We start from the raw sequence: 144,179 nt of genomic DNA on the forward strand, positions 1-144,179 counted from the left end.
CACGTCATTAGTGCCGACATGTGCCACCACCTGCAGCTGGCTGCACCCTGTGCTCTTCATGGCATCCGGAAGGACCCTTTCCACATCAGGAATGACTCCTCCCGGAATGCACACGGAGTGCACACTGGATTTCTTCCCCTCCTTAGCCGCCGTATCCCTAAGGGGCCCCATTACGCGCCTAACATTGGAGCTCCCAACTAGCTGCTGTTCATCACACCAACTAGAAATTATGTCTAAATCATCTTGTATCCTCCTATGGTCACTTGTCTTTGATCCTTCCCACACACTACAGCATTGTGAGCAAAACTGAAGATTGCTGCCGACTCTCTGTGCCAGACCATTTATGTATATAGAACATAACAGTGGTCCTGTCACATTTCCCTGCGGCATTCTTGACGATACCCTTGTCTCCGATGAGCAACGCCATCGAGAACAACTTACTAGGCTTAATTATCTAATAAAACTTCGAGCAAGGCACACACCTTGGATCCTATTACCTACTTATGTACTTTCACTTACAGTCTGCCGAAGGGAACCATGTCAGATCGTTTCCAGAAACCTAGAAATGTGGAAACTTTCTCTTGCTCATCATCCACAGTTCGCAGAATGTCAAGCGAGAAAGGGGCAAGCTGAGCTGACACACACACACACACACACACACACACACACACACACACACACACACAATGTTCAAAAAATCAATTAAAACTGAGGCCTAAAACATGACAATAAGAGCTACAGTGCTATTTACACTTCTAAATTGTTCTGTAACACTACAAAAATAAGTGGCTAAAAAGTGTTAAGAAGGCAGCTGACACGTCATTTAGGCCTAAATGAATAAAACGGAGCCTGTAATAGCAGAAAATACATGCTGGGTAAAGTACTATGGTAAACAGGCAAGCAGTGATAGTTGACATGGACAAACAGGCAGGCTTAATTATTATTCTATGACTGTCAACTACTTACACTTGAAACTTAAAGCTTGTACTTTCTTGTGGATTCTCAAATTAAGTACCACAATGCTATTTCCTGGTCAAAACTGTCTGTAATATTTATCAATATATAAGGTTATTGGAATTTCGAAGTTAGGCTACTTGAGGCTATGTTAATAGTGCTACAAAGGTCTACTTTTCATCACCTGACTTTTTGGAAATTTTCCTGTAAAGTATCATTTTAGTGGGGAAGAAGGCAATGCAGTGTACTGAACACTAGAAAAATGTAATCAGTGTTACTGACTGGCCAATATAAATTCTTTGAATTACATGTGATTTAGAACCTACTGTGGTACTGTGTTGTTTTCTGACATTATAATTTTTTAACACTTTAGCAAAACATCTAAAACATCTAAATGCCATGTGCTTTGAGGAGATATTTAATGGATTATATCATTTAACTTATATATTTTTGTAATATACAAGTATGACTTCAGAATGCTTGAAAAACGAAATTTAAACACACAAAACGACTAAGGACAGAGAGAAAAATTCAATATCTTAAAAATTGTCTTTGAGCCATAATAAATTAATTTATCAAATATGTGAAGATTCTGAATACAAAAAACATGTAGGCTGCTTATCGTAGCAGACAAGTGTAGCAGTTATCAAATTATGAATGAAAATTAAATCTTGACATCAAAATAAATTTATCTGTATTTTTTATCAAAGTGCATAAAGGTTAAAAGTTCGTAAGATATGGAACACTTTTGTCATTTCCAAATTGTTCTTTAAAATTAAACAGATACACATAGCTTACTTATTAGCACCAGTGGTCTAACTTACAAGTTAAGTGGCACTTGTCAATGAATTTGCAGTTAGATATCACACTATGAAGAAAAGAAATGTCTGTGTTAATTATCAAAATATATAAAAATTTGATCTGTCTCGTTACAAAAGACAAATGGCATTACCACTGACACAACTTACAGCTTACATCGCATTTCTCGACAAGGAAAGCTTGCTCCTTGTACCAAACTAAACAATGTTATTCCCACATATAACCTGTATGTATTATTTTTAATATTATCCATTACTCGTCATTCTCGCCTAAAGCCAATATCAAAGTTAGCCATATATTATGGTGATCACCAAACTAGAATAAAAACTTTCTTTTGCACTGTAAAACGTTTGTCATCTTCTGCTGATATTGGTAACTTATGCTATCACATTGTGCCATTAATCTGAAATTCCTGCCACACCCAGCTTGCCTTGGCAGCACTGCTCTGGTGCCAGTGTTTAGCCAGTGGTCATGATTGATGGCGTTTGAGGTGCAATTAGCGCCACTCCAAGGTGAGCTAGCTGGGGTGGTATGAGACAGAGGCACGCAATTTCCTGCTCCACGTTGAACCACGAACATCACCTGGAGTTCAGAATCATGGCCGTGGAAGAGTGGCCAGGAAGCCTGCAATGTGTCAGCAGTGGTCAATGGGTGTGGTGAGATTGGGATGATGGAAAGGGACTAGGCCAGGAAGTGTGGTGGTGGTGGTGCTGGTGGTGGTAGGGTCAGTGGAGGAGGAGATGCAGTGACATCTACTGGAGCCTCTGCCTGCAGCTGTGGTGCTAGCAGCTGACATGTCTGCATGTGGAACCTGACCTGGTTCAGTGCACTGGCTCTATCGATTTTGGATAAGCATGGCAGACCTAAGGCATCGCAGTAGGCCCCAGTTGGAACTGAATGGCTGGAGCAGAATGGACAACAGAGAGCAGTGAGTCAGTTGGTAGTCAACAGCAGAGGAGTTCCTCTGTGAGCTTGTGAGCACTGGAATCAGGATATTATAATGACAAACGGTCAACATGAGTCGTCACTGAGTAGTGTGGATACAATTGGCCAGGAGGAATGTTGGTGTCTTTCCCAGAGGCGAGAGAGGTCGACAGCTAAACAAAGGTATGTTGACAAGGCGCTCAGGTGCTGCATGAGCAAGGGGCACTAGGAGTGTGCTTTATTTGCCGTTAGTAACTTTTTTGTATAATGGCAAAAGCCAGAATTGTGTGAACTATGTGCAGTATACAGTGAGGAGAGAAAGCACTGTGTCTAGATTGCAATATTTTATGTTTGCCATGTATCGTATGGCAGGCTCATCAGCATACTACACGCTATTGGCTGTTTAAAAACTGTTTCTCTTACACACTGTATTCATCTCATTGTGTGTACCGAGACAAGAACTCTAATATTGTGTATTCTGTTTATTACGTAGCAATCAGTTTTAAAATTATATACATACACAGATCTATGTGATTAACTGTTAATTTAGCCAGGAAGAATTTTATCTCTTTGACAGTGGTGCTAGTGGTAGTAAATAATTAGTTTACCAGCGGGTTGGTAGAGGTAGAGCTGCTTTTCACTGTGAATGGATACCATATTGTAATGTCTAAGAGTCGAAGGCTGACTTTATTGTTGATATAAATTTGTGATTTTTGAGAAGTAATTCTGAATATCTGCTTAATTGTGATTATTGTGGGCTAAGAAGTCTAGTGTTGTGATTTATAAATTGTTCTTTCTGTTGCTTCCTTTGGTGCTACCTGGGGCAATATTTAATATTGAATTGTTTTACAATTGTAATGAAAGGTACTTTGATTTATTTGTATTATTCTGACGACCAAATTCCCAATTATATCTGGGAAAATTACCTTGAGTGTACTTTGTTAATTAATGAATGTGTTTTTTTTTTGCTAATTAAGACCACACCTCTATAACTTCCAGCCCTTGCCCCTATCCTTCCAAAAAATAGGTTACAGAACAGTGGAGATTACATGACACTGTGCTCTATACATAGCCATTTTACAGCAAAATTGTAACAAATTAACCATAGATTGACAGGTTACAGCAAAATTGTCACAATGCCCTACATCCACAGAAAAATTGTTACATTTTTCTCGATACATACCTATTTTATCACAAACTAAAATAAACTGTCCCATGTACAAAATGTCTGTCTTCTTCTTCTGACAATGCTAACTTATGACATCACTCAGTGGGAACTAAAACGACAAACAGGGAAGGAAGTGATAGTTAACATAAAACTGTATACATTGAAAACTGAAATATTATTCTCGTGCCAGAAGTTGAAACGGTGTGCACCATAACTTGACAGTGGATATCAGCTGCTGGGTCCCAAAACTGTACTGAAACACCAGAATTCCACAGTGCATGCGCTGTAGCTTGTTGTGGGTGTCAGCTACTGGATCTCAAATAGTATTCTCACGACTAAAGCTAACAGTGTATGGACCCTACCTGGAAATACTGGATCTTGAACTGCGCTGTAATTTCAGAGGTTGTAAATGAATGGTCCATAACTTTAAGAGCGAATATCAGCAACTGAATCACAAACAGTATTTGTAGCTAAGATAAACAATAAACGAAACAGTAACAATTCGCTCCAAATGATCACGATGTTGTAGCAAAAGTGAAATAAATCGCGCCATGTTACAGAAAAATTGCAACGAATTACTTCTTTTACAAAACATTTGTTGTCTCCTGATAATAATGCTAACGTACACTGCCACACAGTGGAAACTACACGAAACTTCACCAGATACCTCACCATTGTACAGTAAGATTGTAACCCTGTACATAATCTTGTTACAGCAAAATTCTAACGAATTTACCCATATAGTACCGTATATAGAAAAATTTTAACAAATTACATCATACATTATCTTTTTGTAGCAAACTGGAACAAAACGCGTCAGTTGCAACGAAATTGTAACAGGTTGCTCCTCCACCCCCACTGAAATGTTACACCAATTAGAAGAAATTACTCATACATCGTCATGATACAGCAACATTATAACAAATTTTTATCTACATTCCCATGTTGCAGAAAATTGTAACAAATCTCCTGTTATAGCAAGATTATAACAAATTATTTCATACATTGCCATATTTCAGCAAAATTGTCGTCTTTCACTGGTAGTACTAACTTATGCTATCCCATAGAACTAACTATGAAGCTCAGCAGGCAAGGCAGTGATAGTTAACACAAACAAATAGACATTCAGAACTGAAATAGTGTACTAGCACCTGAAGCTGTAAGTGTATATGCCATAGGCTGATGATGGGATTTAGCCATTGTAACTGTATTGTAACATCAGACGCTAACAGTGTGTGTGCCATAATTTGGCTGCTGGTGTCGGCTGCTGGATCTTAAGATTGTACTATAATACCAAAAACTGACAGTGTATGTGCCATAACTTGATAGCGTGTTTCAGGTACTGGATCACAAATAGTACACTCAGATACAGATAAATATGAAACAAAATTGTAACAAATTGCTCTATACATTACTATATTACAGGAAAACTGTAATAGATTGCTCCATGTTGCAGCAAAATTGTAATAACTTGCTCCATACATTGGTACGTTACAGCAAAATTGTAACAAAATGTTTCGTGCACAATGAGGTCATCATCTTCTGATGATTAGATACCGTATCAGGGGGAGTGTTCAATGCTGATGACAAAAATATTGTGCCTGTCGAAGCCGAAATTAAGTCTTATCTGGACATGAACAGCAACCCTTGGCGAACTCAAGTTAATTATCGGAAATTTTACGGGCCAAATTCTGTAATTGTTGTATAATCATTCAAGGAAAGTCTACATGCAGTAACACGAGATTACCCAGGTTTCGACATATTTTCCGAAAACTACTTTTAGTTGGTCAATCTACACACAATGAAATTATTTTAGATCTTGTGGATACAAACAGGTCCGACTTTATGGACAGTGCCTCTGTATAGAGAAAGGTATTAGTGATCGTGGTGCCATCACAGCGGCTATGGTTACAAAAGTCAATAGATCTGTCACGGAGGTTAGGGGAGCATTTATGTTAGAAAAAGCAGATAAGCAGTTATTATTATCTCACTTAGACACTGACTGGTCATCATTTACCTCCAATATAACGTACATAGAGGAATTGTAGGCAAACTTTAAACTGATTGTAAATTGTGTTCGGGAGACGTGTGTGAAGTAAGTGGACTATGGATGGAAGGACCCTCCTTGGCTTAATAATCAAATTCAGAAAGTACTGAGGAAACAGGTTCAAAGTAGAACATACAAATGTTGTCAGTCAAAAGATAGTAGAAATTCGTGCATGCATAAGAAGATCAATGCCCGAAACACACAACAATTTCTACCACCATACCTTAGTGAAAGATGTTATAGAGAATGTAATTTCACTAATCAAATCGAAAGCTTCTATCCAATCACTTATCAATTAGCCTGGGATGATTCAGAAGACAGCAAAGGAAAGCTGAAGCTTTACATTTTACATGTAAGAAATCATTCACACATGAGGACCATACAAACATACTGTCATTTGACAGTCGTACAGACACCCAGATGGAGGACATAGAAATAGGCATCATCTGGTACGATTTTTTTTAGTAATTTAATTGAAAGTTTTGTTGCTTTGGTAAAAGTAAAATTGGTTCTTTTTGTCGTGACAGAATAAATTACTATTAATCACACCAGATTTGTCGGAGAACAGCAGCAACATGTGTGATTGATCCAGCTTTAAGAAATTCTATTACCTTTTAGCGGAAAATTCGTGCGGTACTGTCCGACGTTAGAAAAGTCGTGGTGTTCCGTTCGGAGCAGGAGGCGGCTGTCTTTTCTCATTCGCGATATCGAAAATTACTAAAAAAAATGAACAGAAATTTTTTTCGGAGGAAGATCGCGCGGAGAAAACAGACAGAAGTTACATGAAAGAAACCTAAGGCACCAACTAATTGGATTTGTACGAACATATAAACGGAACTGAAAGAACTTGGGATAAATACTATAACGATGTCGTCACGACAGCCTCCTGTTCCGACAGAACACACGCTGGATCATAAGCTGCATAAATCTTTTAAACAGAAAAGATTATCACAAGTACAATTAATGAAAATAAGGTTGAGAGATTTTCTTTGAAATTAAATAACTTCAAGGCTTCAAGTATTATATTATGAAACGCAAACTTACATTAACATGGCCACCCATTGTGGCGGTGGAGCGAATTTTCATGATACACATTCTCGCTTGTTTGTGGCTACATATATTTTTAATCACTTAAACTCTTAAAGTTACAATAAAATGATTATATCAGTATGGAGCACAATACTTTTGCGTCCGACTCGCAACACATTCACAGAAGAACAGCTAGAGAGCGGCGCGGCTCCCTGCAGAAGTAAAAATTGGCAATTACTATTTTGAAAAAATAGGTGCGTCGTTTTTTTACTGACCGATAGCAGCGTATAACAGTTTATAGCTATCGTGATATTCTGCGCTTTTCAGGAGCGCGGCAAAGATATCTGGTTACAACAATCATTGGTATATGTTAAAAGTTCGCACATACTGACGCGAATACAGAAAAAAAACTTTTACATGTTAAAAATCGCAGTGATAAAGTCTGTAATGTCACAATGCCTCCCATGTGAGGCATGATGATTCCGGAAGGATCATCAGGACTCACATGTAGTTTCAAGACATTACTGTGTTTTATCATCTGTTTACTTTCGTTCTAACATAAAATTGGAATGAGTTTGTCATCTAGTTATTTTATGCTTCCAGTACAGTTATGAAAACAAATAAAGTCTTTCAGCGTCTTTTGTGCACTTTGGCACTTCTCTCAGTTCATTGTAAGGTGTCCTTGCACTGTTATCTTAATTGCTGTTACTGTGAAATAAAATATGACAAAAACAATCTTAAGTCTAACACACACAAAGATAAATGAATAATACTCTATTTAGAAAACAAAACATGTCAGTAGACAAACATACACAGATACATTGAAATAATTACTTAAATAGTCCTCTAAAATTGTCTGTGACCTGTTTGGTCTCGTAATGTTTTTTATACGTTTCATTAGATTCTTTTAGAATGTCGTTGTTAATCAGGACGTTGCACTTGACACTACACTGTACACTTTTATTTGTCACGCGCTCACTTAAATGGAGTCTGGAACGTCTATTCTCGTTCGGTGAGCGGCGTCGTCCGAGAGGTCACGACCCTGGGTAGCGTCTTTTTTGTGTTCGCTCGTGTTGCCTCTCTAGTGTCTCGCATCAAGCGTCATGTCGTTTACATGCAAATAAACAGAAAGAAACCTGTGTTAGGTTCGTGCTATAATCTAGACTTACAGGTAAAGGTTTTATAGGATTCCGGACAGGATTGATAACCTTCCCTTCCAGTTTACGTTTCAGTGCTCAGTGATGCCTTGTCTTTATTTAATTATCTATCGCGAAATATCCGACGTGACTGATTAAATGGAAATTAATTTGAAGCTAAGACTTCTCTTTTTACAGAATAAAGAAAGTTCATAATTAAGTTTCACCGTGATAGCTTTAGCAATGTCTCTTGCGTAGTTGTGAGACGGAAAACATTCTAAGGTCAATGACACGCCTCCACAGCGCACGCGTCGGTTGTGTTTCAAATGTTAATTGTTGAGTGCAACTGCAAGCAGCTCCCCGCTGTTGCCGGTTAATAGTCCAGTGCAACACGCGCTCGTGTATGCTCGTATGAAGTTTAACGTGTGTCACTCGTGCTCTGCTAAAATGAGAACACGCGGAAAACACACGTCTAGTGTCCTTTCTCCATCGTCGATCGGCGTATCGAAAACTTGGGTAGAAAATACCACCGTCTGTTTCGAGGATTTCACACGACAGTCCCTGCGACCTGCCATGCTGCTTACACACAAGTAAGTGAAGCCAACGTTTTACATATAGTTTGCAAAATGTTTGCTGTGATCGCTGTCACTACCTGCACTTGCGTGTACACACGTCACTGCACACGTATTTTGTACACTTTATCACTCGCATTTTGTTTAGAAAGCCTTCGAGTGTCTGCAAATTCACATCTCCCTTCTCACATTGCGATTTCAAAGTTCACAGTTCAAGTTCCTCACAGGTGAATACATTACAAGATTAAATAATGTCCATAAATTACATACATACATACATACATTTCTTAAATTTGCTTACAGTCACAAAATTCTGTTAACCTTTTCAGTCACGCCACGCCGGATTAGCGTATTGAATACCACTAGTTGTGCATCAGGGCACGATTATTTCGGTTATTCTCTCTCCCTTTTACAAACGTAAAATTTTTCTTAAAACCAATCTTTTAAGCAGCTTGTTATTTCGTTTCTCTTCAAAATTTAGTGTCACTGTTTATGTAGAGCACAGATTGAACAAATTCTGTCTCTACTGGTCGAGCATACTCATGCATTTCTCTCCGGAAGATTCATGCTTCATAAAGTTACTGGCCTCAAGTACTACTCGCGGAATGTATTATAATCTCTCAACATTGCTACTCGCGATACGCGATTAGAACAAAAGTTTCGCTAACGGATCCCTCCCACAAATATCGTTTCCACTTCAACCGTCTAATGAGCACTCAGATGAGCCTGTCAAATTCTAATCCTCACTTTTTTTAATGGGTAGGATGGGGAAGTGGAAGAGGAGAGGATCAAATATGAACATAAGTACACTATATACATATAGAAATTCTAGCACAACTACACTAGGATATTTTTGTGACTTTAGATGCATGACATGCGTCACGCGTGCCTTCAAGTGGCTGTTCTTTAATCTAAAATCAGATCTTAGTTTTATTATTATAAAGTGTCATATCTGGTGACAGCTTTTTAGTTTCTCACGCTTCCTTCTGGACGATTGTCGGGCTTGGATGTGAAATAGCTAATTACTTTAGTGCATCTTACATGTGTAAAGAAGAAACGTTTACCATCAGGAATACTTCAGACTTGTCAGTACGACGTATATATTTCCATGTAGTGGCACTCTCGACTACATGACCTAACAGCTGTTGTAAAACAGAATAAAGGAAATGCTTTGTTGCTTAGCTATTAAATCTTTATGAGGCTTACTGTTCGTAGATGATACTTTGAATCTGAGATTGAATCTCCTGAAAACTATCAAATACTACGTGATTCTCTCTCTGTTATTTACTGCTTTTGACAGTTCAAACACTTGGCTACACAAATCTGTTTAATTCTGAAGATCGCGCTAACAAAAGGCATAGTTCATGGCGGTGTTACAATAACGCACAGTTTACACGCAATAGGCTGTAATCTGTACACTTAAAGACTAACATTCTATCTTGAGGGCTGAAAAAGAAATTGCTTAACCTAATATTTCACATACATATATATTCATTGGAGTTGGAAGGTGGCAATCTGCTACTTCCTTCCGTATCTCCTTTCACCAATAACGGCATTCCTCAATGCCAACAGCCAACTAGGACTGTTTACACCTATGACTAACTTAAAACTAACTGAGAATCTGTCCTCTCAAATGGAATGTGCTTTCTTTTTCGTACGCCATAATAAATCAAATCTTCAATTACCTCCATAGTTTTTCGCCAGTGTGAGTGCTCGTATTGGTGTGTTTGAATACCGAAGTGTTTCACAGGTTAAACCTTAGGCTAATGTTCCTTTGCTTGTTACTTTGCCTCGTTATACTTCTTGAGATCCTGGTGGTGATAAAATCCTTTAATTCTGCCAGATGCTGGATCCGCTATTAGATAACATCCTGTATGTGGTTTTCTAATTACTACAAATGGTCCGTCGTACAATAGCCTCCATTTCCGATTTCTTTTCAACAACTTCGACGGCTTAAAATGTGTCCGTAAAAGTACCTTTTCATTAATATCATATGTAAGAGCCTTAGATACCTTCTTGTCATAAGACTTCTTGCGTAGATTCGCCTGTACAGCTGAGGATACCAATGCTTGCCTAAGTTTTACATCTAAATCTAATTCTGGTTCTACAATTTTAGGTATGGGATCTAACCATTCATTTCTTTCCCGATGACTCGTCATTAATTCTGCAGGTGTAAATCGAGTTGAGAAATGTGGAAGATTGTTGACAATCTGCTCGAATGAAGATACAAAGTCAATCCAACGGGTTTGTCGATTAGGTATGTAGGTTCGAATGAATCTATTGAACTCTTTGAAGATACGTTCGGTGGGGTTACATTGCGGTCTGAAACGAGATGTAAGTATTTGTTTGATGCCATGTCTGGCAAGAAAATTGCGCCATTGTCTGCCAGTGAAATTCGATGCACTATCTGATAGAATGGCCTCCTGCTTGCCAAATCGAGGAAAATAATCTTGTTCGATTCGACGGATGATCGGAAGTTCACTGGATGATTTCACTGCATAAAGTCTCACATGTTTTGTGAAAAGATCCAACAATGCGACTAGGTATTTCACCCCTCCCCTCCCTTGCGGCAGGGGGCCGGCGAGATCAAGGGCCAGAACTTGATTTGGTCTCTCAGTAATAATTGGATTCAGAGGAATTAGGTTCGAATGGTTGAAGTGTTTTGCCTTCTGGCAGATACGACATAGACATCTGCTCGATAAGTTCACTGGACTCGGGAAGTCCTTGCGGCATACGTGACAAAGCATCCGCGATAATGTTGTTTTTACCCTTGATGTATACTATTTCGAAATCATACTCTTGCAAGAAGAGACTCCATCGTGTAAGACGAGGATGAAGAAGTTTACACGAGAGCAAGAAACTAAGAGCTTGGTGATCAGAAAAGACCTTAATTTTCCGACCATGGATGTAGTAATTGAACCTTTTAAAGGACCATACAACGGCCAGAGCCTCCAACTCTGTCACCGAGTATGACCTCTCACATTCTACTTGCAAAGCTGATAACTCTTGTCTCTTCTTTTCCATCAATTACTTCTATTTGAAACAAACAAGAACCAAGCCCCTGAAATGAAGCATCTGACGAAATACAGAATTTTTTATCCATGTCTGGATGGAACAAAATATTGCTGTTAAGAAGTGCTTGTTTAATGCGATCAAAATCTGCCTGACACTCTGGCGTCCAATGCCAGTGAGTATTTTTCTTTAGAAGATCATGCAATGCTTGACTGTTCATCGACTGGTCAGAAATAAACTTTCTGAAAAAGGAAGTCATTCCGAGGAAGCCTTTCAACTGGCGTTTAGAAGAGGGCCCAGGAAAGTTTTTAATAGCTGCTAGTTTGTCTGGATCTGTGATGATACAAGATGCCCTAAAAATTTAATCTCGCTTTTACCAAATTTAGACTTATGTAGATTAGCTGTGACTCCATAGTTAACAAACCTCTGAAAAACTTTGCTTATTATGTCTAAATGTTCTTCCCAAGATTTCGTAGCAATCAGTAAGTCATCAACATACCCTGTTACTTGATCCAACAGTTCAGGTCCTAATACATGATCAAGTGCAGCTATGAATACGCCTGAACTCACATTCAAGCCAAATGGAACTACTTTGAATTGGTATGATCTACCTGCAAATATAAACGCTGTATATTTTCGAGACTGTGATGTCATCTTGACCTGCCAGTAGCTCGATCTCAAGTCTACCGATGTGAGGAATTTTACTCCATGAAACCTTTGTAATTGTTCATCCATAGCCTCAGGTCGAGTTCTTACTGGAATAATTATTTTATTTATGTTTCTTGCATCCAAAACTATACGTACACTACCATCCTGCTTCAAAACTGGCAATAACGGACTACTGTGAGGTGAGTCTGACGGTTCAATGATCTCCCACTTAAGCATTTTACGTATTTCATTTTTCACAGCCTCGCGCCTTGCATACGGCACAGAGTACGTTGTCTTGCAAAAAGTAGAATGGGGAGCGACCTTCTTGTCATATTCGTAGTCACGTATTACTCCAGGTTTCGAAGAAAAGACATGAAGATACCTCATAAGTAAGTGCAGTAAATCTTGCCTTTGTATGTAATCAAGTTCACTTGATTCGCTTACTTTATTCAAAATCTTTTCTCTAGTCGGAAGTCCGTCATCAGTATCAAAATCCGTCCAACTGTTACCTGTCTTGTAATGTGTGCTTGGTTCAAAAACATTCGCTGTACCAGTCTGCGTACCTTAACTTTGAGCTCAGAGTTGACTCTTTTGACCTTGCCGCGCAACAATTGCAGCGTTACCGTCGCGATCATAACGTATTACGTTAAGTCGTTCAAGGTCGAGTTTGCCCCCATTATGTCCCGCAGCATCCCCAAGGAGGCGAAAAGGTGCTGCCTTTAGTTTTCCGCTTTTTTGTGATGCGACGGATTTGATTCTTCTGTCACATCACTTGACCAGTCTCGCTGGTTTTTTATCCATTGTGTGTGTTGATTTGTATCAAACCCTTGTTGGTACTTCACTTGGTTACCAGGCTGAAAAATCGGTACATTACTTGCCTGCGTAAAATATACCGGTGGATTGTATTGTTTTCTTGGTTTATTGTTATTGTACCTAAAGTCCTGTTGTGGTGGCGTGTACTGTTGTTGCATGAATGGTTGTTGCTGAGGCGTGTATTGCTGTTGTTGCTGGTGTTGTGGCTGCCCGTAGGGTTGTGGTGGAGGTAGCTGACCTCCGCAATTTTGATCGTTGCAACGTTTACCCTTGTATTTGTTCCCATTCTGGTAGAAGTTACTACCGTTATTGTTTGATTGGTATGGGGCATTCCCGTAATACTGTTGTTGGGTGTTGTATATTGGATTGTACCGTTGGTTGCCGTAATGCTTGTTTTTGTGTTTACCATTACGGTAACCACTGTTTCGGCCTCTATTGCGCTTATTGTACTGTTGTTTCCGTATTGTGTTTCGTGTGAACCATTTCCATTACTACCGTTTCCATTCGAATACGTGCCTGCGTTGTTGTTCTTACGGTTAGCATTCGCACGCGCGTCTTCGTGTGTAAGATCGAGCGAATCAAGGACGGATAAAAATGCGTCCTGATCTTCCTCTGAGACGTTCACTAATTTTTCGCGTATAGAAATGGGTAGTTTTGACTTAAGAATCATAATAACATCTTTTGTTGTTATGGGAGTGTCCCAATATCGTATCTTTCTCAACTACTTTTCAAAGTACCGGCGAAGTCCGTCAGTGTTCGAATGGAAAGGTTCGGCGTTGTAGACCTCTTTGCGTAGGCGTTGCTGAACACCTGCGTTCCAAAATTTGTTTAAAAAGTTCTTCTCAAACTCGCTAAATGTTTTGCACTTATCAACCATCTCGGTTCCCCATATAGCACTTTCGCCTTGTATGTATCCGGTAATGAATTGTATTCTCTGTTTGTCATTCCAGGCAGCTGGAAAGACTCCTGAAAAGTTCTTTAGGAAAACGACAGGTTGAATATTTCGCTTTTCCGGTTGGAATGGTTGAAAAACTCTGTGTTTCAATACTCTCTCCTCTTTCATGAGGGTTGTGAGTGTCAATTGTTCAGTGTTGTTGTGTTAATCGTTAAATTCATTTTTCGGTCGCGGAATGTACTGTGGTGTGTGGTGTTGTTGTGTTGTCTGGTATTGATGTTCATCTGGCTCAGAAGGTAGTGAGTGTTTCCCGTCACTCTGGTTATCATACTGTAGTGTTTGAATTTGCTGTTTCAGGTCGGATATCTCATATGTTACTTGCTTCCGCCATTCCGGCAAATCCCGGGTAAACACTCGTCTAATTTGGCCTAGTTCAGTACAAACAGTGTCTCCTGAACTGCCGGGTGCAGATAATATGTCTAAGGTTGCGGATTTAACAACATCTTTCAAGTCACGTGTAACCTTCTCCTCAACAAGCTTCTCTTGTACATAAATCCATTCTTTGTAATGTTCGGTAAGTGCTTTAGTGTGCGAAGCAACACTACTGTTAACTCTTTCCTCAATAGTTCGGTCCGAAATGTCATTCGCCATTGCACTTACTTTTGATTCTACAGTGGCTACCGCTGTCGCTAACTCGTCTACCTGTCGTGCAACTGTTTTATACGCAAGTTTTACCGAATCGGTTTCTTTGCGACACGCTTCGATTTGAGTTGTGAGATTCTGACCAATGTTATCAATTTTGTTATTCAGAGTGCTTATCTGTGTTGTCAAAGTGGTTACTTGCGCCGTGACGTCACCCTTAACCGAATCTATCTGTGCTGTGAGAGAGCCTACTTTCGCATCAATGGTGGTATTTACGTCATTCCTAACTGAGTCAATCTGTGTTGTCATATCCGTTTTCAACTCTGATAAAAACTTGTCTCTGTCTTTCTCACGTTGTTCGCGATCACGTTCGCGCTGTTCCCTCTCCTGTCTGTCTAGTATCAATTCCTGTAACATTTTGACAATGTCAATTGATACCGTTATCGGGGAGGCGGGTGTTTCCTGCTGAGTGTCGTCCACGTTAGCTACCTCTTGTCTGTCGTCTGTCCTGGCCGTCGTTCCGCGTGTAATGTTTGTTAACAGTGCCGTCGCTTTCGTCTGCAGAGTTCGCGCTCGAATGTCCGTCCGCCATAATGAAATTCAACTATTGCCAACTTAAAATGGGTACTGCCAACTGAAATTGTGATTGTCAATTATTCTTGCCGCGCAAGTTAATGTCGCGGCGCGCTCGTCAAATGTCTAATGTTACGTGGGTAATAACTGACACACGTCTGTAGCAAAAAGACAATATGGAGTCAACGCCGTTGAAACAATTGATTGCCAACGCTGTTACACAGAAAAGACTGAAATGGCATCCATCTTGAACTTACACGAGAATACTAACTACAGTATAAAACAAATGGTCCAAGCAAAAGGTTACAGAAAATGTTCAAATATTAACGTAGAAAAAAAACGTGTTTTTTTACGTTAAGCTGCAGAAAGGATAGAGTGAGGTCGAATTTGAAGGTCAAATGAGCTACTCTTTAGACAGAACTATGGCAAACGAAAATTTGGTACTCACTCGGAGTTGTCTTCAAAACTGCAAATCTGCGTCTTATTAAATCCCAAGATATTTGTGTAAATACCGCGTCCTTCAATATTGCGTATATTTATTGCTCATGCGTAATTTTATGCAGCATTGGGTTCCAAAGAGCGATACATGAAATAAGACAGTCATATATTAGTACCGTGACACTTTCAATATTTTAGTCACGTCCCTGTTCGGGCGCCAGATCTGGCACGATTTTTTTTTTTTTTTTGGTAATTTAATTGAAAGCTTTGTTGCTTTGGTAAAAGTAAAATTGGTTCTTTTTGTCGTGACAGTATAAATTACTATTAATCACACCAGATTTGTCGGAGAAGAGCAGCAACATGTGTAATTGATCCAGCTTTAAGAAATTCTATTACCTTTTTGCGGAAAATTCGTGCGGTACTCTCCGACGTTAGAAAAGTCGTGGTGTTCCGTTCGGAGCAGGAGGCGGCTGTCTTTCCTCATTCGCGATATCGAAAATTACTAAAAAAAATGAACAGAAATTTTTTTCGGAGGAAGATCGCACGGAGAAAACAGACAGAAGTTACATGAAAGAAACCTAAGGGACCAACTAATTGGATTTGTACGAACATATAAACGGAACTGAAAGAACTTGGAATAAATACTATAACGATGTCCTCACAACAGCCTCCTGTTCCGACAGAACACACGCTGGATCATAAGCTGCATAAATCTTTTAAACAGAAAAGATTATCACAAGTATAATTAATGGAAATAAGGTTGAGAGATTTTCTTTGAAATTAAATAAACTTCAAGGCTTCAAGTATTATATTATGAAACGGAAACTTACATTAACATGGCCACCCATTGTGGCGGTGGAGCGAATTTTCATGATACACATTCTCGCTTGTTTGTGGCTACATAAATTTTTAATCACTTAAACTCTTAAAGTTACAATAAAATGATTATATCAGTATGGAGCAAAATACTTTTGCGTCCGACTCGCAACACATTCACAGAAGAACAGCTAGAGAGCTGCGCGGCTCCCTGCAGAAGTAAAAATTGGCAATTATTATTTTGAAAACATAGATGCGTCGTTTTTTTACTGACCGATAGCAGCGTATAACAGTTTATAGCTATCGTGATATTCTGCGCTTTTCAGGAGCGCGACAAAGATATCTGGTTACAACATTCATTGGTATATGTTAAAAGTTCGCACATACTGACGCGAATACAGAAAAAAACTTTTACATGTTAAAAAGCGCAGTGATAAAGGTTGTAATGTCACAATCACTGACGTAGAGGAGCAATTGATAAAGTTGAAAAGAGTCCTTATATCCCCATTCGGCTTTAAGAAGAGTACTCTGCGGCTTACTTTGCATTTATCATGAGTCTCTCGCCTATCGCAGATGTTCGAAGTGAGTAAGAAAAAGCGTTGGTGACTCCTGTAAGTAAAAGTAAAGGAACGGACTCACATAATTACAGACCAATTTTCTTAACAGTGGTTTCCTGCTGGGTTCTGGGATACATTTTGAGTTCGAATATAATAAAAATCCTTGAGACATAAAAGCTTTTGCCCATGGATCAGTATATATTAAGAAAGCATCGTACATACGACTCTCAACTTGCCCTTTTCTGATAAGATATTCTACAGTACATGGATGGAAGGGGGCGACAGACACGCTTCCATACGTCTGGGTTCCCAGAAAGCGTTTGAATGGTGCCCCACTGCAGACTGTTGACGAAGACCCAAGCATATGGTTACTTTGCTGGATATATGAATGGCTCAGAGACATTTTAAGCAATAGTACCAAGTACGTTGTCCTCGACAGCGAGTATTCATTACAATCAAATAGGGCCCAGGGAAGTCTGATAGAACCACTCTTATTCTCTATATAAAATCTCATAGGCAGGACTAGCTGAAGATGCTGTAGTGTACAGGGTGGATCTGTCGCCGAGTAACGTTAGGATTGCACAAGATGACTTTAACGGAATGTCTAGTTGGTGTGATAAATGCGTTTGCTCCAAATGTAAAAAAAAAAAAAAGTAACTGAATCCTGATGAGTAGGAAAAACAATACTGTCACATTTGAACACAGCATTAACAGGTTGCGACTTGATAGTCACATCTATTAAATATCTAGGCATAACATTGCAAAGCCATATGAAATTGGATGAGCTAATCAGGTTGGCAGCAGAGAAGGCGAATGCTCGACTTCTTTTTATTGGAAGAATTTTGGGAAAGTGCAGTTCATCCATTAAGGAGATGACTTATAGAATATTAGGGAAACCCATCCATTAGTATTGTTCGGGTTTTTGGGGTCCCCATCAGGTCAGATTAAAGTAAGATATCGAAGCAGTTCAGAAAAGTGTTGCTTGATTTGTTTCCAGTAGATTTGACCTGCAAACAAGTATTACGGAGATGCTTCTTGGGGGGAAGATATTATTGTGGGAATTTCGAAAACTGGCATAGTGTAAGGGTCACGAAAATAAGATGCTTGAAATTCGGGCTTGTGCAGAGGCTTTTAGACAGTTGTCTTTCCCTCGTTCTATTTGCGACTGGAACAGGAAAGGAAATGACCAGTAGTGGTACGTGGTACTCTCTGCCATGCATCGTTCAGTGTTTATGGAGTAAGTATGTAGATGTAGATAATACTGAAAGATATTGTTAACTTACGCTGTAACCATATGACATTTCAACCCACACATCACCATTTGACAGTAAAATTATAAGAAATTGCTCACTAAATAATAAAACTGTAACTAATCGCTTCATACATCACCATTATTACACAAAATTGTAACAAATTGCGCCATACTTTGCCGAGTAAGCAAGCTGAGATTTGTTCTGACGTCTTGCATCTTATTCCAACAAGAAAAAGATATTAGTCAACAAGTTGAGACTTGTCAATGCCAGTAAGTCAAGGCTTGCTCAAAAACGCAAGCTGCTTAGTCGTCTTCGTGATGTCAAATAGTTGGGTTGGTACCCTGCCTGCGATCTCACAAACCACACTCTTTTAGTTCGACAGCAGCATGAGGTCACCTATACGTCACTTACTTAGTCAACGTGCTTTCACAATAAGGGAAGTATTTCACTGACCATTAAAATGAAACAGACAATCAGTATGTAATTGCAATCTTGGATTGTGATATCATGTTATGCTGGTCAGTGATCAATAAATGACTTCATAGTAAAGACAGTCGGCTTGTAATGTCACGGATAGGTTTCATGCGAAATTTATTAAGCGTTTTGCTTGTTGAAACAAGTTCTGACTTGTTGCAATAAAGCTAACTAACCACTTTTGTTTGTAGAATAAGTTATAACTTGCCTGAACAAAGGTCAGCTTACTTAGTAGGTGACATATGGAACAATGGTGATGTATGCGGCCCTTTGTTACAATTTCTTATAAAAATGATGAGGTATGTGATATTAGTTGGACTTTTGTTTGATGCATGGTATAAAATTTGAGACCCAGTTGCTGACAGTCACCGTCAGTTTATGGCATACATAATATCAACTGTAATTTATGAGCTTTTGAAACACTCTAAAACGAATTCAAGGATTCCAGATATTGATGTCTACAGTCATGCAAGTATCGATACGTCTGTTTGACTATACATTGAGTGCATATGGGCCTGAATATGGCATTAACGAGATGCCGAAACCGGTCGGCTGAATAAAACAACTTCTGAATACAAACGTCTGTTTGATGATTTTTGTGTTTTAAACATTTGGCCAGTCATTGACCTATATCCATGATGGATCAACAGAGACTGAAATAAAACAACCCTTTTGAAAAACTTATTCCGACTTCTGAGTTATTAACGATTTCTTCTCTGAGTAACAAACCCACAGTAAACTCAAGTATCACAAGAAATTGGAAATATTATTCTTGTCCTCGTGTTCTGAGCGGCTGCAGAGCTCCTCATTTTATAGCTTTGGTAAATTCCCCCATCGCTCCAGTAAGCCTAATATATGAAACAGGCATAGTAATAAGCTTAGCTCTTTTGGTTGTAGCATCGATTCAAGATCTTTATATGAGCAGCAAACATAATTTCCACTGCCTAGCAAAGCCCTCATCTGCACACCTTTTACTCCTGTGGATATAATGCGACTATCCCTGGCTCACAACTCTGTTCTATTTCTTCTAAAAGGGCGGCTTCTACTTCCTTCCTGTCAACTAATTCATTATCTACACTGCTCACTGAACATTTACCTTTCCTACGCATTGCATTCAGGTGTTGTAGTTTCTGTGCCAATGACAAGCTTCAGCGCTGATTAACAATCTCTCTAGTCTCCAGTTCTTTTAATACTACCTCCTTCTCTTCAAATTTTACCTCAGATATCAGTATGTTACTCTCTCAATTAATAGATATTTCCATTTTATCTACATCATTATCTGAATCCTCTTCCTCATTATGGATGTTGTTTCCTCTACATTTTCTGTTGCACATTTCCCTTTCAATATCTCTTATTGGGCAGTAATTCCAGACATCTACGTTGTTTAAAGCTTTCAGCTTTCTTTATCGTGATATCTGTGATTCTTTCTTCATACCTCTTCAGCATGCTTCTCTTAGCCACTCGTTCTTTATTAACCACTTTTTGGATCAGTGAATCTAACATACTTCCTTGCCACTATCCAATAATTATTCACTTTCTGCAATGGATTTTCCTTTATTGCTCTAATTTTCGATTATTCCTTCTCTAATTACCTGTGTCCACACATGTTCTTTACATTGTTTCTTGGCCCTTTATTGTAATGTCCTCCAGTTTGGGCCTGCAATAAAGCTTCAATTAGTTTTCATGTTTTTTTTTTTACATCTACATCTACATGACTACTCTGCAATTCACATTTAAGTGCTTGGCAGAGGGTTCATCGAATCACAATCATACTATCTCTCTACTATTCCACTCCCGAACAGCGAGCGGGAAAAACGAACACCTAAACCTTTCTGTTCGAGCTCTGATTTCTCTTATTTTATTTTGATGATCATTCCTACCTATGTAGGTTGGGCTCAACAAAATATTTTCGCATTCGGAAGAGAAAGTTGGTGACTTAAATTTCGTAAAAAGGTCTCGTCGCGACGAAAAACGTCTATGCTGTAATGACTTCCATACCAACTCGTGTATCATATCTGCCACACTCTCTCCCCTATAACGCGATAATACAAAACGAGCTGCCCTTCTTTGCACCCTCTCGATGTCCTCCGTCAATCCCACCTGGTAAGGATCCCACACCGCGCAGCAATATTCTAACAGAGGACGAACGAGTGTAGTGTAAGCTGTCTCTTTAGTGGACTTGTTGCATCTTCTAAGTGTCCTGCCAATGAAACGCAACCTTTGGCTCGCCTTCCCGACAATATTATCTATGTGGTCCTTCCAACAGAAGTTGTTCGTAATTTTAACACCCAGGTACTTAGTTGAATTGACAGCCTTGAGAATTGTACTATTTATCGAGTAATCGAATTCCAACTGATTTCTTTTGGAACTCATGTGGATCATCTCACACTTTTCGTTATTTAGCGTCAACTGCCACCTGACACACCATACAGCAATCTTTTCTAAATCGCTTTGCAGCTGATACTGGTCTTCGGATGACCTTACTAGACGGTAAATTACAGCATCATCTGCGAACAGTCTAAGAGAACTGCTCAGATTGTCACCCAGGTCATTTATATAGATCAGGAACAGTAGAGGTCCCAGGACGCTTCCCTGGGGAACACCTGATATCACTTCAGTTTTACTCGATGATTTGCCGTCTATTACTACGAACTGCGACCTTCCTGACAGGAAATCACGAATCCAGTCGCACAACTGAGACGATACCCCATAGCTCCGCAGCTTGATTAGAAGTCTCTTGTGAGGAACGGTGTCAAAAGCTTTCCGGAAATCTAGAAATACGGAATCAACTTGAGATCCCCTGTCGATAGCGGCCATTACTTCGTGCGAATATAGAGCTAGCTGCGTTGCACAAGAGCGATGTTTTCTGAAGCCATGCTGATTACGTGTCAATAGATCGTTCCCTTCGAGGTGATTCATAATGTTTGAATACAGTATATGCTCCAAAACCCTACTGCAAACCGACGTCAATGATATAGGTCTGTAGTTAAATGGATTACTCCTACTACCCTTCTTGAACACTGGTGCGACCTGCGCAATTTTCCAATCTGTAGGTACAGATCTGTCGGTGAGCGAGCGGTTGTATATGAGTGCTAAGTAGGGAGCTATAGTATCAGCGTAATCTGAAAGGAACCTAATCGGTATACAATCTGGACCTGAAGACTTGCCCGTATCAAGCGATTTGAGTTGCTTCGCAACCCCTAAGGTATCTACTTCTAAGAAACTCATGCTAGCAGATGTTCGTGTTTGAAATTCTAGAATATTCCATTCGTCTTCCCTGGTGAAGGAATTTCGGAAAACTGCGTTCAATAACTCAGCTTTAGCGGCACAGTCGTCGATAACAGTACCATCGGCACTGCGCAGCGAAGGTATTGACTGCGTCTTGACGCTTGTGTACTTTACGTACGACCAAAATTTCTTCGGATTTTCTACCAAATTTCGAGACAATGTTTCGTTGTCGAACCTATTAAAGGCATCTCGCATCGAAGTCCGTGCCAAATTTCGCGCGTCTGTAAATTTTAGCCCATCTTCGGGATTTCGCGTTCTTCTGAACTTCGCATGCTTTTTCCGTTGCCTCTGCAACAGCATTCGGACCTTTTTTGTGTACCACGGGGATCCGTTCCATCTCTTACCAATTTATAAGGTATGAATATCTCAATTGCTGTTGCTACTATATCTTTGAATTTGAGCCACATCTCGTCTACATTCGCATAGTCAGTTCGGAAGGAATGGAAATTGTCTTTTAGGAAGGCTTCTAGTGGCACTTTATCCGCTTTTTTAAATAAAATTATTTTGCGTTTGTTTCTGATGGATTTGGAAGAAATGGTATTGAGCCTAGCTACAATGACCTTGTGATCACTAATCCCTGTATCAGTCATGATGCTCTCTATCAGCTCTGGATTGTTTGTGGCCAAGAGGTCAAGTGTGTTTTCGCAACCATTTACAATTCGCGTGGTTCGTGGACTAACTGCTCGAAATAATTTTCGGAGAAAGCATTTAGGACAATCTCGGAAGATATTTTCTGCCTACCACCGGTTTTGAACAAGTATTTTTGCCAACATACCGAGGGTAGGTTGAAGTCCCCACCAACTATAACCGTATGAGTGGGGTATTTATTTGTTACGAGACTCAAACTTTCTCTGAACTGTTCCGCAACTGTATCATCGGAGTCTGGGGGTCGGTAGAAGGAGCCAATTATTAACTTAAATCGGCTGTTAAGTATAACCTCCACCCACACCAATTCGCACGGAGTATCTACTTCGACTTCACTACAAGATAAACCACTACTGACAGACACAAACACTCCACCACCAATTCTGCCTAATCTATCTTTCCTGAACACCGTCTGAGACTTCGTAAAAATTTCTGCAGAACTTATTTCAGGCTTTAGCCAGCTTTCTGTACCTATAACGATATCAACTTCTGTGCTTTCTATTAGCGCTTGAAGCTCAGGGACTTTTCCAGCGCAACTACAACAATTTACAACTAAAATTCCGACTGTTCCTTGATCCAAGCAAGTCCTGTAATTGCCAAGCACCCTTTGACATTGCAGCCCATCCCGCACTTTCCCGAGGCCTTCTAACCTAAAAAACCGCCCAGTCCACGCCACACAGCCTCCGCTACCCGTGTAGCCGCCAGCTGAGTGTAGTGAACTCCTGACCTATTCAGCGGAACCCGAAACCCCACCACCCTATGGCGCAAGTCTAGGAATCTGCAGCCAATACGGTCGCACAACCGTCTGAGCCTCTGATTCAGACCCTCCACCCGGCTCTGCACCAAAGGTCCGCAGTCGGTTCTGTCAACGATGCTGCAGATGGTGAGCTCTGCCTTCATCTCGTAAGCAAGACCGGCAGCCTTCACCAAATCAGATAGCCGCTGGAATCCAGAGAGAATTTCCTCAGATCCAAAGCGACACACGTCATTAGTGCCGACATGTGCCACCACCTGCAGCTGGTTGCACCCTGTGCTCTTCATGGCATCCGGAAGGACCCTTTCCACATCAAGAATGACTCCTCCCGGAATGCACACGGAGTGCACACTGGATTTCTTCCCCTCCTTAGCCGCCGTATCCCTAAGGGGCCCCATTACGCGCCTAACATTGGAGCTCCCAACTACCAGTAAGCCCACCCTCTGCGCTTGCCCGGACCTTGAAGGCTGAGAATGATCCTCTGAAACAGGGCAGGCAGCTGCATCTGGCTCAGCCAGAGACAGTGCCTGAAACCGGTTTGTCAGACGCACCGGGGAGGCTTTCTGATCAGCCTCCGGGGACGCCTTTCGCTGCCTGCCACGCCTTGGAACGACCTCCCAATCAACCACAGGCGAGGGATCAGCCCCACTGCGGGCAGCAACCGGGGCAACCACAGCGGCGGACCGATCTGGGGACAGACGGGACGAGGTTGACATCCCCGTGATACCCGAGTCCGGCTCCCCACAGTGGTGCCCATTGGCAACAGCCTCAAGCTGCACGACCGAAGTCAGCGCCGATTGCAGCTGTGAGCGAAGGGATGCCAAGTCAGCCCTCATCCGAACACAGCAATCGCAGTCCCTGTCCATTCTAATCGATGTTTAACAACAGTTACCGAAACACGAGTCAGTGCCTAGATAACGCAAGCGGAACACCCAAAGAATGTATCAACTAACCTGTACAAATGCCTTACGACTGCGCTACAATCTGCTGAATTTACGATTACAGTAACTAAAACTCGAAATTGCACCTCCTATACGAAACTCACACGCAATTTAAATAAGAATCTACGAAGTAAACACTAAAGCGTGATGCTACAACTGTCAAATACTATAATACGCCCTAAATATATGAATTAAACAATGCAAGTACCCAAAAACACGCAAAGAAATTAATTAAACTATCTAACAAATAAATAAGTAAGCTAGGGTTATACGACTTGCTGCTGCAGCTGCTTATCCAACGGCGGCAGGGAGCACACTGACTGGCCAACCGACACTGGCCGTTCACAACAAAAACAGAAGACAGACGACTACGCGAATTTGCACTATTCAGGTACTAAGGCGCGATGCTACAACCCTCAAATACTATAATACGCCTGAAATATATGAATTAAACAATGCAAGTACCCAAAAACACGCAAAGAAATTAATTAAACTATCTAACAAATAAGTAAGCTAGGGTTATACGACTTGCTGCTGCTGCTGCTTATCCAACGGCGGCAGGGAGCCTGACATCTGTAATTCCCCTCTAAACTAATCCTGAAATCTAGTGCTTTGGACTGTGGAATTATTGTAAAGACTCTCTCGTAGGTTACTGATCCACGCGTCACGTTGCTGTGTATTATTCCTCTATTCAAGATCATTCTATTAATGTTACTATTACCATTAACGTCTTGTCTGCTATGTTCTCACAAGCCTCCCAATGCCTTAAAAAGCCCAAAGAAACATGTAACACTGTCGCCAGGTGCACAAATCAGCAACTTTATTACTCTTATTGGTGATTTGTTCCCTATCCCATAATAATTGTTTCTTCGACTGTTTATGTATATAAATATCTGTTCCTGTCCTCAACTCTCAGAAAACGATTTCACTGTTCTATTGCTTGGGGAATATTATACACCTGTCCTACTTCTAAAGAAAAGTCACTGATAACAGACTCTTGTCTTTCGTTAGACGAAAACACTTTAAAAAAATTTCAAATTGAGATGCAGACTCATCTTACAAAGCTGCTTACATCTAACATACTGTCACCATGCACAATACTACTATAGGCACCTTGTGTGTTACAGTTCCTGGTTTCACCTATATGGCTAACCTAGCTTCTGACAGTTTTTAAGAGTGTCATTATGTGTGACAGATTGTTCTTTCTCTGTTTTAACGAACCTACTACATTCGTCTTTAATATTTTTGTTTTCATAGCTATAGTTATTAACCACTGTGCTGATCTGCAATATTCTTGGACTAGATTAATCTGAATTTCCATTTTGTTTGTATTATGTGAACAATAATCTCGGAATTTATCTACTATGTCTTGAAAACACATCTACATCGACATCTACATTTATACTCCGCAAGCCACCCAACGGTGTGTGGCGGAGGGCACTTAACGTGCCACTGTCATTACCTCCCTTTTCTGTTCCAGTCGCGTATGGTTCGCGGGAAGAACGACAGTCTGAAAGCCTCCGTGCGCGCTCGAATCTCTCTAATTTTACATCCGTGATCTCCTCGGGAGGTATAAGTAGGGGGAAGCAATATATTCGATACCTCATCCAGAAATGCACCCTCTCGAAACCTGGCGAGCAAGCTACACCGCGATGCACAGCGCCTCTCTTGCAGAGTCAGCCACTTGAGTTTGCTAAACATATCCGTAACGCTATCACGGTTACCAAATAACCCTGTGACGAAACGCGCCGCTCTCCTTTGGATCTTCTCTATCTCCTCCTTCAACCCGATCTGGTACGGATCCCACACTGATGACCGATACTCAAGTCGAGTGTTTTGTAAGCTACCTCCTTTGTTGATGGACTACATTTTATAAGGACTCTCCCAATGAATCTGAACCTGGTACCCGCCTTACCAACAATTAATTTTATATGATCATTCCACTTCACGTCGTTCCGAACGCATACTCCCAGATATTTTACAGAAGTAACTGCTACCAGTGTTTGTTCCGCTATCATATAATCATACAATAAAGGATCCTTCTTTCTATGTATTCGCAATACATTACATTTGTCTATGTTAAGGATCAGTTGCTACTCCCTGCACCAAGTGCCTATTCGCTGCAGATCTTCCTGCATTTCGGTACAATTTTCTAATGCTGCAACTTCTCTGTATGCTACAGCATCATCCGCGAATAGCCGCATGGAACTTCCGACACTATCGACTAGGTCATTTAAATATATTGTGAAAAGCAAGGGTCCCATAACACTCCCCTGTGGCAAGCCAGAGGTTACTTTAACGTCTGTAGACGTCTGTCCATTGGTAACAACATGCTGTGTTCTGTTTGCTAAAAACTCTGCACTCCAGCCACACAGCTGGTCTGATCTTCCGTAGGCTCTTACTTTGTTTATCAGGCTACAGTGCGGAACTGTATCGAACGCCTTCCGGAAGTCGAGGAAAATAGCATCTACCTGGGAGCCTGTATCTAATATTACACCTTACATCATCGTTGCTTTATCTCATTGGTATCAGACCCCATCCATTTCATGAATCATTTAAATGCCCTTCAGATACGCAACTTTAAACAGTGCTCCTTGCGTGAGTTTAGGCACTCCGAATGGACTGCTAACACAATCACTATCTTCAACTGACTGTCCACTAGTGTACGAGTGCTAGCTATTTTCTGCTCTGCTACTACTGACTGCAGCCTTTCAGCCTCACTAATCAACATATAACGTGCCAATGCCGATACTAGTAGCACAGTCACTATTGCTACTGCCCACTTATTGAATTTTTCAGACTCCCACACACTGAAGCCACAACCTTCACTGTTTAAGTAGGCAAACACGTTAAATCTACTGTGCCTCCACCCAGGGACGTAGTAGCGTGATGCCTCTACAGGCTGACTCCATGACAGCCAACAGGTCGTCCTCTTGTGTGCTCAGTCGAGACTGCAATGGCCTCTTCTGTTCGACTGTGCATGCACAGCTTTGCCGTTCGCTCGTATGTTATTTGGCACCTGGTGTAACACCTTGTGCTGCTGCCCATTGCGTGATTCCCTGCACGCGGCTCCTCACTATCTTTTGCAGCCGCTTGTCATTCTCTCGGCCACTTATACTGTCCTTATTACATACCCTTGTTTTCGGTTACTATCCACTGTCCTTTAGAGGTGGATATCTTTGTTCCTGCTCTACAAGCGATTAATACAACACAAGTTTCCTGGCCGATGCATTTCCACCCAACAAAAAATTATTATTAGTTTGTTCAGAAACGCTGCATAAATGTTAAATGACCTCTTTTCGACGCCTCTTAAACTATAGTTTAGCTGCACAGAAAATAGAGTTCAGAAATGTGCTTTGTCGGCTCCCAAATGAATTGGCTCAGTTATCTTTCAACACTGACTCTCTTCTCCTTTTATAATAGCGCTACCAGAAGGTGTGGGGGAGGCAGCAACCCATATCTGGTCCCAAGTCAACTGTTAGCCTGATATGTTTCATCTTAATCACCACAAAATTGTCTATTTCTGCTCATAGGTGCATCTCAAAATCCAATACATGACTTTGGAATATTTGTCTCACAAAACTGTGCTGCAGCTGGTATCTTTCTGTGCCCCCTGACCTTTTGCAAGTATACTTCACTATATCAGATTCTTGAACAATGTATGTGCTATTACTAGCTGATATTTATTGCAAAACTCAAGAAGTCTTTCTTCTCTGTCATTCCCACTACCAAGCCTGTATTCCACCATAACTCTGTCTTCCATTCGTTCCCGATGACTATTAGATTTTCAGCTGTTTTTACATTCTGCTTCTGATAAACTATTGTTGTGGGTATTGTTTCGCTGTCGAGTTTGCCTAGAATAATCCTATCAATCAGCTGTGCACAGTAATTCATACCTTGCCATACCTTCCTATTCATGACGAAACCTACTCCCATTGCACTATTCGTGCTGGTTTTGATATCGCGCAATATTCCTCTGACCAGAAATCTTTGTCTTCTTTCCATTGCACTTCAGTGACTCGTACAATATCTACGTCTGGGCTTTGCTTTTCCCTTTTCAGATATTCTCTCTGCTGTATCACAATCAAACTTCTGACATATTAGACCGCAACTCATAGAATATTATCCTTTTCCTTTCCCCAGATTCGTCAATCTGTTTCTTATAGTCTCCCTTTTCGGTTCCCTCACAATGATGAGAATGCAGGCTAATCCACAACTTTTTGCCATTGCAGAAATTATCATGGCACTCTTTCTCATTTTCACGTTTTGACCTACGAACCGCATTTTCAGTGGATACGCGTCAAATGGGTTTGGTGCAATGGTTTCTAGTACGTTCCGCATTGTCATGTTATAAAAAGGCTGAATTAGACTGGATGGCTGAAATTCAGTTAACAGGGCTTAAATAGGTAAATTTCCCCACTGTCTGCGCATGATTGACTGAACTATTTCTCTGAATAACCAGCGTCAGTAATATGTTTTTTAATGGAGTCATTTCTATGTGTAGCAAGCCATTTGTGTTAATTTCGACAGTCCAGTGCAGTTAAATTGTAGATGAAGGTGTAATAGTTGTAGACTTACCAGAGGAATCACACCGATATTCGCTCTCAGTACATTTGATGACGAACATACCAAGTTTCAAACAACTATATAAAGTAGTGAAGCAATTGAGGAGGCTGTAGTTCATTCCCTGTGCTGTTTAATATTTACAATGATGAAGCGGTCCACAGATGGAGTTACAGGGTAAACTGATCTTATGTCGATTTTTTGAAGCGAAATAATTTACAAAAATGAATTTATGAAGTAAATAAAATATCTGTAAAATATAATATGAAAATACCTTCTAGTAAGTCTAAGTCAGTGGTATTTTGTGAAAAATATTCAGTGAGCACTGACATAGCAGTTAATGAAAAAACAATTGAGCAGCTAAAATATTTCAACTCTCTAGTATCTAAAGTATTGTACGAATATCGAGGTAATAGACAGGTGAAGTTGAATAGATCTGGAGGTACCCGTACAATTATTGTACCTTTAAAGCATAAAATACGGAAAGAAACACAACTGATGTTTTATAAAACAGTCGCATTGCCAACCCTTCTATATGGCAGTTAATCGTGGGTAGTGAATAATAGATAAAAAACAAATACAAGGAGCAGAAATTAGATTTATTAGAAAGGTGAAGGGGTGTAAAAGAACAGATAAAATACAAAATTCTAAAGGAGCTGAAACTTTGGAGTGTGAAAGAAAAACTGGATAAAAGTAAAAAGGAATGGAATGAAAATGTACAAAGAATGGACCCAGATAAACTAGCACGTCAGACAAAGATATTAAAATCAAGAAGAGAAACAGATTCTTGCAGATGGAGAAAAATATGGGAATCATAAAAGGTCACAACTGACCTAAATGGAACGCGCAGGAGAAGAGGTAGAAAAAACAAAACTATCAAGCCTCAAACGTCAGACTTAATAATAGTACATTGGAGCCCCCTGCTGCCACCATCGGCAATTCTCAGTGAACGCAAATCTTCGCTTTTCTGTTGATAACTGAATAATTATTATTAAATCGTTAAAAAAATCTCATTTTTGGTAAGCCTCCTACAATATGATGAAGAAGCTATAACCAAATGATGTTTGTAACTAAAGAGAAAAGAATGGATACAGCAATAATGTGTAAAGGAGAAGAGCTACAACCGAGTAAGGACTTTGGCAAGCGCTCCACTTGCTCTCATTGAATCGTCAGGGTGCAGCAACAAAGTATCGTCAAGGCAGAAAAACACCAGGGAAGATCCTGTGCAAAATCCATCCAACCATCATAAGTACTGTACCGATCAAGAATTATTCCTTTAAACCCTTCCGTGCCATACATTTGAATGGGATCAACCCATTGCCTCAAGACAATGAAAAACGTCATTTATACATCCAATACAAAGCTGAAGCCTCCTTAAAACTTTGAGAAAAAGAATTGTAGCAGCAGAAGATACATTCGGGAGTTACGTGCTTTGTCGCAGACACCCTGCTGGCTGCCAACACAACGACGACTTTCGCAAATTCCCACCACCTATGAAGGATGGAGCAATAACGCAGCTGCATTGTAAAATTTAACCTCATCCTTCAGACATTTACAGCATACTGAGTTCATTTTCTCCATCTAAACTATTTTGCGGTAGTACATAACGTCCTAGTGTGTGTCTGTGCTCCATAAATAACCGAATGCTTAGTGAATAAAAATATACAGCTCTTGTGCAGATACAGAAAAAGAAGATTGATTAAGAATAATAGATATATCCTTTATTTTCAGGCAAATGGATCATCAAATGGATATATCTCTTCTGGGCACAAAGACATAGGGGTCTGTTGATGTGCCAAATGTTACACTTGTTCTTTGATATGGACCACTTGTTTATTACAAAACTTAATTAGTTCGCAAGAATCTATATGACGCTATCGATAGCTATTGTATAACGTCACTAGTGTATATATCATTCACTCAGTAGTAGGATATATCAACGTTGGCCTTTATCATTACGTTTACAGGAAGGCATACCTGGTGGTTGATACATTCCTCAATATTTTAAAGCTAAACATGTGTTAATTCATACTTATATGTAAATATTCTTGGCGAGCAACATGCACTTCAAGGGCTACCACAGTAAAAGTATGTTGATTTTATTCTCTTAGCTAAACAAGAAGCATGTTGGGTAAGTTTTCACGAATGGTATTTGTTTAAAATTCTGAAGATAACCAAAATCTCATATAGAAATTTTCTTTTGTTCTATTGTCTATAAGACAGTTGTGTGAGTAAACCAGATCACCTCGTACCAAAGTATGCAATGTACGACTGTCGTTTGGGAACCACCTTAACAGTGAGGAGAGTGCCATTGTAACTCTTTGTAAAGTTTTTCTTGTTCTTTATCCTTATGAAAGACGTAATGTAGTAGAGTCACGTTCGTGAGAGTTGACACCAATTCATGTCTTCATTTTTATAAAATGTATACTTAAGGATGTTGATACTGAGTAGCTCATTGTGAATTTCGCTCTCGCTTTATGGCAGGTACCTTGGGCCTTAAGCCACGAGTCCACAAGTTTGGAGTTTGATTTATATTGATTGGGTGTTCCCACTATGATTGTGTTGGGGTAGTCATCTCAGTTATTTCTTGTTTGATGTTGTGTCATTCCTGCACCCCTCTAAACTTTCCAGCTGACCATCGATGGGAGAGCGTCTTGCAGCAGTCATGGTACACGAGAAATTTAAATTTTGTTTTAAGAGATGAGTTCTTAAGTCTTAAAATGAGCCATCTCTTCGTACCAAATTTGTTGTAACTGGAGTCCAACGAAAAATGTCACAGATTTAATATGACATTAATCATGTTTAATTCGTTTTTTATTACCTTTTTATAGCCTATTAAGTCACATAAAGGATAAGATATACGGATTTGTATCGAATCAGTAATATCTAAAGAATGAGTCTGCATTGTATATACAATATTTATTGTATATACAAGTGACTTCCTTTTTTATTCTTATTACAATTGTAGCTTGCGGTAACTTATAAGCGTGGAAGGTTCTTGTAAGATCCTGAGTGGCAAAGGACGAGACAGGATGAACAGAGCGAGCTGGGGCCGTTGGTCTGACTGCTACAGAGTTACGAGTTTACAACAAGGCTTCACTCCCCGGGATGCAGCCTGTGGTCACTCCATGGCACGAAGAATGGACGGTACAATTCTTGTGTCGCTCCTTAACTTACAACTGGCTACAGAGCTTGTGAAACAGAAATTTACTTTTACGTTTCGTTTTACCACCTCTGCTGTTTTAGGGAAAGGCTCCGCTTTCTCTCCCCACGCTGGGACTACAACTGGGTCGGCAGATTGGAATCTTTCAAAATGTCGACACGGAATGCAAAATAAAAAAAAACTAATATTTATTTCACAACTTATCATAAAGTGCTGAATTCAGTGGATAAATCCAATTTTCGAAACAAAATTTTTTCATCATTTTTTAATTTTTGAGTTTTGAGAAAACATCATTATTATTTCAAACCCATCAAACCCATACGTGGAGTAGTTGGTTACCATATAATATACCAACAAAAAATTTTGAGCTAAAATTTTTTAAACTTGACAGGAGGTCCATTTGATCGTTTCGACCATTTTGAATTTTTCAAAGAAATTGAAGTATAGTTACTTTTTTTTAACAGTAGACGCACACAAAAGGTGTAAATCAATTACAAAAATTTTGTGTTTATAATATGTGACAAGAATTTACTGTAAAATACGATATATACTACATTATACAATGTTTGGCCCAGTAGGAAGGTAAAATAAATAAAAGACAACTTGGTAAGTTTGAAAAGTGTATTCTTTTCTTTCAGTTTACATATTACATCACGTTTTCCCGTCTCCGCAGCGTCCGCATGGGAGGAAAGTCGGCCATGGATGCAGCTGTCCACGCGAAATGAAAGTTGGTCGTTTCTGGCCACCAGGCGTCGTGATGTGGTCAGTAGCCGAGCTTACGCGTCGGCAGGCGATCGCTTATGGGTTGCTTGCGTGTGCCAACTCGTGATTCAGCCTTGTTATTGCAAAGTCGCTGCCATTAGCATTGTCTAGTCCTTCGTGTAAGTGTTCGTGAAACTGTGTGTAGTTATGTGGTTTTGACTGCTCAGTTCTTTTATTGCTGTCTCCGTGCTTACATGTGGCAGTCGGTCGGTTGATGTAGAACAGCCAGGAGATCTCCGCACACAGCAGTGGGTCGGGCCCGCTGGCGGTCTGGCCGTTAGCGTTCCGGTTACACGCCCCGGCCGCTGACGTAAAATTCAGGCAGTGTCCTTTCCTCAATGTGTTGTCGCTGTCCAACATGTGTGTTTATAATAGATTATGCATACTTGGTTGTGGACGGCTACACCTTTTACGTTTTTCTTTGTAGTTCCTTGTGCACTGGTCGGGTGGAAAGCAAGTCGCCCTGTCGGTGGGTCCGTTGAGTGTCTCTTGGTTGGGTTGCCGGCGGATCGGATATACACTCCTGGAAATTGAAATAAGAACACCGTGGATTCATTGTCCCAGGAAGGGGAAACTTTATTGACACATTCCTGGGGTCAGATACATCACATGATCACACTGACAGAACCACAGCCACATAGACACAGGCAACAGAGCATGCACAATGTCGGCACTAGTACAGTGTATATCCACCTTTCGCAGCAATGCAGGCCGCTATTCTCCCATGGAGACGATCGTAGAGATGCTGGATGTAGTCCTGTGGAACGGCTTGCCATGCCATTTCCACCTGGCGCCTCAGTTGGACCAGCGTTCGTGCTGGACGTGCAGACCGCGTGAGACGACGCTTCATCCAGTCTCAAACATGCTCAACGGGGGAAAGATTCGGAGATCTTGCTGGCCAGGGTAGTTGACTTAAACCTTCTAGAGCACGTTGGGTGGCACGGGATACATGCGGACGTGCATTGTCCTGTTGGAACAGCAAGTTCCCTTGCAGGTCTAGGAATGGTAGAACGATGGGTTCGATGACGGTTTGGATGTACCGTGCACTATTCAGTGTCCCCTTGACGATCACCAGAGGTGTACGGCCAGTGTAGGAGATCGCTCCCCAAACCATGATGCCGGGTGTTGGCCCTGTGTGCTTAGGTCGTATGCAGTCCTGATTGTGGCGCTCACCTGCACGGCGCCAAACACTCATACGACGATCATTGGCACCAAGGCAGAAGCGACTTTCATCGCTGAAGACGACACGTCTCCATTCGTCCCTCCATTCACGCCTGTCGCGACACCACTGGAGGCGGGCTGCACGATGTTGGGGCGTGAGCGGAAGACGGCCTAACGGTGTGCGGGACCGTAGCCCAGCTTCATGGAGACGGTTGCGAATGGTCCTCACCGATACCCCAGGAGCAACAGTGTCCCCAATTTGCTGGGAAGTGGCGGTGCGGTCCCCTACGGCACTGCGTAGGATCCTACGGTCTTGGCGTGCATCCGTGCGTCGCTGCGGTCCGGTCCCAGGTCGACGGGCACGTGCTCCTTCCGCCGACCACTGGCGACAACATCGATGTACTGTGGAGACCTCACGCCCCACGTGTTGAGCAATTCGGCGGTACGTCCACGCGGCCTCCCGCATGCCCACTATACGCCCTCGCTCAAAGTCCGTCAACTGCACATACGGTTCACGTCCACCCTGTCGCGGCATGCTACCAGTGTTAAAGACTGCGATGGAGCTCCGTATGCCACGGCAAACTGGCTGACACTGACGGCGGCGGTGCACAAATGCTGCGCAGCTAGCGCCATTCGACGGCCAACACCGCGGTTCCTGGTGTGTCCGCTGTGCCGTGCGTGTGGTCATTACTTGTACAGCCCTCTCGCAGTGTCCGGAGCAAGTATGGTGGGTCTGACACACCGGTGTCAATGTGTTCTTTTTTCCATTTCCAGGAGTGTAGTTGGACCGACTACCAGTCTTCCCCTAAGCGAATGTTAACATTTCATGTGCAGACCGACCCCCGGAAACTTCTAAGCGCCGCTGGCTGTACTGCCTTTTCTTGTTGGTGTTTGATTGTGTATTTTAATGGCTTATAGCCGATGGTTTGAATTTGTATGCTTTTCGTTGGGTTTTTAATAATGGGCCCTCAGCCCCTTTAAAATTGAAAGTTCCTTACTTGTCAAGTCTTGCATTGCCTGGCCCTTCAACCCAATTTAAAATATTTTTTGGATAAAGCTTTGGGCCTTCTGCTTTTTGAAAATTTATTGTAGTTGTGTTTTTCAATAATGGCCCTTCAGCTACTTTACAATTTAAATTCCTTACTTGTTAAATCTTACACTGTTTGGGCCTTCACCCAGTGTAAAATATTGTTTAAAGATAAGGCTTTGGGCCTGATGCCCACCAAAACTTATTTTAATTTTTTAAATCATCGGCCTTCAGCCGTTTTTAAATTAAAGTTCTTCTCTTTCAAGTATCAGACTGTGTGGGGCCTTCAGCCTAATTGAAGATAAGGCCTTCTGCCTTGCGTTTTTTTTTAAATTAATTTTGCCTGCAGTATTAAATCATGGGCCTTCAGCCATTTAACAACAAACTTGTTTCCTTTTCAAGTATTCGATTTGTTGGGCCCTCAGCCAAGTTATAGAACTTACTTAAGTGAGGCCTTCTGCCTTCTAAATATTCTTCTTTGAGTCTGAATTTTAAGTTAATGGCTTTCAGACGTTTTTAAATTTTAAGTGGATGTGCCCTTAAGGCACAATATAGTGTGGCCTATTAAGCCGATAAGTAAGTTCAAAAAGTTTTGCTGTATTGTTTGGACAACTGAATAAAGTTTGAGTGTAACTGACAGCTCCCTTTCGGCCCCTTTCCACAATTCCAACTACCTGTTCTGTCCTGCGGACTTAAGCAGTGCGTCTCAATAGTGTACTCGTTTCTGACTATGTATAACTTGTTGTAATTATAATGAAAATTTTGTGAACTGCTGGATACAAACCAAGGAAACTTATCACGGTTGGAGTGGTCAGGCAGAGGAAGCTGCAATTCCAACTGCTGCCTGTCCCATAGCTGTCCGTGGCTCTGGAGATGACTCGTGGTTCTCAACCAGTAACAGCAGCAGCTCAGCACTGTCGTCGGCTACATTTTTTGTCGTCCGCACAGCTACAACATCGTAAGACTGTTAACTGTTGCAGAACTATAGACCACTATCTCTAACGTCGATCAGTTGTAGAATTTTGGAACACGTGTTATGTTCAAGTATAATGTCTTTTCTGGAGACTAGAAATCTACTCTGTAGGAATCAGCAGGGGTTTCGAAAAAGACAGTCGTGTGAAACCCAGCTCGAGCTATTCGTCCACGAGACTCAGAGGGCCTTAGACACGGGTTCACAGGTAGATTCCGTGTTTCTTGACTTCCGCAAGGCGTTTGACACAGTTCCCCACAGTCGTTTAATGAACAAAGTAAGAGCATACGGACTATCAGATCAATTGTGTGATTGGATTCAGGAGTTCCTAGATAACAGAACGCAGCATGTCATTCTCAATGGAGAGAAGTCTTCCGAAGCAAGAGTGATTTCAGGTGTGCCGCAGGGGAGTGTCCTAGGACCGTTGCTATTCACAATATACATAAATGATCTGGTGGATGACATCGGAAGTTCACTGAGGCTTTTTGCAGTTGATGCTGTGGTGTATCGAGAGGTTGCGACAATGGAAAATTGTACTGAAATGGAGGAGGATCTTCAGCGAATTGACGCATGGTGCACGGAATGGCAATTGAATCTCAATGTAGACAAGTGTAATGTGATGCGAATACATAGGAAGATAGGTCCCTTATCATTTAGCTACAAAATAGCAGGTCAGCAACTGGAAGCAGTTAATTCCATAAATTATCTGGGAGTACGCATTAGGAGTGATTTAAAATGGAATGATCATATAAAGTTGATCGTCGGTAAAGCAGATGCCAGACTGAGATTCATTGGAAGAATCCTAAGGAAATGCAAACCGACAACAAAGGAAGTAGGTTACAGTACGCTTGTTCGCCCACTGCTTGAATACTGCTCAGCAGTGTGGGATCCGCACCAGATAGGGTTGATAGAAGAGATAGAGAAGATCCAACGGAGAGCAGCGCGCTTCGTTACAGGATCATTTAGTAATCGCGAAAGCGTTACGGAGATGATAGATAAACTCCAGTGGAAGACTGCAGGAGAGACGCTCAGTAGCTCGGTACGGGCTTTTGTTAAAGTTTGGAGAACATACGTTCACCGAAGAGTCAAGCAGTATATTGCTCCATCCTACGTATATCTCGCGAAGAGACCATGAGGATAAAATCAGAGAGATTAGAGCCCACACAGAAGCATACCGACAATCCTTCTTTCCACGTACAATACGAGACTGGAATAGAAGGGAGAACCGATAGAGGTACTCAGAGTACCCTCCGCCACACACCGACAGGTGGCTTGCGGAGTATGGGTGTAGATGTAGATGTAGATGTAACTGACAAAGCACAGCTAAAATTGTAGAGGCATTTCTTTCACAATTTTCAATTAACTTTCGTGAATAATAACCCGCAGTTGTTTAAACTTGTAAGGTACCTCCGCTGTCATTGTCCTCAGACATCATTACCAAGAAGAGTCCCTTTCCTTTCAATGAAATCACCGAATGTCGCAAAAATATGAAAATTGATTATTACTTACTAGCAGTTTGTTTGCTGATGACCAGTTTCAGTCTAAATTTTGTTGCTTCAGTAACTGTTGATTCATATATTCCATAACAGAGGCTTAACTAATTTACGGTTTTGAATGTAAACTTCAATCATTGAAAGTAACATAAAATTTCACTGCCACAACTAATAACTGAAGATGCAGCACAAATTAAGAGGGTGCAGTTTCATTTATTCTGTATTTACGGCGACGAGTAACTTCTGCTTGTTTGGTACATATCTCATTGTTCTTTTGTCAAAAGTAAATCGGTTTGCTCGTTTGCTTATAGTAAATTAAATTCAATCTTTCAATAATTAAAAGTAAATTGCTAGCCCTTTTCAAATTTTGCATTACGTTATACTGAGTTTACTGAAAGTTATTTTTATGTAACAAAGTTTCAGTCAAGTCAGTCAGTCATTTAACCAGAAACTTCATTTAACTTTACTTTCAAAATTTAGTATTTCCGGTTAAGTAACTGCAAACTCAGTGTTTTCTGATCATTTATTTTCTCATTAACTGTTGGGTTCTGTAAATGCGTTGCTACGCCTTTGATTATTTGCTTAATGTTCTTTGTCATCACCTTAGTATTTTGTATTATCAGTATTACTTGTATTAAAAATATTACGCGGTACCCTTTTCCCCTCTGTGTGGTTTCTGAGCGATTGCGCTATGTTCCACCCATTTTAAAATTATTATCAGTATTTAGTTTAGGTTAAAAATAGATTCTTCCTTCAGAAGGGTCTGTGCTTCACTTTCTTCCTACTAACCAGTATTATTTTACTCTGGTAACGATAGCCATACTCTCTGTAAAATTTCATTAAGCATACCTTGTTATGGTCTATTATATCGCAATCCAGTAAGCCGGTTAGGAAGGGGGTAGGGGGTTACAAACGCCATTAACTGGTCCATGGTCCTATTAATGTTTTATAGCTAAATAAACCACATAAAACGGTGAAAGCAAACATGGTCTCCTACATTTGCCATTTTGCTTTTAACAATTTGTTACAGTTGGGACTGTTTTATTCTTTTTCTTTAATTGTGTAATTTAAAAAGTTCATGTTGTATGCTATTTTTTACAGTTTTTTTATGAAGAAACTCTGTACATAGTGGGAACTGCAGGCTGCAGTTTGCATCTATTTAAAGCTTAATATTGAACTTTACCCTTAGTTTCTGACACACCTACTTCAGTAGTGATCGTGACTGGTAAGTGCCGAGGGTTAAGATGCTAGCTGCATATTTTAAGATTGCACTGTGTACCACACGTTCGCTATTATCGAGAGATACTTTGTAAATGCTTCTTCATAATTATTTTAACCACGTGCTATGATGTTTTGATCAGAGGGTGGTATAACTGACCTCTATTGGTATTTTACTTTATTTTACAACAAGAAGATAATGAAATTTTTATTTCATTTGGTTGCCACAATATTTCGTGAGGATCAGTTATAAATTCGTCTCACAAAGGGAGGCCGCCAATTGTGAAATTCAGATTCGATTCATACTGCGCATAATAAAAGCTCATGGCCAGAAGTGTAATGTGGCAAAGCACCAAGATGCACTTCTCAGCCGTTGTCGAGAAAATCGGCAGTAAAAGAAACCGTTCCGGTTAAATACTCTCTACGATTAATAATCGTAATCCAAGGGTCGCCGAATCGAATCTCGCTCCATGCAATTCTTTTTATTATTAGTTTTTCGTAATTCATATATATATTTGAATTACAAAAAACTAATAATAAAAAAATTGTATGGCGCGAGATTCGATCCGGCGACCTTCGGAATATATATATATATATGGAATTTCATATGCATGTTGGTGAAGGCGGATCGCTCTCTAATTGCACCGCCTCCATTTTTCCGTTTTCTTTTTTTTTTTTTTTTTTTTAACAGGGTGTACCAAAGCTCTCCCGTCCGCAATGATTTTCGAGACGATGTTATAAGGTGCGTTAGGGACCGCATCTACCTTCTTTCGAAGTTTGCAGGCAACTACGCTGTTATGCGGCGGCTCGTTTCGGCCCATTCAACATCTGTCCTTCAAGTGTAACGAGCGAGTAACGGAGTTTATATTTCATACCTGCCACAGCAAATTTGTGTTCGTGGGGTCTCTATTCTAATTCGAACGTTTGACTTACGCTATACGTATTCGTTTCGGAATATCGTTTCTATGTCTTCCGTTAACTATACGTGGTTAACATTATGAAGATAATTAATAACATTTGTGAAATACAACTTTGTTTGCTGTAAACATAATGATGTTCGAAGTCGCCAGTTTTTCCACGACAAACGACTTTCAACAACTTATTATATTCATAATTGTTGCAACTGATTGCCGGGAAATATTTGAATTACAAAAAACAAATACTAAAACAAAAAGGTGCATGGCACGAGATTCGATCCACCGACCTTCAGATTATGAACCCGAGCGCTTACCGCTGCGCCACGACGCCGTAGTAAATTGTTAATCGTAGAGAGTATTTCACCGCAACGGTTTCTTTAACTGTCGATTTTCTCGACAACGGCTGAGAAGTGCATCTTGGTGCTTTGCCATATTACACCTCTGGCCATGAGCTTGTGTTATGCGCAGTTTGAATCGAACCTGAATTTCACAATTTGGCAGCCTCCCCTTGTCAGCCGAGAAGGTGGTTACCTCGATTAAATGACGTCTCTGACTTAAACACTGGATTATTAGCAGAGATCCGTTCTTCAAAGTAATATATATGCAGGTTCTGTTAAACAGTAGATCCAAGAAATTGCTCTTGAAGATGAAAATAATTTAACTAAAATACGCAAATACACACCATCTTCACCTAACATAATTACAGTGGCCACATTAAACTTATTTAGGATAACAAAAGGGTAGGAAATTACCTAAAGAAGATTAAATAACTCTTTTTTTGTTAATTATTATTCCAATTAGAACAAGAAACTTACTTTCATTTGTACAGAAGTGTTTTTTTTTTCATATCTAATCCCGATCAGAACAAAAACAAGGCGTAGGTACGACTCACTGTCGTAACTAGTCATATAACATGAAAAATGAAACAAGCTAGGAGCGCTGGTTTCTTAGTGTGTTGTCGCTCTTACACGAACATGGAACTGTACGTAAATCATTCATTTTCGTGATAGACTCGTAGAATTACTTTTCAGAAAAAAGAACAAACGGAACTCTTTCTTGAAATATTAAATGGTTCAATGGCCGGCGGTTGGTACTGTGTACAGAAAGCGGTAGAAGGTAGACAAAATAAAGGAACTGCGACTGTAGACGAAAACAGATACTTCTTTCTGATTGTCACTGTCGCTGCTCCAACCGGCACTATATGGAGAACATGAAATAAATATATCGTTGTAGCTAAGTTCTTTTCTTTTCAGCGACTCTCTTTAACTGCAACCTTTGCTGGTGTATGTGAGAAGAGAATTTTTACTGGTCTCTCTAAGTCTTAAGGGTTACACGTGGCTGGTTTCTTAAGTCAAATATTTAGTTTGTCTCATTTTCATTTCAAACATCGTTTCGTAACGAGCCAGAGCTAAAACGCCCGCGTACATTACGTCACTATTCTCAGTATGTTTACGTTTGTGATGTGCTTCGAGGTTCTTTTTTCTCTTTGAAAGCGGAAAGCTACAGCTTTCGTCATCTTCTGTAAAAATAATTATTGATGATGTTAAATATTTTTACAGTGTTGCTCAACATTTTCTTTATTGGCTACAAAACACAACAAAAAATTTGAAACGAATAAAGCAATGGTACAGACAGTATTCACTAAAGCGCGTCATGTCCTAGAAGTACATCGCAGGCAGATGGAGGGCGTCGTATTGCAGCTACCCCTTCTCCAACAGCAAGGTGAGCTCGTGGACAATACCTGTGCGGAAAACAAAGTGTGATCACCAACAAATCTAATGAAGAAGACATGTTGTTTACTTGTTTCAAAGTATATATTACTACACTACTGGCCATTAAAATTGCTACACCACGAAGATGATGTGCTTCAGACGCGAAATTTAACCGACAGGAAGACGATGCTGTGATATGCAAATGAATAGCTTCTCAGAGCATTCACACAAGGTTGGCGCCGGTGGCGACACCTACAACGTGCTGACATGATGAAAGTTTCCAACCGATTTCTCATACACAAACAGCAGTTAACCGGCGTTCACTGGTGAAACGTTGTTGTGATGCCTCGTCTAAGGAGGACAAATGCGTACCATCACGTTTACGACTTTGATAAAGGTCGGATTGTAGCTAATCGCAATTGCGGTTTATCGTATCGCGACATTGCTGCTCACGTTGGTCGAGATCCAATGACTGTTAGCACAAAATGGAATCGGTGGGTTATGGAGGGTATTACGGAACCCCGTGCTAGATCACAACGGCCTGGTATCACTAGCAGTCGAGATGACAGGCATCTTATCCGCATGGCTGTAACGGATCGTGCAGCCACGTCTCGATCCCTTAGTCAATAAATGGGGACGTTTGCAAGACAACAACCACCTGCATGAACAGTTCGACGACGTTTGCAGCAGCATGGAGTATCAGCTCGGATACAATGGCTGCGGTTCCTCTTGACGCTGCATCACAGACAGGAGCGCCTGCGATGGTGTACTCAACGACGAACCTGGGTGCACGAATGGCAAAACGTAATTTTTTCGGATGAATACAGGTTCTGTTTACAGCATCATGGTGGTTACATCCGTGTTTGCCGACATCAGGGTGAACGCACATTGGAAGCGTGTATTCGTCATCGCCATACTGGCGTATCACCCGGCGTGATGGTATGGGGTGCCATTGGTTACACGTCTCGGTCACCTCTTGTTCGAATTGACGGAACTTTGAAGAGCAGACGTTACATATCAGATGTGTTACGATCCGTGGCTCTACCTTTAATTCGATCCCTGCGAAACCCTACATTTCAGCAGGATAATGCACGACCGCATGTTGCAGGTCCTATACGGGCCTTTCTGGATACAGAAAATGTTCGATTGCTACTCTGGCCAGCACATTCTCCAGATCTCTCACCAATTGAAAACATCTGGTCAATGGTGGCCAAGCATCTGGCTTCTCTCAATACGCCAGTCACTACTCTTGATGAATTGTGGTATCGTGTTGAAGCTACATGGGCAGCTGCACCTGTAGACGCCATGCAAGCTCTTTTGACTCAATGCCCAGCCGTATCAATGCCATTTATTACAGCCAGAGGTGGTTGTTCTGGGCACTGATTACTCAGGATCTATACACCCAAATTACGTGAAAATGTAATCACATATCAGTTCTAGTATAATATATTTGTCCAAGGAATATCCGTTTATCATCTGCACTTTTTCTTGGTGTAGCAATTTTAATGGCCAGTAGTGTACATATACTAAAAAAACTGATTTTTGTAGTTGTTGATGGCTAAATGAAATAATTGTTGAAGCGTAAATAGTGTTATTGTTGAGTGGTAAGTAGTGTACTCAAGCTGAAGGAAAACAAAAGCGCCAAACAAATCATCGTTGCACGATGAGCGTTCAATAAGTAACACAAAACTTTTTTCCTGAAAGCAAGTTGGTGTTATTCAGGATTCCAATACTCCGTATTATTCCCCACTCTTGGCTGCAAAGCGCTATTTTTCAACGCATGGTGCCACACTACTGGTCGATGCCAGAGCCAATGTTTAGCTGCATCAATAACCTCCCGATCATCCACGTACTGCTTCCAGCGGAATGCTTCCTTCATTGGGTCAAACTGGAGAAACCCTGCGAATACACACCTTTGAGTACCCTAATTGGTGGACGACTTTATCAGCACTACCAGCAAAAACGTCCAGTTGAGCAGCAAGGTGTTTGATTGTGAACTGTCGATCACCTCGAATGAGTGTGTCCGCACGTTCCAACATTGCAGAAAACACAGTTGTGGGCGACCAGCTGGTATTCGTGAGAGTGGACGGTTTTGCGCGACCTTGTTGCGATGTAGAGAGACGCCTCGCCCAACGACTCACCGTCGTTTCGTTTACTGCCAAGTCTCAGTAAACATTCTGCTAACGCTTATGCATATATGCGATGCTCTGGTTTTCAGCCGAAAGAAACTCAAAGGCAGCTCTCTACTTGGAACACATCTCTTTTACAGATCCCATTTTGTGGGCTATGTATGGTGCCACCACATATTGGAACTTCATGATACTGTAGGGGCTGAGACGGAAATATTTCGCAACGTGAAACAACAAATTTTGCAGTTTTTCATTCTAAATTGGCAGAGAAAAAATATGTGTTGCTTTACTTATTGAATGCCCCTCGTATTGTATTATACGACTTATCTCAAATTCAGTCATAGATGTAACTGACAGCAGAGAGCTACCACGATTGTGGTAGCTGCTCGCCGTTGCATTACATTAGGTTGTTTATTTTGGTACATTGTCTCCTTCACATGTCGACATAAGAAATAATCAGAGGCATTCGTTTTTTGGGGTGTGTGGTGGCTACATTGAACCGCCCTGAAAACCTTCTTCATATCGATGGGACATCATACGGTGCCCAGAATGCTAGTGCAGGACATCCAGAAAAACATTTGCTGTGTGAGGAAGATCTCCATTTTGCATGAACGATAGTGTCTCCGTCGGTAACCTTGTTGGTAAAACAGCGGAACAAAATTGTTCTGTAACATATAAATGTAGCACGCATTGTTAATTGAATTTAGAATTATATATTACTACCTTCAGCTGCGGACGGGCGTTGATGGTGAAAATGTGTGCTCCGACCGGGACTCGAACCCGGGATCTCCTGCTTACATGGCAAACGCTCTATCCATCTGAGCCTCCAAGGGCACAGGGGAGAGTGCGACTGCAGGGACTATCTCACGGGCTCTTCCCGCGAGGTCCACATCCTCACCAAGTATGTCGACACATTACATTCGTAGTGTCCCTGTGCAACATACTCATTACTCGTGGAAGACGTTTTTACCAAGTCCCGTAAGAGTTCGGGTAATATGTGTGCATCCTCACAGTAGAGGAAGGTATTGCCAGAACTATATACTTATGTGGATATGGTGTGTGTTCTTTCGTACATGTCCTTGTTAAGCTTTAAGGTGTGACTGGGCAGTGTTTGAGAGAATTCGTAATTCACTGAAGAGACGAACGGAATACTGCATCCATAAGCGATAATGACTCGTGTAACATGGGACAACTTTGAGTCATATCAAAATGGTTCAAATGGCTCTGAGCACTATGGGACTCAACTGCTGTGGTCATTAGTCCCCTAGAACTTAGAACTACTTAAACCTAACTAACCTAAAGACATCACACACATCCATGCCCGAGGCAGGATTCGAACCTGCGACCGTAGCAGTCGAGCGGTTCCGGACTGCGCGCCTAGAACCGCGAGACCACCGCGGCCGGCGTGAGTCATATCAGGTGGGAGCTTAATCTAAATGTTCACTTTCAAGATGAAGAATACAAATAGGACATACTGCGTAGTGAAACTAGCGGCATGTCGTAACCACATGATCTCTTATATATCGCAAACGGTTCGTTTGCTACTACGTTTAACTGTTAGCCTCTATCATGGGGTACTTTCAGCATCGTCAGTTTTCTCTATTATTTATGATTCAATCTGTGTGTATGGATAGTGTAAGGCACAGTAAAAAATACAAGCGAACAGCGACGGATACCGAAACGTAATAGAACATAGTGTGAAAAGGGAGGGAGTGGGCGGGTGGCTAGCGGTTTAAAGAAGTAAGTGTGAGGACAGTACTGACCTGGATTTCAATTTCCACCGCAGCCCTTGAGCGTACAGGCCGCCGATATGCCGTCGTCTCCACACCGGCACACGTTACAGTCGTCCATGTACGTAGTTCCCGGTACGCAGTACTTGTCTGCAATACAGAGAGTGTACCAGCAGAACATTTTCTGAGCAACGTGTCTTCAACATCTAAGTCACCAGAAAGCAGAGAGCGTTATTACACAGTAACATTGGCTTAGCGGCCCCTGCTTCGCTCGCGGCGACAGCATGGTCAGCACATACTTTTTCCCTTTAATCGATTTTTTTTGTTGTTCAGAAACTGCGACATCTTCTAAACTTTGCACTTTAATTACGGCCATAGAAGCACGGTATTTTACGAATTTTCTTCCAACTAAAAGGCGATTCTAGCGGCTATAGTATGACACCTCTGTTAATCGTGCCATTTGGTTTCTTTTGGTGATGTTTCCTTAAAAACTGTCATCCCTACACACATATTTATCTAGAATTCAAGTACAAATTTTCTTAGATTTAGCTTTAAAACTGTTTCAGCATGCCGAAATACAATGAAATGAAAACCCTTAGCTGCTTACAGGCGTTGACATACGTCAACGGGGACAGATAAAAAAGTGTGCCCTGACCGCGACTCGAACCCGGGATCTCCTACTTATAAGGGCAGACACTCTATCAATTGTTTTTTTAAATCTCATTTTGTTCGCTTTTGTTCGTTGCGTCTGTTCGGGGCGGACGACGTAAGACATCTGCTTATGTTCGTTGTTGATAGATTAACTCAGTTTCTTTTTATTACAGAGGGCTGCTAACCCTCTGACCGAACACGCTAAGCTACCGTGCCGGCTGATCTGAGCCACCGAGGACACAGAGGATAGCGCGACTGCAGGGATTTATCTCTGGCACGCCTCTCGCGAAACCCACATTCTCAACGTATTGTCCCGCACTACATTCGTAGTGCCCCCGCACATTATACTCATTACTCGCGGCGCGTTGCCGATTCCCGTAAGAGTTCGGGCACTGTTTGTGCATTCGCACAGAAGAACAAGATGGTCAAGTGGCCGGTGAGCCTTAACTATATATATACTAAGATGGCATCTGTTCTTTCGCACAGAGGCGTGCCAGAGATAAAACTCCGTGCAGTGGCGCTATCCTCTGTGTCCTCGGTAGCTCAGATGGACAGTGCGGCTCTCGCAGCCGAGCGAAGCGGACGTGCGGTGTGTGCTCTCTGCTGGCAGAGAGGGCCCGCGCGCCTTGTTTACTTTTTTCGGCCGACACTAACGTGACGCCGTAGCGCTACAAGACCATGGCAAACCAATACAGAAGATCAACCTTGAAATTCACATTTCGGAACGACTTTACCCGACCAAAGGCGCTCGAAGTCGAACGTTTTTTAAAAGAGGAAGCCAAGATCCCGGCTGCCGACATTGTCGGCATTCACTTTTCGATCGTCAGTAGCACGGTTTATGTAAAGCTCATAAACGAAACTACTTGCGACAAGGTGCTTCGAGAGATGAAACAAGAACTCCGCTTCTGCCACGCAGATGGCAATGTTGGCAACGTCGAGGTCGGCCATGCCGCAATGGGACTCCGGACTATACGCATCTTCGAACTTCCATTTGAACTCCCGGCGGCAGAAGTTGTTGTGGCGCTCCGCCCCTACGGCACGATACACGAACACGTGGCTGAAAAATGGACCCAGTTTAAGACGTATCCAGTACTCAATGGAGTACGCCAAGTGCGCATAGATCTCCAACTACACGTGCCATCCTATCTACAGATAGGTGGATGCCGGCCAACCGAAGACGTGTTCCGGATGCGGTAAGGAAGGTCACCTTCGTTCCGAGTGCCTCCAGCGTCGGATCACACAACTCCCACCGAAGGACGTTGCACCACCAGCGGCGAAGACTATTCTACCCGTTACTTACGCGGCGTCGCTCACGACGTTCTCCACACAACAGACACGGCCGACCACTTCCGCGGTACAAGAAACACTTTCCACGGACAAAGACCTGGATGATCCGCCGACCTGGCCAGTGGTGGAAAATTGTACTACGACTCTGGAGCTACCGAAAGCGACAGACATTGACGCCAGTAAGATGGCAATTGATTCCCTTATTGTACCAACCGAAGCGTTTGTTCCGGCGGAGCATGAGTCAGTGCCATCTTCTGACAATGAAGGCCACGTACGGAAACAGCGATCACCGAAACGCCGAAAGCGGCGTCGTCGGACCGTGTCGGAACACAGCGGTTCGCATACGGCCGAGGAAGAACGACTGACCACTCAAGAAGCCAGCCGCGAAGCTGAAGCTGTTTCCACTGACTCCAACTTTGCAGAACAGACAGAAAAACATGCAGCTTACGACCATCAGCCCATTGATAGAAACAGTGAGCAGCGGGTAGGTACCAGTGCAGGCAGCGAAGTCGCCCGGTCCCTTACTATCAAACATTCCGAGGCTAGGGACCATGAACAGACATCCGCGCCCGCTTCGTGGGCCGAGGACGTCGAGACACAAGATCCCGAGCCGCGGCCAGCTGAGGCGCCGCCGGATCATGCAGCATAAGCAGCACAAGGAGGACCGCGTTCGGCGGGGGGTGACATCACTTCCGATGTTCGCTTCTCTCCACCTTCACCATGAATAACCTCGCCCAAACAACGGGTTGCCAGGCTTACCGCCTGGCGACAATGAATATCAACATGATCAGTTCTCCTGTCAAGATCCAACTTTTGAAAGAAACCATACGAGCCATGGGGGTTGACTTTGCTTTCCTACAAGAAGTGAAAACGACTGCACTCCCGCACTTTTACGGGTACACCACACATGTGACGCCCGGTGGCCCTGCAGATACCGGAGTGGCAATATTAGTGCGTGAAGGTATTGAAGTTACCGACGTCACGTTTCTTCCCTCCGTGCGAGGGATAGCATTTACGGCACTCAACACCCGATTCATTAATGTTTACGCGCCGTCGGGTACCACAAGACATCACGACCGCGCCAGATTCTACTCCACAGATGTCGCTCCCCTTTTCCTTGGACGATACGACCACAGCGTCTTTGCCGGCGATTTTAATTGCGTACTTTACCCCAAGGACCAAATCCCACATTACATGCCTTGTCCGAAACTGGGTGCGATGATCCAAGAACTTCACTTGTGCGATACATGGGAAAAAGTCCACGGTAACCGCTCTGGCCACACTCATCTCACTAGTCATTCGGCCAGCCGACTCGACCGCATATATGTGTCACAATATCTCACACAAGGTGTGGTGGACGCCGAACTGTGGCCTCAAGCCTATTCTGATCACAGTGCCTATATCTGCACTATACACCTACGCCCCCAACAAGTCTGGCGCAGCAATGGCTTTTGGAAGCTCAACATAACTCATCTCCAGGACCTGGATTGCCGTCGGCAAGTTGCAGCAACGTGGACTGACTGTGAACGCCGCCACCCTCGATACACCTCGACCCTGGAGTGGTGGCTCCTCTGTGCCAAACCAGCAATCCGTAGGACACTTATGCAATATGGCAAGGACGTGACTGCGTGGCATCGACAGACCCTCGATGTTTACTACGCGGCACTCAGGGACCTCGACGCCTTACCCCCTTCCCCGGAGAGACAACATGATCAAAGCAGAATCAAGGCTCACATACTATCATTGACGAAGCGCCGACTAGAAGGTGCAGTCGTCCGCTCGCGACGGCACGACCGAACGTTTGCAGAGGAACCCACTATGCACCATGTTGTGGCGGATAAGCGCCGACAACGCCAACATTTAATCACACAACTCAGGACACACGACGGTCGCTTATGTACGACCCAAGCAACCATAGTAAAGGCGGTGAAAGATCATTTTCGCCATCTTTACAAGGAAAGAATCGTCGATGACGAGGCCACTACTGAAGTGTTACAGCAGGTAACACGTACTATCGACGAGGCTACCGTGAATGCACTAACAGAGGAAATCTCACTCGACGAAGTCGAAGACGCCGTGGACAAAGGTGCGGCCAATAAGTCTCCTGGACCTGATGGATTGCCCATCGAATTCTACCGGACTTTCCGTGACATCATGATGCCTCGCTGGGTTATAATGTTCCGCGAACTTATGTCTCCAGACTGTGTTGTGCCGCCAGCGTTTGTAGAAGGTCTTCTCATACCGGTACACAAGCCAGGTGGAGGGCTACTGATTAACGACTATCGGCCGCTTACAATGCTGAACGCCGATTACAAGATTTTCACCAGGATTATGGCGAGCCGTATTAAGACGACTTTGCCGACGATCCTCGCTCCAGAACAGACGTCGCAGGGGGGAGAAGCCAACATACACATGGCCACCGGTGACTGCAGGGACGTAATAGCAATCGCTTCTGCGTGCCGTCTGAGAGCGGCGATCGTCTCCGTGGATTTCAACCGCGCCTTTGATAGAGTGCACCACAACTTCCTCCTACGAGTGATGGACTGCATGGGATTTCCCCCGGGCCTCATCGATACTCTACGGCATCTTTGGACCGCAGCCAGCTCACACGTCCAGGTCAATGGAAGGACGGTAGGACCAGTACCCATTAAGAGGTCTCTACGACAGGGTTGTCTCCTTTCTACCTACCTTTATGCCATCGCACTCGAGCCACTCCTAGGGGGCCTTAACCACCGCCTATCTGGCATCACGCTGCGGGACGTCACCTTTCGCTATAGGACATACGCTGACGACCTGCTACTGCTGGTTCGTTCCAATGACGAAGTTCAAAGCGTACTAACCTGGATTGAGCGATACGGACAGGCCGCAGGCAGACTTCTGAACATCAACAAGTCGGCGGCGTTGGATATTGGGCGTGGTCTCGGACCGGAAGCCCTCGCTCCCCTCCCACCAGTTTCTGATCTGCGATATTTGGGAATCACATTCAAGAAAGATCTACGTAAAACAGCTGCAGCAAACTACCGATGGTTATTACAGATCATACGCGCAATGGTGCGACAGAACCTGCTCCGGGACTTGAATCAGCTACAACGTGTTGAATACCTGAACCTCTACGTGGCATCAAAACTCAACCACGTGGCACAAGTCCTCCCACTACCGATGCAGATAGGTCGCCGGCTTCAGGAGGCCTTCAGTTACTACGTTTCCGCAGGTCATATCTTTAAAGTACGATACGACACTCTTGCCCTCCCAGTGCACAAAGGAGGGCTGGGATTGGTCAACGTCAGGGCGAGAGCAGCTAGCCTTTACATGAGCAACATGAGGAAACGATGGAAAAGTCAATATACCTCTCTCACGGGTCGTTTACTACAGGTTCTGATGCCAGTCTCTAACGTCCCGCCGGTGTCGGTTGCGCACGTCGCACCACAGCTCTCCCATGTGTCGACCTTCATTCTTGATTACAGCTATGTAAGCTCGAACCTCTCCGCCACGCTTCCACCAAAGGCGAAAGATTTTTATACGAACCTTCTGCGTGCTGTTTCCCATAACGTGGTGGAAAACAAGTACCCTACGGTTCACTGGCCAAGAGTGTGGAAAACGATACACCACAACTTTCTGTCCTCCACGGTGCGTTCGAAGTAGTATCAGATCGCCAACAAAAAATATGCCACACTACAGCGACTTCACACTATTGGACTGGCAGACTCCCCTTATCGCCCAGATTGTCACCTTTTGGATACTGATGAACATCGTTTTACTTGAGCATCATCGTCCGGAGTTTGGCGACTAACACAGAAGATATTGGCTTGTTACCTCCATGTCACACCTGATATGATTGACCCTCAGACCCTACTCTGTCCCGATAGAACTTACTTTCCAACTGCAAAATATCATGCGCTTACATGGTTCAAAGGACTTACCGTCGCCTACATCTTTAGCGACGGAGAGAAAGAGCAGCTTGATTACTGGTGGTTCGTGCAAAATGCTCACAATGCCCTCGAACGCACACCAAAATACCGTACGCTCTTCGCAAATTATTTACGCAGCGTTTTCGTTAACCCCCCACTCAGCTGGGGAGTGCCGAGCTGCGGTTAATGTTCTGTGCCGCATCACACAAACGGCTGAACGTACTGCCTTGTCAGCCATGAGCGAAGGAAGAGACAAGTTGCTGCAAGGATGCTGTTTTCCTTGAGGCACTAGCGAAGCTGAATGACTCCGTTGCAGATGCCCTTCAAAGGCACAATTGGAGATATCAGATAACGATGACGAGGCTCCAAGTGGAACCAGTTACATTATTGAAGAACCTTTTAGTTGGAATTACATCAGTGATTTATGTTTTTATTTCTGGATTACTCTTTTATGCCACCTTTGTTGTTGTAACACTTACTTGTAACACTAAGTTACTAGAATTCTCATTTGTACACGTTCCCTAAATGTAATCATGTAACAAAAAAAAAGTGGCAAAGGATAGCCCTAACCTTGATTTCCCATATTTCCCCTGATATACAGGCAGCTCTCTGGGGTGGGTTTACTCAGGAGCCAACGCCTGAAGTGGATCAGATTTTTTTGTTATAGGATGAAAAGTGGCGGTGGCACTTAGGGGTTTTTTTAGTTCCATTTTCCTAAGGGGCTTTTTAAGGAAAATTTAAAACAAAAAGTGGTTAAGGCGTTATGATTTCTAAAAAAAAGGGTAGCGTCTTAAAAAAATTAAAAAGGGGTAGCATCTAAATAAAAACAAAAAAGAAAAAAAAAGAAAAAAATAAAAAAACAAAAAAAGATGGATAGAGCGTCTGCCATGTAAGCAGGAGATCCCAGGTTCGAGTCCCGGTCGGAGCAAACATTTTCATCTGTTCCCGTTGACGTATGTCAACCCCTGTAAGCAGCTAATGGTGTTCATTTCATTGTAATTTCATTCTAGCGAGCTGCAATGGTCATCGATGGCTTCTGTGCTTTCGGACATGACCGAAAGAACTGACGCCATCCTAGTATATATAATGAAATAGTTTCATAAAATTTGTGATCCAGTGTTTCAGCCCCTTAGGGGTTGAATTAAAAAAAAAAAAAAAGAAAAAAACAGTGGAAATAGTATTTTTTTATTTCTGATTGAGAAGTGAAATACAAATTTTTAGAGATTTAGTTTAAAAAACTATTTCATAATGAAATATTTCCATAAAAACGTTGAATTGTCGAAAAGACCGAAACCCTTATGTTTTCATATCCAACCGAGAAGTGAAATGCGAATTTTCATAGATGTAGCATTAACAGTACTTTATTAGTACTTAAATAATAATTTAATGAAATCATCTTCCACCCACTACTTTACCCACTCAGTGGTTGAATTAACAACAATTATGAAACACTTATTTCTTTATTTCTGATGGAGTAGAGAAATACTTATTTTTGTAGTACTCGCTTCAAAATCGAATTAATAGAGACCTATTAAAAATAAATTCATTCCCTATATCACACCCTTAGGGATGGAATTTCGAAAAAAATCCATCTTAAATGATGTCTATAGTACAAGACCAAACCCTCTCCAAATTTTATGTTTCTATCCTTAGCTGCCTGGGTTTAGTAATCGCAGAGCACTGGAGTGCTGCGGAACGTGCTACCACTGTGCGGCCGGTTTTCAAGCAGGGTGACAGCGTGACTGCTGTGCGAAGGATCTTTAGACGACAGGGCGTCATGGACGTCTCGAAGTCTCCGCAAGCGTAATTTTGAAGAAGCTGGTTCAGTGTTGAAGCTTCCAGGTGGCGTTCGAACGTTGCGTACTCCAGAGAACATCGCAATCAGAGATTTAACAATGGAGTGTACAAAGAATTCTGCAAGAATTAAGGTTCCATTTCTATAAATCACAGATTGTGCAGTAGTTAAACCCACGAGACCCTGTGTCGCGTAGGAAGATTAGCGAAAGGGTGTTGGCTAAAATCAACGAGGACCCCAGATTCCTCAACAACATAAGAATTCCAGACAAAGACCGCTTTCCACCTTGGTAGATATGGTGAGAAACAGAATTTTCTTCACTCGGCGCGGGGAAATCTTCGTGAGATTCACGAGTGTCCATAACGTAGCACCAAGGTTACAGTACTCGAATTGTGAGCTGTGTCAGTTTTTGGTATCACTGCCCTTCAATTTTTTGAAATTGTAACAACAATAACATGCTTTTAGTATGTTAATGTGCTTGAAACATTCTTCACATCGAGACTACACGATCTTAACATAGAAAACGTATGGTTTTAGCAGGACGGAGTCGAGTCACTTTCGGCTTGACAATAGAAGGAAGCCGTTCGCCAATTTTGGAACGCGCGTCATTTCACGTAGCGGTGACACTCCATGGCCTACGATATCCCCTGATCTCAGTGCGACATCTTAGAAGCAACGTGTACCGCACACGTCCTGCAACTATCCTTGAACTAAGACTGAAGATTGAAGACGAAATCACTGTCATTCCTTGAGACACGCTGCACAGTGCAGAGTTTCCAGAACGAGCTATCAGAATGTGAAACGCAAAAGAGAATATTGTGAAGCCCCTTTCACTATCGCAGACCAGTATATGGATCAACATTCTTTGTTGCCAACAGTATCCTGTCAACGTCATCCTTAAGCAGTAAAGAGGCACTTGGTGACGTTTTGCATTGAAAACATAGTTAGCACACATTCACTTTCTTCAATAAAAAATGTTTTTCTTGTATTTATTCGTGCAAATTACATTACTTTCAGTTACCCATTTCCGTGCACCACGTATATATATTTATTTCGCACTTAATATGCAAAATATTTAAATGAATCACGTGAAGTGCAATGCACGGACTCACTCAATCATTCACTCACACGGGCGAGCGCGCGCACACACACACAAACAAACAAACCGTTTTTCTGTTCCTTATTTCCGATACGGAACGTAAGCTGTGAAACAATTCCAATTAAATTTGTACACTGGTTTTATTGTATATGAGTATATTTACGCTGTAATCTAGCTTTTTCATTAGTTCGGCCACAGCGTCTATATTTGTTTTGTAATTATTGAAGTTATTTAAACTGCCAGACGGGCTTAAATACTTGTAATTTTTTGGCTGTATAATCAATTTCTTTTTGTACCAAGTTCAAGTGGTCATTTCATTTGTGGAAGCCATTTATATCCCCAGTTTTTTTATTGATGCACTCTAGCTTTATTTTGAACTTGCCAAGCATGTACTTTTCAATGAAATAAGTGTGTCGTACTAATAAACATAGTGGGTTAAGCGGGTATCTATAAGATTTATCTGAATATGTGTTCATAATGCACGCAACTAGACGACGGTTACTTTATTTTTATGCGTAGAAATGATGCAGCATAACATTCCGTATGATATTAGTAAAGCACACACGGTAAATTTATTTTCTGATATTTTCATATATTTTCATTGCCAAAATCATAAATACAGAGCAAAGGTTTCTGAACGTCATCATGTAGAAGTCCTATAATACACCTGTTTCATCCGCCTACACCACTAGAATTTGAGAACGTCCTGTTTTACGCTTTTCCTTTCCCTCCAGATACTGTACAGAACAGTACCTTTTTTCTTTAGCCAAGCAATGTTTTATTTGCAGAAGATATAGTTTTTTTTCACACACGACTTTCCTGGATAGCAGCACCGCTTCCGGGATTAGGGAAGGCACGCAGGCCCAGGGTGCGATCCGCCTGGCGGATTAACGGTGAGGGCTGGAGTACCAGACAACCTTGATGTGGTTTTTAGGCGATTTCCTCACATCAGAGTAGGTGAACCTAATGTCTGGCCTCAGTTACACGATTCGTAAACATGTAAGAAACGTTAGCACACTTTCACTCGGTTAACATTAGACACAGGCAAATTCCATTACACAAATTCTGTCTCAAGGGCAGCGGGTTGCTTACAAGAAGGACAACCGGCAACCTTACAGCTCTAACATTGTCAACTGCCAACGTAATGTTATTTAAACACGCCAAATCGTAACGTCAGGAGATAATGGAAAAGAAGATTGCTGTTTTGTGGCTACGCGCCTCTGCGACAGCAACCAGACGTACACTCCCGTCCTGCAGGTAGAGAAGCATCAGGCGTCAGCCTCTACCGCCAGCCTGCATGCTCGCAAACCCAACCCTGACCACCCCTCGACTTGTTTGTTCCACGGAAAAGGCTGATTGGTTATCCACTGAATCTTCGGCAGTTGCCACAACAGGCTTCAGCTTGCTGACAACAGTTCGTGCATCCAGAACCGCGGTGCTGTTATCCTGAACACCATTTCACCTCTGTGTGTCATGAGGCCAGAGGCAGATCACGCGATACTCGTACACAGTGACCTTAAATATATCGGCACACAACGAAGGAACAGCAGTTCACGTTGAGCTCTCCACGGACGAGTTCCCTGGGCTCTACACTGGCTGCCGCTGCTATTCATCTTTCAGAGTCTCTCCTTGAACTTTGAGTAGCCTACCCTCCAACTCCAGCCATTCTATCGACATTGGACCTTCGCCTTTGATGCTACATTGAGCTGCCAGCAGCCATCGCCGTGCTACACTGGAACGTGGCCTCTACTTTAGCAGGCATCCAGGATTTCGGTTTAATGCTGTGTTGTAGTGTTGGTGCTACCAGCGGCAATTATTGCACCATGTGAGACATTAATTATAACCCTAGAAATACTGACTCATCTTTTCTGGCTGCGGGTCCACCGAAATTACTGTTTCTCACCCATTTTAAGGCAGAGGCTTGACTGATAACTATCTCTTGTGTAATTAAGCCCCAGAAAAAAGGATGAGAAGCATTTATGTTATTAACACTCTACCTTCGGCATCCGTATTTCTATAGAGAACCTAACGTGGACCAGAACAACTGGTGATATGGCTAAACATTTCTATCTGGTTCCAGCGTCACCACTAGCTCCAGTTATGTCACAGTTCCTGGCGACAGCTTCATCATATTTCGTTCCATAACAATTGGCGATGAGGATGCAAATTTCCAGTTTTGTCCCAGCTTCTGGCGATGGCCTCAATATTCTTCGTTTCATCAAATGGTGACAAGGATAAACAGTTTTCACTGGCTCCAGCGCAACCACTCAAAGTTTCGTTCTTTCAAATGGCAACGAGGATAAACATTTTTCACCGGCTCCAACGCCGCCAATGGCTTCAGCGCTACCATTCCTGTCCCATCTTAGCACTGGATATGGCTTCTACCTTTTCGTCCCACCAATGGCTACGACTTCAAGGATTTCAAGTTTCGTCCCACCATTGGCCATGGTTTCAAGGATTTTACAGTTTTTGGCGACGTTTTCCAAGTACACTCCTGGAAATGGAAAAAAGAACACATTGACACCGGTGTGTCAGACCCACCATACTTGCTCCGGACACTGCGAGAGGGCTGTACAAGCAATGATCACACGCATGGCACAGCGGACACACCAGGAACCGCGGTGTTGGCCGTCGAATGGCGCTAGCTGCGCAGCATTTGTGCACCGCCGCCGTCAGTGTCAGCCAGTTTGCCGTGGCATACGGAGCTCCATCGCAGTCTTTAACACTGGTAGCATGCCGCGACAGCGTGGACGTGAACCGTGTGTGCAGTTGACGGACTTTGAGCGAGGGCGTATAGTGGACATGCGGGAGGCCGGGTGGACGTACCGCCGAATTGCTCAACACGTGGGGCGTCAGGTCTCCACAGTACATCGATGTTGTCGCCAGTGGTCGGCGGAAGGTGCACGTGACCGTCGACCTGGGACCGGACCGCAGCGACGCACGGATGCACGCCAAGACCGTAGGATCCTATGCAGTGCCGTAGGGGACCGCACCGCCACTTCCCAGCAAATTAGGGACACTGTTGCTCCTGGGGTATCGGCGAGGACCATTCGCAACCGTCTCCATGAAGCTGGGCTACGGTCCCGCACACCGTTAGGCCGTCTTCCGCGCACTCCCCAACATCGTGCAGCCCGCCTCCAGTGGTGTCGCAATAGGCGTGAATAGAGGACCGAATGGAGACGTGTCGTCTTCAGCGATGAGAGTCGCTTCTGCCTTGGTGCCAATGATGGTCGTATGGGTGTTTGGCGCCGTGCAGGTGAGCGCCACAATCAGGACTGCATACGACCGAGGCACACAGGGCCAACACCCGGCATCATGGTGTGGGGAGCGATCTCCTACACTGGCCGTACCCCTCTGGTGATCGTCGAGGGGACACTGAATAGTGCACGGTACATCCAAACCGTCATCGAACCCATCGTTCTACCATTCCTAGACCCGCAAGGGAATTTGCTGTTCCAACAGGACAATGCACGTCCGCATGTATCTCGTGCCACCCAACGTGCTCTAGAAGGTGTAAGCCAACTACCCTGGCCAGCAAGATCTCCGGATCTGTCCCCCAATGAGCATGTTTGGGACTGGATGAAGCTTTGTCTCACGCGGTCTGCTCGTACAGCACGAACGCTGGTCCAACTGAGGCGCCAGGTGGAAATGGCATGGCAAGCCGTTCCACAGAACTACATCCAGCATCTCTACGATCGTCTCCATGGGAGAATAGCAGCCTGCATTGCTGCGAAAGGTGGATATACACTGTACTAGTGCCGACATTGTGCATGCTCTGTTGCCTGTGTCTATGTGCCTGTGGTTCTGTCAGTGTGATCATGTGATGTATCTGACCCCAGGAATGTGTCAATAAAGTTTCCCCTTCCTGGGACAATGAATTCACGGTGTTCTTATTTCAATTTGCAGGAGTGTATCTCAATCCAAGTCAATTACTAACTTAGGTTTTTAGTAAACTTGCTCGGAACTTGTGTGCTATTCCCCAGATATACTGGACGTGTCAACTACCATGTTCCACTACTTGTTGGGGTAATGTCCAGTTTTCTTTGTAGTATGTTCATCATTCATTGCGATGTGGCTCCCCACCTTCCATATCTGTTCCACGATATGCAGCAGTCGCAGCACTGCCTACAGTAAGCACTGTGGTTGGAGATGATATCCAGACTCACTGTAGCTTCAAAGCACCTCTGCTTTTCATGGACTCTGGGTGGCTGCAACTTACCTCTTCTGACTCAGCATCGTACAGGCAGAATGTTTATCTTCTTTCCAGTGTGCTCTCGCAACACCCCATCCTCTGCGCATCCTGTGCATAGATATCTGGTGGTCTCATACCACTACCAGCCGTCCAGGCACTGTATATGTTTTACTGGTTTTATTATCCTTGCAGATTCTGTTAAGGCAGTTCGCTCTTCGGCTGCTGATGACCACTCTGGGTCCGCCCATTCCATCCTCAGGATGGGTCTCAGATTGCAACCTATGAGCACAGCCTCTGGATGACATCCACGGCACCATGGGCCACTTGCTGTGGGCAGAAACCAGGACCGTGCTCGCCCTCCACCTCTGATGTCACTGCCATTGTTATGCAGGGGAAGAAAAGAAGCAGAAAGAAGCAGTGACGTCACTCACCATCAAGATAGCTTCTGCATATCCACCTAGCGAAGGAAATGAATGCTGTATTAGCATCTATGAGTCTGCAAGCCAGTAACCAGTAGCACATATGAGTCCTACAGGTGGCCAGGCACTAGATGTCACCCTTTGCAGCCAGTTTATACGCCAGCAAGCACAACATTGATCTTTGCTTGAATCATACATAAGTAAATACCCAGGACAACAAACAAAGTCTCGGGTTGTTGTCCACAGAACCTTTGGCAACCACTTTGGCAACCACCACCAGAATCGTGAGATTCGTCGACAAACAGTGTGTCCGTCCACAACCATGGCGCTGATACCATGGAAACCAATTCGCCTCTGCGTATTGCGTGCCTACAGGTAGATCGCATTTTATCCACTATCAAATTTGGTGTTTATGATGCTGTTGTATGCTTCAATGATGGTTTGACAATTGAACTGGATGTTTTGTAAATACTGGGCATAAAATTTATGGAAATTCTTCAAAATCCTATGTGCAAAGATAAAGAGAGAATCTTCAAAGTAGAAACTGCTAATTTAAAATGCACAAGAGAAGCTATATTGAAAAGAAGAGGGACCAAGAGAAGAAAAGAAGATCAGTATGATTCAGATTAGGCCCAGTACTGTGCAGGAAAATATTAGTGGTAAGTAATTCTCATCAATAACTACACTGAAATTGCAATAATAAACTTTAAATTGTTTTTTCTCAAAACTACCTTTTTTGACTTTCAGGTACCATTATTTTCTAACCTAAGTGGATTAGAAATATGAAATTTGGTCAGTTTGTTCTAAAGATGGCAATAATTTATTAAAAGTAAATTAAGGAATACCAACTCAACGGAAACTGTTTTACAATAATTAATGCATAAAAACAATGAAATTTTATTGGTGAAGGAATAAAAAGCATTGTTCAGATCCATAAGAGATATTTTGTTCATTTTAGTTTTGAATGCAGGCATATGTGTTACATACATAGAGTAAAAATTTCACTGTTTGATCACTTATAGTTGTTACGAAAAGTGTACCTATTCCAAAGGTGAAATGGCAGTGGCAGAGTAGGGATAAAAATTGACTTCCGTCTCCCCTTAAGACAGAGACTTGATTGAGAACTATTTCTTGTGTAGTATAACATCGGAGAAGAGTGAGGTTTCCTTATATAAAGCTAACATTAGAGCTGTGTTTAACATGAATAAAAGGTTAAGGCTCCGTATCCATCGCCATTTTTCACAAGATCCTAACAGATACTAGCTGTATTTATAAAATTGCATATACTGAACCCTCTAAATTCTATATCAGAGAGGCCAGTAGCATATTTAGAAGATTCCTTACTGGACACACATTTGGACAGAACATAACTGTACTTGAGACGCAACAAAACGCTCATGAGCAGGCAACAGATTGTCTTGACATAGTCCTCTGTGGTCGACGTCGGTAGCTTTGCTTCCTGATCAGCATCACTCACGTCACAACCAAATTGACAAAATTGTTGGCCCCATGTCACTATTGGTCGACTTGACAGATGCCGCCTCTGAATTTCACGGTGAACCTGTTTGCATTTTAGACGTTTTACCCACAAGAATTGTACTGTCCCTCATACTTCAACTTTGGAGTACGTTTCCAAGCTGTCGCGCCATTTAACTCGCATACTATGATGAACTCTTATCGGTACGACTGCCGGTGCGCATCTCTTGATTGCATAATTGTGTTAGCGTGTGACGACACGAGTAACTTACTTTCTCAAGTTCCCTCGTAAGACGATATTTTATAATAAGCTGTGTAGTGATTTCTGTGAGATATCCTCACCCCACGTGCTCGTGACTCATAAGATCAACAGGACATGTCACACGATAGGCAGGTCGTCAGATTCCTCTTATCCACATTTAACCCCTTCTTTTGACGCCCCTGTGGTGGAGGTCCGAACTGCGATACCCTGCGTCGAAATCACGAGGCTTTCTTATGGGTGGCCGGGGAAAAGTCCCACACACCTCGCCGCTCAGAATCTACGCGGAGAGCCCTCAGAAAGTGGCGTGAAGGGCGTCAATGAAACCGCCCCCACCCGTGAGCGCTTGACTCCCACACTTTCTCGTTGTGGTATGGGAGACACTGTAAACGTAACAAGAAAACAAGCAGACGCAATTGCTGCACTCATTGCTGTGGCAGTAGTGTTGAATTCTCACTCGTAAGTTCAAGTGTGGAATGGGAATGGGGGAAAGAAATACAGTAGAAGAAGAACGGGTAGCTCTCAGGGGTGAAGTAGTGAAGGCAGCAGAGGATCAAGTAGGTAAAAAGACGAGGGCTAGTAGAGATCCCTGGGTAACAGAAGAAATATTGAATTTAATTGATGAAAGGAGAAAATATAAATATGCAGTAAATGAAACGGGCAAAAAGGAATACAAACGTCTCAAAAATGAGATCGACAGGAAGTGCAAAATGGCTAATCAGGGATGCTAGAGGACAAATGTAAGGATGTAGAGGCTTATCTCACGAGGGGTAAGACAGATACTGCCTACAGGAAAATTAAAGAGGCCTTTGGAGGAAAGAAAACCACTTGTGTGAATATCAAGAGCTCAGGTAGAAATCCTGTTCTAAGCAAAGAAGGGAAAGCAGGAAGTTGGAAGGAGTATATAGAGGGTCTATACACGGGCGATGTACTTGAGGACAATATTATGGAAATGGAAGAGGATGTAGATGAAGATCAAATGGGAGATACGATACTGCGTGAAGATTTTGACAGAGCACTGAAAGATATGAGTCAAACAAGGCCCGGGGAGTAGACAACATTCCACTGGAACTACTGACGGCCTTGGGAGAGCCAGTCCTGACAAAACTCTACCATCTGGTGAGCAAGTTGAATGAGACAGGCAAAATACCCTCAGACTTCAAGACGAATATAATAATTACAATCCCAAAGAAAGCAGGTGTTGACAGATGTGCAAATTACCGTACTAGCAGTTTAATAAGTCACAGCTGCAAAATACTAACGCAAATTCTTTACAGACGAATGGAAAAACTACTAGAAGCCGACCTCGGGAGAGATCAGTATGGATTCCGTGGAAATATTGGTTGTAGCCTCTCCTCGATGTTATTCAATCTGTATATTGAGCAAGCAGTAAAGGAAACAAAAGAGGAATTCGAAGTGGGAATTAAAATCCATGGAGAAGAAATAAAAACTTTAAGGTACGACGATGACATTGTAATTCTGTCAGAGACAGCAAAGGACGTGGAAGAGCAGCTGAACGGAATGGACAGTGTCTTGAAAGGAGGATATAAGATGGGCATCAACAAAAGCAAAACGAAGATAATGGGATGTAGTCGAATTAAATCGGGTAATGCTGCGGGAATTAGATTAGGAAATCAGACGCTCAAAGTAATAAATGAATATTGCTATTTGGAGAGCAAAATAATGATGGTCAAAGTAGAGAGGATATAAAATGTAGACTGTCAATGGCAAGAAAAGCATTTCTGAATAAGAGAAATTTGTTAACATCGAGTATGGATTTAAGTGTCAGGAAGTCGTTTCTGAAAGTATTTGTATGGAGTGTAGCCATCTATGGAAGTGAAACATGGACGATAACTAGTTTGGACAAGAAGAGAATAGAAGCTTTCGAAATATGGTGCTACAGAAGAATGCTGAAGATTAGATGGCTACATCATATAACTAATGAGGAGGTATTGAATTGGATTGGGGAGAAGAGAAGTATGTGGCACAACTTGACTAGAAGAAGGGATCGATTGGTAGGACATGTTCTGAGGCATCAAGGGATCACCAATTTAACATTGGAGGGCAGCGCGGAGGGTAAAAATCGTAGAGGGAGACCAAGAGATGAATACACCAAGCAGATTCAGAAGGATGTGGGCTCAGTAGGTTCTTTGAGATGAAGAAGCTTGCACAGGTTAGGGTAGCATGGAGAGCTGGATCAAACCAGTCTCAGGACTGAAGACCACAACAACAACAACAAGTCTTCTGACGGGTTTGAGGCGTCCTGCTACAAATTCGTCCCCTGTGCTAACCTATTCATCTCAGGGTACCACTTGCAACAATCTACGTCCTGAATTATTTTCTGGAAGTATTCCAATCTCTTTCTTCCTCTGCAGTTTTTGCCATCTACACTTCCATCTAGTACCGTGGAAGTCATTCTCTCATGTCTTAACAGATGTCCTATCCTTATGAGTGTTTTCCACATATTCCTTTCCTCTCCGAGTCCGGGCAGAATCTCCTCATTCCTTACCTTACCAGTCCACCTTAGTTCCAACATTCGTCTACAGGATCAAATCTCAAATGCTGCGATTCTCTTCTGTTCTGGTTTCCCCACGGTCCATATTTCACTACCATACATTGCTGTACTCCAGACGTACGTTCTCAGAAATTTCTTCCTCAAATTAAGGCCTTTGTTTGATACTAGTAGACTTCTCTTAGCCAGGAATGCCCTTTTTGGCAATGCTAGTCGGCTTTTGGTGTCCTCCTTGCTCCGTCCGTCATTGGTTATTTTACTGCATAGGTAGTTGAATTGCTGAACTTCATCTACTTCGTGACCATCAATCATGATGTTAAGTTTCTCGCTGTTCTCATTTCTGCTGCTTCTCGTTACTTTTTTCGATTTACTCTCAATCCATATTCTGTACTCATTAGATTGTACATTCCGTTCAGCAGATGATCTAATTCTTCTTCACTTTCACTCAGGACAGCGATATCATCAGCGAATCGTATATTGCTATTCTTTCACCTTGAACCTTTATTTTATGTCCATCATTGCTTCTTCCATGTACAGACGGAACAGTAGGGGCGACTGACTACATTCTTGTCTTACACCCTTTTTAATACGAGCACTTCGTTCTTGGTCGTTCACCCTTATTACTCCTCTTGGCTCGTGTACTCTTGTATATTACCCGTCTATGCCTATCGCTACCTCTATTCTTGTCAGGATTTCGAACATCTTGCACTATTTTACATTGTCGAATATTTTTTTCAGGTCGACAAATCCTATGAACGTGTCTTGATTTTTCTTTAGTCTTCCTTCCGTTATCAACCGCAACGTCAGAATTGCCTCTCTCTTGCCTTTATCTTTTATAAAGCCAAACTGATCGTTATCTGGCACATCCTCGGTTCTTCTGAATATTATACTTGTCAGCAACTTGAATGCATGAGCTGTTAAGGAGACTGTGCGATAATTGTCGCACTTGTCAGCTCTTGCAGTCTTCGAAATTGTGTGGATGATATTTTTCCGAAAGTCAGATGGTATGTCGCCAGATTTCGGTTTATTGGGAGAATTTTAGGAAAGTGTGATTCATCTGTTTAAGGAAACTGCATATAGAACACTAGAGCGACCCATTGTGGGTTACTGCCCTAGTGTCCGGGATCCTCACCAGGTGGGATATAGGAAAACATCGAAGCAATTCGGAGGCAATCTGCTATATTTGTTACCGGTAGGCTCGATCGACATGCAAGTACTACAGACATGCTTTGAGAACTGAAAAAGGGATCTCTGGAGGGAAGGAAACGTTCTTTTTGAAGCTGACTTCAGAAAGATCCTACTGCCATCAACTTACATTTCGCGTAAGAATCACAAACATTAGATAAGGAAATTATGGCTTTTAAGGAAGACTATAGATAGTCGTTTTCCCCTCGCTCTGAGTGGAACAGTAAAGGCAATGACTACTATTGGTACAACGCATCCTCCGCCACGCACCGTACGGTGGCTTGCGGTGTACGTATGTAGATGCAGATGTAGATGTAACAGCAATGATATAACGCGACTACTTGGGAAGAGTGCAATATACAAAATCACTTGTCCCGATTGTGATAAGTTTTATATTGGTTACTCAGGCAGAGACGTAACAACTAGGTTGGCTGAATGAACGCAGTTGTAGGTCGCAGAACTATGTCTCCACATTTGCTGAGCATTTACTGAGGGCCACAGCTACCAGCCACTGTCTCAGGCCCTCCGCTTAACATGCAAAGGCCAAAAAATTAATCTGTTGGAAGCCTTGAAAATCAATAAACATCTGGTTGACAGTCCCGATTTAATATAACGGTCAAACGCGGCTCAGAACATACCCTCACATTTCCCTCACACTGTCTGTTCGATTCTATTCCTCCATTTCTTCCTGTATTTGCGTATTTTGCTGTATTGTTTACATATTCTATATATATTTATCTCTTGCTGTCCCTGTATGACATTCCAAATGCAATACTTCAAATGGCTCTGAGCACTGTGGGACTCAACTGCTGTGGTCATCAGTCCCCTAGAACTTAGAACTACTTAAACCTAACTAACCTAAGGGCATCACACACATCCATGCCCGAGGCAGGATTCGAACCTGCGACCGTAGCAGCAGCGCGGCGCCGGACTGGAGCGCCTAGAACCGCACGGCCACCGCGGCCGGCATGCAATACTTCAAGCTGATTTTCTGTACGCTTCTGTTAATTTAACTTAAACTTTTGTATAGGTTATTACGCTGTTTTACCGTATCTACATCCTCTTTTCTGTTGAGCGAGTGTTATTGTTTGCTTCTGTAGAGACCGACGACCTCAGCAGTTTGGTCCCATAGGCTCTTACCACAAATTTCCAAATTTTGCAGCTGTTGTCCTCCTCCATTTTACCTCATCCTCTCCCTCCCTCCCTCCCTCCCTCCCTCCCTCTCTCTCTCTCTCTCTCTCTCTCTCTCTCTCTCTCTCTCTGTCTCTCTCTCTCTCTCTCTCTCTCTCTCTCTCTCTCTCTCTCTCTCTCTCTCACACACACACACACACACACACACACCACACACAAACACGAGAGAGATATATATAAAACTGTTATTCGGTGTTTTGCGTTTTTTACGTAAATTTTTTTTCTGGTCGGTTCTTCGTCTATTTACTTTGTTTTTTGCTTCAACCTCTTCAATGACATTACAACTGCATTGTCAAAGAGAAATTTACTCATTGTTTCTACCACTCGATGTGTAAAATCTTCATCAACTATGCAGGCAATTAGTAGATAGTATGCTGCTTGATACTTTATATACATTTATTTTTACATAATATTTATTTTTGTATATAAGCTTATTTCGGCTTTATTGTTCGTTTAGTATATCGTCGAGATAATCTTTGGAGTGTATTGATATTTCAAATTCCTCCAAAATACATACCAATAAACTACAGTATGTGGGAAAACTATCTGATAAAATAAATGAGCTACAAAAAATAAAACATAAAATCAGCCTTCATGACAACTAATAATGTAATCGCAACACTGCGTCAGGGAAACCTACACTGCCGAAAGACCGAAAGTTACAACTGCACAAAATTTTATATGGCTCAGGCGGGAAAACATTTTACCGTCAGATTCAAAGAACACTTGAGAGAAACAAATAACAACCAATCCACCTTCTTTACACGCCTCAAAAATGAAAAACACGAAGTTGACAACATTGAAAACGCACTACAAATCCTGTACAAAATTGCAAAAGGTCCAATTATATTTTCGAGGAATTTGAAATATACTTACACACCAAAGGTTATCCGACGATATACTAACTTACAAACCGTTTAAAAGCATATACAGTTTTTAAAAGATTATTGTGGTTTTATATCGGAATAATGAATAACCAAAACACCAGAGATTAAATAAAACATCACTAACGATTCCATAGATACACGACCCGCAACAACATAAATATCTTTGAACATACCACTAGCTGTCAAAATTTAATTTCTACAACTGTCAAAATAATGAAAAACATACTCGTCTTATCCAAAAAATTTCAAAATGTTACTGAAAGCCGGGCGGAGTGGCCCTGCGGTTGAAGGCGCTACAGTCTGGAGCCGAGCGACAGCTACGGTCGTAGGTTCGAATCCTGCCTCGGGCATGGATGTGTGTGATGTCATTAGGTTAGTTAGGTTCAAGTAGTTCTAAGTTCTAGGGGACTGATGACCTCAGAAGTTAAGCCGCATAGTGTTAAGAGCCATTTGTTACTGAAAAAAAAAAATTAGATCGAACAACTGCCGACATCAGCAATAGTTTATTCAAAGTTGATGTACGTCTGTTTACAGCGCTAGGCCATGAGCATAACAATCAATATACACTCAAGCGCCGAAAGAACTGGTGTAGGCATGGGTATTCAAATACAGAGATATGTAAACATGCAGAATATGGCGATGCGGTCGACATCGCTCATGTGAGACAAGTGTCTGGTGCAGTTGTTAGATCGGTTACTGCTGCTACAACGGCAGATTATCAAGATTTTAGTGAGTTTGAACGTGGTGTTATAGTCGGAGCACAAGCGATGGGACACAGCGTCTATGAGGTAGCGATGAAGTGGGAATTTTCTCTTACGGCCATTTCACGAAGATACCGTGAATATCAGGAATCCGGTAAAACATCAAATCTTCGACATCGCTGCGTCCGGAAAAAGATCCTGCAAGAACAGGACCAACGACGGCCGAAAAGAATAGTTCAACGTCACAGAAGTTCATCCCTTACGCACACTCCTCTAGATTTGAATGCTGGGCCATTAAGAAGAGTGAGTGTGCGAACCATTCAAATATATATCATCGATATCGGATTTCGGAGCCGAAGGCCAATTCATGTAACATTGATGACTGCACAACGCAAAGCTTTATGCTTCGCCTGGTTCCATCTAAACGGCATTGGACTGCTGATGACAGGAGACACGTTGCCTGGCCGGACGAGTCCAGTTTCAGATTGTATCGAACGGATGGACGTGTACGGGTATGGAGGAAAGCTCATAAATCCATGGACCCTCAATGTCAGCAGGGGACTGTTGAAGCTGGTGGAGGGTATGTAATGGTGTCGGGCGTGTGCAGTTGGAATGATGTGGGACCCTTGATACGTCTGGATACGACTCTGACAGGTGACACGTACGTTTGCGTCTTGTTTGGCTACCTGCATCCTTTCATGTCCTTGGGTGAATTCCGACGGACTTGGGGAATTCCAGTAGACAATTCTACGACCCGCACATCCATAATTGCTACAGAGTGTCTCCAGGAACACTATTCTGAGTTTAAACACTTCCGCTGGCCACCAAACTCCACAGACATGAACTTTATTGAGCACATCTGGGAGGACTTGCAACGTGCTGTTCAGAAGATATCTCCACCCTCTCGAACTCTAACGGACGGACAGCCCTGCAGGATTCATGGTGTCAGTTCCCTCAAGCTCTACTTCAGATATTAGTCGAGTCCATGCCACGTCGTGTTGAGGCACTTCTCCTTGCTCTCGTGGGCCCTTCACGATGTTAGGCCGGTATAACAGTTTCTTTGGCTCTTCAGTGTAAAAAACCTTTATAACCTATACATTATGTAAAATATAAACACATACGATTGTTTGCAGATGCACTGATGAAGGCAATAAAGCCGTAATTGCCTTATATACAAAAATAAAAATCAGGCAGCATATTATTTACTAATTCTAAACTGCAGGTCTGAAAATCTCTTTCAGTGTTACTCAGCAGCAGTGTACAGTCTTTAACCACGATAGTTAGTGTGATGATGTACCTGTAAGTCAAGAACCGGTTAACGAGATAACTTATTTTTTTAGAACATCCACAATACTGTGCTTTTCATTCATATCTCCCTTACCTGGACAGACCCACACTCCAGTCGCGGAACACGTGCACACTTTGCAGCTTTCCCGCTTAGTTTCGCCAGCCGTGCACTCTGGAACAGATTAAAATTGGGCTCGTTGTGACATTGTGAATACAGTTGACACTAATATGTACTCTGAGTTTAGTGTTCGTATTATTCAGCAGTATTTCAGATGTCGAAGCATAATCAAGAAATGGTAGAATGTTCAGCATAGATGAAGAGTTAGATAAGAGGGTACACCTAAAACACAAAAGTTCTATGCATCCACAGAGAGGAGATGAAGAACATGCCATAAAAACAAAAATACCTAAAAAATTGATATTGCTTCTACAGATCTTACGTTAAATGATTCCGAAAGATGTCAAACAAGTGAGAAATATGAAACATATTTTCGTTTAAATATTAATACTAACTTTGTAAAAAAGTTCATGCAAACTTAAATTTGTACCCTTAAACCCATAAGATAATTTTTAATTTATTATAGCTACGCATCCGCAAACATCAAATAGTTTACAGAACTTTTTGTACATATCACATTACTGCACTGAAAATTGCAGATTTTATGTACTTCACACGTTATTAAATGTTATTAATAATGTACATATTAATAACAAGACAGTCATCTGTGTGCAGAGTTGGAAACATGTGATTAGCTAATTTCTGAAAGCGAACACAGGTATTTTTGAAAAAAAAATTGTGACGGAGCTGGAAAGTCTCTTTAACAGGAGAAAAGAATCGAAGGGGCGTCACTGAGAAAGAGATACTCGTATCTAAAGTGGTTCTAGAGCGCATTTGGTAGTCAGTTCCATACCTGACAGCTGTACAGATATACTATATAACTGGACTAGGTTTTGGCAGCGATACGGCACGTTGAACGCACGCTTAATACACTACTGGCCATTACAGTTGCTACACCAGGAATATGACGTGCTACAGACGCGAAATTTAACCGACAGGAAGAAGATACTGTGATATGCAAATGATTAGCGTTTCAGAGCATTCACACAAGGTTGGCTCCGGTGACGACACCTACAACGTGCTGACAGGAAGAAAGTTTCCAACCGATTTCTCATACCCAAACAGCAGTTGACCGGCGTTTCCTGGTGAAACGTTGTTGTGATGCCTCGTGTAAGGAGGAGAAATGCGTACCATCACGTTTCCGACTTTGATAAAGGTCGGATTGTAGGCTATCGCGATTGCGGTTTATCGTATCGCGACATTGCTGCTCGCGTTTGTCGAGATCCAATGACTGTTAGCAGAATATGGAATCTATGGGTTCAAGAGGGTAATACGGAACGCCGTGCTGGATCCCAACGGCCTCGTATCACTAGCAGTCGAGATGACAAGCATTTTATTCGAATGGCTGTAACGGATCGTGCAGCCACGTCTCGATACCTGTGTCAACAGATGGGGACGTTTGCAATACAACAACCATCTGTGTGGCACTACCCTTCATTCGCCGGCCGCGGTGGTCTCGCGGTTCTAGGCCCGCAGTCCGGAACCGTGCGGCTCCTACGGTCGCAGGTTCGAATGCTGCCTCGGGCATGGATGTGTGTGGTGTCGTTAGGTTAGTTAGGTTTAAGTAGTTCTAAGTTCTAGGGGACTGATGACCTAAGCAGCTGAGTCCCATAGTGCTCAGAGCCATACCCTTCATTCGATCCCTGCGAAGCCCTACATTTCAGCAGGATAATGCACGACCGCATGTTGCAGGTCCTGTACGAGCCTTTCTGAATACAGAAAATGTTCGACTGCTGTCCTGGCCAGCACATTCTTCAGATCGCTCACCAATTGAAAAGGTCTGTTCAATGGTAGCCGAGCAACTGGCTCGTCACAATACACCAGTCACTACTCTTGATGAACTGTGGTATCGTGTTGAAGCTGCATGGGCAGTACAAGCTGTACCTGTACACGCCATCCAAGCTCTGTTTGACTCAATGACCAGGCGTATCAAGGCCGTTATTACGGCCAGAGGTGGTTGTTTTGGGTACTGATTTCTCAGTATCTATGCACCCAAATTGTGTGAAAATGTAATCATATGTCAGTTCTAGTATAATAATTTGTCCAATGAATACCCGTTTATCATCTCCATTTCTTCTTGGTGTAGCAATTTTAATGTACAATAGTGTACATGGACTCCTGATGCTGTGCTTCATGGTGGCACGCCTGGACTAAAACTGGAGACTGGTACGTTACCTATACAACGCAATTGTAACTGTACACGCTAAAAAGCCAAAATAAAGAGGATTAATCCAACGAAACGTACAGGATTATTGTTCTTTTGGTCGTCAGTCGGAAGACTGGTTTGATGCAGCTTTCCTCTCTATCCTGAGCAAGCCTCTTCACCTCCAAATAACTACTGCAACCTACATAATTTTTTATTAATTATTAGTAAAAGAAATTGTGACAAAGGTGGAATTTTGTTTACTATAGTCGACGGACTCTTCTGTGCAAGCTGGAGCAACACATTGCCAGATGCCTGACCAAGAGATCATTTGTTCGAAGCCTCCACTATCCAAGTTGCTGTGAAATGACAACTCTTGAGGCCACTGCGAGCTCTGCAAAATATCATTTGCATTACTTTTGAACTTCAGAACTTTTAGCAAAATAAGAATTTTCTGTCTTGAATTGACAGTATTTTTATTGGCACGCGACTGTTTTCAGTGCCTCAGGCACCGTCGTCATCGGATACAAAGTGAGCCTACTGCTGACGATATTTGCTGGCAGTAAGAGAAGGGGTTCGCTTATAGGGCACATTCTGAGACATCAAGGAATTGTCATTTTAGTAATGGAGGGAAGTTTGTGGGGCAAAAATTGTACAGTGAAACCTAGGCATGAATATAATGTTTCAGTTGCGTGTAGTTTCCAGTAGGCTTACTCAGAATAGGTTAGCGCGTAGAGCTGCATCAAACAGTTCGGTACGAGGATGCAACAACAGCAACAGCAGCAGCAACAACAACAACAACACAACATACGAGTACTAGTGTACACGTGGTACTGCATATGACACGTGATTATGGAGACCAACACACAACCATAGCGAAGCCTTTGATCTTTTTCTAGGTTATAGTGCACATGAGACCGTCATCATTGCCTGAGGTGAAATTCATAACCAACGAAAATATCATTTCCGAAGACACCACGATAAGATGCATTTTGAGTTCACCATGATGTTCGAGTAAATAATTTTCGTAAAATGCACTGAAAATTAGTAATTATGTTTAATTGTGCACAGTAATGGAGGTGTAATACTGTATCGCATGACGACATATCTGAGGAAGCTCTGATTTGATTCTATTCTTCGCATTATTGTCACTATGGTGTTATGCGTTTAGCCGTGATGAACGCCGTAGTCCAGTGTTCAGATAGATTCCGTTTTTGTTGTTTTTTGGGAGGCATGTGAAGATGAACTGCACTGTTACTTAGTGAATAAGGCACTAAGTTATGGTATATGCTACCAACCATGTGACTGAAAACAAGTAAAACCATCAACTATAAAAGTAACTTCGGTGTTATTACATTGGAGTGTTACAGAGCGGTTAATCTTCCTGCTGGTGATTAATGTAGCAAACTTCATGATGCTGCTGTTGTGTATTGCAAAGTTACAATGCCAGGAAACTGTAGCGAAAAACAATACGACCTGCAAAGGATCGAAGCTTGGTGCAGAGTATATAAATCATAAGCGAAATTTATGACATGCAAAGAGAATGTTAAATAATAAGTTCAGTGTACTACTGGGCCAAAACATCGGTATGTGCCCAACGCAGGCAATCCCACAATCAACAAGATTCGGCTCCATATCAAAACAACAATGGACATAACAGCTATCGTCCACACACAAACACACACACACACACACACACACACACACACACACACACACACACACACACACACACATATATATATATATATATATATATATATATATATATATATACACCTTTTTCTCACAGGAAGCGACCGCATCAAGGTTATATTAGGCATAGATTGTAAATTATCAGTTTGTTACTTTTAGATTATTTTACTAACATTTGTTTATTTGTGGGTAGAGAAAAAACTCTTGATGATGAGTCAAACACGTCCAGAATGCGTACCAAAGTATTAAATTAAAAAATAAATAAATATTGTGACCCATAGCAAAATAAAACAAGTAATTCATCCTCAGTTGTTCTTCCCACGCACCATTCATGAACGAAATGGGGATGGCTCCAGAAGTACCCTCTGCCATGCAACGTTAAGTGGCTTGTGAAGTATAGATGAACATATACGAGGGTCAGTCAAAAGTAATGCCTCCTATTTTTTTTTCTACGTTTAATTGTCAGGAAATTTAAATGCAATTACATAGGTTGAAAACCACAACATTGAGGATCATTTTGTCATTTTTCAATGTAATCTCCGCCCATCTCTACAGTTTTGGTCCATCTTTGAACTAGGGCATGTATCCCAGCACGGTAAAAATCACAGCTCTGCTTCCTAAGCCAGTGACGCACGGGTGTTTTGACGGCCTCCTCATCTTCAAAATGAATCCCACGATGAGCTTCTTTTAGTGGCCCGAACAGATGGAAGTCTGATGGTGCCAGGTCAGGGCTGTATGGGGGATGAGGCAAAACTTCCCATCCAATTTTGACAATCTCGTCAGAGGTGTGACGACTGGTGTGTGGTCTTGCATTGTCATGCAAAGGAAGAACATCTGCCATTGATTTTGTTGGGCGAACTCGCTGAAGATGTGCTTTAAGTTTTTTGAGGGTTGTGACGTATTGAACAGAATTTATTGTGCATCCCTGCTCCAAAAAATCAACCAGAATCACACCCTCTGTATCCCAGAAAACTGTTGCCATAACTTTCCCTGCCGATCGCACAGTTTTGAATTTTTTCTTCCTCGGCGAGCTTGTGTGACGCCACTCCATTGACTGCCTCTTTGATTCGGGTTCAAAAAAATGCACCCATGTTTCGTCCCCGGTCACAATTTTTTTCAGAAACTCATCTCCCTCCAAACGGAAGCGCTGCAAGTGTTGGGAGGCTATTGTTTTCCTTGCCTCTTTATTCTGATCGGTTAACATTCTTGGAACCCACCGTGCACAAACTTTTGAGTACCCCAATTGTTTAATAATCGTGATCACACTGCCTTTACTAAGAGAAATAATGCGACACACTTCATCTGCAGTCACCCGACGGTCACCACGAATGATGTCATCAACTTGCTGAATGTTGTGTGGAGTCACTGCACTCACCGGCGTGCCGCTCCGCTTTTCGTCAGTCAACGGTGTTTGCCCTTCAGCTTCCTTACAACGACGAACCCATCGTCTAACAGTGCTGACATCCACTGTCACAACACCATACACCTTTTTCAGTCTTTCATGAATGCGTATGGGCGTTTCACCTTCTGCATTCAAGAATTCAATCACACAACGCTGTCTCAAACGAACATCGATGTCGGCCATCTTACAAACTTCTGCTGTGCTTCCACCTGTTGGCACAGAAAGTTACTACTGCAGTGGATTGCAGAAGAAGGTTTGAGGAATGGCGACAAATTCAAATTTTTCACTTAACTTAATTTTTTTTAAGTAGAAAAAAATGGGAGGCATTACTTTTTGACCGACCCTCGTAGATGCCGTTTCTCTGGGTCATCTTACACTGCACTGTTGATTTTGTTGTGATCAATCAAGAACTCTCTGACACCTCGACGGCGGCCGCTGTGGCCGTGCGGTTCTAGACGATTCAGTCCGCAACCGCGCTGCTGCTATGGTCGCAGGTTCGAATCCTGCCTGGGGTATGGCTATAAGTGCTGTCCATAGGTTAGTTAGGTTTAAGTAGTTCTAAGTCTAGGGGAATGATGATCTCAGAAGTTAAGCCCTATAGTGCTTAGTGCTATTTGAACCATTTGACATCTTGACATATTTTTGGTTCTTAGCTTTTCCAGGGACACTTTGAGAGGTGGCACCTCAATCTTTCACTTTAGCGACACTATCAGACGGATTAATATTCATATTTTAGATGATGGTTTCCGTTTCAGTAATACATTTAGATATTGTGGTTTTACGACTTTTTACACGAGGAAATTATGGGCAGAATGTTCATAGAACTGTATGTGTAGCCTGTAGAGAACTTGTACTGGAGGGGTCATAGTGAAGGTGATGGAGAACAGGGAGAAAGATGGGTTGTGGGCCATAAATATTGTGTCCAGCGACCTGACTGTGTGAGTGATAAGGGTAAGCAGCGTTCTGTGAATTGTACCTGCAGAGGGATTTTGGGTCATGGCAGTCGACTCTTCCCACTTAGGGTCAGAGCAGGAGGGTGGAAGTTCACAAAACATTTTACCTGGGCCAGGTGACAGTCTGTAGCAGAAGCGGCCAGTTGGCAGACAGTGAGTGAGGAAAGCCATTTAAGAGAGACTGCTGTAACGTGAGCTTTTGTGAAAACGGCGGGAGAGTCATAAAACTACAAGCATTCTCATGTTAGAAGCTGTAATGATACGAACAGAGTGGCTGGTGCAAGTGTTTAGTGGAGGTAAGACTGTAGATCCAATACGCCAGAAAGTCGCCAGTTTCTTGTAGCGAGCGGGAAAAAAACATATGTTTCACGAGTGTGACTTTCTGGAAATCAGATTAGTGTTCTTTCAGAAATTGGAAATGATTGACGTTGAAAGATTAGATCTCTCCATAAATGAGGGACTGTGGTCCCGTCTAGGTAGACGCTATTTGCCAAAACATGGCTATGCTTACTGTTAGAACGACGCCTCCCTAGTCTAAAATTTCCTTTTTTCAGGCAAAAGAGATTTTGAGTCGCTGATCGGCTTCTCTCAGGATATGCAAAGCACAGGCTTGCTCACCCAGCACGGGAGCTTCGGTACTGTGTCTGGATTGGCTACCAGGCCAGCAGGGGAGATTCAAATGAGGATAGTTCGATTGGTTTGTACAGCGTGGGGGCGGCTTTTTCTGCTAATTCAGATCCCGTACCGAGGCTTGTTGGAAAGTGATTGTGATTCTTTGCCTTCTTCGTCTTCTGATCCACACCAGGTGGAGAACGTCAGTTCTTTCCCAAGTGGGTGAGACTTGTGGTCTGCAACTTGTGGTGGACTGAGAGCCAGTGGCAGTTTCCAACTGTACCGAGGTTCTAACTACATATCATCTCGGACGTATAGTATATCATCAGGGTGAACTTATTCAACCCGTGTCCGCTATCTGAAATTTGACAATTCGAGCATGCGCTGTCGTGCCTGTTAGTCAAATTGTTCGGCCATGCCAGTGAATGATTGCGCCACACACTGAAATCTGCTTTGATTTCAGGGCCCTGAGAGGGAAGTTTCAGGCGTTCTAATAATCAGAAAGCCAGCCCACAAAGTTTGCAAGGTTTCGTTGACCCGTCAGAATATTACAGCTGCCCCAGTGTGCCGCTCATTGCCAACAACGCGCCGTTTTCTGCCGCCGTCTGAACCAATCTGAAGTATTGCTGCACCGGCGTAGGGTTGTTAAATGATATTCACAGCTCCCTGTTCTCCATGAACCACAGTTCGTGACGCACTTGGTCGTAGATGATTCCATTTGAATGGAGTTGGACCTCACAGTGGATTCATGTAAACGAAGTCAGATTGCGTTGTAAAAGGAATTAATTCAGGGGAGAATTTCTATAATTTTCATCTCAGTAAATGGTTCCCCAATCAAACACTATTCCTTTTTTCCGATTTATGTTTGGCATTTCTTTAGCAAATCCGACGGCGCTGGCGCGGTGGTAGCAGAGGTTCCTATCAGATCACTGTAGTCTTGACTGTCGGGCTCGCCTAGCACTTGGATGGGCGAGCATCCGGTCTGCCGAGCGCTGTTCGCAAGCGGGGTGCACTCAGCCCTTGTGAGGCAAACCGAGGAGCTACTTGATTGAGAAGCAGCGGCTCTGGTCTCGTAAACTGACATACTGCCAGGAGAATGGTGTGATGACCACATGCCACTCCATATTAGCATCCAGTGACGCCAGTGACCCGAGGATGACACGGCGGCCGGTCGGTATCGTTGGACATTCATGGCCTGTTCGGGAGGAGTTTAGTTTAGTAAGATATGTCAGCTCGATTGTAGCTATAGAACGATGAATAAAAACTTACTATTTTTGTAAACTAAAATATGTCTCTGTTCTGATTCATACTCCTCCAACCATTCACGGTTTTCATTTTATTGTGATGATAAGTGGATACACCAGCAATTCAAAATTAAATCGTATTAAATTAATTAATTTTATAATTAATTTGAGATCTGGATGTGACTGAAGACATAGGCAACAAAAGTGCCATGAGTAAATTCACAAATTTCATGTATAAAATGAAGGGTGTCGCTCACGATTTGAAGATTGTTGAGAAAATAATACTTTTATTTACGTAACGATAGTTATATTTATAATCACTTGGACGTATATTCATGATTAAATCAAGTGAGCATTTGCAGTTGGCGACCCTTGGCCAGAATCTTGATTCAAGGCTCTTTTGTGTCGCAGTTTGTGCGCAATCTTGCGGAACGGGCGCTTTGTTTTCTTTTTTTCGAAGTGTGCCTTTGGTGCACTGAGAATATTAGACTCGGCTTTGGACGCTATGCATTGTATCTCTGTAATGTGTAGTATGTTGTAGCCGTTTTAATTTAGTATATGTTTTGTCTGTGTCATCTCTTTTGTTTCTCTTGCCTGTGACTTCTGCGTCACTTCTTGTCTGGTGTTGCATCGTTGCGTTGTCCAAACTTTTCTGAACCAAATCTGTTTATGTGGATGTGTACGACGTATTAGAGTAGGCGTAGGCATCAATGTGTACAATATTTGAAAGGACGTTAGAGTAGAGTGAGCTGCGGCGCGTGATGCATTAGTGTCGGAAGCAGTTCATATGAATGCTTACGAGAAACAAAGCTCGTGTGTGTAGTGAGAAAGGCGGCGCGCTAATGCCGCCCAAAATGGAGCACTAGTCAGTCATTGATGAAGGCCACGCGGGATTAGCCGAGCGGTCAGAGGCGCTGCATTTATGGACTGAGCGGCTGATTCCGGCAGAGGTTCGAGTTCTCCCTGGGGCATGGGTCTGTGTGTTCGTCCTTAGGATAATTTAGTTTAAGTAGTGTGTAAGCTTAGGGACTGATGACCTTAGCAGTTAAGTCCCATAAGATTTCACACACAATGATGCAGAACATTTTTTTTATTTTTTATTTTTATTTTTATTTATTTATTTATTTTTGCACCAGGCGCGTTTCGCTTTATTGAACTAAAGCATCATCAGTGGTCTGTAATTATTTACATTTTGTTTACAGTTCGTTAAGATTAAGCTGATTTGTACTTACGATGGCCGGTCGGGGTGGCCGAGCGGTCCTAGGCGCTTCAGTCCCGAATCGCGCGACCGCTACGGTCGCAGGTTCGATTCTGCCTCGGGGATGGATGTGTGTGATGTTCTTAGGTCAGTTAGGTTTAAGTAGCTCTACGTTCTAGACGACTGATGACCTCAGATATTAAGTCCCATAGTGCTCAGAGCTATTTGAACCATTTTGTACTTACGACGATTTCCGCTTGATTTCTCGTTTGCATTGGGAAATGCCGTTTGCCAGCACATCGTCATTTTTCTGCGTTTTCGGTCTAATTTTTTGTTTTTCTGCAGCACTATGCATTTCTTATGATTTTCACGACACACTTTTATGTACACAACTGTATTCTATTTGTTTTTGAACTTCTAAGGATGTGTTGTGGTTTGTGTTTTGTAGTGTTGGCAACATAACCTTTCCACTACTGTCTTTGAAAACGGCTCAATTGGCTCTGAGCGCTATGGGACTTAACATCTGAGGTCATCAGTCCCCTAGAACTTAGAACTGCTTAAACCTAACTAACCTAAGGACAGCATACACATCCTTGCCCGTGTCAGGATTCCAACCTGCTACCGTTGCGGTCGCGCGGTCCCAGACAGAAACGCCTAGAACCGCTCGGAAACACCGGCCAGCTTTGTCTTTCACCTACAATCTGTTTAAAATTAGATTACTGTATGCGTGCAATTCTAATTAATTATATTTCTGTGTGTTTATGTACTGTGTAAGAGTCACCTTCTGGTCTAACTCACACTCCATCAGATTGCTATATACTTGTGTCAACTTACCATGTTTTCTCTCTCCCCTACCAAAAAAAAAACGAAAATATCCGTCCATCGCTATTCCTTCCCTACTCTTACATTTATGATTTTCGATATTTGTGTTTGTGTAAACATTTTTTGCAAAAACAAGGCACTAAAACGTGTGCTAAGGGGTGTGCAGAGGACTATGGCTTTCCAAACGGTGACTTAGTAGAAGCCCGCCGCTGGACGTGGCTTGGTGCAGCGCAGCCGTCCGTATCACAAGGCGGCTGGCAGGCTTTACGTGTCTTAGCGAGAGCTTGGGCGCGGCTGCCAGCGTGACGTCACAGCAGGGGCGACGTCCCCAGACAAGAGACCAGCTGACCTGACGTCACCGCAGGGCCAGATCGTCAGCTGCGAGTTACAAGCGACCCGACCCCCACCCTGGAGCGACAGTGCAGGCATCCAGCGGAGGCGTTGACACTGGAGCAGCTCAAGGGCGACGGAGGCGTGGATGCAGTCCTGTTCGTCTCTTTCACTCGTGCCAATGGAGTTGAAAGCAACCGCAGGGATGCCTCGCCTGCAGCCAGCAGGTAACGGAGACTCGCCTCTGACGTCATATGGCCGCCTGACACCACCACAGCCTGCGCAAGAGTATCGAGGGGGCCGACGTGAACATAACAAAGCTGCTGACCAGAAAGCAGCGACTGGAGAGCGCCGTACCAATCGATTGACATCTCCGGACACCTCCCATGACACTGACAACTACTGCTGGAGGACTGTCTTCAACAAGAGCAGCCGTTTGTTATCAGATGCCTTCGTGTTGCTGTCATAGGTGGAGACAGGTCCTTCACCGAAGGACCAGTAATTATGTTTAGCATCAAATCAGAAACTACACCTGCCACATCCAACCTGTTAATACTTCTTGAGTGTAGTGCAGGTTTATTTGTGTGGTTCCTGAAGAGGGGCAGCAGCCTTTTCAGTAGTTGCAGGGGCAACAGTCTGTATGATTGACTGATCTGGCCCTGTAACACTAACCAAAACGGCCTTGCTGTTTTGGTACTGTGAACCCCTGAAAGCAAGGGGAAACTACAGCCGTAATTTTTCCTGAGGGCATGCAGCTTTACTGTATGATTAAATGATTATGACGTCCTCTTGGGTAAAATACTCCGGAGGTAAAATAGTCCCCCATTCGGATCTCCAGGCGGGGACTACTCAAGAGCACGTCGTTATGAGGAGAAAGAAAACTGGCGTTCTACGGATCGGAGCGTGGAATGTCAGATCCCTTAATCCGGCAGGTAGGTTAGAAAATTTAAAAAGGGAAATGGATAGGTTAAAGTTAGATATAGTGGGAATTAGTGAAGTTCGGTGGCAGGAGGAACAAGACTTTTGGTCAGGTGAATACAGGGTTATAAATACAAAATCAAATAGGGGTAATGCAGGAGCAGGTTTAATAATGAATAAAAAAAATAGGAATGCGGGTAAGCTACTACAAACAACATAGTGAACACATTATTGTGGCCAAGATAGACACGAAGCCCACGCCTACTAAAGTAGTACAAGTTTATATGCCAACAGCAATGCAGATGATGAAGATGTTGAAGAAATATATGATGAGATAAAAGAAATTATTCAGGTAGTGAAGGGAGATGAAAATTTAATAGTCACAGGCGACTGGAATTCGACAGTAGGAAAAGGAAGAGAAGGAAACGTAGTAGGTGAATATGGATTGGGGCTAATAAATGAAAGAGGAAGCCGCCTGGTAGAATTTTTCACAGAATATAACTAACACTCGGTTCAAGAATCATGAAAGTAGATCGTATACATGGAAGAACCCTGGAGATACTAAAAGGTTTCAGATAGATTATATCATGGTAAGACAGAGATTTAGGAACCAGGTTTTAAATTGTAAGACATTTCCAGGGGCAGATGTGGACTCTGACCACAATCTATTGGCTATGAAACGTAGATTAAAACTGAGTAGAAATCCTTGGGTAACAGAAGAAATATTGAATTTAATTGATAAAGGAAAAATACAAAAATGCAGCAAGAAAATGAGATCGACAGGAAGTGCTAAATGGCTAAGCAGGGATGGCTAGAGAACAAATTTAAGTATGTAGAGGCTTATCTCATGAGGGGGAAGACAGATACTGCCTAAAGGAAATTAAAGAGACCTCTGGAGAAAAGAGAACCACTTGCATGAATATCAAGAGCTCAGATGGAAACCCAGGTCTAAGCAAAGAAGGGAAATCACAAAGGTGGAAGGAGTATATAGAGGGTCTATACAGAAGCGATGTTCTTGAGGACAATATTATGGAAATGGAAGAGGAGGTAGATGAAGATGAAATGGAGATATTATACTGCGTGAAGAGTTTGACAGAGCACTGAAAGACCTAAGTCGAAACAAGGCCCTGGGAGTAGACAACATTCCATTAGAACTACTGACAGCCTTGGGAGAGCCAGTCCTGACAAAACTCTACCATCTGGTGAGCAAGATGTATGAGACAGGCGAAATTCCCTCAGACTTCAAGAAGAATATAATAATTCCAATCCCAAAGAAAGCAGGTGTCGACAGATGTGAAAATTACCAAACTATCAGTTTAAAAAGTCACACCTGCAAAATACTAACGAGAATTCCTTACAGACGAATGGACAAACTGGTAGAAGCCGACCTCGGGGAAGATCAGTTTGGATTCCGTAGAAATGTTGGAACACTTGAGTCAATACTGACCCTACGACGTATCTTGTAGAGAAAGCAGATGGCAGTTATAAGAGTTGAGGGACATGAAAGGAAAGCAGTGGTTGGGAAGGGAGTGAGACTGGTTTGGAGCCTATCCCCGAAACTATTCAGTCTGATATACTGAGCAAGCAGTAAAGGAAACGAAAGAAAAGTTCGGAGTAGGTATTAAAATCCATGAAGAAGAAATAAAAACTTTGAGGTTAGCTGATGACATTGTAATTCCGTCAGAGACAGCGAACGACTTTGTAGAGCAGTTGAACGGAATGGACAGTGTCTTGAAAGGAGGGTATAAGATGAACATCAACAAAAACAAAACGATGTTAATGGAATGTCGTCGAATTAAGTCGGGTGATGCTCCGGTAATTAGACTAGGAAATGAGACACTTAAAGTAGTAAAGGAGTTTTGCTTGGAGATCAAAATAACTGTGATGTTCGAAGTAGAGAGAATATAAAATGTAGATTGGCAATGGCAAGGAAAGCGTTTCTAAAGAAGAGAAATTTGTTAACATCGAGTATTGACTTAAGTGTTAGGAAGTCGTTTCTGAAAGTATTTGCATGGAGTGTAGCCATGTATGGAAGTGAAACATGAACGATAAATAGTTATACAAGAAGATAATAGAAGCTTTCGAAATGTGGTGCTAGAGAAGAATGTGGATGATTAGATGGGTAGATCACATAACTAATGAGGAGGTATTGAATAGAATTGGGGATAAGAGGAGTTTGTGGCACAACTTGACTAGAAGAAGGGATCGGTTGGTAGGACATGTTCTGAGACATCAAGGGATCACCAATTTAGTACTGGAGGGCAGAGAGGAGGGTAAAAATCGTAGAGGGAGACCAAGAGATGACTACACTAAGCAGAAGGATGTAGGCTGCAGTAGGTACTGGGAGACGAAGAGGCTTGCAGAGGATAGAGCAGCATGGAAAATTGCATCAAACCAGTCTCAGGACTGAAGACCACAACAACAACAACAATTTTTAAGTTAATTTTTGGACTCCCTAAAGGCCCTTCAGAAGGGATAAATACGAGACTTAAAATATTGATATATTTTTTAGTTCTTTTTGGTCTGTGACTTGCTGTATTTATTTTATTAGGTTAAAGGTAATCTTTTAAGGGGCAACTCTATTTTTAGGTGTGCTCTGGGGTAAAAGGTCATTCTCATCTAAAATCTAAGAGTGACAAAAGGTCACACAAAACAAATACACTAATAATGAAACCACCTGTTGTAATTGACACATGTATTTATTTTGTCTGTGTCATTTGTGTTAAATCTCACTATATTACACATTTCATGTACATTTTGCTTATTTTGTGTTTACACCATTTGATGCAGAGATTGCACAATGTTCAAAGATATTGTATCGTAGTGAGGGAAAATAATCATCTCTGACCTCAGCTTCGATGTGGCTGGGTTATTTAAATGCTTCTATAGTCTTTTGACCGTACGATCATTGTATTTATGTTCAGGGGTGTATGTAAAAGACCTGAGGGTCACCAGGAACAATTTCGACACCCAGAAATATCACAAAAGTTTTGCAGGCATGCAGCTGTCAGTGCGTGTACGAACCCTGGTTGAATGAGCAAAAGAGGAGGTGTAGTTTTTGTTTTGGTTTTTGGTTGGCAAAGTCGGCCATCTGAAGTTTGATAATTCCAGCACGGCCTATCGTGCCTGTGAATCATACTGGTTGGCCAGACTAGCATGTGGGTGCACCTCACACTTCTTCAGTGCTCTGAGAGGGATGTTTCCCGCTTTCTAATAATCAGAGCGCCAGTCCGCGTAACTTTGCAGGTTTTCGTCGATGCGTCAGGACGGTACAGCGGCCGCAGTGGGCCGCTCATTGCCCACAGCCCGCCACTCTGTGCTGCCGTCTGAATCAAGGTGAAGTACTCCTGCAGCGGCGCAGGGTTGTTGAATGATATTCACAGCTCCCTCTTCTCCGTGAACTATAGTTTGCCTGCACTTGGTCGTAGCTGATTCCATTTCAATAGAATTGGGCCTCACAGTCGATTCATGTAAGCAAAGTCAGATTACGTTTCAAGAGGGATTAATTCAGGCGTGAATTTGTATAATTTCAACCCCAATAAATGCTTTGCTACTCAAACATAATCCCTTTCTTCTAATTCATGTTTCGCCTTTTCTTAGTAACTTTTATCAGCTCGACTATAGTTATGAAAACTTTATTATTTTTTAAATATACCATTGTTCTCATTCGTACTCCTCCAAACATTCACGTTTTTTATTTTATTGTGGTAATATATGGATACAGCAGCAATTCAAAATTTAACCTGTTAAATTAGTTAATTTGATAATCAACTTGCGTTCTGAAAGTGACTGCAGACAACAAAAGTGCCATTAGTAAGTTCACTAATTTCATATATAAAAATGAGGGCTGTAGCTCACTATTTGAAGATTGTTGAGAAGATAATACTTTTGTTTAGGTAAAGATAATAACATTTAGCGACCACATGTACATTCCAGTACTTTCTTTAATGTCTTCTATCCTATTTCTCTTTGTTTTCCTCTACGTTCGACCTACATGTACATATTTACTCTGCAAATCACACTGAAGTGCATGGAAGACGGTTCTTCATATCGTCTTCAGACTGTTTCTCTACCTCGTGTTCTTCCGAACATGGCCGGAGTGGCCGTGCGTATCTAGGCACTACAGTCTGGAACCGAGCGACCGCTACGGTCGCAGGTTCGAATCCTGCCTCGGGCATGGATGTGTGTGATGTCCTTAGGTTAGTTATGTTTAATTATTTCTACGTTCTAGACGACTGATGACCTCAGAAGTTAAGTCGCATGGTGCTCAGAGCCATTCGAACTTCCGAACATTACATTTTTTTTACAGTCCGTCTTCTGCTCTAATTATACTCCCAAAGTATCTGAATTCCATCTGCAGTATTTTGACCTTCAAATATATTTTTGGTGATATTTTTCGCTGCAACTGTTCTATTCTTTTGTTTTTCAGCCCACGCCAGAGTCAACTCTTCAACATATTTAATAGACCCTTATTTTTCTTCACTTTCACAAATGATAACAATGCCGTCAACGAATCGTATCACTGTATAGACTAAAAAGTAAGGGCGGTAGACTACATTCCTGCCTCACACTGTTTTTAATCCGAGCACTTCGTTCTTGGTCTTCCAGTCTTATTCTTCCCTCTTGGTTCTTGTACATATTATTATCCGTCTTTCCCTGTAGCTTAAGCTTATTTTTGTCAGAATTTCGAACATCATTCACCATTCTACATCATCGAATGCATTTTTCATGTCGAAGAATCCTAAGAATGAATCTTGATTTTTATTTGGTGTGGCTTCCATTATCAACTGCAACGTCAGAACTGCCTCTCTTGTGCCTTTGCCTTTCCTAAAGCCAAATTGATCTAACAGATCTTCGATTTTCTTTTCCGTCGTGTATGTTATTCTAGGAGTAGTCGGCTCTTGCTATCTTTGGAATTGTATGGGTGATGTTTTTGTGGAAGTCTGATGCGTTCTACACACCAAAGTGAGTAATCGTTTAGTTGCCACTTCCCCCAATAATTTTACAAATTCTCATGGAATTCTCTTTGAGCTCAAGTCTTCCTGAACTCTTAAATTCAGACTCCAGTGCGGATGCTCTAGATCCTCTGTCTTTCCAACGCCGATGCATATTTCTTTTTCTATTAAGACGACGGTTCAAAGCAGTGTCCGGCCATCCTGTTTTAGGTTTTCCGCAATTTCGCTAAATCACTTCAAGTAAATGCCGGAATGGTTCTTTTGAAAGAGCACGGCATATTGTCTTCCCCATCCTTCTGTCATCCGAGCTTGTGCTCCGCCTCTAATGACCTCGTTGTCGACGGGACGTTAAACGCTAATCGTCTCCTCCTCCTTTCTGTTAGTCATTAGACAATTACACAGTCTTACAGAGGCCTTCAGCATACTCTTCCCAGCTATCCGCTCTCTCCTCTGCGTTTAACAATGGAATTCCCATCACGCTCGTAATGCTACCCCCAATCCTTTTAATTTCACTGAAATTTGTTTTGACTTTTCAGTATGCGAAATCAGTCCTTACGACAATTACGTCTTTTTCGAATTCTTCATATTTCTCTTGCAACCATTTCACACTGGCCTTTCCCCGCTTCCTACATGGTGACAGTTTTCGAACCATGCGTAATGAAATGCAAATTAGTTACAATCTATGGCGTGCACACACTTTACTCAGCATGTAACCGTCACTACGGATATTTAGATTTCGGTTATGACATGTTCCATATGCCTGTAATCATTGGCGATGACGTGGTGCATACGAATAGCCAAATTCTGCATGGCCTGCTGAAGTGTCGGAACATCGGAGCTGTCGATGACCCCCTGAAAGACTGTTTTCAACACACCCTTTGTTGTGGGGACATTGCTGTACACTTTGTCTTTAATATAGCCCCACAAAAGGAGTCACACGTGTTCAGAAGCGGAGAATATTGCGGCTAATTGAGGCTCATTCCCGTGTCATTTGGGCACTCCAGGACCAGAATGCGGTTCCCAGAGTGCTCGTCCAGGACATCAGGCACTCTCCTTCTTCTATGGGCTCACGTTCCGTCTCGAAATCTTGGTCACTTTGGATAATGGGGATGAAATCATCTTCCAAAACTTTCACATACCTTTAGGCAGCCACCGTACCATCAAGCAATATCGCAACGATTGTTCCGTGACTGGACATGCCACACCACACATTGCACGTTGAGGGTGAAGAAACTTCCCTATCGCGAAATGCGGATTCTCAGTCCCAAAAATGTGCCAGTTTTGCTTATTGACGAACCCGTCCAAACGAATGTGGGCTTCGCCGCTAAGCCAAATCATACAGCCTATATTAATTCCCATAATGGCCCGCGACAAACAATGCAGTTGGAACGTCCCAACGCGAACCGTTCAGAAGTTATGAGGATTTTATTTCGTATAGTTCAATAATCGTCACCCTGTATTTCTTTCATTCCGAAGTGACCCATACTGCCCTATCACTTTCTTCCTCTGGACGTGTTTGTACTCCCTGCTTTCGTCCACCAGTTTAAGTACTTCTTCTGTTACTGAATGTTTCTTCGCAGTTACCTTCCTTCTACCTACGTTTATATTCCAACATGTCTGATTACTCTTTTTAGAAACATCTGCCTCTCTTCGACAACATTACTTGATGTATAAGTATTTATTAATTTAGTTGTGCCGGCCGAAGTGGCCGTGCGGTTCTACGCACTGCAGTCTGGAACCGCGGGTCACTACGGTCGCAGGTTCGAATCCAGCTTCGGGCATGGATGTGTGTGATGTCCTTAGGTTAGTTAGGTTTAACTAGTTCTAAGTTCTAGGGGACTAATGACCTCAGAAGTTGAGTCCCATAGTGCTCAGAGCCATTTTTTTAATTTAGTTGTAACAGAGTTCACAGCAAGCAATTAACTTCCAGCAGTGACTATTTTGCAATCGTTGGCTATAGTCACCAGAATAAAAGTAAACTAAAAAGAGAAGAGCAAGTGCACTTACAGCTGCTGAAGAGCTTACATGACTGTATCACATGCAGTTAACAGGTTAAACGTAGTAAGTGCCCTTTTCATTCTGATTTTAGTCCGACTTTATTCTGGTGGCTTTAACAAACGGTTGCTTTGTACTTTGTTTTCTAAATTTGTTCTCATATGCTTGAAAATTGCCATACAGACACACAGCAAAAATGAAATAGTAACAAAATATAGCCACTGTATAGAACTTATTTGTTTCAAGTAATTTAAAATATTAGTACCATAGATGCAATTGCTCGAATGGTAGCACAAACATTTTCCCCACTGCCCGTCTCGGTACTCCCAGGCTGCAGTTGGCAGAGCTTTTTTAAAGGCACTGTAGGTGATCAAAAAATTGTCAGGTTTCGTAAGTTCAGCAACTTATTTGCCAATGTGCTGCTTTGAATGGCATGTTTGTCAAACAGAGACGTTGTTCGACATGTTTAAGAGAAATCTTGATTGACGGCCGATCTGATAACACTTTCACTTGTTGACCAAAAACCAGCTGCTTCTGAAACATCGACAACGACGGACCGCACGTATGTTGATGTTTCTCCGTCCATTTTGAGCGAAAATAAATTTTTATTGCCGTTTATCTCTTTGTTTCAACCACAGCTAAACTGACACCAGACCAGGTAGACTTCATATACTGACGGATGGAACTGTGGAGCGGGTAAAAAAAATCACATGAATTCAGCGAAAAGACTCAGTGGTGAGTTACAAACTGCTACCAGCATTTCACATTTAACAATGGCTTTTGGAAACTTAGTGTGCACAAATGAGAAGATCATGCCACACTACCAAAATGGTAGATAGGTTGCGTCTGTCTCATACAAAAAATGCACAGGAAGATGAAAACAAAAATCAGTATTCTATGTGCTGGAATAAATTTCCTTATAGCTGTGTATTTTTTTTTTTTTTTTTCGATGTGAGAGCGAGTAATTCTAACACGTAATTGTTAGATGTAATCATCAGGTTCTGAAAAGCTCAACTAACAGATTTTCGTGGCTACGTTCACCTCTCAATTTAAAACTTTCCTTGTACCAGCGTCTTGTTTTCTTTTTATTCTTTACTGATAGTGCTGAAGGCAATGCAAGAAAAGCTTTGTCTTCATTGGTAGCCTTTTCTTCACAGTGCTAAAGTCAATGCAGGAAAAGCTACTGTCAAAATAATACGTTGTGAGGTACTACGTCAGAGCTGCTTTAAAAGTGAGGTTAAGTTTTAGGAACTTGGTTTGACCAGGTGCGTCTTTGTTTGGCAAACACGGAAATGGAGATAGGGAATTTGACAAGAAATGTAATTTACATGCAATGTATTCGTATTTGCGAACATGGACAATCATCAGCTATATAATGGAATGAAGACAAGAAATATCCCTGTCTTTCCTCGACTTAAACCCAGATATCCTGCTTATCGTGGGCTGTCGCCTTACCATGCGGCACCCGTGCACGACTCACGACCAGACCAAAAATTCCATATGTCGTCAATCATGTGTCCATAACCTGTACTCGTACATGCATTATGTATATTCCAGTACAGCGAGACATGTTACGTGAAAGTCGCATGTCCCAAGGAACTTGGCATCGTACTCCAGAGTAATAGAGGCTTTATAACACCATAGCTCTAATGCTGTACTGATTTATTTTGCCTTTTGTTTTGTTTAGTGTTATATCGTTGAGTTTCTGTAAATATTGCTTGATTGCATTAATAGCACAAAAGTGTTCCCTTTTTCCTTTGTAGAAACTTTGATGTCATGGTTTAATTCCATGCAATGTAGTGTATCTATCATTTAAATTCTTTGTCTCATTTGGAGGGGGACAAAACTTATTGTATATATTTGGAATTGTGATGAATAATGTTTTGTAGAAATGTCAGTATGTGCAAATGTTCTGCTTCATTTAATATGTTTGGTTACTGTTATGTAAACGCCCGACCTTGACCTAGGGTTTTTAGTTATTTCATATGTAAAAGGCGTTGTAGTACCCCTCGGGAACGGAACTGAGTAGCGCGCGTAAATTGTGGTTGGCATAGGTAGAAAAGGCGGATTAAGAGTCAGTTGGGGACAAGCTACCAAACTATCAACTACTCATGTAAAAGGTGTGTATTGTGCTGGTTCCGAGAGAGGCTTTTCCTGACGCTTTCCAGTGCCTCAGATGGATGGATAAAGAGCTGGAACTACTCTGTAATTGGTATCTATCATCGCCAGCAATTCTACCTGCTAATCCAACTACCAACATGCATTCGCCAGCACATTGTGCATACACTGTAATAGAGCAGAAGAACTATAGTAATGTAGAGTGAAGGATCAGCTCATTGGATGTGTTAGCTTTCTCAAATATAAGGTAATTTATAACTGAATTTATGTACCTACCTTGATTTTTTCCTTATCGCAACATCTCTCAGGTTCCTCCCCGTTTTAACTATGATTACCGAGCGTCCTTTATTGAAAGCATATTAAAATTAATATGACAGTAGAGTGTGCTAAGATTAATAACGTTTGTTGAAAGGATCTAACAAATGTCTCAGTTTTGTGTTTCACTGCAGTAAAAGTTCAGAACTGCAACTGTTGAGAGTTATATGTTCATGCCTGCTAAGTGTTTCACTGATGTAATGAAGGTGTGTTTAGTTTGCTCCCCAGCAGTGGTCAGGATTAAAAGCCCCCTCCATTGAAAGTAGTTCAAAGGCACAAAGTTACTTAATTATAGAAAGATTCAATTACTCTTGCTATTCAAGTCAAATTCTGTACAATATTGGGTTCCTCTTGTGTGTTAAAAGTGCATATTAATGCTGTAACAGGGTCAACAGTTTGTGTATTGTGCTCATGCTATATAACGGTTAATAGAAATGCCACTATTTATGAATATAGAAACTTCTTTATTCAAAAGACAGTGAGAAGTAATTTGTTAGTGAACTCCATTTAATTTTCATTCTAAGTAGAAAGGTGTTAATAGTGAGAGACTTAATCTATGCTCAGTCACTAAATTTTTCGAACCATATCCATATTTCACGTCAGATAGGAATTTGTTTGAAAAGTAATACTAAACCTATGTCCAATTTACGATTCTACAGTGAATATTAAGAGTAACGTTATTGAGCTCATTCAGTTTGACTAAGTCATCAAGGTAATAGTGTGTTTTGTTATCTGTTATATTTATGCAAATACTTTGTTCTGATCTGTTAGCTCCAACCTTAACGTGAACATAATGTAGTCAGGTGCCAGAGTTCATTGCACTCACGTGTGGCAAAGTATAGGTTGTGTTTGTCCGTTAAAGTTACTCATACTTATTTTCTTGAACAAGAATGCCAACCATTGTTTTGCCTAATTAGGCTGGCGACCGTTCCCTTTATTCTTTGAATAGTGTAGATAGGTAAAATATTGTTGGTTACTGTTTAAATATTTACGTATTTCTGACTTTCACTTCCGATAAGCCACCTCCGTTAGGTACAATACGGCCAACTATACGAAATTCCACTCAGATTGTAACACTGCTCTGTTGCTTTACACCATAATTGCTTGAATAAAAATAATTTCATTATACGAAGGGTATGGTATAGCAGACGGTAGTGTTATAAGGCATTGGAATATTGTAGGAATCTGATCGTTTGCTGCGGCTCTTAAGCCTAGTTTACACGACGACATTGGGTTGCGCCACTCGTTGCGTGGTATTAGCTGCACGTAAATGGTTTCATATTTGACTGTAGACACGGCGCAACCAGTGTGTACTTCAGTTTCGTCATTTTGTGGGTCCCTGAGTCGTGTGTGAAATGTAAGTTTTGGCAGCTGCTCGTCGCTCGAGATGTGGTGGAGTTAGTTTGTTGGGTGGAATCGGTGCATAAGAAAAAAATAAGAAACTTGTTTCGATCCGTGACTGGATGAAGAAAACCGTTAGCTCGGTTTGCTCAGCATCCTTGCTGAAATAATTTATAACGGAAGATCCCAGAAGTTCCTTTAATTAAATTAGAATGTGACCACTACTGTTCACTTTTCTTCTAAATAGCGTTAATTATGCGATAAGGAATAAAAATACTGTAATGCGCGAAGCACTATCTCCACAACAGAAATTATGTATCATATTGCGTGCATTACAATCGAGACCACTCAGCATGCTATAAGATACGGTTTTAGTTGGTGATGACGCTATTTCATTAACACCAATAATTATTAACATTAACAATAATAATTATTAACATTATCATCAATAATTATTCGAAGCAGGCCTCATTAAGAAGAGAATGGTTGCAACCTACTCTCTTGCAGCTAGATCTGTACAGTGGAAATATTTCAAAATTCTAACGTATGTGAATGTGGGGCACTGCAGCGAGGTTTTAAGTACATGAATATTGAATAAAGAATGCAGCTTCTTGAATTTGTATAGCCTTCCCTCCTGTCAACAATATTGCGTAACGAAGACTCAGCCAACTCGAACGATGGGATTTTAGTCTTGTAGACGAGAGCACTGCGACAGCTACAAATACACTTGCTTGTATTTTTCTTACTTCAGTTGCATATGTGCTCCTAACTAAATAAATTTTGCCCTGCCGCTCAGATATTGTCAAACCATTTTTGTTATGATCGCACATGACGGTCTATGCGGCAGCAATATGTTGTTTATTTTTGTAATCAGCATCACTGAAATGACACAAACACCTGCGCAGAGCATAGACATCCATAAAGCGCACGTTATTCTCCGTTCCCCACTTCATATTTCAGTTTGTCCACACTCTACTAACACACATAACCTCGAAACTCATGCAACTAGTGTCACCAAAGTTGGAAAACGCCGAAGTGTGTAGTTTCACCAACGAGTTGCGCAAACTTGCGGCGCGCATGCGCAGTGGCCGGTAGCGCAGTTGCGTGCAACCAAGTGTCGTCATGTAAACTAGGCTTAACCCTAGGACGCCCAAGTTTTTATTCTAACTTGGATGCCTGAAAAGGGCGAGGGGGGGGGGGGGGTGCGGGCGTTCGACGAGCCCACATGTATTAAATAAGTTTACTGACGAAAAATTACAACTTTCGAAATGGTTTATGTATTTTAACTAAGGCATCCGTTTATAAATGATGTTAATTGTTATAAATGTTGGATTGAGTGAATAAAAAATTGACATATTGCAATACAAAATACAGATGTTTTCATATAGAATAGACTACTCTGAGTCCTCAACGTCAGAGCAAGAGGCACACTTCACAATTTTTCTGAATGTGTGTACACACATGTTTATGACACTGTCCACAATGCTGTTTTGGTTTACTTAGATTGCTTAGATTGTTGTACTTCTGCTTCTTTGTTTTAGCTTTCCTTACTCAAATATGGCACCGACCTTTCCCTGCAGGAGGCTGACGTGCTAATGTTGTCACTTCTTTGATTTTCTTTTGTAAAATAGTCTCTATTGATTGAACAATTTGGTTAGATATCCCTCTTGCATTAGCACTTCTTTCTTCTACCTGAAATGTCACTAGTTCCATCCCAGATTGCAGAAGATAAAGTTTCCGTTTGTTGTGTTTCTTTTCATTCCATCTTGGATGTTGCTGGATGTATATGGTGGTTGCCTTGATAGCACAAATGTTGATGAGAGAGTAAAATACAGATAGAGGCCGTGTCTTTGTTCCTCTTTTGCAGGTGCACATACGCGCCATTTGATCAAAGGTATCAAAACAAATGGCTCTGAGCACTATAAGACTTAACATCGATGGTCATCAGTCCCCTAGAACTTATAACTACTTAAACCTAACAAACCTAAGGACATCACACAACACCCAGCCATCACGAGGCAGAGAGAATCCCTGACCCCGCCGGGAATCGAACCCGGGAACCCGCGCGTGGGAAGCGAGAACGCTACCGCACGACCACGAGATGCGGCCTGCAATGGTATCAATTCCACCTTTAGTGGAATTATAATATGCATTTATCTCGGTTTTATTCTTCTCTCTTCCAAAGGTGCCTTTATCTTGGGGCGCTGTTACCAAATAACAGTAAGTTTTTACTTGGTTTCATTTTTGCTGTGTGGAACACCAAAGTTAATGGAGGCCTACGTGTTGGGAACTGCACTAACTCACTGCAAGTTTACAAGATAAATAACAGCTGGCTGACATCACTTCCTGTGAAAGCAAACCGATTGTTGTGAATATCAAGAATACCAACCAAGAAGAAACTAACTTGCATTGTTGTAGAGATGAGAAATACGAAATCCTACTAAGGGAAATTTTCTACAGCATGGAAACCTAAGGGGGGTTTGTTGGCCCCATAATAAGTTTATTTATTATTTCTTTTAAAGCAGGAATTTTCTATAAAATATATTGACACTAACGTTTCATAAAATAGCCAACAAACAATACCTCAAAGAGAATATGTAGTAAGAAAGTTACTTGGGCAAAAGCAGGGGACGTAAAAAAATTGTGGGTTCAACGAACCTCCCCCCCCCCCACCTCCTTAGGCGTCCTAGGGTTAAGGAACAGAGGGTGAGACAGATGCTGGACTCACCCCGGTTTGCCTGCACTGAGACGAATAGGAGGAGCGCCGCGCAGAGGTAGGTTGCGCCCTTCATGGCTGCCGCCGCGCTGCGCAGCTGATGACGTAGCGTCCTCACATCGACGCCGACGCCCTATATATATGTATGCCGCACCGACGCCCCTCCACGTCGCCCCGACTGACGCGGGTCGTCACAAGGGGACGGTTGTCCTCTGTCCGCAATGGTACCCTTATCGTTTCCAATTACAAATACGGCGTAGTGTTTCCAAATACCTTACGTCCAGATCCCCGCACCGCTCTTTGTTTCTTTTCCAGGTACTTACAGTACTCAAAGGGGGACGGATTTGAGTACCCGTCCGATACTGCTGTGTACAGTGCGGTGTTAAAAGAAATATGGATTTTCTAAGAAAGAACGATTGGTACTTCCTTCGAGTTTTAGAGCCAGCCGTATTCGACTCCAACAGGGCAATCAAAACATTCTGCTGCAAGAGCACAAACGAGCAGTCTTTGACCAGATGTACGGAGCGAAGGGACTTCAAAGCGTAGGTTACACATTTTATAGCAGGTCAAGTACCCCATCAGATTAAGAGTGCACACACACCCACACGCCCCTATGTAATGTGGAACTGTGTTGTAAGTAGAGGACAGTAACAGCAGAATGGATCGATCAGGGCACTTGAAAAGTCCGCTCAAAACTCTGGCATCTCTATCCCCACATAAGAAACGTCTTCTCAAAACTGTGGAATCTCTCTCCCAACATCCATCACATCCTCTTGGCAGAAAATCCTAAGAAATTTTGGTCTTATGTCAAAGCGATAGGTGAATCAAAACAAAATGTCCAGACACTCTGTGACCAAAATGGTACTGAAACAGAGGATGACTGACTAAAGGCCGAAATACTAAATGTCTTTTTCCAAAGCTGTTTCACAGAGGAAGACTGCACTGTAGTTCCTTCTCAAGATTGTCGCACAAATGACAAATGGTAGATATCGAAATAGACGACAGAGGGATAGAGAAACAATTAAAATCGCTCAAAAGAGGAAAGACCTCTGGACCTGATGGGATACCAGTTCGATTTTACACAGAGTACGCGAAGAAACTTGCCCCCCTTCTTGCAGAGGTGTACCGTAGGTCTCTAGAAGAGCGTAGCGTTCCAAAGGATTGGAAAAGGGCACAGGTCATTCCCGTTTTCAAGAAGGGACGTCGAACAGATGTGAAGAAGTATAGACCTATATCTCTAACGGCGATTAGTTGTAGAATTTTGGAACACGTATTATGTTGGAGTATAATGACTTTTCTGGAAACTAGAAATCTACTCTGTAGGAATCAGCATGGGTTTCGAAAAAGACGGTCGTGTGAAACCCAGCTCGCGCTATTCGTCCACGAGACTCAGAGGGCCATAGACACGGGTTCCCACGTAGATGCCGTGTTTCTTGACTTCCGCAAGGCGTTCGATACAGTTCTCCACATTCGTTTAATGAACAAAGTAAGAGCATATGGACTGTCAGACCAATTGTGTGATTGGATTGAAGAGTTCCTAGATAACATAACGCAGCATGTCATTCTCAATGGAGAGAAGTCTTCCGAAGTAAGAGTGATTTCAGATGTGCCGCAGGGGAGTGTCACAAGACCGTTGCTACTCACAATATACATAAATGGCCTTGTGCATGACATTGAAAGTTCACTGAGGCTTTTTGCGGATGATTCTGTGGTATATCGAGAGGTTGTAACAATGGAATATTGTACTGGAATGCAAGAGGATCTGCAGCGAATTGACCCATGGTACAGGGAATGTCAATTGAATCTCAATGTAGACAAGTGTAATGTGCTGCGAATACGTAGAAAGAAAGATCCCTTATCATTTAGCTACAGTATAGCAGGTCAGCAACTGAAAGCAGTTAATTCCATAAATTATCTGGGAGTACACATTTAAAATGGAATGATCATATAAAGTTGATCGTCGGTAAAGCAGATGCCAGACTGAGATTCATTGGAAGAATCCTAAGGAAATGCAATCCGAAAACAAAGGAAGTAGGTCACAGTACGCTTGTTCGCTCACTGCTTGAATACTGTTCGGCAGTGTGGGATCCGTACCAGATAGGGGTGATAGAAGAGATAGAGAAGATCCAACGGAGAGCAGCGCGCTTCGTTAGAGGATCATTTAGTAATCGCGAAAGCGTTACGGAGATGATAGATAAACTCCAGTGGAAGTCTCTACAGGACAGACGCTCGGTAGCTCGGTGCGGGCTTTTGTTGAAGTTTCGAGAAGATACCTTCACCGAGGAGTCAAGCAGTATATTGCTCCCTCCTACGTATATCTCGCGAAGAAACCGTGAGGATAAAATCAGAGATTAGAGCCCACACAGAGGCATACCGACAATCCTTCTTTCCACGAACAATACGAGACTGGAATAGAAGGGGGAACCGATACAGGTACTCAAGGTACCCTCCGCCACGTACCGTCGGGTGGCTTGCGGAGAATGGATGTAGATGTAGATGCTGGCGGCTCACCTCCAACTGCCCAACGCTACGCGCTGTTCACATGCAGCTGCCCAACACTACACAAGCGAATATTCCAACAATGAGTCCAATCAGCCACAGACTCCACACAACACAGTCAGTGATTTTCATTCAGAGCGCTTGAATACGTGGTGTTACTAACATTAAAACCTAAACAGCCTACTTACAAGCTCAGTGCCTTTGGGTGTCACCTAACATTTCCCTCTTCGACAATCTGTCCCTCCTAAACCTGTACCAAGTGACTGTTGTTGATGTGATTGTAAAGTGGGAACGCGAGTAAACAACCATAGCTTAACCACGACGAGGCTAAGTATACCTCATGCTCTGAAGGGTTGGAATTGTTGAGTGTAAAAAAAAATTGCTGAAACACGCAGAAAGAATCAATCATGAGTTTCAAACTGTTGCCAGCGACTTTGCTAGCACAATGACAATGCGCAGGCAGTTAAAAACAATGCGGTTGCCGAAAGCCTGGAGAACGACACCTATCATGTGAAGTGGAAACAGTGACTTGCGAGAGGGGGTATTACAGTGAGGGGATGTTTTTCGTGGTTAGGGTGCGCTCAAGGAAACGTTAAATGTGGCAGGATCTGAACACATTTTACGACATTGTGTACTGCGTAAAGTAGACCAACAGTTCGGTGACGATCATCGTATCAGCATCACAATGCACCCTCTTATAAAGCACCGTCCGTGAGGCAATACTCGAAATGTGTGGTCTGCCTTAAGTCCCGACATCAACCCAATGGTAAACCTTTGGGATGAGTTAGAACGTCATCTTTGCTGCAGACTACAGCGTCCAACGACTAAATGAAAGAGTCCTCAGCAGGGCTCGAGCCATCACAAAGGCAGACGGTGGACACACCCCATTCATTAAAGTTCACCAATATGTGTCCGGATGCTTTTGCTCAAATAGTGTAAATGCTCTTCGAGGCTGCACTGAATTTCAAACTGACAGAGATACATAATACTATTTGTCAATGTAGTCACCAAATCTATGTTAACAACAGTCATAGCGTGTGCCAGTGGTAAATCTCTTGAATCCCCTCCCCTTCCCCCCCCCCCCCCCCCCCCAGATGTTCTTTCAGTTTACCGAAGAGATGGTAGTCGCCTGATCCAAGAACAAGACTTCTTGATTAGCGACACACACGTCTGTGCCTCCTTGGTCCAACTGTTGACAGTGTTTCCCTACGGCGGGACGTGACGCAGCATTTGGTCCACAAACCCCTCAATTTCGCGGGTTGTCTCTTTGGAATTCAGACTTTCTGCTTACAAGAATCGTACTGCCCTTAGGACTACGTTTCCAAATACTGCACCATTTCACTCCAACACACTCCAACGGAGTAATGCACTTCTTATCCGTATACCAATGGTGATGTTTTTTTGGCAATTTGTGGGAAGTTCCTATGGGACCAAACTGCTGAGGTCATCGGTCCATAGACTCACACACTACTTAATCTAACTTGAACTTACGCTAAGGACCACACACACACCTATGCCGGAGGGAGGACTAGAACCTCCGACGGGGTTATCCGCGCGAACCGTGGCAAGGGGCCTTGACCGCGAGCTACAACGTGCGGCCATGTCATTTTGGTTTTTGTATGTTATCGATGTGCACGTCAGAGAGATATCAAGTTACGCCACTGTTGAAAAATCCATGGTCTTGTCGTGGCACACACAATCTTTGCCTCTGCACATTCTGATTCGTTCTAAGTTGAAGTGTGTCAGGCGATGGACACATTCATCAGTGCTGTGTTGATTTGTGATTGTATCTGTTATATGAAAAGAAAATATTGTAAAGGTCAGCAATGATGAATATGATATATGTACTGGAAGGCGAAAAAATAAATGTTTTGAATAATGTTTTTGTTTTGTTTTTGAAGATAATAAGTTTGAGGTAAGACCGTAGCAATGCACAGGTGGTTTGTAGGAATGATTATTATCAGCTAGTTAACTTTGTTCACTTGCTCAGATCTGAGAGAAAGACCACCCACCCTACTTCCCTGAGTCCTGCATTAAGATTTCAACTGATTAAGCTGTTTGATTTCTTGTAAAGATTTTCTGTTGAAAATGTATCATTTTAAATCATTGCCCGCTTCTTTAAGCAAAGTATTGTTCAGACCAATGTCATGTGTCAAGATCACGCGAAGTTCTACTCTGTCTTTTTGAATATATACTTCATTATAAAATCGTTGTCTTGGAATATGATTTCATAGCAAGAGTTTCTCTCTATAGCATCGCTTCTTGAAAAAGTAATGTAAATTAACTTACCGATATGTAACTATAGTGGAATCGCTGTACGTGCTCATAGAATTGTAATTACTATTATCTCTGTATCGTAGTATATAAGAAAAAGATTTCTTTGTTTCACGCTCTTGTCTTCTTCTTTGTCTTCTGTGTCTCGTTGGTTCTGACGTCCTATCTGGCGGTCGCATATAGATCACGGTCTGTAAATAATTATTTCAATTATATGTAGAGTATGATATTTTTTGTTGAATATAAATGAAATAACTTGGTAGTATGTGTTTTTTGTTAGTAGCAAAAAAAACCTTCTCTGACCCACAATTATCATTTAAGTAATAATTAAATGTTGCCCTGGCCACTTTTTGTAAATCCATTGTTGCAGCGACGCCATTGGTGTTAAAAATGATAAAACTATTTTAATAATCATTTAATTGCAAAAAGTATTTGAGACAATAATTTCAATATATGCAGAACAACGTCATGTAATATTTTTTCATTTATTTTTGCAGGCCAAAGGTACAGTTTTATTAAAAACAATTATTTCAATCGTATATGCTGCCATTGCACATAGATAGCTATACTGGAGCATCAAGCCTCACAGCACTTACAAAAATGCACGTTCCTAGTTGTAAAGGGCAATTGCACGTTCCTAGTTGTAAACGGATTGAGGGTCGCCTGGGTTGGAAGTTTTTGAGAGAAAGGAATGTCTATATGGTATTTACAGTTTAGAGAATGGAGAAGTAAGAGTGAAACTGGAATTGCTGCGCACTAAAGCTGTATATGGCAAATATTGCCACAATGTTACAGTAATGTGTAACCTGCCAAAGATACTGCACATGCAGCAGTGTTTTGTGTGTGTGTTTGTGGGGGGGGGGGGGGGGGGGGCGAGATTATAACCACCACAGTGGACAGAATGTTGGTACCACAGATCCTTGCCAACCGATAAAAGATAAAGTAGAGGAATCCACATATCTGACACCAGAGCAACAACTACAGTTATCACAGCTATTAACGGAACATATAGAAGTATTCTCTGAGAGACCTGGGGTCAACAGAGGTTACACGTACAATATTGATGTGATGCCACACAAAACATTTTGTAATGCTACTTACTCCATTCCATGGCCGAAAAATAAGGCAGTACGTAAGATGCTAGAATGGGGAATAATTGAGGAACAATGGAGCCGTCGATGTCACCTTACAGCAGCCCATTGTTGGCAGTTACAAAAGACTTGAAATTTTTTTATGAATAATGTGTGTATATATGTAATAGTTCGGTAGATCACATAACTAACGAGGAGGTATTGACTAGAATTGGGGAGAAGAGGAGTTTGTCGCACAACTTGACTAGAAGAAGGGATCGGTTGGTAGGACATGTTCTGAGGCATCAAGGGATCACTAATTTAGTACTGGAGGGCAACGTGGAAGGTAAAATCGTAGAGGGATACCAAGAGATGAATACGCTAAGCAGATTCAGAAGGATGTAGGATGTAGTAGGTACTGGGAGATGAAGCTTGTACAGGATAGAGTAGCATGGAGAGCTGCATCAAACCAGTGTCAGGACTGAAGACCACAACAACAACAATAATGTAATAGATATATGTTTATATTTAAGAATGTTTCATTTCAGTAATGAATTTTCACTTTATTTGTAGTCAGAATGATTTTTTTTTTTCTTAGTACGTAGTCAAAGCAAATGCACCCAATGTCATAATACAATTTCTTTAAATATGTAATGACAAATGCAAGGGTATATCTAACATTTTTGAAGGGACTAAATAATTCATTACGTGGTCATGAGCGTAGTATACCTAAGGGTACAAGCCATGAATCAACTAAAAAGATTAATAGGTAGTACCTACACAGTTTTACCTACCTAATGCATAAAGATACGATGTCACTAAGATCCATTCACATGTTCAATGACCCGAACTGCCAAGTAGAGTGATTCTAAAAAAATACCACGGAAGCGCAGGCATATTCAGGAGTCCATATCCTGATCTGTGACAAATTGATTTATTGTGAAAACCAGACAGTGTCGAACAGTATAAAAAAGGTCTAATTAGGCAAACAAATGTAACAGGAAGATACTTATGCTACCAATATCTAATGTACGTTGTAATAAGTTGTTATGTATATCCACGTCCACTAGATAAAACAAAAAAAAATCGTCATGTAAACAAAATGTTAAAGTTATCATGAACAGTTTAATGTACCACAAAGGACTGTAAAGTAGAGTGACTATGAGAGTATAGACCCGAATGAACGTTGTGTCAATAAACTGTATTCAGTGTGACCAAAAATAACGTTCATTCACAGGATGTGTAGAGCAATGAACAGTGTTCATAAACAATACGAACAAAAAAATGGTTCAAATGGCTCTGAGCACTATGGGACTCAACTGCTGTGGTCATTAGTCCCCTAGAACTTAGAACTACTTAAACCTAACTAACCTAAGGACATCACACACATCCATGCCCGAGGAAGGATTCGAACATGCGACCGTAGCAGTCGCACGGTTCCGGACTGCGCGCCTAGAACCGCGAGACCACCGCGGCCGGCCAGTACGAACAGTAGAACGGAAGAGACGTTGGTTTTAGTATAGTATATAAAGGTTAAAAGTAGCAAATAGTTTGCAGACCGTGGCGAACTAAAAAGTGAGTTTCGTTCAAGGACATTATTTAGCGCAGTCGAAGTACCGCTAATTTAAACGGACTTCAGCGAACCAACAAATCTACGATGATTGGACTGGAGTAAGTCAACAATGGGAATCCGCCCGGGCAAGGGAATAGAACAGCTGATGTGTGCAGGCGTGTCCGGAAATACCTGTTTGTGACATTAGAAACAGTGTGGTGTGTGACCGAAGTAGTGAGATTGTATAAGCAGCCTACTCTGGGACACAACAACTGTGTAAAGCTAAAGTCAACGCGTGACAAACTGTGCATTAGAACAGTGTCATACAACGGATTTCGTGTGCATTAACAAGTGAATGATTAATTCATAGGCAACCGATAGAGCCTGGTACTAGATGAAGCAATAAAACAGGACAAATAATCATGTTTTTTCCCCATCCACAGGAATAAACATCGATTTACTTATAATGAACTGATGCTGCTGCTGTTCTTGAATTTCATGCAATTTTGCTGTGGAGCGGTGGCGGAGAACACCTATACGGAGGGCAGGAGACGACGCACGTCCGGTACGTGGTTGTGTGCAGCCCGTCTGTCGCGCGTCAGCTGAACGCTCGCCTCAGTGACGTCACAGTCTGCAGTACGTGTTGTCGTGGGCTCACTCCGGCGCGCAGTCCCTCAACACTTCACCAGGTCACCGCGGAAGGAGATTAACGATGAATATTCTGATTTTTGTAAAACCACTAATGGACATTCTGATCTTGATTAAAAAAACATCAATGATCATTCTGATATTTTGTAAAAAAACATCAATGATCAATCTGATTTTTTGTAAAAAGTCAAAGAACAGAAACTGACCCTGTATACAATTATGTCTTTAAATGTTTGATAAGAGTACAGTCTTATAGCTCTGCCCTGGTTCAAATGGCTCTGAGCACTATGGGACTTAACATCTGTGGTCATCAGTCCCCTAGAACTTAGAACTACTTAAACCTAACTAACCTAAGGACATCACACACATCCATGCCCGAGGCAGGATTCGAACCTGCGACCGTAGCAGTCGCGCGGTTCCGGACTGAGCGCCTTAACCGCGAGACCACCGCGGCCGGCTAGCTCTGCCCTGGTTTTCCCTCGGTTTACCCGAATGGGGGAGAATAAAACAAATTATTACGAGGAAAGATAATAAAAAGACTGCACTCCACTTCATAATAAAATCATCCGTATGCAAGAAATGCGAATGCAAAAAAATACATATCCTACCACAACTATAAATCAGTCATCTGTTTGGACGCAGGCATATTTTAAACTTATTAATATAATGATTAATCTGCCGTCACCTGTTTGGGCGCAGATGAATTCATTCATTCAATAATAATGAAAAATAAATCAAATGAATCTGTCGTCACCTATTTGAACGCAGAGAAACTTAAAATCTATTGACTGTGCTGCTGGTCCCGGTGGAGGTTCGAGTCCTTCCTCAGGCATGGGTTTCTGTGTTTGTCCTTAGGATAATTTAGGTTAAGTACTGTGTAAGCTTAGGGACTGATGACCTTCGCAGTTTAGTCTCATAAGATTTCACACACACATTTGAACATTTTTTGAAATCTATTAGTACCCTATATATACTAAGATGGTATCTGTTCCTTCGGACACGTCCGAAAGAACAGATACCATCGGTGACCATGCAGCTCGTTAGAATGAAATTACAATGAAAGGAACACCCGTAGCTGCTTAGCTGCGATGGTATCTGTTCTTTCGGACATGTCCCAGGAACAGATACCATCTTAGTATATATACAGTTAAGGCTCACCGGCCACTTTACCATCTTCTTCTGTGCGAATGCACAAACAGTGCCCGAACTCTTACGGGAGTCGGCAACGTGCCGCGAGTAATGAGTATAATGGGCGGGGACACTACGTTGAGAATGTGGGTTTCGCGGGAGACGTGCCAGAGATAAATCCCTGCAGTCGCGCTGTTCTCTGTGTCCTCGGTGGCTCAGATGGACAGAGCGCCTGACATGTAAGCAGGAGGTCCCGGGTTCGAGTCCTGGTCCGAGTACATACTTTCATCTGTCACCGTTGATGTGTGTCAACGCCTGTAAGCAGCTAAGGGTGTTCCTTTCATTGTAATATTAATACCATGATTAAATCAAGTGCGTCTACCGACAACTCTTTGGATGTAGACTTCCTAAAGAGGAATATAGTATCGTGGAATGCGATTTACAAAACTGTATGCTATTATCAAATGGCACACCAGGGGCTTTTATAGTATCGCTTCTTGAAAAAAGTAATGTAAATCAACTTACCGATATGTAACTAAAATGCCGGCCGTTGTGGCCGAGCGGTTCTAGGCGCTTCAGTCTGGAACTGCCTGACCGCAACGGTCGCAGGTTCGAATCCTGTCTCGGGCATGGATGTGTGTGTTGTCCTTAGGTTAGTTAGGTTTAAGTAGTTCTAAGTTCTAGGGTACTGATGACCTCAGAAGTTAAGTCCCATAGTGCTCAGAGCCATTTGAACCATTTTTTTGTAACTATAATGGAACCGCTATATGTGCTCATAGGATTATAATTTCTATTATCTCTGTATCGTAGTACATAAGAAATAGATTTCTTTGTTTCATGTTCTTGGCTTCTTTGTCTTCTGTGTGTGGTTGGTTCTGATGTCCTATCTGACAGTTGCATATAGATCACTGTCTGCAAATAATTATTTCAATTATATGTAGAGTCACGACAATTTTTATTAAATATATATGCAAAAAGCTTGGTAGTATATGTTTTTTGTTAGTAGCAAAAAGTAACTTCTCTGACCCATAATTATCATTTACGTAATAATTAAATGTTTCCCTGGCCATTTTGTGTAAGTCCATTGTTAAAGCGGCGCCATTGTTGCTGAAAATGATAAAACTATTTTAATAATCAATTAATTGCAAAAAGTCTTAAAGACAATAGTTAAAATAAATGCAGAACGACGTCTTCTAAAATTATTTCATCTCTTTTTGTAGCCCAGAGGTACAGGTTTATTAAAAACAGTTATTTCAATTGTATACGCTGCCATTGCAAATAGGCAGCTATACTGGAGCATCAAGCCTCACAGAGAAAAATAAATAATTAATTATTGTATTTAATTTGCTTATCGCGTAACATTAAAGAAAGATATTCTTTTCATTCATTGTAAGACGGATGTCTTCATGTTGGAATACGTATGTTTCTGGCGATAGCGCAATGAGAAAATTTAGCGTGGATTTTAACGAACATAAAAGAGCTTTTTTAACAAAACATTTCATTCCAAATTTAACAAGATATTTTATTTCATTCACTTTTTCAAAAAGCAACGCGATATCTCCTTAACCACACTGTTTATGATTACGCATTACCATATGTGATATGCAACAGTCGGAAATTTTATTAAGAAATAGAAATCTAGCTTAATCGCTGCCTGCTTGCTGTTCGCTGTTGTGCTTTCGAGAAATCTAATAACGTCGTCAGGATGCCAGGTAAATGGAAATTTTGATTAGGGCCAGATAATTGTTTTATTTCAGTTATGCCTTTGATATAAGGTATGTTGTATTCAGATCAGTTACAGTTCTGGTCCAATTAGGTTTTGTTTAGTCATAGTTTAGCATACGAGTTTAAGTTGGATAACAGTTTATGGGGACATAGTTTTGGTAATACGTAGGCTTGTATAGAGTGGCTAATTCCACGAAGAAACAAAATATGCAAACCGAATCTGCAAAGGACCTGGAACATTTACTCTCTTCTGATAGTGAGCCACTCTTGTGGGCACTGGTCTTAGCGTGGGACAACATGTGTAACTTACTTTCTACAGTCCTTGCGTACTTTCGACGGCTATGTGGTAACAATACGGTAAGTAAACAAACTCTGTCTTTCTGTCACTTCCCTCTGTCTTCTTTCGATGATGGTCCACAACATCTTTCCGGTATTGGAACGATGCAGGCGGAAAGTCCACCCGTTGATTCATTTCGCGATTGGTGAATTGTCAATGACACAATCACATCCATTAAATAATTTGTTGTGAGCAAACGGCGTGATTTGATGCTGGACGACCACATAAAACTACTTGTAGGAAAAGCACATTTCTGCTTTGCTCATTGGACGAATCGTCGGGAAGTGTAGTGCACCCATGAAGAAAATTGCGTAAAAATACCTGTCAGACCGATTCTTATTTCTCTTCAGACTGGGACCATTACTGGTTAGCATTGATAGAGGAAACAGACAAGATCCAAAGAAGAGCAACGCGTTTCTTCACGGGCTCGTTTAGTAAGCGCGAAAGCGTCGCAGACATGCTCAGCCAACTCCAATGGCAAACAATAAAAGAAGGACGTTGCGCATTACCGTGTAGCTTACTCCTAAAATTCCGAAAGTGTACGTCGCGAGAAGAATTTATCAGCATATATCTTTGTCTTACATAAGTCTCGCGAATAGGTAAAGAGTAACCCAATGCATTCTAGGTCATGCGGAGGTTTACCAGTAACCCTTCTGCCCTTGCACTATTCTTGACTGGACAGAAAGGGGGCAAGTGATAAAGGTATACAACGTACCAACCACCACACGCTGCTGGATGGGTTGTGGTCTGCCACTGTAGCTGTGGCTGTAGCTGACAGGTGCTAGTACAATACACTGCAGTCACATTTACGTGATCACTGCTCGTGTTCGACACGGCCTGTGGAAGCGTTAGCAGTAGTGGCTGTAAAAAGCGTGTAGTTGGGACCAACGAATCAGTGCGGTCGTTGTAGTACGCAAATGGAAAGAATTTCTCAGACGCCCAAAAGGGCATGATCGTTGGCTTTCAGGCCAAGGGTGAAACCATTGTCGAATTGGTTAAGTTTGTAAATGGTTTGCTTGCCGCCATGGTGAAAGTATACTATACGTAGCAAAATAATGCTGTCCAAAAACAGCGCTTGTGGAAACAGTGGTGCACCATGGGCAATAGATGAAAGGATGAACGCCGGCCGCTGGTGGCCTAGCGGTTCTAGGCGCTTCAATCTAGAACCGCGCGGCGCTACGGTCGCACGTTCGAATCCTGCCTCAGGCATGGATATGTGTGATGTCCTTACGTTAGTTAGGTTTAAGTTGTTCTACGTTCCAGGGGACTGATGACCTCAGATGTTAAATCCCATAGTGCTGAGAGCCATTTGCAAGGATGAACGGCGGCTGCGGAGATCTGTACGGGCGAGGAGACGTGCAACTGATGAACAACTGACTTCCCAGATGAACGAAGGGGCTACCAACAGCGTCTCCTAAACGACTGTCCAGGGAACGTCGCTGTGTCTGTGCCTCTGAGGCAGGCGTAAGGTTCATGCACCCATGCTGGCTGCTGTTCGTCGGCCATATTTAGTTGAATTTACGGCCTTTAGATTTGACTGCTTTATCTTATAACCGAAGTTGGACGGAATTGCGACTTCAGGTGTCCCTACAACCTATAATCACACGGATTGAGATCTGGGGACCTGGGCGGCCAATCACATAGGACGTTGGGGCACAGTAAGCGATCCTCACCAAACGATGAGGGCACGACATCTTTCACACGTGGCGTAGAACGTCAACCTGCATAAATTATGTGCGTTCCGCAGGTGTTTATCAGCCACGCTAGGGATAATCTGACTCCCTCTCTAGTTGCGGTTCTCATGCTGCGTCACATGTTGCTGGCCAGAGCCATCTGTTGACCAGTTTTTGCTCAAATTTTTGTTTCAGTAAAACCCCATGTGTGTGTTAATTCTTACCTCTCTACGTGCATTATTCCGTGAAACAGTGCACTTTAAAATGTTAACAGACTTTTTCGTCACCCTGCGTATTCCAAAAAAATACTACCAGTCAAATATGCAATGTAACTGACTACTGAATGGAAATGAACGACAAAGAGGAACACTGAAAACCGTTCGTGAACTGAACCTGTGGAAAGCAATGGCAGTAAGAGACAGCCTCAGAAATGCAAACAATAGATTTTCTCCCACAGCAATTCTTTTAAGTTCCGATTTGGAGCAGACAAATTGCTCTCGCATTTTAGTGAACATTACAACTTGTCCTGATACTGCTGAAAACTTCATTTTGGGAGATAAAACACGAGTTTCAGTGTTTTAGTGGCACTGTATTGTCTTGTTAGTAAAAGAATAAGACTGAAAGGGGTCAGGCAAATCCAACACCTTCCATGAAAACCCTGACATGACAGCAAATCCGGCAATATGTCACATAGCTCCGAATAAATCCTGACAATAAATTAACCAAAGTAATACAATCAACAAGTGCGCAAATGGAATACCACAGACTAACACAAGAACATCTAAATGCCTGTCATACCTGAAAAAGACGCAGTTCCGAGGGGAGAAACGAGAACAGAAGTCGAGAGCAGAGTCACGTTGGCTAGAAGGACGTACGATAAGAGCGGGACAATGGGACACCCGCATTTCCGGCCGACCGCCAAGAGCACCATCCCCCAGCCCATATAAAAAGATAGAGCCGTCCAGAAGAACAGTATAGATCTTAATATAACACCAAAAGGGGCCACAGCAGCTGCAAGTTTTAGCGTGCGCCTATATGTGTGTGTTACATAGCAAACATTAAAAACATTGCCCCACCATGAAAAGTAAAACGTTTCTCATTGGATAGGCAGAATGTTTGTAGGCGGAACTTAACATTGAGACGCTGTCTGGTCAGTTGAAAACACAGCCAGATACCTTTTCCTTAAGGGGAGCCAGAGGTGGTCAAATCCAAAAAATTACGATTTCTTTTGCTACCATAAATTAATTGCAACATTTCTATTTAATGTAAACTTTGAATTATTGTTCTACTCGCCCTAGAAGTGGAGTTATTACCATTTTCCCTAGAAGTGGAGTTATTACCATTTTCCCCCACGCCTGCAGAGGAAATGGTCCGCCGCTGAATGCATCTAACACCCTCTCGTGACTTCCTGGCGAACTGCTTGGGACTTTCTCGGCTTGTTACGCATACAGCGCCTTATGTTGCGCATACAGCGAGTGTGCAAGGGTTGGCTACATTGTTTTCTGTGACAAATGAAGCGCTAAGCGCGCAGAACATGGTCTCTTTGCTGTTTACCGTTTCGAATTAGTTCAGTGTTGCGCCTGTTGTTGGTAGTACTATACTTCTTGTGTAAAACGTTGTTCTGGTTACGATGCCACGTTTTAGTAACCGTGTATATAAGAAGAGGAAGAACGTAGGGAAAAGAAAATTAACACTAATACCAAGTTGCGATACTACAATTACTGAAACAGTGCGTTCTTCTGCTAAGCAACACATGGCCGGTCATAGCCCTGTGACATCTTTTAGCAAGAAGCTGACTGGTGGAAGTGACAGATTTCGTGAATATGTTAGTGACAGTGATGATATTAACGAAGTACTGAATATTGGGTTATTATCTTCTGTGCTGAAAGAAAGTGTTCTGTGCAAAATGTGTTCAAGTGTAGGAGTGGGAGTAGAGATAACAAAACAGTTTGGTTTAGCTTGTGAGATGAAGATAATCTGTGCATGTTGCAAGTATCAAGTGACTTTCTACAATTCACATGCCAGTCTCTTTGGTGAAAATCGATGATCTAGAGTGTTTGATGTGAATGTTCGACTTGTGTATGGTCTTCGATCCATTGGAAAAGGGTCTGCTGGTGGTAAACTGTTTTGTGGTATTATGAACTTGCCATCGCCTCCAAGCAAATTTGGGTACTACTGTGAACTGGTAGGATCCTCTGTTGAAGATGTGGCTTTGAAAACCATGAAGGAAGCAGTGGAGGAATCTGTAGAAATGAACAGTGGTTCTAGGGATTTGGTAGTGGCATTAGATGGTTCCTGGCAAAAGAGGGGTCATAAATCCCTGAATGGGGTTGTAACTGCTACATGTGGTGATAGTGCAAAAGTGATAGATGTTGCAATATTATCAAAACATTGTAGGTGCAAAAATAAAATCAATGGAGAGCGCAGTAGAACCTGTGAGGCAAATTTTAGTGGATCAAGTGGAGCAATGGAAGTGGATGGAGTGAAACAAATTTTTGAACGTTCAATTCCCAGATACAACGCTAGGTACAAATACTATCTGGGGATGGTGATTCCAAAGGTTTCAAGACTATAGAGGTACTGAAACCATACGGAAATAAATTTGTAGCTGAAAAGCTGGAAAGCATTGAGCATATGATAAAGCGTGTGGGTGCACGGCTTCGAAGGCTCAAACTAACTTCGGGTTCAAGTAAGCTCAGTGATGGAAAGACAATAGGAGGGAGAGGCAGGCTTACTGATGAGGTGATTGAACGTCTACAGAGATACTATGGGTATGCTATAAGGCAAAATACTAGTTATGTTAGTGACATTCGAAAAGCAGTGTGGGGACTGTGACTTCATACTGCCTCTTCCAATGAATACCCTCAACACAGCCTGTGCCCAAAATATTCCTGCTGCAAATATAATGCAAAATAGACTATGATCGCAAACACGGTTTTCCAGCAGCTGTGATAATTCAATAAAACCAATTTTTCATGACTTAGCACAGCCAGAATTGTTACACAAATGTCTACACGGAAAGACGCAGAGTCCTAATGAGAGCGTAAACAATTTGATTTTGAAAGTGATTCCTAAAAGGGTGTTTGTAAGCATAAAAACACTGCACTTTGGCATTTATAATGCAATAGCAACCTACAACCAAGGGAACAGTGTGAAGTTCTGAAGGCATTAGGATTTACAGCTGGGGTGAACACTGTACGAGCACTAAGAAATATTGACAGAGAAAGGGTAAGAGGAGCAGAAAGAAGAGAAAGGCACATGAAGTATGATGGAATAACAGGCCAGAATAGAAGACAGAAGAGGAAGCTTTTGGAGGATGAAGAAGAAGACCCTGATAATTCATCCTATAGTGCAGGAATGTATTGAGCAACTTTGATAGCCATTTCCCATAAATTAGAATTTTTCGAATATAAGGAACATTTTCTCAAAATCCACTGAAGCTAGAGAGATGACATTTTTATATAGCACTCCTAGTGGTCACACTTACATTGTAACACAGCCATTTGGCAATATGTTCAGTAGTTTCATTTCAGTTTTAATTATAAAGCAATTATTTGTAAAAAATTTTGGTTCATTAATAAAAATAATTGGAAGGAAACTAGAAAAGATACTCCAAAATCCCTCTGTCATAACTGCAATACTAAACCACTTTATATGTTAAAAAAATTCAAATTTTTCTATTTGTTGGTTTATTCATAAATATTCCTCAAACTTAGTGATTTTAACATGGGCAGCATAGGCACCTTCGGCTCCCCTTAAACCAACTTCGGTAAACAGTAGTAAGGTTCAAATGGCTCTGAGCACTATGGGACTTAACATCTACGGTCATCAGTGCCCTAGAACTTAGAACTAGTTAAACCTAAATAACATAAGGACATCACACAACACCCAGCCATCACGAGGCAGAGCAATCCCTGACAACGCCGGGAATCGAACCCGGGAACCCGGGCGTGGGAAGCGAGAATGTTACCGCACGACCACGAGATGCAGGCCAGTAGTAAGGTTATGCGTTTTATTCCAGTGTATGAGCACAAATGAATTCTTTAGACGATGACTGGTTTCAGTCTGTAATGACGATCCTGAAACCGGTCATCGTCTAAAGAATTCATTTGTGATTATAGACTAGAATAAAAAAGCATTTTACAGTATGGGATCACTGTACACGCAATTATGTCGCAGTTGGTGAAAGTAGTAAGCAGAAGTTCGAGACAGCTGCTACTGATATGGCGAGGTGTGTGGAGCTGCGTGCCTAACCAGAGACAAGGTAATGATTGACATGATGACGCATAAGACCGCATAAGGCTTCACTCAGAACTGCAGAAGTCTCATCTGTTACATCCCCTTTTTACTTAATACTAGTGTTGATCGTCAATTAAACTTGGTGGTTTTCACATTTCCTACTTGAAGTTAAAATCTGAAACGCGATGATTTTTCTGTTATATAATTATTGAGAAGTCACATCACCCACTGCAATTTATGACATGTTAAATAAGTAATTAAAGATAATTGAGGGTCACTGTGCACTATTTTTCATAGTTTTCACTTTAATAAAACTTAATTTAAGCCTAGATTATAGATGTGATATGGCATAGGTCATCCTTCAATCCATTATAGAACTTGGATACCCATTCAGGGAATATGCGTTCACATTTTTGTTGAACGTAGTTGGTTTTTATTATCCTGTATTAAAATATTTCCTTTTATCCATAGTGTTGTGGCTTTCCAACACAAGTACAAGGATAGCGTACCAATAGGGACCAGAAAGGAGGCATGAAGGGCGTCAAAAACGGAAATAACAATCATCCATTTTTTGCACCATTACACACGCACATCATGATTTATGAGAAATTATAATTGCCATACTCAAATCTATTATGACAAATAATATGTATCATGTAGGGCACACACAATGGAGTTTAAGAAATTACAATGGCACATCAACTCCGCTATGACAAACAGTGTGCATAATGTAGGCCACACAATTTTACCAATGTAAGAAATTAAAATAATACTAGCATAAAATTAACTAAAATGCCTTGAAGGCAATGTTTATGAGAAGAACACGACGGGGCTACAAGGGAGGAGGTAACACAATATTTAACTCAGGTGCACCAAAACAAACAACGGACACAAGGCCGCACCAACAACGGACACGTAAGTCACGCAACTACTCTCTTTGTTGCAGTTCTGAGCGTTCCACCCAAGTAATAGCTACATGAAACATTTTAATACTTGGAACAGTACATCAGTGATCAGCAAATTAAAAAAAAAACAATAACATGACATGAAAATACAATAATTTAAGAAAATCGCATCATATGACTATGAGCTTAAAGTCTTTCGGTAATTAACAGATTACAAAACAGGTAAATGGGCATGTGCCACTATTAAATCTTCTGTAATTATAACACTAAATTTCTCAGTACCCAAGTTGCTATTAACGCAACAAGAATGAAATTATTTAAGTGATAATGTTACTTTAAAATAATAAAATAATTTCATACAGCAGAGGAACAAGAATGGCCCCATCAGTACTCCCCAATGAAGCAGTTAACACAAATGGTACTCCACAGCTCCGAGCACACAGCCCCATACAGAATGCAACACAACCACAGCAACCCAGCGTACTACCAGAACCACCAGGCAGTAAACCAAAATCGTACTTAGCCAAATGAAGGGCAGACTTTTAAAATATCGAGACCTATCCCAGGCCGGACAACAGACCAAATGCCGGGAAATCCATAAGAAACCTCGGCCAACTTAATACCAAAACAACAATTTATGAACAATATGCAAAACACAAGACCTCTCAGTCCAAAGGCTTCCGTCGTCCGGAGTGCCGAATCAAGCTTAACCTTCGCTGACCGAAAGCGGAAGCACCACAAGACAAAATAAACTCCAATCTAACTGCGCAAGGAAAACTCTAAGGAGTGCCACTCGAAGACTATGCACTTGAAGATCAAACATAAAGCACCCAGACTAACGTGCCGCTGTATGACGCACTTCCATCACCAGCGTCTAGTAGAGTACGGAGAGCAGCGTACCCCATTGATATACATCCATGGGACTGTAGACGAGAATAGCAATCCCAGCGACGGAGAGACAGGAGGACGAAATGGCATCCCGCCGCACATGGAAGGTATTTCAGACTCAGGCTCGACAAACTACAACAGGTGAGATTTTGCTCCTCTTGCGAATCAAGTTAAACGGCACACCACGCCGCTGTCCACACTATTAACCGTAAAATCACGGTCCGGTCTTCCCATCGGGCCTCACTTGGCGTTCAGACGCAAACAAAATCAGCCCAGCCGATCTGTCTCCACGCCAAGACAGCCACGTCTTTCCTCCTCACACGGCTCCAGCTAAGCTCCGGCCAGCGATCACTCACGGAAACAACCGCCTAACGCCAAAGCGTCGTCTGAGTGAAAACTCAGCACTAAGATCGTTACAGACTTGGAAATAAGCGAGCACCGTAACAGATAGTACAATTTAGAAACAATGTTTTATGAGTAGAATAAAAATTCCAATGGTAAACTTAACTGCTTTTTCGACGTTATTTTACCAGCTAACTAAAAATAGGAAAGCCTTGAACCCCTTCCGCTAAATCTAGTTAATATTAAGATTTTTTTTACATGGAGTGCAGTGGAACTGACGCTGAAATCATTAAGTATTATCGCTAGTGTCACTCAACTCTTCTGAACTCTACATGTCATGTGTGGTCTGGCGTCTCCTTACCACAACAGGTCCCAGGTTCAAACTAGACAATTCCCTAAAAAACACGCTCAGTGCGTCGTTGTGCGAAAGTGGTAGGGAGGCACGACTTAGAACAAACAGACACCACGCAGAATGTTAAAAGGCGTTTCGAGAAACAATTTATGATGATACATCGCAGTATTCCAGAAAATGCTTCATACAGATTTTGTTGCGACTGAGAAAGCGCGAGACGAATATGATACCTATGTACATGAAGACTGTAAGGAACTAGAGCGAAAAGTAAAGAGTGCAGAGTTTCAGATGACGAGACTGTAAAAGACGTTTTGCTACTTTAGGAATGGGTTAAAGAGTGTTGTTTCGCACATAATCGCAGAGGAAAAGCTAAAGACACACAAGGAACTTCTTCCTCACATACCCCTTAAGTACCACGCCTTCTGCATGAATTTAACATCAGAGCTTGTAGCTAGTAATGAGTGTGAGAAATATATTGAACATTAACGCCAGTAAAGAAGGACAATTTGTGGCTTCGAATGTTTGGGTATGCTCTCAATATAATATAAGGTATTTGTTAAAGTCAGAATATGGCTTTTTATTCAGTTGACCACAGTGAGAGAGAAACATATTACACAAAGATTTGTTCCTTTAGTACACAATCTGTGTATTGTTGTTCATAACTCCTTTTACATTATCAGGATTTTTAACGTTTAGGTGGCACTAAGAAACACCCGGCAAAGATAGTGCCTGTTTAATAGAACATAAAGCCACAATCTTCAGACGAACCGCGTATGTTTACGAAACAGTGATATTCTGGTTCGCTTTGGTATCTCTAACTTGACGTAGGAGATATTTGGTATTCGTAGCGGCTGCTTTATGACGCACACGTGTAATTGTGCTCTCGAGAGAGCTATTAAACCGCCAGTACAGCGTGCCGGAGACTATTTCTCGCCATTCAACTTTGCTGTGATGGCAGAGACACTGTTTACCGTGGTTCCACGTGGCGAGTAACGGTATTGCAGAAAGCGGTAACGGAAACGTGACTCATCAGAGGTGAATATTGTCGCAGTGAAGGATTTAAACTGCTGCAGATTTATCACTCGCCAGTGGCGAAGGTATCTTGTACTACTACTAGTCATTTCATTTCCTGTTCCAGTCGTAAACTGAGCAAGGGAAGAACGACATTCTATTTTTGTCCTCGTATACCTCCGTACGAGCCCTAATTTCTCTCATGTTAAATCTTCGTGGTCCTTACGTGACACTGCGTCAGTAGAGTCGTTTTGTTGTCAGTTGCAATTGCCTGTTCTCTACTTTCTCTCGGTAGTGTTTTGTGAAAAGAACGCCTTCTTCCCTATAGTGTGTCCCATCTGAGTTCCCGAACCCTCTGCGTGTAGCTAGAACCTATCGATAGCAAATCTAGCTGCACGTCTCTGAAATCCTTCGATGTCTTCCACTAACCCTGTAAGTAGGCTGTTTAGGTTTTTATGTTGGTAACGCCACGTAGCGGTCTGTATGAAAATCACTGACTGTGCTGTGTGCAATCTGTGGCTGGTTGGACTCACTGTTGGAATATTCACTTGTATAGTGTTGAGCTGTTCGATGTGAACAGGGTGTAGCGTTGTGCAGTTGGAGGTGAGCCGCCAGCAGTGGTGGATGTGGGGAGAGAGATGCCAGAATTTTGAGCGGACGATCTGGACGTGTGTCCGTTAGAAAAACGAAATTTGTTTAATTGGATGTCACAAAATTATACAGGGTGGCCCATTGATACCGACTGGGCCAAATACCTCACGAAATAAGCACCAAACAAAAAAAACTACAAAGAACGAAACTCATCAAGCTTCAAGGGGGAAACCAGATGGTGCTATTTTTAGCCGGCTAGATGGCGCTGCCATAGGTCAAACGGATATCAACTGCCCTTTTTTTAAAAAAAAATAGGAGCCCCCATTTTTTATTCATATTCGAGTAGCACGTAGAGAAATATGAATATTTTTGTTGAACCACTTTCTACGCTTTGTGGTAGATGGCGCTGTAATAGTCACAAACGTATAAGTACGTGGTATCACGTAACATACCGGAAGGAAGGACGGTACTTGCTTCGTGATACATAACCCGTGTTAAAATGGACCGTTTACCAATTGCGGAAACGGTAGATATCGTGGTGATGTATGGCTATTATGATAAAAATGCCCAACGGACGTTTACTATGTATGCTGCTCGGTATCCTGGACGACATCATCCAAGTGTCCGGGCTGTTCGCCGGATAGTTACGTTATTTAAGGAAACAGGAAGTGTTCAGCCACATGTCAAACGTCAACCACGACCTGCAACAAATGACGATGCCCGAGCAGGTGTTTTAGCTGCTGTCGTGGCTAATCCGTACATCAGTAGCGGACAAATTGCGCGAGAATCGGGAATCTCGACAACGTCGATGTTGAGAATGCTACATCAACATCGATTGCACCCGGACCATATTTTTATGCAACATGAATTGAATTTCGACGACTTTGAACGTCGTATACAGTACTGCCACAGGGCACAAGAGAAATTACAGGACGATGACAGATTTTTTGCACGCCTTCTATTTAGCGACGAAGCGTCATTCACCAACAGCGGTGACGTAAACCAGCACAATATGCACTATTGGGCAACGGAAAATCCACGATGGCTGCGACGAGTGGAACATCAGCGACCTTGACGGGTTAATGTATGGTGCGGCATTTTGGAAAGAATGATAACTGGCCCTCATTTAGCGATGGCAATCTAAATGGTGCAATGTGTGCTGATTTCCTACGTAATGTTCTACTGATGTTACTACAAGATGTTTCACTGCATGACAGAATGGCGCTGTACTTCCAACATGATGGATGTCCGGCACATAGCTCGCGTGCGATTGAAGCGGTATTGAGTAGCATATTTCATGACATGTGGATTGGTCGTTCACCGGATCTGACGTCCCCCGATTTCTTTCTGTGGGGAAAGTTGTAGGATATTTGCCATCGTGATCCACCGACAACGCCTGACAACATGTGTCAGCGCATTGTCAATGCATGTGCGAACATAACGGAAGGCGAACCACTCACTGTTGACAGGAACGTCGTTACACGTATTGCCAAATACAAGGAGGTTGACTGACATCATTTTGAGAATCTCTTGCATTAATGTGGTATTTACAGGTAATCACGCTGTAACAGCATGCGTTCTCAGAAGTGATAAGTTCACAAAGATACATGAATCACATTGGAACAACGAAATAAAATGTTCAAACGTACCTATGTTCTGTATTTTAATTTTAAAAACCTACCTATTACCAACTATTCGTCTAAAATTGTGAGCCATATTTTTGTGACTATTGCAGCGCCATCTATTACAAAGCGAAAAAAGTGGTCCAACTAAAACATTCATATTTCCTTACGTACTACACGAATATGTAAACAAAATGGGGGTTCCTATTTAAAAAAACGCAGTTGATATCCGTTTGACCCATGGCAGCGCCATCTAGCGGGGTAGCCATAGCGCCATCTGGTTTCCCCCTTCAAGCTAGACGAGTTTCGTTCATATAATTTTTTTTGTTTGATGCTTATTTCGTGATATATTTGGCTCGGTCACGATCAATGGATCACCCTGTATAGATATTATGAGTTCTGAACGCTATTAAGGTAAATATATTATTTGTTCTCTATCAAAATCTTTCATTTCTAATTTTGTCTATCAGTAGTTAGTACCTTCAGTCGTTAGAATCTTTTTTTAGCTGGCAGTATTGTCGCTCACTGTATTGCAGTAGTTCGAGTGGGGAAGATTTCTGTGAGGTAAGTGATTCATGAAAGGTATAGGTTATTGTTAGTCAGGGCCGTTCTTTTGTAGGTATTATTGAAAGTCAGATTGCGTTGCACTAAAAATATTGTGTCAGTTTAGTGACGATCAGAATAAGTGAAGAGAAAACTGCTTGAGTATGATGAGTTTTACTCAGCTGTTTCTGTATCAAATAACGTAGGAGTTTTTCCAGCACTGTCTTTCATAATTTTCAAAGTGGACTTTTCAACCCGACCTAGTGGGGATCCGACGCACTCGAGCAGTACTCAAAAATGGACCACACTAGCAGTCTCTGTTCGTGTTCTCCTTTACAGATGAGTCACACTTTTCTTACATTTTCCTGTTAAACCGAAATTAATGATTCGCTTTCCGTAGTATCAGTCTTTCGTGTTCGTTGCATTTCATATCGCTTTGCAACGTTACGCCTGGACATTTTATTGGCGTGAATGCGTCAAGCAGCACGTACAAATACTGCACTCAAGAATATTAACGAAACTGCTTTTCCTACTCACCTGCATAAATATACATTTCTTTTTACATTTTGAGCAAGCTGTATACATCAAATCAAATAGAAGTTTTGTATGTCGCCCAGTATCCTTCTGGAGTCACACAACGACTACACTTTGTCGTACGCTATATGGTTATCAGCAAACAGACGCAGGTCGCTGCCCACCCTGTCTGTTATGTCATTTATGTATATAGAGAACGAATGGGGTTTTGTCACATTCGATGAGCTCTACTAACTATACCATTGTCTCTGTCGAACACTCGCCATGGAGGACAACGTACTGGCTTGTGTTACTTAAGAAGTCTTCGAGCCACTCATATATCTGGGAATCTATACCATATTCTAGGACATTCGTAATCAGTCTGTACTGGCTACTTTTCATAAATCTAAGAATATGGAATTTGGCTATTGTCCTTCTCCCATGGTTCGCGGGATATAAGCGTGAGAAAACGGAGAGCTGAGCTACGTACGGGCGATGCTTTCTAAATCCTTGCTCATCTATGGACAGAAGCTGTTCTGTCTTAAGGACATTTATGATTTCCGAACTCGCTCAAGAATTCTGCAACAAATCTATGTTAAAGATATTGGTCTGTAAATTTGTGGACCTGAACTTTTACCCAACCGCTACAGGGTGGTTCTGGAACTGTCTGAAAAGTTTGTGAGGGTGTGGCAGGGGCTGTTGTGCTGAAAAATATTTGTTAGGAAAAAATTCAACACTTCGCACAATACACGCGAGGTATGAATTAAAAAAACGCCTTCAGTCACAATGTTTCGTGTTTTATTCAGTACACGATGCATCTCGGACCCTGTGGGTCCATCTTCAGGTGTAATTCGTCGTAATACATGCTTTATTTGTTCTCTTGAACGAGATGAAGTGCATATTCCTGTCACAAAAAGGTTTGATGTTAGGTTACGAATTTCGTAAGTCATACGCGGAAAATATGTGGGACGTAATGGAAAAGATGAATAGCGTGAACGTACGAAATAATCCAAGAAAAGAGTTTTTAATGTTTTAGTAACAGCATGAGCTTTGTCCTCCATCTAGGACACTATTCATCTTTTCCACTATTTCGCACATATTTTCCGCGTCTCACTTACGAAGTTCGTAACCTAACATCAAACATTTTCGTGACAGGAATATGCATTTCATCTCAATGAAAAGAACAAATAAATCATGTGTTAAGACGAATTACACCTCAAGATGGACCCACAGGGTCCGAAATGATTCGTGTACTGAATAAAATACGAAAAATTGTGACTGAAGGCTTTTTTTTAAATTCATACCTCGAGTGTATTGGGTACAGTCACGTTTGAAGCTGCAAAGTATGCATTATATTTAAAAAAAATATCCGGGTTAGTTAGCATTGGAGTTACCCGATCAGTTTGTTGCGTGCTCCAGGTCAGGTTACCTGACATATGAATTTAGTGTCATTTGTTCTCACAGCGTAGACACAAGCGCGTGAAACTGCTTAGCCATTGGCGCCGGTTCGATCATTACTAGCGCCCCACATTCAATTTCTTTTTTTTTTTTTTAATCGCTCTCTTGTTCGGGTTTCCGAAACCAAATGAAGAACACGTTTGGAGACATCGGCACTGGCGGACCGCTTGGATTTGCGTGCAGAACGACCTGATTGAGTGACTTCAATACTAATTAACTCGGAAGCGACGAGACGTATCAGTTTCTTTCTTTAAAATTAATTCTCAATACAACCTACCCTGTAACACTCTTACAGACTTTCCGGTTTGTTTCTGACCATCCTATATACGAAGTGTGGCTGTAAAAAAAAACGGCACAGATGTTGTCACATAGAAAGTGCACATGTGTCAAAGATGAACGAGCAATAGATTCAATAAAATGCGGCATCTCTGGTGTCTGTGGACAAATCAGTATGGCCGCGGCCTTCGTTAGTGTATGAGTTTTTATTGTTGTCTGCTGGGAAAATGATTAGCGTAATGACAGAGCAAACGATTTGTGTTAAAGTTTCACATGAAACGTGGAAAAAGTTCTATTGAAACCCATCTTCTACTAAAAGAGGTGTACGCCAAAGACTGTTTATCACGTATGCGAGTTTCTGAATGGTTCGAGAATTCCCAAAGTGGCCAAGAGGACGTTGAAGATGACTCACGACCGGGAACCCTGAAACATAAAAAAGTTTGAAAATATCGAAAATGTAGGCAATCTGACTACCGCCTGAGGATTCGTCCGGTTGTTGAAACGATACGAACTGGTGAAGAATGCGTAAGGCAGAATCTAGATAACAACATAACATGAGAAGTGTGTGTGCGAAACTGATGGCGAAATTCTCATGATCGAACAAAAACAAGCTCTTGAAAACGTTTATACTGTCACTTTGAATACCACTTAAAATGACCCTAATTTCTTGGAAAAAGAGAAAACACGTGAATAATCTTGGCTTTCCAGCTAAGCGCCTAATCATGTACTGAAAGGTCACAACTTCACCGAGAGTGGAAAAAGGCCGAATGAACAAATCAGGTTTCAAAGTGATGATGATTGTTTTTTTCCAGGACTCATGAAATTGTGCATTTTTACTGGTTTGCTAAAGGTCAGACTATTAATCAACGTTACTGCCTTGAAGTTCTTACTGAACTCTATGAGAAAACGCGAAAAAAATCCAAATTCTGGAAGGAAGAGTCATGGACCATGGCAAGCACCGACTTACACCGAATTTCTAGCGGAGTATAGCTTCCCAGTGTTAGACCGCCCTCCTTATTCGGCTAACCTAGCACCATTTGACTTTCATCTATTTACCAAGGTAAAGCCTTCATTAAAATCAACAAGATTTCAGTCCGTTGAAGCAGTGTAAGGAGAAGGTGACAGGCATCATCACGAAACTCACAGAGGAAGACTTCACCGTTTCCATCAATGGAAAATCCACATGGAACGTTGTAGGGGTAGAGGAGGGGAGTATATTGAGGGTTACAATAACTAAATATGTAAGTTTTTGAAATAAATGTTTTACAGCGATAGTCCCGTAGTCTTATAGCCACATTTCGTGCAGGAGTTGTTTGGGAACTTGCGTTCGGGGAGAGATTCGCGGGAGATGCAAGTTCAGGAGACAGCGCCGAAAGGTACTCTCTGTAAATACGCATTAGGACTCCATCCGGATCTAGTGGTATTTTAAAATTTCAGCCCTCTCAGTTGTTTCTCAGAGATGACTGTAACTATGTCCTCCATACTGGATTTTGGTCATCGTATGTGTGTACGATGTCCTGCAAGAAGGTTTTTTTAAAACTTCAGCTTTCTTTTGCTGTCTTCTTTTACCGCACCAGGCTGGACTTCGTTACTAAACGTAAGGTAAGAATTTTCTAGAGTTGGCATGCGTACCGACTTGTCGAAGCAGTCATGGAACACGGTATTATCGATTATGTAACTGCGTACATTTTCAACGTTTATGTTTTTCATGTAAATTATTATAATTTTAGTTTTGTAAAAAAAAGTGGGATGTAGGTGGTGTCAGGGTCAGTGGTTTGGTGGGTTGTAAGTAGGCTGTTTAGGTATTTTGTTGGTAACGCCACGTAGTGCTCTGTATGAAAATCACTGGCTGTGCTGTGTGCAGTCTGTGGCTGTTTTTCATTGTTGTTTGCTATTGTAGTGTTGGGCAGCTGGAGGTGAACAGCGCGAAGCGTTGCGCAGTTGGAGGTGAGCCGCCAGCAGTGGTGGATGTGGGGAGAGAGACGGCAGAATTTTGAGAGCGGACGATCTGGACGTGTGTCCACCAGAAAGAGTAAATTTGTAATATTGGATATCATGAACTGATGACTTTGGAATATTATTAAGGTAAATACATTGTTTGTTCTCTATCAAAATCTTTCATTTGCTGACTATGCCTATCAGTAGTTAGTGCCTTCCGTAGTTAGAATCTTTTATTTAGCTGGCAGTATTGGCGCTCGCTGTATTGCAGTAGTCTGAGTAACGAAGATTTTTGTGAGATAAGTGATTCACGAAAGGTATAGGTTATTGTTAGTCAAGGCCATTCATTTCTAGGGATTTTTGAAAGACAGATTGCGTTGCTTTAGAAATATTATGTGTCAGTTTAGTGATAATCAGAATAAGTAAAGAGAGAAATGTCTGAGTACGTTCAGTTTTGCTCAGCTGTTTGAAAATCAAATAATGTAAGGGGTTTTCCAGCACAGTCATTCATAAATTTCTCTAAGGGGACGTTTGAAGGTGTACTGTCATATATGAAACTGTTTTACAATTAATAATGTCCAGGAAAAACCAAACATTTTGCAATCCATGGTGTGGAATAACACGGTACCGAATGCTACACAGCAGCGATTTTGAATTCGCCGACACACAAAGCCGACTGCCTTTATTTCGGTTACTGACTTGTATTTATTCCACAGTGAAGTTAATTTTGATTTTAGAAGTATCATTTTTTCATTCACTGCTCCTCTGTGACAGGTTATTGGATACGAGGTTATTGGCAACCACTTGCAAATGGCAGATCACCAAAATCAACTGATCATTTTAAATAAAAGATCGTGACCGTAACACAACCGAGGTATCCAATGGAATCGTGTTAACAAATTTATGACTGTAGCACCAGATGTGAAAAAATCGTTAATTTAAGCCCACACATCGGGATCTGACTTTGACATAACGCTCGTAGCGATCTGAACAAAACTTGAAATCGGACGTGTTCTCTCCTCGAACTTAGGCTGTAGGCAGTGAAGCGACCTTAGTGGTGAACAGATTACAGATATTTTTAATCGTTCAGGCGTTCCACACCGAAGCCATACATTTTGATTACCATTACATTATTATTATTATCCCAATTTTTATGCTCAGTTAACTTTACAATCAATGACAGAATATAAAATCTTCAGAAAATGTCAAAACGAGACATGATATATACACAAAGAGAGAGTAGTCTGAAAATTGAGGATGATCGATTTGGCTTTAGGAAAGGCAAAGACACCAGACAGGCAATTTTGACGTTGCGGTTGATAATGGACACAAGACTAAAGAAAATTGAAGACACGTTCACAGGATTTGTCGAATTGTAAAAAGCTTTAGACAATGTAAAATGATGCAAGATGTTCGATATTCTGAGAAAAACAGGGGTAAGCTATATGGAAAATGGCTCTCAGCACTACGGGAGTCAACTGCTGTGGTCGTCAATCCCCTAGAACTTAGAACTACTTAAACCTAACTAACCTAAGGACATCACACACATCCATGCCCGAGGCAGGATTCGAAACTGCGACCGTAGCAGTCGCACGGTTCCGGACTGCGCGCCTAGAACCGCGAGACCACCGTGGCCGGCAACTATATGGAGAGATGGGTGATATACAATATGTACTAGAGCCAAGAGGATATAATAAGATTGGACAACCAACAACGAATACTCGAATTAAAAAAAGTGTAAGACAGGTATATAGTCTTCCAACCCTACTGTTCAATCTGTACATTGAAGGAGCAATGAAGGAAATGAAAGGTTCAGGAGTGGAATTAAAATTCGAGGCGAAAGAATATCAGTGATAAGATTCGCTGATGACTTTCCTATACTGAGTGAAAGTGAAGAAGAATTACATGATATACTGAACAGAATGAATAGTCTAATGAGTACCGACTCTGAATTGCGAGTAAATCGAAGAAAGAAGAAAGTAATGAGAAGTAGCATCAACGAGAATAGCGAGAAACTTAACATCAGGATTGACGTCACGAAGTAGATGAAGGTAAATAATTCTTCTACATAGGCAGCAAAATTACCAATGACGGGTGGAGTAAGGAGGACAGCAAATGGGGACTAGCACCAGAAAAAAGGGCATTTCTGTCCCAGAGAAGTTTACTAGTATCAAACATAGGCATTAATTTGAGGAAGAAATTTCTGAGAATGTACGTTTGGAGCACAGCATTGAATGTTAGGGAAACATGGACTGTGGGAAAACCGTAACACAAGAGAATCGAAACATGGAGATGTGATGCTATACGAGGTGCATTCAAGTGCTATGGCCTCCGATCTTTTTTCTAATTAACTACTCACCCGAAATCGATGACTGGCGTTACTTCTCGACGTAATCGCCCTGCAGACGTACGCATTTTTCACAACGCTGACGTCATGATTCCATGGCAGCGGCGAAGGCTTCTTTAGAAGTCTGTTGTGACCACTGGAAAATCGCTGAGGCAATAGCAGCACGGCTGGTGAATGTGCCGCCACGGAGAGTGTCTTTCATTGTTAGAAAAAGCCAAAATTCACTAGGAGCCAGGTCAGGTGAGTAGGGAGCATGAGGAATCACTTCAAAGTTGTCATCACGAAGAAACTGTTGCGTAACATTAGATCGATGTGCGGGTGCGTTGTCTTGGTGAAACAGCACACGCGCAGCCCTGGTGCAGTGCAGGAAGGAATTCGTTCTTCAAAACATTTTCGTAGGATGCACCTGTTACCGTAGTTCCCTTTGGAAGGCAATGGGTATGGATTACGCCCTCGCTGTCCCAGAACATGGACACCATCGTTTTTTCAGCACTGGCGGTTACCCGAAATTTTTTTGGTTGGCGGTGAATCTGTGTGCTTCCATGTAGCTGACTGGCGCTTTGTTTCTGGATTGAAAAATGGCATCCACGTCTCATCCATTGTCACAACCGACGAAAAGTAAGTCCCATTCATGCTGTCGTTGCGTGTCAACATTGCTTGCAACATGCCACACGGGTAGCCATGTGGTCGTCCATCAGCATTCGTGGCACCCACCTGGATGACACTTTTCGCATTTTCAGGTCGTCATGCAAGATTGTGTGCACAGAACCCACAGAAATGCCAACTCTGGAGGCGATCTGTTCAACAGTCATTCGGCGATCCCCCGAAAAAATTCGCTCCACTTTCTCAGTTATGTCGTCAGACCGGCTTGTGCGAGCCCCAGGTTATTTCGGTTTGTCGTCACACGATGTTCTGCCTTCATTAAACTGTCGCACCCACGAACACACTTTCGACACATCCATAACTCCATCACCACATGTCTCCTTCAACTGTCGATGAATTTCAATAGGTTTCACACCACGCAAATTCAGAAAACGAATGATTGCACGCTGTTCAAGTAAGGAAAACGTCGCCATTTGAAGTATTTTAAACAGTTCTCGTTCTCGCCGCTGGCGGTAAAATTCCATCTGCCGTATGGTGCTGCCATCTCTGGGACGTATTGACAATGAACGCGGCCTCATTTTAAAACAATGCGCATGTTTCTATCTCTTTCCAGTCCGGAGAAAAGAAATCGGAGGCCTTAGTATTTGAATGCACTTCGTAGATGAATGTTGAAACTTAGGTGGACTGATAAAGTAAGGAATGAGGAGGTAATGTGCATAACGGAAAGGAAAGGAATATGTGAAAAACACTGACAAGGAAAAGGGGCAGGAACTGTAGAGGAAGACCGAGATTGGAATACATCCAGCAAATAATTGAGAACGTAGGTTACAAATGTTACTCTGAGATGAAGAGATTTGCTCAGGAGAGGAATTCGTGGAGAGCCTCATCAAACAAGTCAGAAGACTGATGACTCGAAAAAAGTCGGAAGCAAGCAATGAAATAAATAAATGTCTTCGAGTGATGAAAGGACGAGGATTATCAAGCAAAGGCGGATTTTGTAAACTCTTCTTTTGCACACTGAACAACCTCACATTCATGGTAAAACTTTTTGTTTTGCAGAACCTACCGAAAGCTGGCTGGTGTCGCAACAGCGAACAGGGCTTCTCCCTATTCTAATTCATCGTTGGGTTAAATCCGGCTCTGCAGCGACATATTTTCTCGAGTGGCAAAAACACCAATAAACAGAGTGTCCTATCTAAGTTAGTCCTCTCATGTATTTCCGAACTGATGGCGCAAATGGTTCAAGTGGCTCTGAGCACTATGGGACTTAACATCTGTGGTCACCAGTCCCCTAGAACGTAGAACTACTTAAACCTAACTAACCTAAAGACATCTCACACATCCATGCCCGAGGCAGGATTCGAACCTGCGACCGTAGCAGTCACGCGGTTCCGGACTGAGCGCCTTAACCACGAGACCACCGCGGCCGGCTCCGAACTGAAGTAAACCGTGAAAAGTGCAGTTAGTAAGGGATGTACGTATATCAGGGGCTCACACAATGTACAGGAACGCAAGAGCCGTAAGTGCAAACAAACGTCACTTACAACACAAAGTAACGGTTCTTAAATGGCACATGTATGTTTTTTTCTACGTAAGTGAAAATTAAGGATAAAATTAGTGACGGCAATCTGGCTTTCAATATCATTCTTCCCCTGGGACTCTTCTGGCTTTACCCTTGTCTGTAATTAACGCTCTCCGTCCGGGACAACGTACTGGTATCTATTACTTAAGACGTCCTCGAACCACTCATATATCTGGGAACCTATTACATCTGTTCGGACCTTCTTAAACAGTCTGCAGTGGGTCACTATGTGAAACGCTTTCCGGAAGCCTAGAAATATGGAATCTGCTTGTTGCCCTTCATCAGTGTTTCGCAGGACATTGCATGAGAAAATGGTAAGCTGAGTTTCGCACGAAAGATGCTTTCTAAATCCACGCTGAACTGTCGACAGAAGCTTTTCTGCTTCAAGGTAATTTATTATTTCTGAACGTAGAATATGCTAAAGAATTCTGCAGCAAACCTACGTTAAAGATATTGATCTGTAAATTTGTGGATCCGTGCTTTTACCCTTTTTATAGACAGGAATCTCTTTGGTCTTAGCGCTGGGTGAGGAGATTTGCGAAAAGTGCAAGCTAAGGGGTCAGTGTCGAGGAGAACCCTCTGTAACTTCGAATTAGGATTACCTCCGGACTGGCTACTAACGTGTTTTTAATCTTTCAACTGTCCTGACTGTTTCTATGCGCTCAATACTGGATTCTGTGGGAAGATCAAACGATTGTACGTCTGTACTATCGTGCTGCATGGAGGTTTTTTAAACACAAAGTTTAAGACTTCAGCTTTCTTCCTGCTGTCTTCTATTGTCATATCAGACTGGTCGACAGGTGACCCCCTTAGTGATTTTGCCGGTCGGGGGTGGGCGAGCGGTTCTACGCGCTTTAGTCTGGAACCACGCGACCGCTACGGTCGCAGGTTCGAATCCTGCCTCGCGCATGGATGTGTGTGATGTCCTTAGGTTAGTTAGGTTTAAGCAGTTCTAAGTTCTAGGGGACTGATGACCTCAGAAGTTAAGTCCCATAGTGCTCAGAGCTATCTGAACCATCTGAACCTTAGTGATTTCACGTAGGCCCAGGACTTTCTCGGGTTGGAATGAGGACAGCCTTATAGAAGGACTTCTTTTTCAACGTTTGTGTTGTTCGTTTAAATTATTGTAATTTTAGTTTCTTCAAAATTGGATTGCAGGCATTGTTAGGGACGCTGGTTTGGTAGGTGTGGTATCAAAATAAAAAATTGTTGTACAATTAATCATGGCATGAGAAGCCAAGCATTTTAGTGCCCACACGAACAGGTGACACAGTACTGAATGCCACATTGCAGTAAGTCTTCAATTCGAGACACGCAAACAGACATCCTGTATTTCAGCATATTCCGGTTATAGAAACATTATTTTTCTTTCACTGCTCCATTTTGACAGTCTCTGTAAAATTACGAGGTTGTTTGGGTAAGTACTTGAAGATGGCACATCACCGAAGTCAGTTGATCGTGGGAAATAAAAGATTGATCGTAACTCAGCCTGTAAGAGGTCCGTAATTAAAGAATTTGTTGCTAGCGCACTCGAGCTGATGTAATTTCGATGTATTGCTCACGCGCTGCCTGCGATATGTAAGCTAGAAGAGAATCTGAGACCAAAGAGAAGTACTGACTGCAGCAGAAACTGTGTAGCAGTAGCAGTATGTTGTTGCTAGCGAGCAGTCGTGTCTGGTGTATCGTGTTGGCTGGGCCGGTCGTGTGCATCGATGGCAGAGCCTGAGCGTTATAGGATAAGGTAAAAGCAGTCTCGCGCATATGTAGTATTATTACATCAAGTCCCATGTAAATGTTTTTTTAAAAAATCTGTTGATAATAATCTTTCTCATAAAAAGTAACTTTTGACATTTATCTCAATTTAAAGAATTCACTAATTTTTCAAATCCTTGGCAATCCCGATTATTGAAAAGAAAAATCAGTTCTTTCCTTTTTTTTATAAGACAAATCTATCAGCCAGCATTGCACTTAGCTGCGCCAGGAAAATTTCTTATAGGAGCAGAAATATACGCGTTATCCGGCGACCTAATTGAGGTAAGGTTTTTCAGCTTATTCAGAATGATGTATCAGGGCCATGACGCAGCGTTGCTGACGTCCAAAATTTACCAGGTTAACTTGACTGTCAATTATTGAAAGGTTATAGGTTTGTCACATTGTATTATATTTTCACTGTTGGGTAGTTACGCTAAATGAGAGTATTAATCATATTATTTTATTTACTGTGGAGAGGTTACAAGCCGAAGTGGGAACCATTTCTTAATAAAATTGTGGCTGTGATTAGGAGCAGTTTGTCTGGTATTTTTTGACACAGCATCGGGATCTGACTTTGACGTACCGCTGCCTGCGACCTGAACAAAAATTGACATTGAACGTGCTCTCTCTCCTCGAATTTCTACTCTAAGCAGTGAAGCGATGTTGCTGATTAACGGCTTTGAAATACTTTTAATCGTTCAGGCGCTTCACGCTAGGATCCAAATTTTCCATGTTCAGACAGTATCTCGAAGTACTTGCAGATATCGCCGTATGAATCCAAAGACAAGGATTATGAAGTAACGCACAGAGTAAACTCGCCTTTTGTAGTCTGACCAATATCACATTCACGTTACAACTTATTCATAAAACTTGTTCAGACTGTATACCAAAAGCAGCTCTCAGTAATTACTGGCTAGTATCACAACTGCTGATAGCACTTATCCGTATTCTTATTCGTCGATAAAGGCGAGATTTACACGCGATTTATTCCAACATTTCAGCGAGAATCTCTTGTGAAGAAACAGTAATGGGTTTCGGCACATACAGTTAGCCATCTGCAGAGTGTGTGCACTGTAAAGATTATGCTCTCATGCTACACTATTTTGTTCACATATTACCATTATTGCAAATGTAGTCTAATTCTCCCAATCTTTTATAAATCTCGGTATTCTCTAAACACAACGTTGAAAATTTCGAGTAAAATGTCAATTTACCGAAAGTAACGGCCACCTGGCCAACATCTCCATGGGAAAAGAGTAATCTACATACTGTACATCTTTGGACGCCAACAGGCAATGTGCTTAGTCGCCTAGGCAACAGTGCCCTGTATCATGATCTTTGACAACGTTTCCACCGGAACAGCGTAGTTTACATACATCTTTGGAGACCAATAGGCAGTATACATTGTCGTCTAGCCAACAGCGTGATAAGGCATAGTCCTTAACAAACAACAGCCAACACATGGCCGTTTCCATACAAAACAGCGTCAACTTGAGGTACCAACAAGCACCATCAACTGGCGTGCAGCATTCGCACAACCTTTTGCATTGGTGCAATGGCATTAAAAATTTATTTAAAGATAAGCAATTTTATTTAAACAGCAACACTTGCAAAATTTATATACATATAACTTTACTGTGTTTTATACTTCATTTGCACGTCATAAATATTTCTATGTAAAGTAAGATCTCATTGGCTGCAGCTGGCGTAATGCAATAGATTAACGCGCTATCAAGCACTATTTATCGACTTTGCATGTCTTGTTGTTCCCTTAACCCAGTAAACGCCCCTCTGACGCCTCTTCCTATCGTCCCATCTGCCTCACTTCCTTCTTCAGTATGATCTTCGAATCCATCCTCTCCTGTTGTATCCATCATCTCCTCCCCCTTACCCAGTGTGGCTTTCGACCCTCCTTCTCTGCCGAAGACCAACTCCTTAACTTCGTCCACCTTCTCTCCCTCCAGCTTAACTCCCGTCGCTACGCCATTTTTGTTTCCCTCGATCTCCAAAATGCCTATGACCACTTATGGCATCCCAGTCTCCTCTTCAAACTCCAAACTTACGCCCTGCCTATAAATTTTGTCTGTCTGCTCGCTTCCTTCCACTCACGCCGTCCTTCCTATTTCACACCCTCTAACACCAACTCCTGTATTTTTTATCCCACTGATGGCGTCGCCCAGAGCTCCGTCCTCTCCCCTCTCCTCTATTTCCTGTATACCGCTGATATGCCCAAGCCACCCCCACCTGTCCACCTTCTCCAGTATGCTGATGACACCAGCTTCCTGGCTCTCTATCCTACCCTTCAATGGTCCCAACGTACTCTCCAAACCAACCTTGACCAGCTCACCACTTGGTATAGCCTGTGGTTCCTTCATCTCAACTCCTCCAAAACCCAGGCAATCATCATAGGCTGCACCATCCGCTCCTTCCATCTCCATTATTTCTACCTCACCATTTATGGTTGTCCCATCCATCTCACCCCCACCCTGAGGTACTTTGGTCTCACCTTCGATCGTCACCTCATGTGGATCCCTCACCTCCTGATCATCCAACAGAAAGCCCATCCCCGCCTCTGCCTCCTGGAACTCCTGTCTGGTGGGGATTGCATCCTTTCCTCTGTTATGCCAGCATTGCCTGGATCTCTGCACCCACCCGTTTTTACAAGTCCCTCCAAATCCTTGAACGCCATGTGCTCCTCCTTGCCTTCTGTATCCAAATTCCTTCACCTACACGGCTCCTCTATGTCCTCATCCCCTTCCCCCACCTCCTCTTTTTCCTCCAACATCTCCACATCCTTTACACTGTCCTCAGGCTTGATCTCCCCCCCCCCCCATCCCCTGCTTCCTCCTTTCTCTCCACCCCCCATCCATTGCTGTGCCTCTAATACTGTATCCCTATATCTATCCACCTCCACACCCTCCATCAGGGCAATTTTCAGCACCTCCCCCTCCCAGATGTTGTTTGCCGCGACATCTACCCTTGTGTTCAACTGTAACCTGACTAACCTGGCCTTGTTCCTCCCGCTCCCCAGGGCCCCCTTTTTCCTCTCCCCTCCATATCCCAGTTCGGATTTTTCTCCTTTGCTCCCTGAGTCCCTGCACCCCCTCCTTTACTGCTTCCATCGCATGTCCTTACCTCCCCAGTCCTCTTTGGTGCACATCTACCTGTCTCCCCCCATCTCCTCCCCTCGCTTCCTACTTCCCCCTCTCCACCTCTCCTTCCCTCCTGACACCTCTCCTCCCCTCCTTCTTCCCTCCTCCCTCATCTGTATGCCAGTGGCAGATCCTCTCCGTTTTCAAATCATCATCGGTGTACTACATCAGTGTTGTGATTGGTGGTGTTCTCCTGGGCGTCAAGTGCCGTGGTTTTAATTGTGTGCTGTACTTGTACATAGTGTTATTGTCAGGGATTGTTATGTTCTACGCCATCTTATGTGCTATGCCATACTTTTATGATCCAATGTGTGGTTTTGTTTTGTGTGAGCTCATTTTTTACGGTGTTTATCTCCATTCTACCATCGCCCCCCCCCCTTTTGTCTGTTCTCTTCCATGATGTTCTCCTTTTATATATCGATGTACGCCATATTCTCTCCTTTACGTTATTTTAAACGACTTCTATTGTATGTATTTTAGGTAAGGAGCAGGGCATATGCTGCTGCCACCCCGCCCCACATGAGACATTTTAATACAATAACGGAAAAAAAAACTATTTAACGACTACTCATGTCCTTCTGTTACCTCAACCCAACAAACACTCCTCTCACAGCTCGTTTCATCTGCCTCACCTCCATGGTCAGTAAGGTCTTAGAGTCCATACTCTCCTGCCATGTTCATCACCACATTAATCATCACCACCTCCTCCTCCTTACCCAGTGTGATTTCCAGCCCTCTTCTCAGCCGATGACCTGGTCCTTAACCTTCTTTCCCACAAACTTAACTCCCATGGCTCCCTCGACCTCCAGTCTCCAGTACATTTAAAACCGTGCCTGGCATCCTCCAAACCTATGCTCTCCCCATCAATTCCGTCCGTCTAGCTGCTTCCTTCCTATCCTATCGTCCCTCCTATGTCACTGTCTACAATAACAACTCCCATACTTTGTATCCCACCACCAGTGTGCCCCAAGGCTCCAACCTTTCCCCTTTTATCTACAGTATACTGCTGAGATGCCCAGACATCCTCCACCAGATCACTTCCTCCAATTTGCTGTTGACACTGCCTTCCTGTCCTTTTATCCTGCCCTTCAACAGTCCCAATGTACCCTTGAAACCCACCTCGACCAGTTCACCACCTGGTACACCCATTAGCTCCTTCACATCAAGACACAGGCAATCAACATAAGTGTGCTCCACGACTTTTACCTCACCATTTATGGTCATCCTGTCCACCTCACACCTACCCTGAAATACCATGGCCTCACCCTCGACCATCACCTCACCTGCACTCTCCATCTCCTTACAATCCAACAAAAAGCTCCCCAATAGACTCTGCCTCCTGACTCCTGTCTGGCTGGAGATGGGGAGTGCATCCTTTCACCATCCTTCACACTTACAAATCCTTGATCCATCCCATCCTCTGTTATGTCAGTAGCGCTTGGAGTTCTGCCATTCCCAGATTCTATAAAGCTGTCGATATCAGGAACTCCACCTCACCTTCCATATCCACCTTCTGTCCCCTATGCAAGACCTCTACAACCTCATCCCCTTACCGCATTTTCTTCTTTTCCTCGAACACATCCACACCCTGTAAGTTGCTGCTGACTCTATCTCCCCACCCCCTGGTGTATTCACTCCTCTCCACCTCCAGCCCATTGTCACATCTTTGTAAGGTGTCAGGCAAACCCAATACCTTCCATGAAAACCCTGACATGATAAGCAAATCCAGTAATATGTCACATAAATAAATCGTGACATTAAATTAACCAAAGTAATACGAGTAACGAGTGAGCAAATGGAATACCACAGACTAACACAAGAATGCCTAAATGCATGTCGTACCTTCCCACCGTGAGACCGACGCAGTTTCGAGGGGAGAAACGAGAACAGAAGCCGAGATCAGATCCGTGTTAAGCTAGAAGGCCGTATGATAAGGGACGGACTGGACACCCACGTCGCCAGCCTACCTCTAAGGCTACCACCCGCACGTTTTAGCGTGAGACTTTTTCGCGTCTCTGTTACGTCAAGGACCACCCCCCCCCCCCCCACCCCAGCCCATGTTAAAAGCTAGAGCCCTCCAGAAAAACAGTATAGAACTTACGATAACACAAAAAGGGCCACTACCACCAGCACGTTTTAGCATGAGACTTTTTCGCGTCTCTGTTACGTCAATGACCACCCCCAGCCCATGTTAAGAGCTAGAGCCCTACAGAAAAACAGTATAGATCTTACGATAACACAAAAAGGGACACTACCACCCGCAAGTTTTAGCTTGATGCTTTTTTGCGTGTCTGTTAGATTAGGACCTTCCTCCAGCCCATGTTAAAAGATACAGCCCTCCAGAAGAACAGTATAGATCTTACGATAACGCTAAAAGGACCACACCAGCTGCAGGTTTTAACGTGAGACTTTTTAGCGTCTCTGTTACGTTGCAAACTTTAAAAACTTTGCCCCACCACGAAAAGTATAACGTTTCTCATTGGATAGACAGATTTTTTGTAGGCGGAGCTTAAGGTTAACATTGAGACCCTGATTGGTCAGATGAAAACACGGCCAGATAGGTTTTTTTAAACCAACTTCGGTAAATATAGTACGGAGAAGTTAGAGGAGAGTTGCTTCTGAGATGGCGAGGTGAGCGGAGTTGTGCTGCCCGCCGCTGCCCTGACGCTGCCTAAACACCGACAAGGTAATAAACGCACGCGATGCCGCATTTTTGAGCGCATAAGGCTTCACTCAGAACTGCAGAAGTCTCATCTGTTAAACCCCCTTTTTGCGTAATACTAGTGTCGATTGTTAATTAAAATTCATGGTGATCACATTTGCCACTTGAAGAACAGATCTGAAACGCGATGATTTTTCTTTTATATAGTTATTGAGAAGCCATATCAGTTACTGTAATTTACGACAAGTTAGATAAGTAATTAAAGATAGTTGGGGGTCACTGTAGACCATTTTGATAGTTTTCTCTTTTGTGAAACTTAAATTAAACCTAGATTATAGATGTGATATGGCGTAGGTCATCCTTCGATCCATTGTAGAACTTGGGAACCCATTCAGGGAATATTCGTTCACATTTTTGTTGAACACAGTTGGTTTTTACCATCCTGTATTAAAACATTTCCTTTTATCAATAGTGCAATTTATAAACGATGTTTTGTGAGTAGAATAAAATTTCCAATGCTAAACTTAACTGCTTTTTCGACGTTATTTTACCATGCGGGAAACCGCGCATAGATACATTTTGAGAAAGAGCGGGAAACAGCGCGCAGTAATACATCTGTAATGGTAGCAGGGATTGTCTGCACCAAAAACCATTGTTGGCGGCGAGACCGCACTTTTGTAGCATTGAGCGTTGGAAGCGAGCAGTTGCGAGTAAGATGTGAGACGAGGCAGTCGTAGCTAGCGATACATGAGAGGAGGTCGCTGTAAGCGAGGTATGAATTAACACTTTGAAAGAAGCGGTGTGCTCGCCAGCCACTCGCTATATGTAGCGCAATGCTAGTTTTTAAGAATTTTTGTAAAGAACTATGCCCCTTGTAATTGTTTGTCAAGATCGTTCTCAGAATATAGTTATGTAATTTTGATGGAAAATTAGGTATGTAGCGCAACGCTACTTTTTAAGAATTTTTGTAAAGAACTATACCCCTTGTAATTGTTTGTCAAGATCGTTCTCAGAATATAGTTAACTTCTACCAGATTAAATGCATTAAGAATTTTCTATCCCAAAATCATTCACGTAAATGCTTTACGGAATTTATTGTTATCTTAAAAGAAAAGTCTAAACTGAGCTTTAGCTTTTATCAAATCTAAATTAACTTCAACTTAAAGAATTCCAGTCACAAAGTATTATGAAACTCCACCAGCAGCTTATAATTATGTTAAAGAGAAGTAAGTATATTCATTCCACAGTTTGCTGTAGCAGTCAGATGGCGATCCAGTATAAATAATTAAAGGTAAGAATCAGTCTTAATAATTTCAGGTAACGACTGAGGGCCACGGCGACAACACATTTTATGTTTCGTCGTAATAATCAGCAGGTAGTCTTGACAGAGCAGCAGTTAAAAGATTTTAAGAGACGCAGCGTTCAGTTAGCAAGCAAACGTTCATCCAATATTAGACGGGAAGGTTTCACTTGGCGATATCCATTCAGTACGACATTTTAGTGAATCTACTGTGGATATGAATATACTGACTTTGATGATAGTGTGAATAAGTTACTGTTAAGTGGCGCAACGCATATACTAAAGTGTATAATTTTTATTCACAGGTCATCGGCAATTCTGTTTGCTTTATTGATTCGGCGTTGAAAAGTGTTTGTTCAGTGTTGAATCCGCTTTGAACAGTGATATATTTTGTTGCGTGTGATGATTATAGACAATGTCCCGCAGAATAATTACTCGTTCTCAAACTGATAAAACTTTTTGTTGCGTGTGATGATTATAGACAATGTCCCGCAGAATAATTACTCGTTCTCAAACTGATAAAACTGTACAAAATACTGACGAGAGATTCTTTTCTGGAATAGGCAGTAATAATACGTGTGAAAACCCTGATTCTGAAACGTTAGGTGAACAAACATTTAATAACTGTAATAATATGGAAGCGTTTAACGAACAAGTAACTTCAGAAATGCCCACAGACAATGAAACGGTAGTGCAAAATAATTTGGCATTAAATGCAGCAGACGGTACACAGTCACAAATTCCGCATAGTAGACATAACAGCTTCAGTAACGAAACCACTACAATGCAGTCAGACAGAGAGACTCCATTAAGCACTGATTTAGATTCAAACGGTACACAGCTACACAACCTGCGTAGCAGATCCAACAGTTCTCATGACCAAAATTCCGAAATTACGGAAAACGTGACGCAGTCACAATCATCTGAGGATGTTCAAATGAACACAGATCTACAGCCTTTAACAACGAATACAAATACACACAGAAGTCAATCCGAAACGGATCCAATAATGGCATTTTTGCTACAAATGAGACAAGACACGAATCAAAACTTTAACAGAGGGTCACAAGAATTAGATAAAAGGTCACAAGATCTAAAAAACGAAATTAAGGCAGAACACGCACACACAGATCAGAAATTATACAACATGTACCAAAATCTAAAACACGAAATCAAAGTAGAAATTCAAACAGTCGCTGAAAAATGTTCACAATCAACACAAGAATTACGCGACAAAATTCAAGAAATATCCGATAACCAAGCAACATTTGCAGTTAGTATACGGGAAACAATGACAGAAAACTTTGCTAAACAAAACGCTCAGATTGATGAACGTTTTAACAATCACACAGAAAACTGTTTGATACGTCACCGTAAACTGGTGCGATCGCAGGATAAAGAACGAAAAGAATTACTACAAACAATCACTAAACAGCGTCAGGACGACAAAAAGAAAGTGTTTGCCCAGGGCAAAACATATGTAGACAATCACATACAGTCGATCTCGGAAGAAATCGAAACGGTCAAAGAAACAAATAATCAAATACAAGACAGGCTTACAGAAATCCAAACACAGACAATCGATGTGAAAACTTCTACAGACACTGAAATCCAGAATGTTAAAGATAAATTAACAGAGGACGTTCAGACACTAACTGACAAAATAGAACACATAGAAATTAACCATGACACAGAAAATTTAAAGGCAGATTTTAAGAAAGTCACCAAAAGCAACCGTAAATTACGAAACGAACTGACAGAAAAGATCAATGAACTCACTACAAGAATAGATCTTTTAGATACTAACAATGACGAGAGATCAGACGACACTGCACCAGTCCCAGTGCAACAGAACTCTAATAGTAATAACACGCCATTGACAAATATACAACAAACTATCACAGATCTAAAATCGCGTAATGATTCATTGCATCAGCAAATAAATTCTCTACAGCAAGAGATAGCGGACGCACAAGAAACCGCCGCACATAATCATTTTCAACAGAACACACACCATTACGAAATGCCTCAGATCCATAATACATATAATGTTGGTAGACTTCAGAGAGTAAGAGATTTTACCCAGGAAGAAAGACACCCGAATCCATATTCAAGACAATACGACAACACTTACACACACAGACATGACAGTTTTGATCACAAACATTTTCTTTCAGTTAGAAAGTTTAAAACAATTAAAAACGACAGGGCGCAAATATATCCGTTGGATTTTATCCAACAGTTCAGGGGAGCACTTCCACCATCATGGCCAGTACAACATAAGTTAGAATTTATTGTCAGTTTTCTTGAAGGAGAACCAGCACGACGAATGCGACCAATTGCTAGACAATGTTTTTTCCGTAGAAGCATTTGAGGAAGCATTTTTATCAGCATATTGGTCTGACACTACACAAAACAGCATCAAAGATCGGCTACTTAGTTTGCCAAACTTTGAAAATTCTACCTTTCCAACAATCACACAATTTTTCGAGTACATGGTGGAACAGAACCAGTACCTCAACGAGCCATACAGTCAATCGGCATTAATACAGCTTTGCATTTCAAAACTGCCCAGAGCTTTGAAAGTGTCATTACTGACAGGGCAACAAAAGGACAATGTATCCGCTTTTAGAGACATCTTACAACTATTAGAAGCACACCAGGCAGAACGGAAAACAAACAAACTCAGCTACTTTTGAACAAACACGATTTGGTAATAACAATCCGAGTAAACGCTTTCGCAGCGAAAATGACAACGAAAACAGGAGTAATGAAAAACATTATACTGACACGGTAAATTTATATTCAGGACAGCAACAGAATCCGAGACTTAACACGCAACCGAATAGGTCAAATTTCCATATGAATCATCGCTCAGATAATGCGACCGGGGAAGGCCATTACGCGGGTCGACCGCAAAATGAACAAAAACAAACGTTTCTACGGGGTGCAGGTGGGCTGCCGTACAGTCACAGTTATAACGACAGGAGAAAAGAAAACGAACACAGACCGCCGAGGACGTTCCACAATGACAATTTTAACGGAAACTACAACAGGGCCCAACAGCTGCGTTACCGTATGAATGTACCAGACACCAGATTTCATCCACCAGACACTGCTAATAATCAAAACGGCAGAACTGTACAGTTGATAGAACACATACCAAACTCCCAACCTGAAAATCACATATCGGAAGAATTATGACTAGAGGAAACCTGCAATGAATCTCTTAATGTCGATACTATGAAATCACACAGAGAAAACATAACGACCGAAAATGCCATTACATTTGACGACGTGAGAGACACATTGTTACAGGAAAAACCATTCCTACAGAAAACAATATATCACCCAATAATAGAGATAAATTTACAGTCGCATAATATTTTAGCGATAATTGATTCAGGTTCACCTATGTGCGTAATTAACGAAGACACATTTAACAGATGCAATAGCAATAATGATTACCCAGTATTTCCTTTAAACAGAACGAAGGTCAAGGGAGCTTTTGCAGGAAAAGGCATTGAAGTTAAAAGACAGACACAATTAACATTTGTTTTTGCAGGGGAAACGTTCCACAGTGATTGTTGGATAGTTCCGAATTTAACACCAGACATGATATTAGGAATAAATTTTCTTGTTCAGTACGATGCGAAGATTGACTTCAAATCGTCATACCTCACACTACAAAAGGAAAACAGGGAAGTGATCGTAAGATTTCAAAACACAGTATCCTCCGAAGAACAAAATATGCACATGATCGAGATTATTACTGATTCTCAAGATAACGATTGTTATATCGCACTATACACGAACACACTTAATAATGACTTGGTAGAGGAACAGGAGTACAATATGTTCGAGACAATTACACGCAAGGTAGACAATAGTGTAGCAAAATGCGACGCAAAACGCACAGAACTTGAAAATATTCTGGTACAACACAAAGCAGTTTTTGCCAATGTTCCAGGAACAATGACAGGATTTATGTATGAATTTCAGGTGAAACCACACGAGACTTTCAAAGCAAAGCATTATCCAATCCCACACATACACACAGAAGCAGTTAAGAAAGAATTACGAGCAATGATCGATCAAGGAATAATAGAACCAGCAGCCAGCCAATATATAAATCCACTACACATTGTTGAAAAGAAGGATGGATCACTACGTTTAGTTTTAGATTCACGTCAAGTTAATAAAATAATCATTACAGAAACCGACCGACCACAGACGTTAGAAGAGTTACTGCAAAAATTTCATGGCACCTCCATTTATACTACACTCGACCTCAAATCAGGGTTTTGGCAAATCCAACTACACCCAAATTGCCGAAAATATACGGCATTCCTTTGCTTTGGGGAATGCTATCAATTTTGTAAACTTCCGTTTGGACTAACGATTTCGTCTGCCGCCTTTATACGAGGCATGAATACTATTCTACCACAAGATCTGAAAAACAAAATTACTACATATGTCGATGACATTTTAATTGCAGCAGAAAACTGGGAACAACACAATCATACTCTTCAACAATTACTGAATACATTCGAGCAGAATGGTATAACTATAAACTTGCGTAAATCTGAATTTGGTAAAGCGTCAATAAAATTTCTAGGGCACATTATCTCACAAACAGGTATCGCACCAGACCCTGACAAATTGCAAGCACTGAAAGACATCGACGTGCCAACAAACAAAAAGGAACTTCGGAGCTTTTTAGGTCTTATCAATTATTTTAGAAAATTTATCCACTACAAAGCATTAGACACGCCCTTGCTATACCAGCTTACAAGTAAAAACACACTTTGGTCATGGAATGAAGACGTTGAAGCTGAATTCGAGAACTTGAAAGAAGCGTTATTAAAAGCACCTTTGTTATCACACCCTGACCCAACACAAAACTTTTCCGTTGCAACAGATAGTTCAACCACAGCACTAGGAGTACATATTTTCCAAGAAATAAAGGAAGAAGATAAGACAGTCGTGAAACACATTGCTTTTGCAAGCAGGATACTTTCTCCAGCAGAGCGCAATTATTCTGTAACAGAATTAGAGACACTATGTGTAATTTACGCTTTTAAGCGATTCCGTCATTTTCTATATGGCCGACATACAACAATATATACCATCACCGAGCAATCCAGTTTTTATTGTCAGCAAAACTTACGCACGATAGATTAAGCCGCTGGAAATTATACTTACAAGAGTTTGATTTTACCATTATACACATTCCAGGCACGCAGAATACTGTTGCCGACGCATTGTCGAGGTCCATTCACAATAAACGCATGGAGAAAGAAAATACCTTTTGCTACAACAACCATAGTATTATGTATATTAAACAAGTAGCTTTCGAAAACTTTATATCAGCAGCATTACAGGATATAGAGAGAGAACAGCAGAAAGATGAAACATTGAAAGAGATTGTAACGCTTTGGAAAGACAGAAGTAACGCTAAAGTCAGACTTCATTACACTGTACATCAAAATATACTCTTTATTCGATCATACCGAGACGGTAATAATTGGCTTTTATGCATTCCGGAAGGGATCGTAAATAAACTGATATGGTATACACATCTAAGTTATGGACACTACGGAGCGAGGAAATGCTTTCTGATTCTGCGACAAAATTGCCACTTTAATAACATGGAAAAACACATAACAAAAGTAATAGCATCATGCAAGATATGTCAAAAAGCTAAATCATCAACAGTGTCACACATTCCACCATTGTATCCCATCATACCAGTTAAGTTAAGACACATGGCAGCAGTGGATCTTTTCGGTCCAATCCCCAGAACAAATAATGGTCATAGTTATATTTTTGTAGCTGTAGAACTAACATCCAAATTTGTAACATTTTCTCCACTAAGGAAAGCAACAGCAAGAACAGTATCAAGAGCGTTTGTAAGAGATTTTCTATCAGTAGTAGGACGTGTACAGAAGGTTATTTCGGATAATGGTCCGCAGTTTAGGTCAGACGTATGGAAGAAAATGTTAGAAAGTAAGAACATAACACCTATTTACATATCAAGATATCACAGTTCTTCCAACCCATCAGAAAGAATAATGAAAGAGATCGGGAAGTTATGCAGAATTTATTGTCATAAAAGACATACAACATGGGATAAATATATTTTACAGTTTCAAGAAGTGATAAATGCAATACCCAATGAATCTACGATGCTATCACCAACCGTAATACTGACAAATAAAGACCCACCGAACAAAATTACCGAACTAATTACTTTTCCTAAGACGCGTAGGCTTCGACATTGTGAAATAATAGACACAGCATTAGCAAACACTAAAAGAGCTGCAGATCGGCGGAAGAAACAACAGAAGCAGGTAAGTCGACTACAGAAGTACGAGATTGGCGACAAAGTACTGATTCGCACTCATTTTCTTTCCAACAAAGGTAAGCACAGATGCCGTAAATTCGAACTTCTGTATGCAGGCCCTTACAGAGTTCGTAATATTCCACACGCTAATGTAGTGCATGTGGAAACGCTACGTAAGAAGAAATCATTAGGGAATCATCATGTATCCAACGTGAAACATTTCTTGACTTAAATTTTATGCATTTCAGCTGACGAAAGGACGGCGTGACACGTAAGTATGCAACAATGGTAGTTTCAGCGCGCTTCAGTAACAAACAAAGCCGCGACACGCAGCGGGCCGCTAATATTTCACCGTACCTTAAAGAACACAGCAGTGCTTAATGATGCTACGCCAGCCAAGACAAATAAAAACACGAGAAACATTTCCTAACTTAAAGAGAACATGCAGACAACGACACGACGTATGAATTTGTGCACTGAGAGCTCATAAATGAAAGAAATTTTTTTTTTATAACGTGACATAATTACTTAAGAAAATGTCGATTTTTGCAATAGCTAAACTGATAATATAGATCGTTCATTAATCAATTATTTTAGTGGTAACATTAACATGTACTCTTTATTCCAGAATGCAGCATTGTTGTCACACGTCATCAAAATGAAACGTAGTTTTAGTTAGAATAAGGATGTGAATCTTTAGGTCACGCAGATAGCTGACGCTAATTGTCATTACAGAAATTTTATAGGTCATGCCGGGAGCTGACGTGATTTTGCAGCAGTTAATATTATGATAAAGTGTTTTATAGGTCATGCCAGGAGCGGACGAGAAGTACCAGAAGATGTTTATTGAAGTCATGCCGTGCACTGACGATAATTAATACTGAATGTTTTATAATAAGTCATGCCGTGCGCTGACGTTAATTAATGCTGAATGTTTATAACAGGTTATGCAGAGAGTTGACACAGATGCAGAAGAAGAATGTGTATGTTATGTTAGTATATAAGAAATGTATAATGTTAAGAAATAATTTTGCTAGCATGTGACACATTGCAACACTATGGATGGGGACCACACATTACAATGTCTAACCAGAATAATGTTTACCTTAATTTTCAGCTGCAAAAGAATACTTTAAATAATTTTATGACAGTAATTTTATTGTATATTATGACCTGACATTTGACGACTCATAACTGACGACTACACCCCTGAATGGAAGATAAAATTTTAGGACAGTAAGTCAAGAAATGCATTGTCAACAAAATTTATAATTAATTATGTAAGAAACTAAGATATGTAAATACAGAATAAGTAATAATGTACTTGTCTATAACAAATCTGTATACTATCAAATACTGAATAAGTAGGAACTTTTATGTCTTTTATATATGGGAATAATTTTCTGGAAGAATTCTTAAATTAAAACTACATATTGTTACAAATTACGACACAACATATTTTGTCATAGGGAAAATTATTTGGTAGTCAAATTATGGTACCAACAATGTCCGTGAACCCATTGCCAAAACAATTTTACCCGTACCTTAATTCCTGTGCATCCCCATGGTTATTGAGCACAGAATCAGTGAATTGTGAAACACGTGACTTCAACCAATGATGTTCTCGACGAGGTGTTTGCATACCTAGATGCACACCACAGCCCGATGTATGTCAATTGGTGCCTGCATACCTAGATACACACCACAGTATGATGTACGACAATAGGTGTTTGCATACCAAGATGCACACCACCAACCTTAATGGACCATTGGAGATGGAACTTAATCCTGATGTGGCTGCGGCAACTCAGGCTATTCGACGACGTACTTAGTGTTTGGGTACACTAAAACTATGGAGCAAGGCGATGATGGAACCATATGGCGAAACCTGGTGTTGTGCTATGTGAGGGAAAGGAACAGACTTTTGAGTGCATTCACAGACAGTTGCCAGTGCTTTGACCATGCTATCCAATTCCTTTTGTACCTTCCTTAATTGTGGTACTAAGAGATGCCAATTTGAATTAAATGTTTCATAATGTAAACTTTCAATTGCTTCATATGATCTGTATATTGATTTTCACATTTACTCTTATTCTTGTTGTTAAATTTAAGGGAACCAAATTTTACTTGATGTACAATTCCTACTAAAACCCTTTCTATTTACATATTCTCTTTATTAGAGATAGACAAATCATTTCGTATGACAGCATTTGTGTATACACTTTGTTCAAACTATTTTCTATAATCAAATTTTATACTTATGTTGAGTCCATATGACTCAACAACGTAGTAAAATTTTAAGAAAGCCGAGTAGCGGCATATGTAATTATGTAATAGGCGTATTTAAACTGTTTTAGCATGTAATTATCTGAACTGTTTCTTATTTAAATTGTTTTGTTAATTAAATTGCATTGTGTATTATTGAGAAAGAGCGGGAAACCGCGCATAGATACATTTTGAGAAAGAGCGGGAAACAGCGCGCAGTAATACATCTGTAATGGTAGCAGGGATTGTCTGCACCAAAAACCATTGTTGGCGGCGAGACCGCACTTTTGTAGCATTGAGCGTTGGAAGCGAGCAGTTGCGAGTAAGATGTGAGACGAGGCAGTCGTAGCTAGCGATACATGAGAGGAGGTCGCTGTAAGCGAGGTATGAATTAACACTTTGAAAGAAGCGGTGTGCTCGCCAGCCACTCGCTATATGTAGCGCAATGCTAGTTTTTAAGAATTTTTGTAAAGAACTATGCCCCTTGTAATTGTTTGTCAAGATCGTTCTCAGAATATAGTTATGTAATTTTGATGGAAAATTAGGTATGTAGCGCAACGCTACTTTTTAAGAATTTTTGTAAAGAACTATACCCCTTGTAATTGTTTGTCAAGATCGTTCTCAGAATATAGTTAACTTCTACCAGATTAAATGCATTAAGAATTTTCTATCCCAAAATCATTCACGTAAATGCTTTACGGAATTTATTGTTATCTTAAAAGAAAAGTCTAAACTGAGCTTCAGCTTTTATCAAATCTAAATTAACTTCAACTTAAAGAATTCCAGTCACAAAGTATTATGAAACTCCACCAGCAGCTTATAATTATGTTAAAGAGAAGTAAGTATATTCATTCCACAGTTTGCTGTAGCAGTCAGATGGCGATCCAGTATAAATAATTAAAGGTAAGAATCAGTCTTAATAATTTCAGGTAACGACTGAGGGCCACGGCGACAACACATTTTATGTTTCGTCGTAATAATCAGCAGGTAGTCTTGACAGAGCAGCAGTTAAAAGATTTTAAGAGACGCAACGTTCAGTCAGCAAGCAAACGTTCATCCAATATTAGACGGGAAGGTTTCACACGTGATAACTTCGCACCAAGAAACGACAATAGATTTCAACAAAGAACCGGTTATGGATTTAGAAGACAATATGGCAATAACTATAATTCACCCAGGAACGGCAACAAGTATTACAGAGGGAATAACGAGAACTGGAACGGATACTGGAGAACCAATAGACCGACAAATTATCAACAAAGAAACCACTATCAACAAGCTGAACAAGAAAAGTGAATACAGATAGAAGACGTGGAGGTAAGACCACCAAACCCCAATAAAAGTTCGATTTGACAGCTAAGCGCCCATGCCAAAGAGAATGACGCACCGACCCAGGACAATTGCAGCACCTTGAACAGAGAAGTAAACATCTTATCACGAGAATAGAAGAAGGAAGAAACAAATCCACAGGGACCAGATGGAAACGAAGACAAGAAAATAACAATATCGTGTTGGGACAAAATTAATTGCGAGAATACTGACGAGGAAGATGAATTACCAGAGGCAAGCACAACGAATGTTGGAGGAAAGGACGAAGTAATGAGTATTGCAGAGCTATT

At 41.9% G+C, this 144,179-nt stretch overlaps 1 protein-coding gene across 1 annotated transcript; it reads right to left on the bottom strand.

Annotated features, from left to right (window-relative positions):
• Positions 1–45,282: 45,282 nt before the first annotated feature.
• On the bottom strand, positions 45,283–93,043 carry LOC126285230 (serine protease inhibitor I/II-like). Its single transcript, XM_049984529.1, has 3 exons — positions 92,980–93,043; positions 68,187–68,264; positions 45,283–45,393 (listed from the first exon to the last, which is right to left on the bottom strand). Exons 1-3 carry the CDS (start codon positions 93,041–93,043, stop codon positions 45,284–45,286), a joined length of 252 nt encoding a protein of 83 aa, XP_049840486.1. The 3' UTR covers position 45,283.
• Between the last annotated feature and the right edge of the window lie 51,136 nt (positions 93,044–144,179).

Source organism: Schistocerca gregaria, chromosome 8 (genome assembly GCF_023897955.1).
Source record: "Schistocerca gregaria isolate iqSchGreg1 chromosome 8, iqSchGreg1.2, whole genome shotgun sequence".
Lineage (NCBI taxonomy): Eukaryota > Metazoa > Arthropoda > Insecta > Orthoptera > Acrididae > Schistocerca > Schistocerca gregaria.

Bases quoted from the DNA above. Each gene is read 5' to 3' on its own strand.
- LOC126285230 (XM_049984529.1), bottom strand. From the start codon at position 93,043: ATGAAGGGCGCAACCTACCTCTGCGCGGCGCTCCTCCTATTCGTCTCA. The intron at 68,265-92,979 runs GTGAGTCCAGCA...AATCTGTTCCAG, and splicing joins CTCAGTGCAGGCAAACCGGG to AGTGCACGGCTGGCGAAACT. The intron at 45,394-68,186 runs GTAAGGGAGATA...TCTGTATTGCAG, and splicing joins TGGAGTGTGGGTCTGTCCAG to ACAAGTACTGCGTACCGGGA.